The sequence below is a fragment of the Staurois parvus genome, unplaced genomic scaffold (genome assembly GCF_062004578.1).
Source record: "Staurois parvus isolate SC_StPar_1 unplaced genomic scaffold, SC_StPar_1.0 ptg001642l, whole genome shotgun sequence".
NCBI classification, from domain to species: domain Eukaryota; kingdom Metazoa; phylum Chordata; class Amphibia; order Anura; family Ranidae; genus Staurois; species Staurois parvus.
Genome location: NW_028319438.1, coordinates 1,525,763 through 1,634,369, shown reverse-complemented (window position 1 = coordinate 1,634,369; position 108,607 = coordinate 1,525,763). Strand labels below are relative to the sequence as shown.

The following is a 108,607-nucleotide window of genomic DNA, read 5'->3' as shown; positions in this document are numbered from 1 at the left end:
AAGCCGTTGTATTTACTGTATTTAATGGGATAATTTAAAAAAGGTGGTTCCACTATTGGGTGAAGTTGCTGTTGTTATTATCAACATTTAGTTCTACTTTAATGATTTCTAAAAAAAAAACATCCCCTTGCAGGCAATGCATATGACTTGAATTCAAGCTCTGAGCAAAAATATATATTGGATCCCTCAATGTATAGATCAGTACTCTCAAGGTATAGATCAGTACTCTCAAGGTATAGATCAGTACTCTTGGGGTAGAAATGAGCACTTTCGGGGTATAGATCAGTACTCTCAAGGTATAGATCAGTACTTTTGAGATAAAGATCAGTACTTTTGTTGTACAGATGAGCACTCTCAATGTATATGTAGCACTACCCCTTGGGGGTTGCTAAGAGAATTGGGTCCTCCTATAGTCTTGCACAGCCAGGCATGAAATTCTCCTCTTCACCCAGCAATCTGGAGACTTTTCCTGAGCAGGGGATCTGATTCCTGTCCCTTTAAATGGGTGAACAGTCACTAGTAGGGGACTAATCTGGTTTCCCACCAGAGTGCTGCTTCCCCTATCCACCCAGGGGGTGCAGGTGTACTCATTCAGATCCTCTTCTGTACCACTTGTGAGGTGGCTGCTGCTTCAAGGCCTTTCAGCTGTGCTGCTCCATCCCTGCCATACAGATGGTCCTCTCTCAGGAGGCCAGTGAGTCCCACCTTTTCCTCCTTTCCAGCTCTAGGCTTGTAGGCAGGCCCCATCCCACTGGCCTCCTAGCAGCCTTCTTCCTCCAGCCTCACATCTTCCTCTTAACTCTCCGCACTCCTGGGAGTCCCAGCCCCTTGCCAAGACTTCTGTTGGAGACTGGCCGAGGTCCCTCAAGAGTGCAGCCAACCACTCCCCAGATCCACCCTCTGCCTCTAAGGCCCTCCTCTGAAAGCCTCAGAGAAGGGGGAAATACTAGAAGAGTTGACCTGCGGGGTCTCTCAGCCCTGACCACAATTTGACCCCTCTGGCTTTTTCACATGAGCTGCTATTCAGCTCCTGTCTAACCATTAGGGTCTAGCTCCCCCTAGGAGGGTCCTACATATAGCTACATAAACACTCTTGAGATATAGATCAGTACTCTTGGGGTACAGATAAGTACTCTCAGGGTATAGATCAGTATTCTCAATGTATAGATGAGTACACTCTGGGTATAGATCAGTACTCTCAGGGTATAGATCAGTATTCTCAGGGTATAGATCAGTATTCTCAGTGTATAGATCAGTACTCTTGGGGTATAGATCAGTACTCTCGGGTAATGATCAGTACTTTCAGGGTATAGATCAGTATTCTCAGGGTATAGATCAGTATTCTCAGCGTATAGATCAATACTCTCAGGGTATAGATCAGTACTCTCAGGGTATAGTTAAGTATTCTCAGTGTATAGATCAGTACTCTCGAGGTATAGATCAGTACTCTCGGGGTATAGATCAGTATTCTCAGTGTATAGATCAGTACTCTCAGGGTAAAGATCAGTATTCTCAGCGTATAGATCAGTACTCTCAGGGTATAGATCAGTACTCTCAGGGTATAGATCAGTACTCTCAGTGTATAGATCAGTACTCTCGGGGTATAGATCAGTAATCTCAGTGTATAGATCAGTATTCTCAGTGTATAGATCAGTACTCTCGGGGTATAGATCAGGACTCTCAGGGAATAGATCAGTACTCTCAGGGTATAGATCAGTACTCTCGGGGTATAGATCAGTACTCTCAAGGTATAGATCAGTACTCTCAAGGTATAGATCAGTACTCTCAGTGTATAGATCAGTACTCTCAGTGTATAGATCAGTATTCTCGGGGTATAGATCAGTAGTCTCGGGGTATAGATCAGTACTCTCGGGGTATAGATCAGTACTCTCGGGGTATAGATCAGTACTCTCGGGGTATAGATCAGTACTTTCAAGGTATAGATCAGTTATCTCAGCATATAGATCCGTACTCTCAGGGTATAGATAACTACTTTCAGTGTATAGATCAGTACTCTCGGGGTATAGATCAGTACTCTCGGGGTATAGATCAGTACTCTGTGTATAGATCAGTGCTCTAAGGGTACAAATTAGTACTCATTGTGTACAGATGCATACTTTCGGAGTTATATATTCATTCCCTTTACACATGAATACTCTTTGACAACCATTCTTTGACAACCCACCACCCGGACAGGAAAGGCGGTAGAGATATGTAATTTTGTCATCAGTTGTCACACTGCTTGTTTACCAGCTGAATGCAGAGGTGTTGCGCCGCTGCGGTATCTGGGTCAGTGGAAATGGAGAAATAGATGTCAGATTAGGCTGGGGGGGGGCTTCCGTATGAAGTACCTATGTGGTCAGCTTTTTCTGTGAATTGTTTTTAGTTTGTAACATTGATGTAGGACATCCGCTGTGCTACAAAACAACCAAAAAAGCAATACATGTAAGCCGCTGTTCACACAATGACCATGAGGTGGCAGTAGAGAGACTCCATGGGACTACATAGTTTCCAGTAAGGTTCAACCAATGATTGAATTTTTTTTTTTTTTTGCTTTTTTTTTTTCTCTTTTTATAACATATTCTTTGGCTCTGTACAGACAACACTGAATGATCTGCATTAGATCCTGCCTCTGAAGGAGCTTTAAGATGATCTCCATGTCCAATGACTCTTTAAATAGTTTGATTGGGCCAGGCTGATCCAAACACACTAATGAACACGGAGACCAGCTTTAAATAAAAAACTAATATAGCTTCTTTGAGCTTGAAAAACAAAGTACAATTTGTACAATTTCCTGGCCGCATACTTTGCAGTATGTACAATCTCTGTTGGCCATACACTATACCATAAATCTCTCTACAATCTCCTTTAAATTTACAAAAACTATGTAATATAAAGACAAACCTAAGCAATCCATCCAATAAGTATCAAAGACGGAAGACCCATGCACTTCCTAGCTGATGATAAATCTAAAGATTGGGAGCCCAGGGAGAACATGCAAACTCCAGGCAGGTGGTGCCATTGTTGGGATTTGAACCAACGCCCCTAGTACTGCTAGGTGGAAGTGTTAACCATTTAGCCACTGTGTAACAGCTTTAGATTTGCTGGGCACTATATTGTACAATGGACCAGGTGATTGGATTCAAACTGAATGGCCTGTTTAGGCAAACTTTGATATTAAGGATTTGCTGATAAATCCAAAAAGTTGTACAGAGATTCAAATGTTAAAGTGTGTGGCCAGTGTTGGTCATACAGACGCTATAGGCCCAACATCTATGGAAACCAGTTGAAGAGGAATACATAAGGGTTGGTATAAACCCCTGTTGTTGTTTTTTTTTGTTGTTGTTCTTTGTTTTGCTGTTGGTGACTCGAGGCACCACAGGAAGCGAGAGGAGATTTCTCGGAAGAAATAAAATCTTATAGACAGTGAAACGGCGACAGTCTCGGATCCCACCGCTGCCACCAGAATGTGATGATTATACTCTCAGCCTAAGCCTGCTCTGAGATTTTCCAGTTCGTGAGACACCAAAAGATTGAGCGCAAACATTACTGGGGTCATTTAACCCTGTACACGCACAAACAATAGTATTTTAATGGGAACATGCACCGTTCACCACATCTGTTGTAGCAACTCTGAACTTTAAGAAATGTTTGTGACACTTGCTGCCACGTCCAAACAGGAATGTACAGAGTTTAAAATAGTGTAGCAGGACTCTTTAAAGTGCACGTTACCCCAGATTTTCATATTCCTGATATGTGCCTGCTGTACCATGTACTCGGATTAAAAAGTCTCCTGTTCCCTTTGTATTTCTTCCATTGTGTGAAATCCCTGGTGATACTGCCAGTCCCCCTACTTTCCTCTTTCCAACTGACCACTCAAGGCATCAGAGAAAATCTATCTCAGCGTGGTCAGTTTTTTTCTTTGCATTCTACTTGTGAGCACAGCCTGCCTGTCCTCCAATGGTCAGACTGGTGATGACACGCCCCCCCTGCACAGCTATTCACTCGGAGGATCAGTGTGCTGCTCTTTCTCTGCCTCCTGCTGACATACACCCCCTGTGGTCTCCACCCCCACCTCAAAGCCCCTTATGCTGAAAACAGAGGTCATGTGTTTACTTATTTAAAAAAAATGTATTATATATATAGCTCTGTATTAAACAAACACACTTACATCTAGAAAACATTCAACCTGCTCCATTGGCTTATGCAGAGGGTTTATCATGATGCGTTTCCGTTTCGCGTTCGCGTTTCCCACCTCCTTTTTCATGCTGCAGCTTGAAAAAGAAGATGGGGCCTCAGAAACACTTTGTGGGCCGCCCCCTCCTGTCACTGTCCATCTCTTCTCCTGTCAGTTGGCACATTCCGACAGCCACTGGCTCAACCATCCTTTCAGTGGGTCCAAGCTTGTGTCTTGCAGCTGCTCATCCGACCCTTCTAACTGCCGTCATGATACACTGCTCAAAAAAATGAAAGGAACACTTTTTAATCAGAGTCTAGCATCAAGCAAATTAAACTTCTGGGATATTGATTTGATCAGTTAAGTGGCACGTGGGGGTTGTTAATCAGTTTCAGCTGCTTTGGTGTTAATTAAATTAACAACAGGTGCACTAGATGGGCAACAATGAGATGACCGCCAGAACAGGAATGGTTTTACAGGTGGAGGCTACTGACATTTTTTTCCCTACTCATATTTTCTGACTGTTTTTTAGTAGTTTTGCATTTGGCTAGGGTCAGTGTCACTACTGGTAGCATGAGGCCATACCTGGACCCTAAAGAGGTTTCAGAGGCAGTCCAAATCCTCCAGGATGGTACATCAATACATACCATTGCCAGAAGGTTTGCTGTGTCTTCCAGCACAGTCTCAAGAGCACGGAGGAGATTCCAGGAGACAGGCAGTTACTCTAGGAGAGCTGGACAGGGCCGTAGAAGGTCCTTAACCCCTCAGCAGGACCGGTATCTGCTCCTTTGTGCAAGGAGGAACAGGATGAGCACTGCCAGAGCCCTACAAAATGACCTCCAGCAGGCCACTGGTGTGAATGTCTCTGACCAAACAATCGGAAACAGACTTCATAAGGGTGGCCTGAGGGCCCGACATCCTCTAGTGGGCCCTGAGCTCACTGCCCGGCACCATAGAGCTCGATTGACATTTGCCATTGAACCTCAGAATTGGCAGGTCTGCCACTGGCACCCTGTGCTTCGCACAGATACGGACCGATACCTAATGGCAGTCAGGGTGCCATTGTCTAGCCTGTAGAGGTCTGTGCGTCCATCCATGGATATGCCTCCCCAGACCCACCACCAAAACAGTCATGCTGAATGATGTTACAGGCAGCAGAACGTTCTCCACGGCACATGTGACAGAAGTGAAAGGGTCTGGAGAAGCCATGGAGAACATTCTGCTGCCTATAACATCGTTCAGCATGACTGTTTTGGTGGTGGGTCTAGGGAGGCATCTCCATGAAGGGACGCACAGACCTCTACAGGCTAGACAATGGCACCCTGACTGGCATTAGGTATCGGGATGAAATCCTTGGACCCACTGTCAGACCCTACACTGGTGCAGTGGGTCCTGGGTTCCTCCTGGTGCACGACAATGCCCGGCCTCATGTGGCCAGAGTATGCAGGCAGTTCCTGGAGGATGAAGGAATTGATACTATTGAATGGCCCCCACACTCGCCTGACCTAAATCCAATAGAACACCTCTGGGATGTCATGTTTCGGTCCATCCGACGCCGCCAGGTTGCACCTCAGACTGTCCAGGAGCTCAGTGATGCCCTGGTCCAGATCTGGGAGGAAATGCCCCAGGACACCATCCATCGTCTCATTAGGAGTATGCCCCAACATTGTCAGGCATGCATGCAAACACGTGGGGGCCATACAAACTACTGAGGACCATTCTGAGTTGCTGCAATGAAATTTCAGCAAAATGGACTAGCCTGCTGCATCATTTTTTCACTTTGATTTTCGGGGTGTCTTTGAATTCAGTCCTTTGTAGGTTGGTAATTTTCCTTTCCATCAAATAATGGGGCATCCTTACGTTTCCAACACATTACCCCGTCCATGTCAGTATAGAGATCCAGCAGATTTTTCCCCATTGAGATCTGATGTGTTTTCAAAGTGTTCCTTTCATTTTTTTGAGCAGTGTATATGCATCGGCCACTGGAGTGGGTTGAAGGTTTTCTAGATGTAAGTGTGTTAGAGATTACGCCTAATGGTAGCATTTACACTTTCATAAAAAAATGAAGAGGCGAACTTTGAAAACCCTCTCATTAGTCAAACACTCTGATGACATAGTCCCATCGCCCCCGCCAGCCTGTGTAATGGCTGTACACTTTAAAACTTCTCTACACAGTCCTGGAGGCTATACCATACATATACCAAATGAAGTGACCGGCCCAGGGGCGGACTGACCATTTGGAAACTCGGGCACTGCCCGAGGGCCCGGGGTAAGTAGGGGACCCTATGAGATGCCCCTGCTACCTTTTTCATAGGCTTTTTTGAGTTTGGGTAAGGACACAGGGGCCCCATGATCCCCTATTGCCCGGGGGCCCCATGAGTTGTCAGTCCGCCCCTGGACTGGCCTTAAGTGATACATAGCCATGAAACAAATCCTCCTACATACAGTCAGGTCCATAAAGATTAGGACATCGACACAATTCTAACATTTTTGGCTCTATACACCACCACAATGGATTTGAAATGAAACAAACAAGATGTGCTTTAACTGCAGACTGTCAGCTTTAATTTGAGGGTATTTACATCCAAATCAGGTGAACGGTGTAGGACTTACAACAGTTTGCATATGTGCCTCCCATTTGTTAAGGGACCAAAAGTAATGGGACAGAATAATAATCATAAATCAAACTTTCACTTTTTAATACTTGGTTGCAAATCCTTTGCAGTCAATTACAGCCTGAAGTCTGGAACGCATAGACATCACCAGATGCTGGGTTTCATCCCTGGTGATGCTCTGCCAGGCCTCTACTGCAACTGTCTTCAGTTCCTGCTTGTTCTTGGGGCATTTTCCCTTCAGTTTTGTCTTCAGCAAGTGAAATGCATGCTCAATCGGATTCAGGTCAGGTGATTGACTTGGCCATTGCAGAACATTCCACTTCTTTCCCTTAAAAAACTCTTTGGTTGCTTTTGCAGTATGCTTTGGGTCATTGTCCATCTGCACTGTGAAGCGGCATCCAATGAGTTCTGAAGCATTTGGCTGAATATGAGCAGATAATATTCCCGAAACACTTCAGAATTCATCCGGCTGCTTTTGTCAGCAGTCACATCATCAATAAATACAAGAGAACCAGTTCCATTGGCAGCCATACATGCCCACGCCATGACACTACCACCACCATGCTTCACTGATGAGGTGGTATGCTTAGGATCATGAGCAGTTCCTTTCCTTCTCCATACTCTTCTCTTCCCATCACTCTGGTACAAGTTGATCTTGGTCTCATCTGTCCATAGGATGTTGTTCCAGAACTGTGAAGGCTTTTTTAGATGTCGTTTGGCAAACTCTAATCTGGCCTTCCTGTTTTTGAGGCTCACCAATGGTTTCCATCTTGTGGTGAACCCTCTGTATTCACTCTGGTGAAGTCTTCTTTTGATTGTTGAATTTGACACACATACACCTACCTCCTGGAGAGTGTTCTTGATCTGGCCAACTGTTGTGAAGGGTGTTTTCTTCACCAGCAAAAGAATTCTTCGGTCATCCAGCACAGTTGTTTTCCGTGGTCTTCCGGGTCTTTTGGTGTTGCTGAGCTCACCGGTGCGTTCCTTCTTCTTAAGAATGTTCCAAACAGTTGTTTTGGCCACGCCTAATGTTTTTGCTATCTCTCTGATGGGTTTGTTTTGTTTTTTCAGCCTAATGATGGCTTGCTTCACTGATAGTGACAGCTCTTTGGATCTCATTTTGAGAGTTGACAGCAACAGATTCCAAATGCAAATAGCACACTTGAAATGAACTCTGGAACTTTTATCTGCTCATTGTAATTGGCATAATGAGGGAATAACACACACCTGGCCATGGAACAGCTGAGAAGCCAACTGTCCCATTACTTCTGGTCCCTTAACAAGTGGGAGGCACATATGCAAACTGTTGTAATTCCTACACTGTTCACCTGATTTGTAAATACACTCAAATTAAAGCTGACCGTCTGCAGTTAAAGCACATTTTGTTCGATTCATTTCAAATCCATTGTGGTGGTGTATAGAGCCAAAAATGTTAGAATTGTGTCGATGTCCCAATATTTATGGACCTGACTGTACGTTGTACATGTTTATCTGCAACACTCCCTTCCCTATTGCCTCCTAAAGCACACAAATCAAAAGTTATTTCTCAACTCCAGAAGGTAGGGAGCAGGAATCTAATGTCACACACTGCACAGCATAGCGCAGGGAGTTGAGTGTAATCTTAGACCTGAGTGGAGGGAATGGACACACCTCCCTCTACACAGTCTCATAGGGTAATATGCACAGCTGAGGCTGTAAATCACCTGCTGTATGCTGGAGGGGCTGTCTCCTAGAATTGCCTGATATCAACATAAACTATCAGAATGCATGCAGATAGTGGACAGAAATCACACTCAGTGCTTTTGGTTGAAGCAAGTACGCACTATAGAGGGAAATGCTTTGTTCATTTTTCATTTCAGGAGGTCCACAACCACTTTAAGTATTTTTTTTTCCTTTTTTAATTAATTCATTTTTTTGTGCAGCGCTTCCTCATTTCTCACCTAGGTGTGAATGATATCGTGCACAAATGTGCAGATGTGCTGAAGGGCTCTCATGCGCACACGTGGTATGGAGGTCTGCAGTCATGGAGGTCCGGTCCTCTTTTTCTGCACATGCGTGCACACAAGGCGGCACATACACAGATGCCAGGTCCAGAACACTGGGCAATGCCCTTTGGCACATCTGCACATGTGCCAGACAATCAAAAATAACGGCACCAGTGAGGGAGGGCGAAGCTACGTTCCAGAGGATGGAAGTCCTTCTTTAAGTGCCCACTCATAGAAAGCTGCAGCCACGACACACAAAGCACGATGACGAAGTCTGATTTTTTTTTTTTTACTAATCTTGTGTCTTTATTATAATTATTTTACAGGATTTAAATAGCGCCAACAGTTTGTGTAGCGATTTACAATATAAAGGGAGACAATACATTTAAAATCTGAATCAATACAACAAGGTTAGGAGAGTTACCTGCAATCACCTGTAAAACATAACTGTTAATTGGTTTTGTAACTACAGTATGCATTGTTCTGTTTCAGCCCGTGTTCACATATATGCGGTGCGGTATATCGCATGTGATTCGCAAAGGAACCGCACTGAATTCCTGTGAAAATCACATGCAATTTATGTGCGGTGTGATCGGAGCCATACATTTTGTATGGCTCTATTCACACCGCACCAGAAGCATGCAGGACTCTTTTTTTGGGTCCACACTAGAATCGGATCGCATGGGTGTTCACACCTATGCAGGGACGGACTGACCATTTGGAAACTAGGGCACTGCCCAAGGGCCCGGGGTCAGTTGGGGGCCCCATGAGATGCCCCATGATCCCCTATTGCCCGGGCGCCCCATGTGTTCTCAGTCCGCCCCTGCACATATGTGATCTGATTCTGCACATCGCACCGTGTTTTGTGGACTGCTTTCGGGGTGCTGTTAACTTAACATACACACCCGCATCGGTTCGCATGAACGGGGTGCGATTCTGGTGCGGTGTGGAATTCACACTGAAATCGCTGTGAATTCCGCACCGCATCAGTGTGAACCAGGGCTCAAGCACCGCTTTGTGCATAGACATAGCTTGTTTATCCAGTCGACCTGCTGAATAAGTGCCCTTCACTGACAGCTCTTCAATAGGACACCGCAGTTTAATCCAACATAGTTTTACTTGATAAAATGCAACACATGGATGTTCACCCATCAAATCAAAGTGCAAAGAGACAACTATCCTGTGTCCACTATGAAGGCTGGAAACTAACACCAGGAAGATGGATGGAGGTCTTTCTATGGACCAAACCAACTAACCTAAACATATAGGTAGACTAGACTGTACCACTTCAGAAATACAATAATAAATTGTAGTTGCACTGGATGCTCCTAGATGTAAGTACAGTTATAAATTGCATAACGAGTTCAAAGCAAGACTGACATGGTAAGTGTTTCAGAACATACATAGCACATTGTTATCAGTAAAACAATATATGTTGTACACAAGAATATATACAGTGGTTACAGACATATCAAAGAATCAACGATAGAGAGGTCACTGACCCAAAGAGCTGACATTTCATAAGCTGCAAGCATGGGTGCCATAACCCAACACTGAAGCCTAAAATCCCCCAAATAAATTACCGCAGCAGGACCCACCCTAATACTTTAAAATACTTTCTGTTAGATAAATACTACATTTTCTATAGAGGTCTATACATCATACAAAAATAAGGCACAAAAGAGAAGGAAAGGGGGACTCTGTTCAGAAAGAGGGACAGTCCCTCCAAATCAGGGACAATTTGGAGCCATGCTTGCATACAATGCTGGATCAGCAGTTCTGCATTATACGTGAGCAGGGGAGGACTGACCATTTGGAAACTCGGGCATTGCCCGAGGGCCCGGGGTCAGTAGGGGGCCCCATGAGATGCCCCTGGTACCTTTTTCATAGGCTTTTTTGAATTTGGGCAAGGACACAGGGGCCCCATGATCCCCTATTGCCCGGGAGCCCCATGAGTTGTCAGTCCGCTCCTGTACGTGAGGACCCACCCACAACCCAGACTGTTGGTAAGCCTACAGTTAGGTCCATAAATATTGGGACATCAACACAATTCTAACATTTTTGGCTCTATACACCACCACAATGGATTTGAAATGAAACGAACAAGATGTGCTTTAACTGCAGACTGTCAGCTTTAATTTGAGGGTATTTACATCCATATCAGGTGAACTGTGTAGGAATTACAACAGTTATCATATGTGCCTCCCACTTGTTAAGGGACCAAAAGTAATGGAACAATTGGCTTCTCAGCTGTTCCATGGCCAGGTGTGTGTTTATTCCCTCATTATCCCAATTACAATGAGCAGATAAAAGGTCCAGAGTTCATTTCAAGTGTGCTATTTGCATTTGGAATCTGTTGCTGTCAACTCTCAAGATGAGATCCAAAGAGCTGTCACTATCAGTGAAGCAAGCCATCATTAGGCTGATAAAACAAAACAAACCCATCAGAGAGATAGCAAAAACATTAGGCGTGGTCAAAACAACTGTTTGGAACATTCTTAAAAAGAAGGAACGCACCGGTGAGCTCAGCAACACCAAAAGACCCGGAAGACCACGGAAAACAACTGTGGTGGATGAGCGAAGAATTCTTTCCCTGGTGAAGAAAACGCCCTTCACAACAGTTGGCCAGATCAAGAACACTCTCCAGGAGGTAGGTGTATGTGTGTCAAAGTCACCAATCAAGAGAAGACTTCACCAGAGTGAATACAGAGGGTTCACCACAAGATGTAAACCATTGGTGAGCCTCAAAAACAGGAAGGCCAGATTAGAGTTTGCCAAACGACATCTAAAAAAGGATAAGTTTGGGTTTCGGTCCAAACTCAGACATTGGCTATACTGGGGGGCCAATGAGTTGCAGGCTACAGGTATAAAAAAGTGTATACGATATCATGGACCTGATATGGCCACATTCCCCTTCACTCTACCCCTGGCAGCTACATAAAAGGTTATATAGAGAGAGGCGGATGAGCTGGGCCAGCACAGACAGTTATTAGACACTCCCAAAAGAGAAGAGAGCTATGATGTGCAAGGAGAGATAGGGCTGTGGTATGGAATCAGCTAGTCAAAGGTTCTAGCAAGGTGAAAGGCACTTGTAAGTGAATAAAAAATTCTTAAAAAAAAAAGCTGCAAGTATGTCAAATATTTGTTTGGATCTGCAAGTTTATGAAAGGGTCTCTTTAATGCCAAATTACATGAAACAGAATCCCAACTAGCAATGAGTTACTTTTCCAGAGGATGAAGATAAACCATTTTGGTAAAATTCTGTATATGTTCAGTTATTCTTCAACATGTGCTGACAGGTAGAACTTCAATTCCCAAGCAGGGTTCTACCATTTCTGACACACCTAGTCAGAAACTATGTGCATGCTACGGGAGATGGAGACGATGTGCATGCTACGGGAGATAGACACGATGTGCATGCTACGGGAGATAGAGACGATGTGCATGCTACGGGAGATAGAGACGATGTGCATGCTACGGGAGATAGAGACGATGTGCATGCTACGGGAGATAGAGACGATGTGCATGCTACGGGAGATAGACACGATGTGCATGCTACGGGAGATAGAGACGATGTGCATGCTACGGGAGATAGACACGATGTGCATGCTACGGGAGATAGAGACGATGTGCATGTAATCATGAACTCTCTACAGCCCTGGTGCCCAACGTGGGGGCCGTTGGAATTTATCGTGTGGCGCTCTGGGCCCCTGCACTCATTCATTTGGGTTTTCCTTACCAAGGCGCTTACTCAAGACAGTGATTGAAAATATAATAATAGCAAAATGTAATATCAGATAACTGGTTTGTTTTATTTCCTTCACACTAACGTTTTCCATCCATTTTCTCATTTTATTTTTTTTATCCACTCGGAATTTTTATAATGAATCTTACTAAGAGAAATGTCAAGTGTGGCACAAGTCACTTTTAAGGAGGCCAGTTCTTTCTAGCAGTCTCATGTAGTATTTCCATAGCTTATGACGGTCTCCTGAAGCTTTTTTCCAGTCTCCAATAACTCGTATAGTATGTTCACGGTCTCTGACCATCCATGGAGCATGCACATAGCCTCTGACAATCTCATGCATGTTGTCTCTGACTACCTCACGTAACATGAACATAATCTCTTACCTTCTCCCATAGTATGCATCAGGGGCGGACTGACCATTTGGAAACTCGGGCACTGCCCAAGAGCCCGGGGTCAGTAGGGGGCCCCATGAGATGCCCCTAGTACCTTTTTCATAGGCTTTTTTGAGTTTGGGCAAGGACACAGGGGCCCCATGATCCCCTACAGTCCGCCCCTGGTATGCATATAGTCTCTGACTATCTCCTGTAGAATGCCAGCAGTCTCTATCCTGTAGCATACTCACAGTGTGTGACCATCTTCTTTAGCATTCCCACAGTCTCTGACCATCTTCTGTAGCATGCATGTAGTCTCTGACTATCTCCCACAGCATGCACATTGTCTCAATCTCCCATAGCATACATGTAGTCTATATCTCCCACAGCATGAACATTGTCTTTGACTATCTCCCACAGCATGCATATTGTCTCTAACTATCTCCCATAGCATGCATATTGTCTCTGACTATCTCCCACAGCATGCACATTGTCTCTGACTATCTCCCACAGCATGCACGTAGTCTCTGACTATCTCCCATAGCATGCATGTAGTTTCTGACTGTCTTCTGTAACATGCACATAGTCCTAGACCATCTCCCATAATCTACACATATTATCTGACTATTTCCTGTAATATGCACATAGTCTCTGACCATTTCCTGCAGCATGGTCACAGTGTCTGGCCAATTCCTGTAGCATGCACTGTAGTCTCTGACCATCTCCTGCAGCATGGTCACAGTGTCTGGCCAATTCCTGCAGCATGCACTGTGGTCTCTGACCATCTCCTGCAGCATGGTCACAGAGTCTGGCCGTTTCCTGTACATGCACTGTAGTCTCTGACCATCTCCTGCAGCATGGTCACAGTTTCTGGCCAATTCCTGTAGCATGCACTGTAGTCTCTGACCATCTCCTGCAGCATGGTCACAGTGTCTGGCTGTTTCCTGTAACATGCACTGTAGTCTCTGACCATCTCCTGCAGCATGGTCACAGTGTCTGGCCAATTCCTGTAGCATGCACTGTAGTCTCTGACCATCTCCTGCAGCATGGTCACAGTGTCTGGCTGTTTCCTGTAACATGCACTGTAGTCTCTGACCATCTCCTGCAGCATGGTCACAGTGTCTGGCCAATTCCTGTAGCATGCACTGTAGTCTCTGACCATCTCCTGCTGTATGTCTACAATCTTTGACTGTTCTCTATAGCATGCTTGCAACCTTTGACCATCTCCTGTTGTATATCTGCAGAGACAGGAAGGGGCTAATAAATGTGACATATTTACCAGACCCTTCTCCCACTCTTCATCCTAAAGGATCCTATTCTGTGCTTGCAGCTTCAGGTGGGAAGGAGATGAGAGAAGCCGGCAGCACTGAGGGGGTGGGGGAACACAGGGGGGCCTGCGCAGCAGGGGGACATGTATGGTGCAGAGGGAGGTTGATGGTTGCAGCGCAGGAGCAATTACTGGAACCGATCCCCTGTATGGCTCTCTCTGCAGCAGCTGAAAGCCAGTGGGAGGGAGAGAAGCCAGCTTTCAGCTGCTGCAGAGAAAGACATACAGGGGATTGGTTCCAGTAATTGCCCTCCCCCAGTGCCGATCACCCTCCCTGCCCACATCCAATTGAACCACCTGCCTGGGCCCGGTGCAGGCCACAGACTTATGCCTAGGTTGCTTTGTGTATGGTCTGGCTCTGAAAGAGCAAATAGGACTTAAAACGCAAGTCCTCCAAAAATTATGAGTGGATGAAGTAAGTTTAGAGCGTGTATCTTACTTATATTCCAGCCCAGGGGCGGACTGACCATTTGGAAACTCGGGCACTGCCCGAGGGCCCGGGGTCAGTAGGAGGCCCCATGAGATGCCCCTGGTACCTTTTTCATAGGCTTTTTTGAGTTTGGGCAAGGACACAGGGGCCGCATGATCCCCTATTGTCCGGGGGCCCCATGAGTTGTCAGTCCCCCCCTGATCCAGCCATGACAACCTCTAAACATTGTATGCTTAGCAATGGGACATCCCATACATCCAGAGATAGGTCATGTAGGGGTGGGTAATTCTACTGATCAGTAACAAACCAAACAAGGTGCGGGGGTAAGGGAACATTGCCAAGACTACAAGGCACAGATCTTGCCAAAATGTTCCTGGAATGTTTTAATAGGTCAGCAAACAATCAAACTTCCCAAAGAATATTTATTAAAGGCATCTGAAGATAATTAAGCCCTAGCACTGCATGCTTGTTTGTCCTTTAAATGTAGCTCAGACATCCCAGAGATCATACAATCACTGGCACAGCATGGCTACACTAGTATTGATTTAGGAAAGTGCGGTTTGCGGGGTCTTACAGTGGGCACTGCTTGGCTGGGGTGCCCAGGCAGGTTGACTGTGATACATAGGGTTAATGGTAGTGAAAGGAGAGTCTGGTGTCCTTGGAACACGAAATCTTGGCGGCTGTGAAGGAGCTGGGTCTTCAGAGAAGTAGGGTGTGTCGCCACGCAGACAAGGAGCAGATGTAGTACAGTAAGAGTTACTAGATGGCGACTGAGTTGAACTTGCATAAGGGAACATCTCAGATTGATGTTGGTCTCCAACTGGCTCGTTCTGGGTGTTTTGCAAATGGGGCATCTTCAGGCGTTGCCTGTTGTGTCGGCGAACGTTACTGTAAATATGGTTCTCAGCAGAAGTATGTTCTGGTATAGCATGGAACCTGGAGGGAGGAACTGAAGATGTGTTTGTGTAAGAAGAAGGATCAACCGTCAGAGAATTTTCAGAAAGCCGTTGGTTCCTTGGGGGTGAGACTTGATATTGTTGTGAAGGTAATGGATTTGCTGGTTCTGCCTGGTGAAGATGTTCCCTTTGGGTTGCCTCGTTATTTAAAAGATTTCTTTCAATAGGAGGTTCGTATGCAAGGTTGACTGAGGGTGAAGTTCTTGTATATGGAACCCGTGAACTCTGACCTCTGTTCCACACTTCTCGACTGACCCCTCTCAGATTAAAGATCCTCCTGATTAAAAACAAAAAAAATATATAATGGATTATACTGGGAATAGTTCATGCTGAGCACATACCCATACAACAACCTTTCCTTTGGTCTGCTCCCCAGCAATCCCTCTTGCTAGTAAAGTCCCTGTATCAGTGCAGTATGTGTAGTTGGGGGAGACTTGTAATTCTTACAGTAAATTCATCATAACTTTTAGTAATAAGTGATTTATAAAATACACTGGATTGTTTGGAACTCCTGTATACATAAAAGCGGGTAAAATAAAATAAATATGGACTTATGTAAAGGTGGACTAAACACAGAGTATACTCAGTAAACAATTGCACCAATAGTGCACCAACGGCCATCCAAAGAGCCTCAACGCTAGCTGGCAGAAGATGTAACCTAGAGACTGCCCCTTTTACTAAAACTACAGTTGCAAGAAAAAGTATGTGAACCCCTTGGGAAAATGAATTCCAGAGTTTATCAAGACATTTTGCAGGAAAACGTACGACCATCTGTCCGCCAACTGAAGCTCCGCAGAGGATGGGTGATGCAACAGGACAATGACCCAAAGCATACAAGTAATTCAACAAAACAATGGCTGCAACAGCACAGAATACGCCTTCTGGAGTGGCCCAGTCAGAGTCCTGACCTCAACCCGATTGAAATGCTGTGGCATGACCTTAAGAGAGCGATTCACACCAGACATCCCAAGAATATTGCTACACTGAAACAGTTTTGTGAAGAGGAGTGGTCCAAAATGACTCCAGATCGTTGTGCAGGTCTGATCTGCAACTACAGGAAACGTTTGGTTGAGGTTATTGCTGCCAAAGGAGGGTTAACCAGTTATTAAGTCCAAAGGTTCACATACTTTTTCCTCCCTGCACTGTGAATGTTTACATGTTATGTACAATTAAACCATGGCAACATCTAATGTTTGTGTAGTATTATGTTCAGCAGACTGTGTTCTTCTATTGTTGTGACTTAGATGGCGTTCAAAGCACATTTTATGCCCAATTCATGCAAAACTCCACGTAATCCCAAGGGGTTCACATACTTTTTCTTGCAACTGTAACTGTTCCCTTCCCTCTTTAGCTGTTTTATATTGTTTATGCTGTTTATTGCTGGATTGGTCATCCAAAACAGTCTAGACCTAGCATTGCCATCATTAGGACTAACTGGCAGAATACTTCTGGAGTACTCCTACCAGAGGCGGACTGACAATTCATGGGGCCCCTGGACAATAGGGGACCATGGGGCCCCTTTGTCCTCACCCGCACTCAAACCACTCCCAAAAAAGCCTATTAAAAGGTACCAGGGGCATCTCATGGGGCCCCTTACTGACCCCCAGCCCTTGGGCAGTGCCCGAGTGTTCGAATGGTCAGTCCGCACCTGATTCCTACCCATTTTTACTAAGTGATAATATAGAAGTTTACCCTTTCCGCAAATCTTGGTGCTTCATTCAAGATAGCCTTACCATTGCATGGTAACAAGGTTTTGTATGTTGTTTGCTCACCCTCTGTATTGACCTGGTGTGTCAGAAGGGCTGAAGCTTTAGGGGCTGTAACAGAGAGCAGAGGACCCATCTTAACCAGCAGCTCCTTTGGGGGTGGGGGGAGCTATTGCGATTTCTACATGTACTGTATTTCAATTATATTTAGCCTACTGGCTCATTGCTTAGTTACTAAAGGTTACAAAACATGATATTTTCTTGCTGATTGGTTGCTACAGGTTACTGCAGGTCATTACTGCTCACTGATTGGTTGCTAGAGGTTACTACACATTATTACCGCTCACTGATTGGTTGCTAGACGTTACTGCACATCATTACTGCTCAATGATTGGTTGCTAGAGGTTACTGCACATCCTTACTGCTCACTGATTGGTTGCTAGAGGTTACTGCACATCATTACTGCTCACTGATTGATTGCTAGAGGTTACTGCACATCATTACTGCTCACTGATTGATTGCTAGAGGTTATTACACCTTATTACCACTCACTGATTGGTTGCTAGAGGTTACTACACAATATTACCGCTCACTGATTGGTTGCTAGAGGTTACTACACTTTTTTACTGCTCACTGATTGGTTGCTGAGGGTAACTGCACATCATTACCATTCACCCACTGGTAATGGTAAATTTTAACTTACTTTGTGAATACCCCACACATTTATTTCCTTAAATAAATAAAATAGTAGTCACTATGCCCTGTGAGTGGGCACTGCTGTGTCACACATTTCACAGAGCCAACTTTCTGAACTACAGAGGAGGAGTTTCAGGAGGCGGAGTCAGTACAGGAATCACTGCCTGCAGGCAGCAAGATACCCTGGGATATGTAGTCCTTAGAAATGTAATTTTCACAGATTTTTCAAGTATGATTATATTTTATTGCCAAATAAAACTATTGTTTGCATTGCTTTTACATTACTGCTGTTATAAAATTAAAGTGTATGCTTTGACTAAAGATCCCCTTGCTTCAAGGTCTAGAAACGACGGTATCTACATACAATATTACATTTTTCAACAGACAGACAGCAGCAAACTGCAAAGAGAATAATCTAAAATATGGTACTTCAGGGTGCCCAGGTCTCTTAAGCAATACCTCTCTCTACACTGGTTGTGTATAACACTAGATATTCCCTGATAATCATCTTACTGTGCCACGGGAGTAGATAACGGAGAGGTGGAATTAGGGTCCAAACTCCCCTCCCCCCCCCCCTCCTTCCTCATCTTAGATCATCTGTTTGCACTAGAAAACTGAGCCAACAGATTCAAAATGGACTGTTTATGCCAGCAGTTCTTCCCTCCTCTAGCTTTGCACTGGGAGTCTGCCTACCCTGGCTAAAGGAAGCGGATCACAGACTGCAGGCTGTCCAGATCTCTGTCCAGGCTCTCATTGCAGGCTTCTACTGCCTCTTTCCCCAGCGCTTTGGGTCTTCTGAATTACTGCCTGAGTGGGAAAGGGGGATGGGCACCAAGGGGTGTATTTGGGGACAGGATCATACACATGGGAACACTTTTACAAGTACTAGTGTGATCTAGACTGATTTGAATTCTTCCAGCCATATTGGAGGACAATGCTCCTGTTGTCACAGCAATGCTTACTTTAGCATATAGGTGTTGGCTGTATGACATAACCTGGTTTTGAAACTTCATGGCATAGGTCATTTAGAATAGAAAAGCATACAATAGAATGTACATTATCCACTCCTGATCCCTGTGCTATGTACATTACCCACTCCTGACCCCTGCGCTATGTACATTACCCACTCCTGACCCCTGCGCTATGTACATTACCCACTCCTGACCCCTGCGCTATGTACATTACCCACTCCTGACCCCTGCGCTATGTACATTACCCACTCCTGACCCCTGCGCTATGTACATTACCCACTCCTGACCCCTGCACTATGTACATTAGCCACTCCTTACCCCCGAACTATGTATATCACCCACTCCTGAGCCTGCATTCTGTTGCTTACATGCTCTTGACCTCTGCATTTTGTACGCAGCACACTCCAGACCCCTGCACATTAGTGTGCAAATAGAATAGTGCTACCCAAAACTGAAACTCAAAAAAACAAAAAAAAATCCTTACTCTATCAAAATATATATAGACATTAAAATATTAAAGTGCTATGTGCAAATAGTGCCAAAAAGTAATATACAACAAAAATACAATATTAAAGTGCCATATGCAATGTGCAAACATTTAAGTCTCATCTAGTATTCCACCAATAATGAGTAATATCTTATAAACATAGAAACGCTAGGGGAGCTCCCCTCTTTTTCCTTCCTCATTTATGCAACTAATTAATTTAAGTGAGTGATCTTTTATGAGAAGTCCTGTGGGAAAAGGATCGCAAGGCTGCAGATCGTTACTCCCAGAGCATCACACGCTATTAGCTGGTTTATGAGTATACCATCATGAGGCTCTGGTGAGTTTAGTTTGGTGGTGGAAGAACACAATGTTGGTGAACATTAAGAAGATTTTTCCTGCACATGGACTAATTCATTCATTATATGGTGGACATTTTACGTTTTTATGTTTAGGATGCATATTATAGACACATGGGATATATAGAGCAATATTGTTTATAAGATATTACACATTATTGGTTGATCACTATATGAGACTTATATGTTTGCACATTGCACATGATACTTTAATATTGTATTTTTGTTGTATGATACTTTTTGATTACGTTTTTGCACTATTTGCACATAGCACTTACTATTTATATGTTTATATACACTCACTAGCCACTTTATTAGGTACACCTTGCAAGTGCCAAGAGCGGTAATGATGTGTAGTAATCTCTAGCAACCAGTGAGTGGTAATATTGTGCAATAACCTCTAGCAACCAATGGGTGAATGGTAATGATGTGCAGTTACCCTGAATAACCAATCAGTTACATATTCTGGCTGAAAAAAGACAAGTCCATCCAATTCAACCATTAAAAAAAAAAATTTATAATCCTACACCCACAGTTGATCCAGAGGAAGGCAAAAAAAACCATCAAAGCATGATCCAATATGCTCCTGCAGGGGAAAAAATTCCTTCCTGATCCCCCGAGAGGCAATCGGATATTCCCTGGATCAACTTTACCTATAAATGTTAGTAACCAGTTATATTCTGTGTATCTAGGAAAGAATCCAGGACTTTTTTTAAAGCAATCCACTGAGCTGGCCAGAACCAACTCTTGAGGGAGACTATTCCACGTTTTCACAGCTCTCACTGTGAAGAAATCTTTCTTGTTTGGCGATTACATTTATTTTCCTCCAGACGTAAAGAATGCCCCCTTGTCCTCTGTGATGACCTCAGGGTGAGTAGCTCTACACCTAGTTTACTATATGAATCAGTGAGCGGTCATAATGTGTAGTAGCTTCTAGCAACCAATCGGTGAGCAGTAATGATGTTCAGTAACCTCTAGCAACCAATCAGTGAGTAGTAATAATGTGTAGTAACCTCTAGTAACCAATCAGTGAGCAGTAATAATGTGTAGTAACCTCTAGCAACCAATCAGTGAGCAGTAATGATGTGCAGTAACTTCTAGCAACCAATCAGTGAGCAGTAAGGATGTGCAGAAACCTCTAGCAACCAATCAGTGAGCAGTAAGGATGCGCAGTAACCTCCAGCAACCAATCAGTGAGCAGTAATGATGCGCAGTAACCTCTAGCAACCAATCAGTGAGCAGTAAGGATGTGCAGAAACCTCCAGCAACCAATCAGTGAGCAGTAATGATGCGCAGTAACCTCTAGCAACCAATCAGTGAGCAGTAAGGATGTGCAGTAACCTCTAGCAACCAATCAGTGAGCAGTAAGGATGTGCAGTAACCTCTAGCAACCAATCATTGAGCAGTAATGATTTGCAGTAACCTGTAGCAACCAATCGGCAAGCATAAATCATGTGTTATAACCTTTAGTAACTAATCAATGAGCTGTAATGTGTTCTGTAACCTCTAGTAAACAGTCAGTGAGTGGTAATGATATGCTGTACCCTCCGGCAACCAATCGCAATTGCTGCCTGATCTGCTGCAGTAAAATGTTTTTGAGTCTAGCTGCTATTTTTTGAATTTCTCAGCAGGTGGAGAGCGAAGTTGCATGGGGGGGGCGCAGCAAGAAAATGCTTGCCCAGGGTCCAATCAATATTAAAGATGGCCCTGCTTATACTAATGATATACTGATAACGATGACACTGTACTGTATAATAATACAGCGTATACACTGATAATAATCACACCATACTGTATAATAATTACACAGAGTATACACCGATAACGATCACATGACACTATATAATAATACCGTGTATATACCGATAACGATCACATGACACTATATAATAACACCGTGTATATACTGATAACGGTCACATGACACTATATAATAACACCGTGTATATACTGATAACGGTCACATGACACTATATAATAACACCGTGTATATACCGATAACGGTCACATGACACTATATAATAACACCGTGTATATACCGATAACGGTCACATGACACTATATAATAATACCGTGTATACACCGATAACGATCACATGACACTATATAATAACACCGTGTATATACCGATAACGGTCACATGACACTATATAATAACACCGTGTATATACCGATAACGGTCACATGACACTATATAATACCGTGTATATACCGATAACGGTCACATGACACTATATAATAACACCGTGTATATACTGATAACAATCACATGATACTATATAATAACACCGTGTATATACTGATAACGATCACATGACACTATATAATAACACCGTGTATATACTGATAACGATCACATGACACTATATAATAACACCGTGTATATACCGATAACGGTCACATGACACTATATAATAACACCGTGTATACACCGATAACGGTCACATGACACTATATAATAACACCGTGTATACACCGATAACGGTCACATGACACTATATAATAACACCGTGTATACACCGATAACGGTCACATGACACTATATAATAACACCGTGTATATACTGATAACGATCACATGATACTATATAGTAACACCGTGTATATACGAGAACGATCACGCCATACTGTATGATGTCAGTATTGTAATTTGTGAAGTTCAGCACAGACACAGGAAGTGGAAAATTGTTCACAGCAAAAATATACTTTGTGGTTAAACTGTGTCTGTGCCGTGTAGGTGTGAATCTCATCTATCAGTCCTTTTCTTCTCTCGCATTCATTTTTAGAGATGGTGATGGGAACAAGACATAAGGAGGGGGACAGAGAAAGAGAGATGGTGATGGGGAACAAGACATAAGGAGGGGGACAGAGAAAGAGAGATGGTGATGGGGAGCAAGACATAAGGAGGGTGAGAGAGAAAGAGAGATGGTGATGGGGAACAAGACATAAGGAGGGTGAGAGAGAAAGAGAGATGGTGATGGGGAGCAAGAGATTATGAGGGGGGAAAAAGAGAGAGAGGGGTGGTAATAGGGCACAGGAGACAGAGGCAGTGAGAGAGATGGAATAGGGAAACAAGACAAAGAGACTGAGAGATAGAAAAAAATGGTGATGGGGTACAAGGGATGCGAGAGAGAGAGAGAGAGAGAGAGAGAGAGAGAGAGAGAGATAGGAGTGATGAGAAACTAGAGACAGAACAAAAGACAGAGATGATGATGGGGTACAAACAGGACTGCTGATAAGGAAGCACAGCCAGCCCTCCTGTACTGGGCCTGGACCCCATCAATTCAAAAGGGGGACCCGGGGACCTGCCGAGCAGGAGGGCTGGATATACTGCCTTACTGCCAACTCTTGTGGCTCCCCCTCCGGAACTACCAGCTTCTCCCGTTTCTCCCTCTGATTACACTGCAGGGGATCAGTATCTGCACCCCACCCCCCTGCTATCAAGGTCCCCCCTTTTTTCCCCACCTTCGTAGGGCTGTCTGCTACATTCCCCTTACTTTCTTGTCGGCAGCTCCTGTGGGAACACGGGGATTGTATCAGGATGGAGAGAGGGGGCCGGTAAATATGTCCTATTTACAGGCACCTTTCTTTCCTGAATGAACACAGTGAGCGATTGGTAACAATCACTCTTGTATCAATTCATTCATGAAGCATACTATTATATACTATAATATATTATATTATACTATAATATTTCCTCTCTCTGTCTCAAATGTGAGACATCAAGAGGCTGTTTAGACCCAATAAAAATATAATTCTAAAAAAAAAAAGAAACAAGTAAAAAAAAAATAGAATTAAAAAAAAATATTTGAAAAAAAATTAAAAACTTGTTCAAATTTGCTTTTCTCTCTGAAGAGCAGTCAGCATTTGGATTGCTCTTCAGAGAGCATATGACAGCATATTGCCTCCTTATTGCTTGATGAAACCCCACACCATCGCACCTGACAGGGTCTTATTCGATGGGGGTATAATTTCTGCTATGGCTGCAAAACATGTAGTAAATTAGTGAAAACATAATTTTATATTTTTGTAGAGGGGGCTGTAAGGTAGGCTGTATGGGGCTCCTTGATTTAAAAAAGCAGCCCTGGGTACAAAAGATAGAATAAGCCAGAGAGAGAGAGACAATGGTGATGGGGTACATGCAGGGGCGGACTGACCATTTGGAAACTTGGGCACTGCCCAAGGGCCCGGGGTCAGTAGGGGGCCCCATGAGATGCCCCTGGTACCTTTTTCATAGGCTTTTTTGAGTATGGGCAAGGACACAGGGGCCCCATGATCCCTTATTGCCCGGGGGCCCCATAAGTTGTCAGTCCACCCCTGGGTACATGAGAATAACATAGAGAAGGTGATGGGGTACAATATGTAGCACTCTCCTAGCTTAGAGTAGGCTACCAGGAAAATTTAGTTTGGCTCCACAGCAGTGGAGTAGAGGTTGATTGCTTTGGGCTTTGGGCTGTTCAGTGTTCCATGGGCTGCTGTTCAGTTACTTCTCCTTGTCTTCTAGAAGCTTCTAGAGTGATAGTGGGAAGGAAAGCAGAACAGGCAGTCTAAACATTTATAGAACTCCAACCAATCCCTGGGGAGGTGTGCCCAGAATGTGGATGGAGATCCCATAAGTAGTCGGAGGCCTGAGCAGCAGGAGAGTGTTCCTGGGTCCAGTTCTGCAAAAGGAGACCCTGTGCAGGGGCTCTGTCCCCGGGAGAGAAATCTGCGAGGAAGCCAGCCAAGAGACACAGAGGTCCAAGCTAGGTGTAGCTGGGGGCTTATTTACAAGTCTTATTCCAAGGATCCAACTAGGTCAGGAAAAAGACCCCAGTGCTGCAATGTCCTTACAGGGTGTAGCTTTAAAATCTGTAAGGAGTACAGGTCACAGTCAGCCTTGAGACCCAGAGGGACATTTATCTTGCTCAAATCCAGCAGTTTGTATAGTGAAACCAGATGTTGAAGAGTTCTCAAGTTCTACAGTATCAGGGTATCCCATGTCACCTACACCTATCAAAGTTCATTATTCCCAATAAAGCCATAAAAAGAACCTGTAGTCTGTTTTCTGAACCAGTGGAAGAATGAAGAAAATGCTGTGTGTCTGGCTGTGTGCGCTTCAAGGGGGGAAATAGGACCAAATTCTCCAGGGAGAGGGTGATGGAGAAGTAGAGATAGAAAAAGGGAGAGAGAAATGATGGTGATGGAGTACAATAAATAGAGATATTGTGTGAAAGTGAAAGATGGTGAGAGAAGGAGACAGGAAACGAGAGGTAAGGAGAGTAAGTGAGAGAGTGAGAAGTGGTGATGGGGAACTAAAGATAGAGTAAGACAGAGAGATGGTGATGGGGTACAAGAGAGTGATGGAGATTGGGTACAAGAGAGAGCTGGAGATGAGGTACACGAGAGAGATGGAGATGGGGTACAAGAAAGAGATGAAGATGGGGTACAAGAGAGAGATGGAGATGGGGTACAAGAGAGAGATGGTGATGGGGTACAAGAGAGTGATGGAGATGGGGTACAAGAGAGAGATGGAGTACAAGAGAGAGATGGGGTACAAGAGAGAGATGGTGATGGGGTACAAGAGAGTGATGGAGATGGGGTACAAGAGAGAGATGGTGATGGGGTACAAGAGAGAGATGGAGATGGGGTACAAGAGAGAGATGGTGATGGGGTGCAAGAGAGCGATGTTGATGGGGTACAAGAGAGAGATGGAGATGGGGTACAAGAGAGAGATGGAGATGGGGTACAAGGCAAAGATGGCGATGGGGTACAAGACAGAGATGGAGATGGGGTACAATAGAGAGATGGAGATGGGGTACAAGAGAGAGATGCAGATGGGGTACAAGGCAAAGATGGTGATGGGGTACAAGACAGAGATGGTGATGGGGTACAAGAGAGAGATGGAGATGGGGTACAAGAAAGAGATGGAGATGGGGTACAAGAAAGAGATGCAGATGGGGTACAAGAGAGAGACGGAGATGGGGTACAAGAGAGAGATGCAGATGGGGTACAAGAAAGAGATGGAGATGGGGTACAAGAGAGAGATGGAGATGGGGTACAAGAGAGAGATGGGACTGGGGTACAAGACAGAGAAGGTGATAGGGTACAAGAGATAGATGGAGATGGGGTACAAGAGAGAGATGGTGATGGGGTACAAGAGAGAGATGGAGATGGGGTACAAGACAGAGAAGGTGATGGGGTACAAGAGATAGATGGAGATGGGGTACAAGGCAAAGATGGTGATGGGGTACAAGACAGAGAAGGTGATAGGGTACAAGAGAGAGATGGAGATGGGGTACAAGAGAGAGATATTGATTACAAATCCATATACTGTATGACCATCCTACTATAATAACAATAATGCATTTCTCTTTATTTTGGTTCATCTTAAAGAACAAATACAAGATAGGATTCAATCACAAAACCTCACCGAGAATTCTTCTTCGTCCTGCAGATGTGACAGATAAGGACAAGCGATCCGAAAATGAAGAATCCGCTAACCACCAGAGTGCCCAGGAGAGCCGACTCAACGTTACCTTCACCTGAGACTGACAAGAGAACAAGCTGACTCCACAGAACAAGGGAACCCACACATAATGCTTCATAATTAACAGGTCACAACTGCTTTGCAGTAACTGTGCAGAGAATATACTGACTGGCCAATAAAATTAGTATGAGTGTCAGACATTCTCATTATTTTCAGAAATTTGGATCAGAAACGTTCATTATCTTCATATAAGCATTAACAATATTTGCTATAATTTACACGAATATTGGAAGTGCTTGTTATAGTCACATGGGCATTGGAACTGCTCGCTACAGTGACATGAGCATTGGAAGCACTCACTACAGAGAGAAATAGAGGTGGTAATAGGGTACAAAAGAGAATAGGTGTTGGGAAACAAGGGAGAATAAGAAAGAGAGAGGGAGAAATGAACAGTGATGGGGCACAACTGTGCAAATGTGCGCAAACAAAACCTGTTTTTAACGCAAACTGTTAGACAGGGCCAAACTGGTTGTTTTGCAGGCTGGCTGGTAAGTGTTGCTGGGAAATCCTTTGTTTGCGATGTGCATTGCCCTTCCATGTACACCTTACTGCTAAGGCTGGTTATAGGTTGGGATGGTTGTCATTTTTTTCTACAGTTGGCTGAATTGGATGCAGGGACGCACTGGATGCCTTTGCTGTCATTTTGCTGTAGCTGGGCAGCGTCATGTGCATCCCTGTACCTTTAAGGAGGGATGGGCACCTCCAGGCACACCTGCCCCTAACATACCCATTTATACATGTGCTCCTGCTATGGAGGCTCTGGAAATTTTAGAGTTAGGTCCACAGTATACAGAGGACCCTTGACATGGGACCAGGGGCGGATTGACCATTTGGAAACTCGGGCACTGCCCGAGGGCCCGGGGTCAGTAGGGGGCCCCATGAGATGCCCCTGGTACCTTTTTCATAGGCTTTTTTGAGTTTGGGCAAGGACACAGGGGCCTCATGATCCCCTATTGCCCGGGGGCCCCATGAGTTGTCAGTCCGCCCCTGCATGGGACTGTGGCTTACACAAGTATTTGCAAATGTGTGCAAACAAAACCCTCTGTTTTTAACATAAACTGTTAGACAGGGCCAAACTAATTGTTTCTCAGGCTGACTGGTAAGTGTAGCTGGGAAATCCTTTGTTTGTTTGTGATGGAGTACAATGCAGGACCAACGACCACATCCCATCCTGGTGAAACGCTTGTGAGCAAGGTGCACTGCGGTGTGCTGGTGGAATGGAGCACATGGGGGTGAATTGTAGAGAACAGAATATATTGAAATATTCTAACCAGGGCTCAGCAGGTAAGCACAACCTTCAGGAATCACATGCAAAACTCACAGCAGTAGCCCAGAGAGCAATGCTGAAAGAGTGCAAGGCGAAGTGGAAGTAAGGCCTAGCTGGTTCAACCCAATTCGGAAGCTACTCCAGTAGAGAGACATAGTCCCTGCACTTTCCCTACTCTTCTGGAACCTTTCCCTACCGCTCAGTGCTGTCCCTAACAGGTGGGAAACCTGTCCATATTCTAGCCACTCACAAAATGTGCACCAATTAAGAGGGGGCCAGGACTTAAATAAGCTCTTCCCTCACCCAAGATGTCCACATGGGTAATTAGCAGGGCAGCCTCCAATCAGACAGCTACTCCCTGGTACCCACAGGAAATCATAAAGGAATTAAGTTCCCCAAGACTTCATGCTGGATTGCTGCCTTGGGCCAAGCACAATCTACAGTGGGGAGTATGTACAGACTGCACTTGCCTACATAATCGTTGCTAGTCCTGCATTGTATATGGTAACTTAAGAGTGTTGCACATTCCCTAGAAAAATGAGAAATCAGAAGTGGAGGGGCGGGGCTTTTTATGATACTTCTGCCCAGGAACAGTCTTTTAAAACAAATTTTAAAAAACTGTTTTCAAGTTTACCCTAGTGGGGTGGTGGTGGTGGCAAGGCTCAGTTTTTGTCATGTTTTGGTCATAGGCAACAAGAGCTCTTTTCCATCAGACCCATTGAAAGTCCTCGTCATCTTACCTGAGTCACCTTCAACCATCAGACAGTTCTCTTGGACCATTCCAGAAGGGTAGGTTATGACCTCACAACACACCACTTTGTTGGCTTCTGCTATCTCCAGTGTGTAGGTGGTGTCATCCATTTTGCTTAGTTTCACTATCAGTTGGTACGAATGTTGCGTGGTGTTCCCCCAGATTGTGTTCAGAACAGCGATCATGTTGTATTTTCCATCGGAAAGTCGTTCCTTCCAGTGCACCTGGGTCACTCTCTCCTCTGGGATGGCAGCAGTACAAGAGATGAGGTAGGAATCGTATAATGTTTGGGTGGCCATCAGGATGAGATGAGAAGACGGCAGTTGAACTGAAGAGAAAAAACACATCTGGTTAATGTAATTTCACCCATGAATTTTAAGTGACATGATTTGGAATATGTTAACATCTGTCTCTCTATAATGACCCAAACATGGCCTGCTGGTTGTTGTATGTCTTTGGGACTTCAGTGGTAAAACCTACCTGTATAGTTTTTGCTCACCTTGAAGTTTTGGTATTTTCTGTTCTTACTGATGGGCTCTCCATAGTATAAACTAAACTAAAATGTAGATGACTTAAAATTTGTGAAGTTGAAGAAAAGCATGAGGTGTTGGATCTCTTAAACTAGTAGATGTTCTCAGTCAGTTCTTAAGCATTGTAGAGGAAATTATTCTCTTTCGGCATTTCTCCCATTAGTGGTGGCTGAAGGTTGGTTCTTTGCTTGGGTAGGAACTGGGTGTGCAAGAACCAAAGCTCCTATCTCTCTAATCTATAGAGTCAAGATTCAATTTATTTAGACTCTACTGTCAAAAACTTCCAACACATTTCAGGGGTTCAGAGGATCCCCTTCATCGTGGTTTGGTATTGTTATACAGCAGTGTGTACTGGACTAATATAATTGAAGGGATTCTGAAGAGTAAGTAGTCTGCTTGGTAGTGATGAACAAAGTATGTACTGGACTAGACCCTCCTGAGGGGTACTTAAGATGATCGCTTCAGATGCTGGTTAAACCCCCTCCAGCTGTGGTTCCAGCTGAGGGACAGCTAAATGACTTCCAGGACTCCAGCCGGAGAACAGTTGCAGAGCAGTCTCAGATCCAGAGGAGGGAGTCTCTTCCTATGCTGTCTGTCTGGTCCATCTAAAGGGGGCTTCCTGCAGATTTTGTGGTCATTACATGATTCAACACATTGCGCTTTTACTGTGCGCATCTGGTGAGTACGCATTTTTATCAAATTCCCTGCACAGATTAAAGTCACAAGGAATTCTTTGATACCACCTGTGCAACAGGATCTGTATGTGGCACAATTTTCTGACCGGTGTTTGTCAGACCCTCACCATCATATGAACACTTTCTTTGTCTATTTTTGACTTTCACAGCCGCACTTATATATTTATTTGCGCTCATTGTAGCGATTCACTCCCATATTATCATTTGTGTTTAATAATTTCATATTTTTTATTAGTGCACTTTTATATATTTATTCCTTCAGCGCTGCACCAATTTTTGTGTATGAGTACACACTTTGTTCACCACTACTAGGCCCTCATGATTAAAGTGAATTTTTTTTTTCTCTGTTCCTGGCTTGTGACTTTATTGACTTCCACAGGGTTGGGAGCGCTCCTTTATTTGTTGTTTTGTGCTCATGTCTCATTGTTGGTCGGATGAGTTGGAGCTGCCCATACTGTGGTTATCTACCTATCCCCTGTAATCTCATTGCGCTTGGTATGTACCTTGGGTTGCACCATTTTTTAAGCCCTGATGAAGGCAGACCCTTATAACCTTAAAAGAACAGTTTGGCTTTTTTGACATAAGAGTCTGAACAAAATTGATTCTGGACTTTGTGAGTTCTGATTTAAAAGTTCTGATTCAAAAGTTGAATACAGCAGGGATTGTTTTTACCATATGTGCCCCTTTTGGGGGAATTTTCATAATTTTCCTTGCAAGAGACACATAGTTACTTAGTTATTCAAGTTGAAAAAAAAAAGACAACAGTCCAACTAGTTCAGCCAACAGAAAAAATTAAAAGAAAACCTCCACATACACAATCCTATACCCACAGGTGATCCAGAGGAAGGCAAAACAATCCCCTGTGAAGCGTAGTCCAATTTGTTCCAGCCAGGGAAAAATAATCTTCACAATCCCCCAAAGACATTTGGACATTTCCTGTATCCACTACCCACCCCCCCCCCCAGTATAATTACATTTAAACGTAAATATCCAGCTATATTTTGTGTATTTAGGAACACATCCAGCAATATTTTAAAACAATCCACTGAGTTTGCCAGAACTAGTTCTTGACAGAGTCTGTTTCTCATTTTTTTAGCCCTTACTGTTAAGAAGCCTTTCCATATGTGGAGGTTATACCTCTTTTCCACCAAAGATTCCCCCCTTCTCCTCTGCAATGGCTGAAATGTGAGCAACTCTACCCCAAGTTCCCTATATTGACCATCTATATAATTATACACAACAGGAAGAGACAGGACCAGGGGTGGAATGACCATTTGGAAACTCAGGCACTGCCCGAGGGCCCGGGGTCAGTAGGGGGCCCCATGAGATGCCCCTGGTACCTTTTTCATAGGCCTTTTTGAGTTTGGGCAAGGACACAGGGGGCCCATGATTCCCTATTTCCCGGGGGCCCCATGAGTTTTCAGTCCGCCCCTGGACAGGACATTGTTCAAAAGTAAGGAAAATCATATCTCAGACAAGTGTCACCAGAACAAATGTACCCATTGTACAGATTCCATTTCTGCTCTTTCCTCATTTTGAACCTGGCAGAGTTTCTAGTCCTTTCCTAATCTATCCAAATAAAAAGAAATCTCAGGTAGAGATGTACTTTACTAATCCAGAATCTAGCTAATGATCCAATACCATTCATATATGAAGTTATACACTCACTGGCCACTTTATTAGGAACACCTTGTTAGCACCGAGTTGCCTTCAGAACTAATACATGTAAATCGGTGTCCAGAAAATACTTAAACCCTGTGAAAAATCACTATTATTATTATACAGTATTTATAAAGCGCCAATAGTTCGCTCAGCGCTGTACATTACAATGGGGGACAGAACATGTGACAGAACAATAACAATACAATGCAAAACATGAGGGGATCGAGGGCCCTGCTCCTTGGAGCTTACAATCTAGGAGGGAGGGGATGGTGGCACAGGAGGAGATAGCTGAGGGGGATGGAAGAGTGGAGGAGGTCGGCAAGTTAGCAGGGGGTGGGGTAGGCTTCCCTGAAGAGATGGGTTTTCAGGGTGCACCTAAAGGAGAGGAGAGTAGGTGATAATCTGATGGGTTGGGGCAGGGAGTTCCAGAGGATGGGAGACACCCTGGAGAAGTCCTGGAGGCGGGCATGGGAGGAGGAGACCAGGGAACTAGAGAGAAGGAGGTCTTGTGAGGAGCGGAGTGTGCGTGTTGGGTGGTACTTGGATATTAGGTCAGTGATGTAGTTCGGGGCAGTGTGGTGGACAGCTTTGTACGTCAGTGTTAGGATTTTGAATTTGATCCGTTGCGCAATTGGAAGCCAGTGGAGGGATTGGCAGAGGGGGGTGGCGGAAATGGAGCGGTTGGAAAGGTGAATGAGTCTGGCAGCCGTATTCAGGATCGACTGAAGCGGGAATACCCAGCGGCGAGGCAGGCCAGTGAGGAGGGAGTTGCAGTAATCGAGCCGTGATATGATGAGGGAGTGGATGAGCTGTTTAGTGGTTTCTGGGGTTACTATAGAAAAGTGTCACTTTCACCCTTGAAAGTATAAATAAATTAATTGTCAAATTATGCCAAAAAAATATTATAAATTTCATGAAAAAACGCATTAATCGTGAAAACACGTGGTGACCCGTGAAACACATGATAGTGAACCACTCTGTGTATTCTTACTATATAGTACTTTAGTGAACGCTCAGTGTACACATCTAATGTGGCTGAATTGCATACCCTTACCCAAATGAGTAATAAGCCAGCCTTTATACATAAATCCAAAGGAGGGTACGGATACAGATCTGTTGGGACATCATGGGTACCTTCTGATCCCCCAATGCTCCTTTCAATACTATTGCCTCCTTAGTGCTCCAATATATCCATTCATAGAGAAAAAGCAGATTTATATATTGTAGTATGTTAAAGATATAATAATTCCACGCTTTATTTAACCACATGCCGCCCAGGCACTGTATAAATACGGCGGCAGGGCGGCACGGCTGGGCAAAAGCATGTTTTAAAACGTGTGTTTTGTAAACAGGTAGGGGGCGCGAGCGAGGTACGCTGCTGCCCTACCTGTCCCGCTGATCACAGCCGCAGATGTCAGTCGCCGGGTCACAGCCGGTCGTTACCGGCTATCTCCCGGCGATTGGCAGCAATCGCTGACAGAGAGCACAGCTGCAGTAGCTGTGCTTTCTGTCAGTTCCCTGACAGCTCCAGGACACGCTGATCGGGACAGAAAAGTTTCTCTCTCCCGATCAGCGGTGTTCCCTGCAGTACACACCCCCGCCCCCTAGTAAAACACTCCCCCTCACACAGTTAACCCTTTCACTGAATAATAAACTAAACCCCTTCCTCCCCAGTGCCATTAGTACAGTGTCAGTGTTTTTTTTTTTGCACTGATCACTGTATTGGTGTCACTGGGGATGTCAGTGACCTCAAGTCAGTACCCCCCAATGTCAGAATGTCCGCCGCAGTCCCGCAGTCCCGCCATAAGTCACTAATCGCCGCCATAAGTCACTGATCGCCGCCATAAGTCGCTGATCGCCGCCATTATTAGTATAAAAAAAACTAAAAATCCCAGTATCTTTCCCGCCATTTGTAACTTTCACATAAACCAATTAATTTACATGTATTGGGTTTTTTTTAGCAAAGACATGTCGCAGAATGCATTTTGGCAGAAATTTATGACTAAATTTGATTTTTAAATTTTTTTTACTGGACATGTTTTATAGCAAAAAGTCCAAAATATAGTTTTTTTTCCTCAAAATTGTCAGGCTTTTTTTTTATAGCGCAAAAAATAAAAACCGCACAGGCGATCAAATACCACCAAAAGAAAGCTCAATTTGTGGGGAAAAAAAGGATGTAAATTTCATTTATGCACCGTATTGCATGACCGCGCAATTGTCCAATAAACTAGCACAGCACTGTATAGCAAAAAAATGGCGTAAATTGCAGTATCTATACCATAGTTTGTAGACGCTATAACTTCCACACAAAGCAATCAATATACACTTATTGGGATTTTTTTTACCAAAAACATGGAGCAGAATACATTTTGGCCTAAATTTATAACTAACTTTGAGTTTACTATATATTTTTTATAGCTGAAAGTGAAAAATATTGTTTTTCTTCAAAATTTTTGGCCTTTTTTTGTTTATAGCATGAAAAATAAAAAGCGCACAGGTGATCAAATACCACCGAAAGGATGTAAAAAAAGGATGTAAATTTCGTTTGGGTGCAGCATTGCATGACCGCGCAATTATCAGTTGAATTAGTGCAGCGCCGAGTAGCAAAAAGAGGCCTGGTCATTAAGGGGGTAAATCCTCTGGAGCTCAAGTGGTTAATATTCTTACTTACAATGCCACAAATCTAGTATAAAAGATCCCATGATCCACCATGCAGCAGCTTCCAGGAACGCCCAACACTATTACCACAGTTAAAATGGTCGCTCCGCTACTTCCGGTTTCTCGGGCAACGTCCAACGTCACATCCCTTGACACGTTTCGTCACTTCCTTGACTTCCTCATAAGAGTTTTCTTTTATTTTGAGGTACACGGCACATACTGGATTTATACAGCGAGTTTTTTCGGAAGAAATGATTTATGGACTTTGATTTGCCTTCAGAACTGCCTTAGGTCTTTGTGGCATAGATTCAACAAGGTGTCGGAAACATTCCTCAGAGATTTTGGCGTATATTGACATGAGTTACTGTTGCCTTTCTCTCATTTCGAACCAGTCTGCCCATTCTCCTCTGACCTCAAAAAGGCATTTTCGTCCGCTCCGTGAGGACGTCGATGACGAAACGCGTAGGGCGGGGCTTGATTGATGTGACGTCATTACGTTTCCCAGCGATCTACTGTGCATGTGCCGAGTGGCTGGGTTCATTTCATTGTGATTCCTATATGCTGTTAACGCTGGTGTCGGCTGGGACACCCTTTGAGATAAGTGCAATGAGTGCATAATAAATGAAGCTGTTTTTTACCCCCTTCCAGTCCGGACACTTTTACCCCCTTCCTGACCAGGGCAATTTTCAGCGCTATCACACTTTGAATGACAATTGCGCGGTCATGCAACACTGTACCCAAAATTAATTTTTTACAATTGTTTTGAGACAGATAAAGCTTTATTTTGATGGTATTTATTCACCACTGGGATTTTTATTTTTTTTTGCTATGTAAATGAAAAAGTCCAAAAATTTTGAAAAAAAAGTGTTTTTTTTATAAAATTTTGCAAATAAATAATATTTCATCATAAATCTTGGTGAAAATTTATTCCGTTATCTTTTTAGTAAAAAAAAAAAAATCCAAATTAGTTTATAACCAAAAATTATAATTTTTAAAAAATTTTTTTTACATTTTCATTTTATTTTTTTATATTATTATTTTTTTTTTTTTTACATACTGTCACCCTAGCAGTACAGTGTCACCATGGTGACACTGTACTACTTGTGGGGGGTGATGAAGATTTTTTTTTTTCACACTGATTGCTTTTACACCCATATAGGATGAAAAGCAATCATTTCTCTTTCTCTCTGGCTGCATTCTTGCACTCATTGAGAAGTACTGAGTGAGCTGTGATTGGTCACAGCTTGTCACATGGTACAAGGCTGTTGTGAATAGCCTTGTACCATGTGACCTCTGTGATCATTCACAGATTTCACAGGTAGTAAGCAATGATGTCACAAGTGACATCTTGCTTACTACTTTGCATGTGATCACTGATTGGCCAATCAGTGATCACATGATTGGGACCTCGTACAGAGGTCCCGTCCAACGATCGGTGTTTCACTGTGTCCGGAGGACACAGCGGGCACCGGATCGCGGTGCTGCGCACTCCCAGGGAGCGCGCACAAGCAGGGTGCGGGGAGGCCGTTTATAAACAGCCACCCGACCCTGCACTGCCACCGTCCGGCCGTTTATATGCAACGGCCAGTCGGGAAGTGGTTAATAATACTGCAGCATGAAGTTTTTGTTATTTCTTCCGAGTGTCTGGTATTACCCCTTTTGGATACGATTAAAGTGATCTCCTGGAGAAGTGGATTTCCTCAGTGGTATTTAATTACAGAGCATTGCTTCATTGAAATTGGTCTGCTTGGATCTGGGTTCTGCAGAATATTACTCCCTGAAGACACATCCATGAGTGGCTCATTACTCTGCTAATACCATCGCCCCCAGAGCAATGTATGCTTCAGTTTTTTATAGCTCTGGCGAGTTTAATTAGTGCTTTTGGTGGTGGATTGTCACATTTTTTGTGCACTTTTCTTCGGATTTGTACTACACATCTTAATTTGGACTGTTTTTGGACACTTTTTTATATTTAATTTTTTTTTTTTTTAATTATGTATTTATAATTATTACTCACATGGATAATATTTTTATATTTTCTTTGTTCACAGGTATAATTGTAATATTTATTTACTAGCGCAAATTATTTTTTGTTATTTTCGTCCGCTCACTGGATATTTTCTCTTTTTCAGACCATTCTCTGTAAACCCTAGAGAAGGTTGTGCGTGAAAATCCCAGTAGATCAGCAGTTTTTTAAATACTCAAACCAGCCCGACCAACAACCATGCCACGTTCAAATTTAAATTCTCTATTCTGATGTTTGGTTTAAACTTCAGCAAGTCGTCTTCACCACATCTAGATGCCTAAATGCATTGAGTTGCTGCCGTGTGATTGGCTGATTAGCAATTTGTGCTACCAAGCAATTGAACAGGTGTACCTAATAAAGTGTCCGGTGAGTGTAATTATGACACTTCTAGGAGGTTAGGTTATGGGCAGGGGCGGACTGACCATTTGGAAACTCGGGCACTGCCCGAGGGCCCGGGGTCAGTAGGGGGCCCCATTCCATGCCTGCTTAGCTTTGTTTCTTTTGTCTGGTCCTAAATCTGCAGTGTCACTGACAGTTGCTGTCTGACCCAGGGGCGGACTGACCATTTGGAAACTCGGGCACTGCCCGAGGGCCCGGGGTCAGTAGGGGGCCCCATTCCATGCCTGCTTAGCTTTGTTTCTTTTGTCTGGTCCTAAATCTGCAGTGTCACTGACAGTTGCTGTCTGACCCAGGGGCGGACTGACCATTTGGAAACTCGGGCACTGCCCGAGGGCCCGGGGTCAGTAGGGGGCCCCATGAGATGCCCCTGGTAACTTTTTCATAGGCTTTTTTGAGTTTGGGCAAGGACACAGGGGCCCCATGATCCCCTATTGCCCGGGGGCCCCATGAGTTGTCAGTCCGCCCCTGGTTATGAGAAAGCTGCAGTAATAATATGGAAATGCTGAGCATGGGGAACAGGCTACAGAGAGTTCAGAGTATGGAACAATCAAGCCTCACACAACTGAAAAAAAACTTCATTTCTTATTTTTCTTCTCTCTTTAACTCTTTAGAATTTTTTTTACTGCTTTGTGTGTGGAAATTTCTTAAAATTCCCTTTGTACTTCCTGTCCGCCCACACCAATATTTCACTTGTCAGCGTCTTCATACCACTACTAATGATGTACCCTAGAAAAAGATGAACCACAGTGCCTCCTTTGGTCCATGCTGGCTGCTAGTTACATAGTTAGTCTGGCTGAAAAAAGACAAAAGTCCATCCAGTTCAACCATAGAAAAAAAAAAAAAAAGTTAAAATCCTATACCCACAGTTGATCCAGAGGTGCAAAAAAAACACAGCAAAGCACGATCCAATTTGCTCCTGCTGGGAAAAAAAATTCCTTCCTGATCCACCAAGTGGCGTAGCTTTAGTGAGGGAGCTGCAAAAAGCTGAAGAGTCCGCCCCTGCGGAACTTCAATAATTATTGATTGATTGAAATGTAATTGATTACATTTCCTATACGTATTTACACTCTGAATGAAGCTTTTACTGCAACGGTTGCTTTTGTTTCTTATTGGAGGATTGCCACTGAACTACATAGCAACCTCCCCTGATTGGTCTGTAAACCACCACCCCTGATATGTCAATCACAGCAGAGTGGGTGGTGATAGGATAGAAATTCTGGCATAGATGAGTAAAGGCTCTAATGCAGGCCATACATGGTTAGAATCAGGGGCGGACTGACAACTCATGGGGCCCCCGGGCAATAGGGGATCATGGGGCCCCTGTGTCCTTGCCCAAACTCAAAAAAGCCTATGAAAAAGGTACCAGGGGCATCTCATGGGGCCCCCTACTGACCCTGAGCCCTCGGGCAGTGCCCGAGTTTCCAAATGGTCAGTCCGCCCCTGCTTAGAATTCCAAACGATTTTTCGTCTGAAAATCGAAACGTCATTCGTTCTGTAATCCAATGGTGTCACCAATGATTTCAAAAATCGGTCGGTTTTCACTAATTTTCCGGCATGCCCAATAAACTAAATAGGGAGGAACCATGAAAATCGGCCGATGCCATTTCCCCACTAACAGAGCGAAAATTGGGCCGATTATTCTTAGGTCCGATTTTCGTACGAAAATCGTTCGGAATTCGAACCATGTATGGCCTGCATAAGGGTGAGTACTGAGTGATCACTCACCAATGATTGCTCTGTTTCCCCTGGTGCTCTGGCAGAGAGCGGTGACTGTCGGACACTCACTAGATGATGTTAAATTTGGACCAAATTTTTAAAAAACTTGGAAGTCCCGATCCAAATGTCAGTGTTATTTTTTTTCTTTGGGCAGTTCGGATTCACAAAAGAAACTAGTTAAATGGTATGAAAACCAAATCACTGAAATCTATTTTTTTATATTTCTATATCTGCAGATTTCATTAAAAGAACAAGTGATCTTGTCATTAAGATCTGTTGGAAAGTTGCTGCAGATGTGTCTACTGTTGTCACCATCAGGAAAGGCCCCGAGAAATGCCACACAGCCTTCTATACAATGCATGTAGAAGGGAAGTGGCTGCAAAAAGCTACAAAAGATCAACAGCACTGAGATGCAGCAAAGGATGAACAAAGATGAACGCAGTATTTTATTTCTTGTTTATGATACGCGGTACTTTAGCAAGCTCAGTGGTATTCAGTTAGGGTTTACAGCAGAGCAGGGTAGTTCCCAGACATGGCCATATGCTCTGGTGACCCTCTCCTGTATTCCTCATGTATAGGTGACCCTCTCCTGTATTCCTCGTGTATAGGGGACCCTCTCCTGTATTCCCGTGTATAGGTGACCCTCTCCTGTATTCCCCGTCTATAGGTGACCCTCTCCTGTATTCCTCATGTATAGGTGACCCTCTCCTGTATTCCTCGTGTATAGGGACCCTCTCCTGTATTCCCCGTGTATAGGGACCCTCTCCTGTATTCCTCATGTATAGGTGACCCTCTCCTGTATTCCCAGTGTATAGGTGACCATCTCCTGTATTCCCCGTGTATAGGTGACCCTCTCCTGTATTCCCCGTGTATAGGTGACCCTCTCCTGTATTCCTCGTGTATAGGTGACCCTCTCCTGTATTCCCCGTGTATAGGGGACCCTCTCCTGTATTCCTGATGTATAGGTGACCCTCTCCTGTATTCCCGGTGTATAGGTGACCCTCTCCTGTATTCCCCGTGTATAGGTGACCCTCTCCTGTATTCCACGTGTATAAGGGACCCTCTCCTGTATTCCCCGTGTATAGGTGACCCTCTCCTGTATTCCACGTGTATAAGGGACCCTCTCCTGTATTCCCAGTGTATAGGTGACCCTCTCCTGTATTCCCCGTGTATAGGGGACCCTCTCCTGTATTCCCGGTGTATAGGGGACCCTCTCCTGTATTCCCGGTGTATAGGTGACCCTCTCCTGTATTCCCAGTGTATAAGGGACCCTCTCCTGTATTCCCCGTGTATAGGGGACCCTCTCCTGTATTCCCAGTGTATAGGTGACCCTCTTCTGTATTCCCCATGTATAGGTGACCCTCTCCTGTATTCCCCATGTATAGGGGACCCTCTCCTGTATTCCCCATGTATAGGGGACTCTCCTGTATTCCCAGTGTATAGGGGACCCTCTCCTGTATTCCCAGTGTATAGGTGACCCTCTCCTGTATTCCCCATGTATAGGGGACCCTCTCCTGTATTCCCGGTGTATAGGTGACCCTCTCCTGTATTCCCCATGTATAGAGGACCCTCTCCTGTATTCCCCAGAAATAGGTGACCCTCTCCTGTATTCCTGGTGTATAGGTGACCCTCTCCTGTATTCCCGCTGTATAGGTGACCCTCTCCTGTATTCCCCATGTATAGGGGACCCTCTCCTGTATTCCCCATGTATAGGGGACTCTCCTGTATTCCCAGTGTATAGGGGACCCTCTCCTGTATTCCCAGTGTATAGGTGACCCTCTCCTGTATTCCCCATGTATAGGGGACCCTCTCCTGTATTCCCAGTGTATAGATGACCCTCTTCTGTATTCCCCATGTATAAGGGACCCTCTCCTGTATTCCCAGTGTATAGGTGACCCTCTCCTGTATTCCCCATGTATAGGGGACCGTCTCCTGTATTCCCGGTGTATAGGTGACCCTCTCCTGTATTCCCCATGTATAGGTGACCCTCTCCTGTATTCTCAGTGTATAGGTGACCCTCTTCTGTATTCCCAGTGTATAGGTGACCCTCTTCTGTATTCCCCGTGTATAGGTTACCCTCTTCTGTATTCCCGGTGTATAGGTGACCCTCTCCTGTATTCCCAGTGTATAGGGGACCCTCTCCTGTATTCCCGCTGTATAGGTGACCCTCTCCTGTATTCCCAGTGTATAGGTGACCCTCTCCTGTATTCCCAGTGTATAGGGGACCCTCTCCTGTATTCCCGCTGTATAGGTGACCCTCTCCTGTATTCCCCATGTATAGGTGACCCTCTTCTGTATTCCCGGTGTATAGGTGACTCTCTCCTGTATTCCCGGTGTATAGGTGACCCTCTCCTGTATTCCACGTGTATAATGGACCCTCTCCTGTATTCCCCATGTATAGGGGACCCTCTCCTGTATTCCCCGTGTATAGGGGACCCTCTCCTGTATTCCGGTGTATAGGGGACCTTCTCCTGTATTCCCCGTGTATAGGTGACCCTCTCCTGTATTCCCAGTGTATAGGTGACCCTCTCCTGTATTCCCAGTGTATAGGTGACCCTCTCCTGTATTCCCAGTGTATAGGGGACCCTCTCCTGTATTCCCGCTGTATAGGTGACCCTCTCCTGTATTCCCGCTGTATAGGTGACCCTCTCCTGTATTCCCCATGTATAGGTGACCCTCTTCTGTATTCCCGGTGTATAGGTGACTCTCTCCTGTATTCCCGGTGTATAGGTGACCCTCTCCTGTATTCCACGTGTATAATGGACCCTCTCCTGTATTCCCCATGTATAGGGGACCCTCTCCTGTATTCCCGGTGTATAGGTGACCCTCTCCTGTATTCCCCATGTATAGGTGACCCTCTCCTGTATTCCCCAGAAATAGGTGACCCTCTCCTGTATTCCCGCTGTATAGGTGACCCTCTCCTGTATTCCCCATGTATAGGGGACCCTCTCCTGTATTCCCCATGTATAGGGGACTCTCCTGTATTCCCAGTGTATAGGGGACCCTCTCCTCTATTCCCAGTGTATAGGTGACCCTCTCCTGTATTCCCCATGTATAGGGGACCCTCTCCTGTATTCCCAGTGTATAGATGACCCTCTTCTGTATTCCCCATGTATAAGGGACCCTCTTCTGTATTCCCAGTGTATAGGTGACCCTCTCCTGTATTCCCCATGTATAGGGGACCCTCTCCTGTATTCCCGGTGTATAGGTGACCCTCTCCTGTATTCCCCATGTATAGGTGACCCTCTCCTGTATTCCTGGTGTATAGGTGACCCTCTCCTGTATTCCCGCTGTATAGGTGACCCTCTCCTGTATTCCCCATGTATAGGTGACCCTCTCCTGTATTCTCAGTGTATAGGTGACTCTCTTCTGTATTCCCCGTGTATAGGTGACCCTCTTCTGTATTCCCCGTGTATAGGTTACCCTCTTCTGTATTCCCCGTGTATAGGTTACCCTCTTCTGTATTCCCGGTGTATAGGTGACTCTCTCCTGTATTCCCAGTGTATAGGTGACCCTCTCCTGTATTCCCAGTGTATAGGGGACCCTCTCCTGTATTCCCAGTGTATAGGGGACCCTCTCCTGTATTCCCGCTGTATAGGTGACCCTCTCCTGTATTCCCGCTGTATAGGTGACCCTCTCCTGTATTCCCCATGTATAGGTGACCCTCTTCTGTATTCCCGGTGTATAGGTGACCCTCTCCTGTATTCCACGTGTATAATGGACCCTCTCCTGTATTCCCCGTGTATAGGGGACCCTCTCCTGTATTCCCCGTGTATAGGGGACCCTCTCCTGTATTCCCCGTGTATAGGGGACCCTCTCCTGTATTCCCCGTGTATAGGGGACCTTCTCCTGTATTCCCCGTGTATAGGTGACCCTCTCCTGTATTCCCCGTGTATAGGTGACCCTCTCCTGTATTCCCCATGTATAGGGGACCCTCTTTTGTATTCCCGGGGTATAGGGGACCCTCTCCTGTATTCCTGGTCTATAGGGGACCCTCTCCTGTATTCCGCATGTATAGGGGACCCTCTCCTGTATTCCTGGTCTATAGGTGACCCTCTCCTGTATTCCCGGTGTATAGGGGACCTTCTCCTGTATTCCCCGTGTATAGGGGACCCTCTCCTGTATTCCCGGTGTACCAAGCTGATATTTTTTGGGTGTCTTCTTTTTTTCTCTATAAAAAGGATACAGAAAGTCAGCTCTAGGCCCTACGAATGGAATCACAGAAATGAATCCGGCAAGTTCCTGCTTTTTAATTGTTTCCTCTTTTCTACTTCAACTCATCTACTGTTAAACACTTTTTGTTTTTATTGTTCATGAAAAGGACGTGTGAAAACCACACACACGTTCTTTCACTCTCGATTTCTTGGAAACATCACCAAGAAAATAAAATGATCTCTTCTTTGTTGCCCGACATTCTACCACTGGCAGTAACATTACGATCGCGCTGCACGTATAACAGAATTATTTTACAGTGGACTTCGCATCAGATATATTGTTTCATGCCAAGTAATATATCAGAGTAACACTTCCAGGTAATTATTACCCCCCCCCCACACACACACACACACACTACTCCCCTTAACAATGCCTTCATCTGCTTTTCCCTCCAGAAGGGTGGCACCATAGTTGCTCAGGCATCATCCATCTACTTCCTGGAGTGAGATGCTGGCTCAGAGATGACACAAACATGTAAATCCTGGTCAAAAAATATTAGTATCACCCCTAATCCAGTGAATACAAGCGGCTCATACATTTCACAATGATATCATTAAACATCCATTATCTTTCATATATTGTGTCATTCTTTGTCTTCACCATTATTGCAGCATTTGCCTTTTTTAAAGCATAATTGTAACGGAACCGGTACCCGACCGCACTTGGGTATATTCCGTTATCCCGCAGCTTCCACTGTCCGAACACCATCCACGGACCCCACCCTGAAATCCCTCAGGAAAAAGACAGCACCCAGCTCTTCTTAAAACAGGAAGCCAACTCTCTTTATTGTACACAAAACACAGGATATATACAGGGGGCGGGGAAAGACAACCAGGAACAGGAAATACATCATCAGCCCGCCCCATCCCACCAAGACACAGAACAATGGGATGAAACACATGGCAAAGGACATTGACCAACCCCCACACCAATACACAAACAGTACATCCCATAATAGTTGGCTGGACAGGAAGACACAGCACAATGGGGGGTAGCACATGGCAAACAGACAATGGACAGCCATGTGGATGAGAACAGAGGAACACACACTATACACAAGACTCAGACATTCACATACACACCCTGTACCCCTTAACAGGCACAGGGTGCCTTAAACATAATGGGAATTTGGGAAGATAATACAGAGGTCCCCCCACCCCCAAAAGTCACTCCCGTCACAATAATCAAGAGGATATCCATAAATTAGACCAGGAGGTTCCTCCAAGAATCACCCTTCTAAGATTGGTTGCCAGGATAATTGGAAGACTCCGCTCCACCATATCATGGAATGAGAAGAAAAATATCCTCTCCAATAGTATATTACTCAAGATAAATGACTTTATTTGCTCCAAGTAATGCACTTACAACATTAAAAATATCAACAAGCCCAAATGATCAATCCTGGTGTCACGCAGATACTGCATGGTGCTCTCACCACATCCAGAACTGTCAGACAGAACGCAGTCACGTCACTTCCGGTGACCCCTATGAGTAAGTCAGGGTATGACGAAACACGTCAGGGCATGACGGTGCGGCAGACCGGAAGTGACTTAGATCTGTAACCGGAAGTGACGTGACGGCGTTTAACATATCAATGACAATTGATGTTTAATTATAGCATTATGAAATCTACGCGCCCGTTGTATTCACTGGATTAGGGGTGATACTAATATTTTTTGATTTTTGACGTATAGTGGCAGCAATTTATATAATATTGTATTTAGAAGATAATAGTTATCTGCATCAGGCGCGATATAGTGACATTTGGATAATAGTTTCAAGGTGGTCACTTATAGAATATATGTTATTCCTGGTGTCTGTGCAGTTCTTGACTATGTTCACAAATGTGTGACACAGATCAGTCCCTGCTGCATCTTTTTACCTTGTAGCTTGGAAAGGCTTCCTCCTGCCAGCAGACGGGTGAACTGTCTCAGCCTAGGCAAAGTCACTGACTGGAGCTTAAGGGCTGCATTTTAATATTAAAATGTTATGTGCAATTCAGGAGGAGGCCAGAAGCACCTCCAAAGACATTCAGGAGATGACATGTCGCAGAATACATTTTGGCCTAAATTTGAGGCAAAATTTGATTTTTATAATTTTTTTTACTGGGCATGCTTAATAGCAAAAAGCCAAAAATATTGTTTTTTTTTCTCAAAATTTACTTTTTCTTTTGTTTATAGCACAAAAAAAAAAAAAGCTAAGGCAATCAAATACCACCAAAAGTAAGGTCTATTTGTGGGACAAAAAGGACGTCAATTTCATTTGGGTGCAGCGTTGCATGACCACGAAATTATCAGTTAAAGTAACGCAGCGCCATATCGCAAAAAAATGGCCTGGTCAGGAAGGGGGGGAAATCCTCAGGAGGGCGAGTGGTTATAGCACATTTCAAGCCCCATAGTCCAGAGTCCCTAGTCCATCCCGGGAGCAAGGAAAAGCAAGGAAGAGAGAGTGGCTATGTTCCTACATACAGTGGGACCATGGAGAATGAAGGTAGCCACCCTCTAACTCAGTGGTTCTCAACCTGTGGGTCGCGACCCCTTTGGGGGTCAAACGACCCTTTCACAGGGGTCCCCTAAGGCCATCAGAAAACATATATTTCCGATGGGTAAAGAGCAGCTACTGTGTAGAAAGCAGCTACTGTGTTGAAAGCAGCTACTCTGTTGAAAGCAGCTACTGTGTTGAAAGCAGCTACTGTGTTAAAAGCAGCAGTATTGGAGGTAAAACGACACTCATGAATTATAATTACTGGGTAAATAATTTTATGGTCGGGGGTCACCACAACATGAGGAACTGTATTAAAGGGTCACGGCATTAGGAAGTTTGAGAACCACTGCTCTAACTGGAGGTCAGATCATAGCAGGAATTTGGAAGAGCCCGAGAGAAATAGAAGGTACAAACGAATATATATATATTTATTTTTTTAATAAACCAGAGTTCGGTGTCAATTTAAGCTGCCGAGATATCTTACCTGCCACGCTGGTCAAGCTCAAGGCTTTGACCCCTACCAAAAGACATTGAATATTCTTCCCGTGTAGGTTTGCTGGAGGGCCTCTGGTTTCCAGCAACACTCCAAGAAAAAAAAAAAAGTTAAATAGGTCAGCTTCCACCCAAACGTGTGTGTAGAACAGAGGTTGGACATTAGATTGTAAGCTCCTTGGGGCAGAGACAAATATGAAGCATTCACTATTCTCAGTAATGCAGAATGGATTATATCAGCACTCTAAAGATCACTAAAATAATTGTCAGGGCTCTATAGATCAGTGCTGGATAGAAAACATAGCCCTTTAATGCTGGCCACACAGATTGTCCAATTGCCAGCTGTTCTGTGCAAAATCACGTATATATACGTGATTTTGCATTTCCGGGTAGGGGCACATGTGTGCACATATCATCCTACCTACGCCGTCATTGGCTCCTGTAGGTGTCAATCGCTGAGTTCTGGCCAGCAATTCATGGCCGGGACTCGATGAGCAACAAGTTTAAACCAGGGGCGGACTGACAACTCATGGGGCCCCCGGGCAATAGGGGATCATGGGGCCCCTGTGTCCTTGCCCAAACTCAAAAAAGCCTATGAAAAAGGTACCAGGGGCATCTCATGAGGCCCCCTACTGACCCCGGGCCCTCGGGCAGTGCCCGAGTTTCCAAATGGTCAGTCCGCCCCTGGTTTAAACAACACAGATCTCTCTCCTGTCAGCGGGGATGTGCTGGGTTTTATCTCCCTGCAAAGCAGGGAGATATAAACCAGCATGTCCCCTAGGAAAACAACATACAGTACACAGTGTAACCACTCCCTAACACACAGTTAACCCTTTGATTGCCCCAGATGTTAACCCTATCCTGCCCAGTGTCATTAGTAGTGATAGTGCTTTTTGTTAGCACTGATCAGTGTATTCGTGTCAGTGGAGATGTCAGTGGCAGTCAGTCAGTTCCCACCCAGTATCAGTTAGTGTCACACAGTCCGGCTATAAGTCGCTGATATCCGCCATTACTAGTATAAAAAAAAATTCAAATTTTATATATATATATATATATATATATATATATATATATTTTTTTTTTTTTTTTTTTTTTTAAAGCACTGTTTGTAGATGCCATAATTTTCATGCAAATCAATTAATATACATTTATTGGGATTTTTTTACCAAAGACATTGGATATGTTTTATAGCAAAAAGTAAAAAATTTTTTTTTTTGTTTTTAACTTTCCATCTTTTTTCATTTATAGAGAAAAAATAAAAAACCCAGTGATGATCAAACACCACCAAAAGAAAGCTCTATTTGTGAAAACATTTGTATATAAAATTTAATTTGTGTACAGTATTGCATGACCGCACAATTGAAAAAAAAAAAGCGAAGCGCAGTATAGCAAAAAGTGGCCTGGTCATGAAGGCAGGTAAATCTTCCGGAGGGCAAGTGGTTACAATCCGATTGTACAATTTCCTGTGGATGTACCAAATCTATGCAGTGTGATGATTGGATATAAATTGAATTGGTTGTCAAGATAGTGCCATACACTGAATAGCTATTAGTAAATCTAAAGCAGATTGGACAGAAATTGCCCTTAATGGACTAAGTGAAAGTCTCTTTAAAGCAGGCCTAGCATCACCAAGCAAGATCTTATTTTTTTTTTTCATGGCTGAATTCCTAGTAGCCGATCAACTCAATGACCAGAAGCTATGGAACAGGAGCAGTGGGCACATGTTCTAGAAGGAAATAAGACGGAACTTGTTGGGTTGGGTCTGCAATGAGGAAAGGCAATTGACAAAAGCTCTAAAATACATGTTTACTAACTCACTTGGTGGATCAATTTGAGTAAACAAGCATTCTGGAAAGCAGAAGTGGACACCAAAGGGCAATGCAGAAATGGACACCAAGGAGGAGGAGGCAGAATTGAGTACTGAGAAGCAGCCAGAAATGGACACCAAGGAGGAGGAGGCAGAATTGAGTACTGAGAAGCAGCCAGAAATGGACACCAAGAGGGAGGCAGAATTGGGCACCGAGGGGGAGGCAGGAATGGGCACCAAGGGGGAAACAGAATTGGGTACTGAGAAGCAGCCAGAAGTGGACACCAAGAGGGAGGCAGAACTGGGAACCAAGGGGGAGGCAGGAGTGGACACCAAGGGGGAGGCAGGATTGGGTAATGAGAAGCAGCTAGAAGTGGACACCAAGGGGGAGGCAGGATTGGGTAATGAGAAGCAGCTAGAAGTGGACACCAAGAGGAAGGCAGAACTAGGCACCGAGGGGGAGGGAGGAGTGGACACCGAGGGGGAAGCAGAATTGAGTACTGAGAAGCAGCCAGAAGTGGACACCAAGAGGGAGGCAGAATTGGGCACAGAGGGGGAGGCAGGAGTGGACACCAAGGGGGAGGCAGAATTGGGTACTGAGAAGCAGCTAGAAGTGGACACTGAGGAGGAAGGCAGAAGTGGGCACCAAGAGGGGGCCAGAAGTGGGCACCAAGAGGGGGGGCAGAAGTGGGCATCAAGAGGGAAGCAGAATTGGGCACCGAGGAGGAGGCAGAAGTGGACACCAAGGGGAAAGCAGAAGTGGAGACCAAGGCAGGAGTGGACATCGAGGGGGATGCAGAAATACATGCCTTAGGTGCTTCAGAATAAAAGGGGGGGTGCAAAAAGGGCAGGACCTTTAACCTATACTGCTGAAGTAGTTCACAGCTCATGGGGGAAATGTACAATTTGGCCTTTTCACCTTGTGTGCTAAAGAAACATGCCCTGACACTGCAAGAGAATCATTAAATGTAGATATACAGGTAGCTGTCTATGTAAATCTCTACTTTTCCTTCAAAATTAAAGCTTCGCAGCTTGGCATAGAACACCATAATTTTACACACCATACTGTAACACACAAAATGAAAATGAAACATTAAAAGAAAAATGACTAGTGTTGATAAAATATATTATCTTTATTTAGTTATTACGTTCAGGACTACAAAAATAAAATATTTATAAATATTTTTTCCTTTTTTTGCATGGACGTATTGATTATGATATTTGATATTAAAGATTTATATCCAGCAAGTGGAGCTCTAAGCTCCTTTTCACATGTTTACCAGGCTAGTCTGAGCTGCTCTGCTGAGAAACCTGTTTATCAATGCTTAGAGGCTGAGGCTCAAACTGCACACACAGCTGCATGTTTCCCCCATCCCCTATTTCCATGCTTTAAACTTCCCCCTGGACAGACCGTTTATTTGAACAGGACATTCTGAAAGGGCCAGTCAATTATATACTCTCTTTTAAAAAACAGAAAAAACAAAGAAAGACATAATGCATTGTGACATCAATAGGAAGCATTTGTATTAAAATGTTTGCTTGTAAAAGTAAAAACAATATAAAAAGATAAAAAGGACAGTTTAAAAAGTAAAAAATGTATGTTAGCACAATGCGTTATTGTGCGTTGAGGCACAGAACAAGATTCCCTTTTATCTAACACAGCACATGTTAGGTATGCTGCAATGTGGGATCATTGCTACTGTAATGCTGTCTTGGTGTACCATGTAGAACGAATGGCACCGCCATGCAGGGTAACACGCAAAATACTTTTTATAGATCTGTAGACTTGAAGACCTACAAGAGGTAATAGAAGGACATCCGACCGAACAAAGTTCGGCTGGTCAGTTCTCGACCACTGGGTCTTCTCCATGGAAGGTGGACACCAGTGGGTACTTTTGCTTCCACTACTAATATCATCATACCTGTTCAGAATGTAGCAGACGATAAATACTTCACCCACAGAACAGATATCCAGAAGTATTATCAGCTACTTAGAACCACTTACATACCATTAGTGGACAGTACTCATCAATGTTGCAATGTGAAGGGTGTACCTTAGAAGGGGCGGACTGACCATTTGGAAACTCAGGCAGCCCGAGGGCCCAGGGTCATTAGGGGGCCCCATGAGATGCCCCTGGTACCTTTTTCATAGGCTTTGTTGATTTTGGGCAAGGACACAGGGGCCCCATGATCTTCTATTGCCCCGGGGCCCCATGAGTTGTCAGTCCGCCCCGTACCTTAGGTAACCTATTCTAGGTGATCCTGGTCAAGTTCAGCTTTTATAAAAGGAATAAGATTTGTAATAAGTAAAGCCAACACTTTTTGTTTTAGGTAGAGTGGGGAAGGTTTTTTTTTTGAGGGGGGGGGGTTGCTGTTTGTGTCCCCACTGGGAAGATTTCCCTTCCTGAAGGAGTGAGAGGAAATTTCACAAAATGAGGGAAAGCCCCATAGGCCAGTGGTGGTCAATATACTAGATACAGGAGGCCTCAAGGATGGCCCTTGACATCACCAAAGGTCTGCACATAATATTTAGTGCTGGTGTATTGTTACAGAAAACTGTTGGAGACTGTAGACATGCTATAGAAGATGATCATAGACTCCAAACATGCTACAGTAGATGATCAGTGACTATGAGCATGCCACAAGAAATGGTCAGAGACTGCAGACACGCTACATGAGATGATCAGAGACTGTGAACATGATAGATGAGATGGTCAGAGACTGAACATGCAACAGAAGATGGTCAGAGACTACAGGCATGCTACCAGAGATGGTCAGAGAATGTAAACATGCTACAAGATGACTATGAGCATGCCACAAGAGATGGTCAGAGACTGCATACACGCTGCATGAGATGATCAGAGACTGTGAACATGATAGATGAGATGGTCAGAGACTGTGAACATGCAACAGAAGATGGTCAGAGACTACAGGCATGCTACCAAAGATGGTCAGAGACTACAGGCATGCTACCAAAGATGGTCAGAGACTGTAAACATGCTACAAGGTGTGGTCAGAGACTGTAAACATGCTACAAGGTGTGGTCAGAGACTGTAAACATGCTACAAAGTGTGGTCAGAGACTGTAGACATGGTACAGTAGATGGCTAAAGACTGCAGACGTGCTACATGAGATGGCCAGAGGCTGCAAACATGCTACAGGAGATAATTAAAGACTGCAGATATACTATAGGAAATGGTCAGAGACTGCAAACATGAGAGATGAGAAACCGTCATTGACTGGAAATATGTTTTAGGAGACTGCTAGAGATCACTGCTATCACAGACCCTTTACAAGTCAATGCTTCCACATTGTACTCACAACAGCTCCCTTAAAATGACTTGTATTGACATTTGTCTCAGCAAGAACCAATATTACAGATCAGATGCAAAAAAAGAAGAAAATGAAACAAGAAGAGACGCAACAGAAAAAATGTAAAATGCTACAATAGAAATAAAGCAGACCATTTATCCACTAGAAGGCGATCTAAAGAATACTTTTCCTTCAGACTGTGATTTGGTGCTGCCACATGCAGCCTTTTGGCATTTACTGAGCACCCCCCCCCCCCCCCACACACACACACACACACAGTAAGTGCTAAAGGGCTGCATGTGGACCTTGGGTGGCTGGTTGGGTTCCAAAGTCTTAGCTATCAGCCAAACAAGTCTTGGATTTCCCATCCTGGTGACCAATAGAGAAGGTTAATCTTCCCAGAAGGGGCAAAGACAGCAGAAAATAAACTGGTCAGAGCTCCAACCCACTCTACATAAACAAAAAGTTTTAACTCTTTTAGATACACGTCAAGAAACATCACTGTTGGCAGAGGACCTTGGGTGGCTGGTTGGGTTCCAAAGTCTTAGCTATCAGCCAAACAAGTCTTGGATTTCCCATCCTGGTGACCAATAGAGAAAGTTGATCCTCCCGGCAGGGGCACAGACAGCAAAAAATAAACTGGTCAGAGCTCCAACCCACTCTACCTAAACAAAAAGTTTTCGCTTTTTTAGATACTCATCAAGAAACATCACTGTTGGCAGAGGTCAGCCATTGTCCCCCCACTGCCCATGCCACCCATCACAGGGTCCATACCTGGACAAGCTCCTCCGAGAAGAAGAGTGATTATAACCAGCATCCTCCCCATGGTGAAGCTTCTGTGAAGTGTGCAGGACGTGCAGAGTGGAGGTGACATGGAACAGGAAAGAGGGGGAGATGTATAGAGAGAGGAGGTGGTGACAACCACAAATGAGACCGAGAGACAGCAGGCAGGAAAAAGTCACAGTGCAGTCAGGTCTGAGCTGCTCGATTTCTCGACCATGATGTATCCAACTGACGCCATGTCTTTCCTCTGCAGTCGCAGCACTGAGCTCTGGTTCGTCTCTCCCGCGGGGCATGGAACAGACACCTTGCCCAATAAGGTGTCCCTCATCCATCGAGACTGCCATACCTGGAACACAAGACACAACTCATCACCCAGCTTCAAAGTCTATCATGAAAGATCGATGAAGGCTGCCACTGCTGAAAGTCTGAAAATGTTGATTGCCTGGCTGTCATGCTGACCACTGGCTTCATTACTTTCTTTCACTGACCCAGAGCAGGAATGAAGACCAGAAAAGTCAAAATGAATTATCTGCATGTGTCTCAGGTCAGAAAGTTGATGTCAGAAGGTCAGCAGACTTCTACTACAATATCTACGTAAAGCAGGTGGAGATTCAGATATATTCTCCATGCTAAGTGCTTGTGTGATGTTTCACATGACTGTCATATGCCTTTAAGTGTTCTCTGTATTTTGTCTCTGCTCCTCCCTTTCCTCTGGTTTAGTTCATGCTGTATAGATAGCCCCACCCCTTTCCCCAGTAAGGCATTGCAGCTTCAAGCCTCATGTCATGAAGTAGATCACATTATGATCTTTTGACCTATCCGATGTTCAATGTTGTAAGATTCTCGCAGTTTATGGAATAAACTTCACAAGATCTACAAGGTGTCATCTGATCGAGTCACTGCCTGTGATATTCAACTAAGATTGGAGTTATCGCTATCTCATCACAACTGTAAGTTACAGAGATCACACTATCAATGCTTAGATTGGAGAGACAGAACAGCATGCATGCTAAGTAATGTGTAAATATAACACTTCCAGGTATTCATTACCTCTCATAGAGATCACAGTACTCCCCTTTGACATTACCTTTATCTGCTTTTCTCTCCAGAAGGATGGAGCCATCTTTGTCCAGGCATCACCCAGGGTCACCATCCTGGACTGAGAAGCCAGCTGAGATAATGGCACAATCATGGAAATCCTGGTGACAGTGAAGTTCTAGGTTGTGTGCACAAATGTCAGACACAGATCAGCCCCTGCTCTAGACTCTCACCTTGTGACTTAGGGGTAAATTCACTAAGAGTTAAATAACGACTGAAAAAATGCGGCAAATGAACGCATGTGGTAAATCTTTTGCGCATGTGCAATTGACTAAGAATTTTGCGGTAAATAACTCTTGTGGTAAAATATCAGTATTGCGGTAATTACTGCATATTTTCAAGAGATAATTTATCGCACAATAGCTGGTCGTTAAGGGAGCTGGCGGCTGCATCCTTAACAATGTAGGATTCATCAGCTATGACATCAGCTGACTGTAAACAAAACAGGCTGCCAATTAACCGCTTCCCCGCCGCCCTATAGCAGATATACTGATTTTGCATTTTCGGGTAGGGGGCACATGAGCCGCGCTCTACCCAAACCGTCATTCGTGGCTGTCAATCACCGGGTCGCGGCCGGCGATTACCCGCCGGTGCCCAGTGATTACCGAAGATCTACGACGGGGAGGAGGACTGCTTTGTTTACCAACAGCCCTCCTTCCTGTTGGCTCAGGCACACTGCTCTGGTTGGCTGTGCACAGTACAGCCATCCAGAGCAGTGTGCTTACACTGAAGCACCAACACACCGCCCCCTAGTAATAAACTCCCTGCACACAGTTAACCCTTTGATCGCCCCACATGTTAACCCCTTCCTGCCCAGTGCCATTAATACAGCATCAGTGCTTTTTCTTAGCACAGATCACTGTATTGGTGTTACTGGGGATGTCAGTGACAATAAGTCAGTTCCCCCCAGTAACAAAATGCCCGCCGCAGTCCCGCTATAAGTCGCTGATTGCCATTATTATTAGTAAAAAAAAAAAATCCAGTATCTATACCGCCATTTGTAAATGCTATAACTTTCACGTAAACCAATTAATTTACACGTAAGGGAGAGGAGACTGAGAAATCCCTTCCCCCTGCCTGCAGCAGAATGATTTCATCACGTCAGCCTAGGCAAAGTCACTAGCAAACACAAATGCTCCTGCGCTTGGGGATGGACTCGATGCTACAACCACATTAAGAATGTCCTTGAACATGCACACCTTGCTGCCCTCAAATGGACCGGGGGAATCCAAATATACTGAATGGGGAAAGAACAAAGAGAGGGCGCACAGGCCTAGTGCATTACCATAAAAAATGTTTAATAAAAAATAAAGTAGGTGTTGTACTCACAAACGACAATATAGTCAAGGCACATCATAAAAGTCACTGACTGGACTGACTGACCGCTTTATGGGTCTTATGCTGTGCTGCCACATACACACACTTATTTCAGGTACTTATATAGCGCCGTCAATTTACGCAGCACTTTACATATATATTGTACATTCACATCAGTCCCTAACCCTCAAGGGGTGTACAATCTAAGGTCCCTAACTCACATTCATACATACACATACTAGGGACAATTTATACAGGATCCAATTAACCCAACAGCTTGTCTTTGGAGTGTAGGAGGAAACTGGAGTACCCGGAGGAAACCCACGCAGGCACAGGGAGAACATGCAAACTCCAGGCAGGTGGTACCATGGTTGGGATTTGAACCAATGACCCGGTACTGCCAGGCGGAAGTGCTAAGCATTCAGCCACTGTGCTGACACACACACATATGCACGCACACGTTGTGATGCTGCTGAAGTGACACCTCTGGCACTGTGGTCGACCTATCAACGACCACTCCTGGTCACCTAATAATAAATCAGGAGTCAGTAGGACATCACAGTGACTGGGAAGCTCATGTAACGCCTTTTGTGTTATGAACACTTAAAGGGCCACCTCTAACCAATGGGGAGGGTTTATCGATAAAATGTGGAGCTTAACTGAAAAATGATCCCGTATATGGTGACATGTCGGGAATATACCCGTGCAGACTTCTAAAATTACTGACAGGATTAAGATCAGGATATGCTGTTAGAGGAAGTATACTATTGGTGTTACTACAGTACAGCTACCATTGGACTCTTCTTGAAGACAACTCGATGCTGCCTGCACGTGGATCAAAGCTGGCTATAGATGGTGCAATTTTATTTCCAGCAACCACAGTTTGCAGGAAAGAAAATTGCTCGATTCCCCCATCAACACAGTCATTGTTGATGGAGCAAGGCTTGAAATTTCCACTCACCTGCTCGCCAATAGCGAGTGGAAATTATGGTGGGGGCGAGTGTGTCCCTCAGGGCCGTCTTGCTGAGCAGGCTCGGAGCTCAGGCCAGATCTGTCATTGGCACTGGGAGCCGTCAGACTGCTCAATAGCTGAGCGCAGTGAAAGCAAAGGAGTGTGTGCTGTGCTCTCTGCCTCCCCCTAGAGTGCAGTACCCGGCTCTGTGAGTGAACAACGAAGTACTGCAACTTTTTATAGGGGGTGTGTGTGTACATGTGTGTCTGTATATGCATGTACATGTGTCTGTGTGTATGTACATGTGTGTATCTGTACGTGTCTGCGTGTATGTATGTGTGTACATGTGTTTGTGTGTATGTATGTACATGTGTCTGTGTGTGTGTACATGTACGTGTGTGTGTTTGTGTGTATGCATGTACATGTGTATGTACATGTGTGTATCTGTATGTGTCTGCGTGTATGTATGTACATGTGTATTTGTGTATGTACATGTGTCTGTGCGTGTGTATTTCTGTGTATGTACATGTATCTGTGTGTATGCGTGTTTGTACGTGCCTGTGTGTGTATACATGTGTCTGTATGTGTGTGTGTACACATGTGTCTCTGTGCGTGTGTGTACATGTTTCTGTGTGTGTGTGTATGTACATGTCTGTGTGTGTGTACAGGTGTCTCTGTGTGTGTTTGTTGGTGGCAAGTAACTCTTAAGGCCTGGCTAGTAGCTCAGGACTTGAAATTTTAAGCCCTGTGATGGAGGAATCCCTGCCACTAAGCTCTTCTGTTCTCCCAAAAGGGGAGGGGTGAAAAGGGTGCGGGGAGCGATCCCTGCCAGGAGGGCACATAGGGATCACTGCTAGCGCCTAAAGCCGCTGGCAATAATTGCATAAAAATCTGAAATGTTGTTTGTACTCAAGTTGATTGGGCAATCAACTTTTGGTACAATCAGCCTGCCCATACATCGTTTGAATCTCGGACAGTCCCTGCTGAACCAGCCAAGATTCAAGCTCTCTATTGCCGGCTAAAGCAACACAAAGGGGTGTATTTATAAAACAAATTGCATGGCACTTTGCCCAGTGAACGTACATGTAAATTTGTTCTGTTAGAATTGGCCAAAAAAAAACCCAAAAACGAATGTTTTAGGCTATTTACTGTGCTGGTCAAACATTCATTTATTTACAGGAGAAAATACAGCATTTGGCCACTGGATGGTGCAAAGTATCATAGCAAATTACTTAGATACTTCATGCCATCCAGTGGCCATAAGTGGTGTTTACAGTTTTAAGGCTGAATTCCAGGAGTTCAGCGACTGTGTAAAAAGTGAAGGCACACTATGAGTTAAGTCCAAGGAGCTGCATAACATCTCCTGGGCTTATCTCTATTATTTGTATCCGACAGGTTAAATGCTCTTTTGGGAATTAGAGACACTCTGGGATGTGAGAGAGGAGAAAAGGCACACAAAGCAGCTATGCCCACCATCTGCTGCCCATTCAGAGAAGCCTTTGTATTTTGTGAATGTGTTTACATAATACAAAGGCTTCTGTGAATGGGCAGGAGGAGATGAGGAGCGGGCATAGCAGCTCTAATTCTCCTGTTCAAGGTCAGAAGGATCAGCATCGCTCTCCCAGAACTACTGTCTTCCAGGAGTACCGTAAAGCTGTTAGATATAAATAATGGAGCTAAGTCCAGGAGGTGTCATGCACCTTGCTGGACTTGACTCATAGCTGTGGTTTAATGTTTCATTCCTAGAATTCAGCTTTAAACCAATTAAAAAAAAAACAAAAACAAACATTCAACCACCACAGGAAATAGCCTTATAACATCTCCTAGATTGTAAGCTCAAAAGAGCAGGGCCCTTGAACCCCTCGTGTATTGTTTTGTTACTGTATTGTCTCATGTACTGTCCCCCACTATAATGTACAGCGCTGAGCAAACCTTTTGGCGCTATATAAATACTGTATAATAATAAATAATAACAACATTTGTTTTTTGTCCTGTTTGCATAGAACAAATGTAGATGCACATTTACTATGAGAATTGCTACAATGCTGACCCCATGCCTTCTAGCAATACACCCTAATGCCCCGTACACAAGATAAGAAAATCGTATGAAAAAATTTGCGGAACCCCTGATTGAACGATTTTCTCTTCGTTGATGAGCAGGATGTTTTAGCCGATAACGATATTGTGAACGAAAAAATCCAGTTGAACAACAGGGAAAAATGTTGTCGTTTTGCATACGAACGACCGATTTTCTATGCAGTGGTATGACGGTCCTACGAAAAAAAATCTATCAAGCGCTATCACGCATGAGCGGAAACAGAAGATGACCCGGATGTTTATGTCCAAGGATCAGGATGTTTTAACCGATAACGATATTGTGAACGAAAAAATCCAGTTGAACAACAGTGAAAAATGTTGTCGTTTTGCATACGAACAACAGATTTTCTATGTGGTGGTATGATGGTCCTACGAAAAAAATCTATCAAGCGCTATCATGCATGAGCGGAAACAGAAGATGACCCGGATGTTTATGTCCAAGGAGCAGGATGTTTTAACCGATAACGATATTGTGAACATAAAAATCCGGTTGAACAACAGTGAAAAATGTTGTTGTTTTGCATACGAACAACAGATTTTCTATGCGGTGGTATGACGGTCGTACGAAAAAAATCTATCAAGCGCTATCAGGCATGAGAGGACACAGAAGATGACCCGGATGTTTATGTCCAAGGAATCTTCGTAAACACGAACGAAAAATCCAAATGTTACAAGTAGATTGGCCCAATGAGATGATGAAACCAGAATTCTGCAGATTATATTTTATGTATCACTATTTATGTATATAGGTCATGTAATAAACGATATTATACTCATTGCTGGGAATTGTTGTGTATATCGCTCGTTCTGGCCGGAAGGGCGTGGCTACAAGGTCACACGCACACCGCATCACTTCCACTTGTACGGAAGACGTCAACGCTACGTATTGCCCGACGAATTAATTTTTTAGATTGGTTAATGTCGGCCATGATTTCGACCAACGAACGAACGCCTCTCGGTCGTCGGATGACCGATCGGTCGATTTTCTAATCGTGTATTCCCACCTTAAGTACCTGGACCGCATTTTATTTCAACTTGGCATCTCAGTAGCTTCAAAAAGACCTTTGAAATGTGAGCGAGTCAATGTTCAGATTCTGCCGCAGAGTCTTCTTGCCTTTAGAACAGGGGCGGACTGACAACTCATGGGGCCCCCGGGCAATAGGGGATCATGGGGCCCCTGTGTCCTTGCCCAAACTCAAAAAAGCCTATGAAAAAGGTACCAGGGGCCTCTCATGGGGCCCCCTACTGACCCCGGGCCCTCGGGCAGTGCCCGAGTGCTCGAGTGGTCAGTCCGCCCCTGCTTTAGAATGACCATCCTTACCTGTACAACAATCGGCTTTTTCTCTCGTTTGCGGTAAAATATGGCCTTCAAGTCAAACTCCGGGTTACGTCCTTTCACTGTCCGCGATGACACCTTCTGACCCTCGCAGTGAATCGTCACATAGACAGAAGGATCTAGCATAAAAAGAATTCTGCATGAATAAATAAAATCCTAAGTCCAACCAGATATTATTTTCAATTTTGGATATTGTGGGGAGGAAAAAAAATATTGTGGTCAGGTACATATTTCTGTATGTGACCACATCGTGGAGATTTTCCCTCACTTCCTCTCCCTGTGACACCAGGTCATGTCAGAGATTTCACACCAGGCACAGACAGCAATAAAAAGTCCAATATTTTTAAAAGTTCTAAACCTATCTACTCTGCTTTTTCTTTTGTCTGTGTACACACTGGGGGGGGGGGGTCCCTTATCACTTCCTGTAATGTGGAGAGACAGAGAGCACCACAAGCAGGGGCGGACTGACAACTCATGGGGCCCCCGGGCAAGAGGGGATCATGGGGCCCCTGTGTCCTTGGCCAAACTCAAAAAAGCCTATGAAAAAGGTACCAGGGGCATCTCATAGGGCCCCCTACTGACCCCGGGCCTTTGGGCAGTGCCTGAGTTTCCAAATGGTCAGTCCACCCCTGCTGGCACCCCTCTGTGTCCTTTTCTCATACAGCTTACAGAGCCTTGCCTTCACTCTGGAGGTAACAGCTACTGGTGCCCATACATTATTTATACTATGGACAATTGATGGGCTTATATTATATTTTATGTCTCGATTGTATGATTGTTGGAAATATTTGCTCCTCTAGTGCACACCTCCCCTCCTTTTTCATTGATTCTTTCTGCTGTCAGGTAAATGTCTGGGGCAGACAGCTATGCTGAGAGTCTGCAGGAGCTGGACATTGCACCCGTGAGACGCTGTTCATAGTTGCAATGCTCTGCAGGCTCCTTGGGAAAATGCAATAAATTCACATTTTTTACCTGCAAAAAAAATGTGCATTTATTTATTTATTTTAAAGGTGAACTTATCCTTTACCAAGTTTCTCATATCATCCACCAGTCTCTTGTAATGATTTGCAGCTTTCTCTTACAAGAGCCATGGCGGCCTCCAAAACATGGTGGTCTCTCCATTACATGCTAGTGACGGGTTCAAAAGAGTGCGTGGTATGGTGGTGGGTTGTGAATTGCTGGTGCGGCATTGCTGGCATGGGTCAGATGAGGTTCCTTTCTCTACAGTGGAATACCAAAATGTCTTGGCATTGTTTCCAGTTTTAAAGCCCATCTCTGGGTAAAAATGGGCATACGCAGTGGGGCTATGCCTACACTGCCTGGTTTAACTACTTGTTTTTTTTTCTAGGGGAAAGGAACAAGGAGTTAAAAACATACCTAATCTTCCAATCCTCCCAGCACAAGACTGGTCCAACACCCCCATATTCCAGCAGTCTTGAGTTGTGGACTGTTCCTGACATCAAGCCCAGAGCAGGCTCCATAGACCACGAACAGTCCACCGGTAGACCACGGGGGAGTGCCATTTTCCAGTGGAACGAAGGATCGGGCGAGTATAAGCTTTCTCCTCACCCCTAGACAAAACGAGCAGTTGACCCACAACAGCCCGACTTCATGGGAAAACTTTTTTTTGTCCGGAGTTGGGCTTTAATGATCATTCCTTTTTAAGATTGTGTTTAACGATCATTCATTTGTAAAGTGTTTTTAATACAACACAACAATTGTAAATTAGTGTACGCTTGTCATGTGCAATCTGATATTAGTAGGTAATGTGTGCATAACATTTTTGGGTCCCTATTTTGTTTGGTTGGTTGTCCATAACAAAGAACTAACACCTACCCATGAATAAAAGGTATAATGCCCAGACACTTACCACTACTTCCAGGTACTGACAGCCCAGACGCTGCATGCACCGTGATAGAGGTGACCACCTTCGCAGAGCCAATGAAGCACAGGCAGGAGGGATCCGGAGCATCTTTATTCAGTTCTCTGTCAATGATAAACCCAACAGGACATCAAATGGCGTTGTTAGTATGGGAAAACGTTTTAAACAGAAACTATAATGGGTTTCGGCCAATTTTAATATATTTTTATGTGGCTTTGGTGGAATTAAAATGGCATCTGGCCCCTGGGCCACAGTTTGGAGACCCCTGCTATACCCTATTCAGATACATGAAACATTGGAAATGTTGCCCATCGACATGGGCCAACATTTCCAATGTTTTACTTATCTGAATAGGGTATAGAAGGGGTCTCCAAACTGTGGCCTGGGGGCCAGATGTGGCCCTTTGCTTGCCTTTATCCAGCCCTTGGGGTCTCCCACTGATATGAGGCACTGTTCCTCCCACTGGCACCAGCAATGGGGCCGAATTCCTACCACTGACACCAAAACTGGGACACTACTTTTCCCCCTAATATCAAAGATATTGTTTACCCCCTCTGGTGCCAGTGCAATTTCTACCCCCCCCCCACTGACCACAGTCTGACCCCCCTAAGGTCTGAGAGACAGTAAACAGGCCCTTTATTTATTAAGTTTGGAGACCCCTGGGGTTTAGTATTTATCTTTATTTAAAAAAAAATTTTTTATATGCCAATGTCTGCCCAGGAGACAAAGCTTTACATCCCTCCTACATATATGCAAATGAGGCCGAGTTCATGGGATCTGACCACATGCTGAGTCCAGGGCTGTGAAAGCCAAACTGGGAGCTAATGGAGCTATGTGGTTGGCAGCCTTAAAGCCTTTCAAAAGCAAGCTCCTATAATTCTGTTTAGACAGGTTCCCTTCAAAGGTCTTCTGAAGCTGAAAACTCCTTTTAACTACTTCAACTCTTGGATAACCCTAAATGTTGGTACACACAGGCTGAATATTGGCCGGTTCAACAGAATCTGGCCAACGTTCACCTGGCTTCTGTTGAACAGGCATGCTGGAAAACCAGCATCTGTCCAGCGCTGGCAGCCATCAATGTATTCTTTTTGGGGGAGGGGTACAAATGAAGTAAAAAAAAAATATATAAAATAAGCGTAAAAAGGAGAAGTACAGCCAAAGCTCTTTTAGCTGTACTTCTCCTGAGGATCACAGGAGTGCAGTTCGTTCTGCACTCCTGTGACCCATTTTCAGCCGACAATGGGCTAAGGTCCACCAGTGCTAGACAATTTTGCACCCTAGGCAAGACCAGCTACTTGAGCCCCCCCCAAAAAAAACAAAAAAATAAATGAATAAAATTTAACAGTAGAAAGTATTAAATCAACAAAACATGAAACTGCTCAATTTCTTTTAATTTGCAAAAATAAGTGCCATAAGATGCCACCAGCACCAAAATTAAAGACAAAATCAGTGTCCCGGATGGACTGTATCTGTGGCTGGCAGTGGCAGGGTGACAGTTGCAGTGAGTGGAGGGTGATGGATCCACACTCTGATAGATCCCAGGCTGGAATTCCCTAAGCAGTGGGGGGGGAGGTAAAATGCTGTGACAGCAGGCAGCCCAGGGCAGCGCAGCCCATACACGACACCTGAATTGAGCGATCCCACACAGTGACAGATCTGACACAACCAGGGGCGAACTGACAACTCATGGGGCCCCTGTGTCCTTGCCCAAACTCAAAAAAGCCTATGAAAAAAGTACCAGAGGCATCTCATGGGGCCCCCTACTGACCCCGGGCCCTCGGGCAGTGCCAGAGTTTCCAAATGGTCAGTCCGCCCCTGGACACAACACACCACCACCAACACTGACACAGATCAGCAGGCACTAGAAGAGCAGGCTGTGGGATCGTGATGATGTCATCACTCACTGACACACTGCAGATGTGATGGATGTCCGGGTCACACTCACACAGACACGAGTCACACATTACCTTCCTCCGCAGGCGCAGCTCCACCTCCGCTGATGAATGGGAAGAGAAGGGCTGGAACTCCACAGTGATTAGAAGCCACCAGCCGGCTTGCAGTAAGGGACTGAGTCTGAGAGGAACACTGGAAGGAGGGGCAGCTCAGCTGCTACACTGGCCCCAGGCACCAGGCCTCTTCCTCTGTCCTTTCGTCCTCCCTTCTGCCACCTCTTCTCTCAGCTGAAGGATCAGTCATGACGTGGCAGCGTCCCTCACAGAGAGAGTGCCAGCCTGTGCTGCGCCCAGGTGCCCCTAGGTGACAGCGCACCCTAAGCAGCTGCCTAGTTTGCTTAGTGGAAGCATCAGCCCTGGTTGTCGGCTGACATCACTCAGCCGGTCCAGGCTGGGTAAAGATCCCAACTTTAAAGTCGGGATCCACCTAGATACCTGGACCAACACCTGGCTCAGCCGCTCCCTCCCCCTACATCGCCCACAGCTCCAGCAAGAGCGAGGAAAGGCAGAGCAGAGGTTGGTGAATGAAAGTCACCACCAGCTCTCTGCTCACGGAGCACTGAAAACTGAGCAATCAGCGGTGTTTGATCGCTCAGTTCTCAGTCTCAGAGCTGGTAAGGCTAGGTTCACACCTATGCAGTCTGCCTTTGATTCCTTTCTGCAGTGCATTATGCACTTGCGTTTTTGACACGCAGATTAAAAACGCATCAAAGAAAGCACTACATGCTTTTCTGCAGCATTTCCATTGAAGTCTATGGAACCAAAAATGCAACGTTTTGTATTTAAAAAAAGTACCTGACCCTTTCCAAAAAACGCACCAGGTGAAAATGCGGAGATGTGAACCTGTCCCATAGGAAATCATTAGAGATGAGCGAATCGAAGTAGCCGAAGTGGAATTCGAGTCGAATATCGGAAAAATTTCGATTCGCGCCGAATCCGAAAAATAGCCTAATTCGGACGCGCGAATCGAAATTTTTCCGAAAATGGCGGCTGACATGTGCGGCGACGGAGCGGGGATGTCTGGGAAGGCGCGCAGACAAGGCGCGCTGACCCATAATGCATTCCTCAACGACATGTGATCGCATCAGCCAATCAGCAGCCAGCCAGCTAGCACTGTGTAATGGTCGAGCTATAAATAGCGGCCATTTTGGAATTCTTCATTTGCCTGCAGTCATTGAACAGAGGCAGACCGCTCTGTATTAGGGACAGGGACAGAGTTAGGGCCACAGAAACGATACTTGGGGACAGAGAAACGATACTTAGGGACAGAGAACTATTACTCAGGGACACAGAATTGTTAATTAGGGCCACAGAATCGTTACTTAGGGACAAAGAAACGCTAGTTAGGGCCACAGAATTCATACTCAGGGACAGACAGAATTGTTACTGAGTGCCAGAGAATTGTTACTTAGGGCCACAGAAACGTTATTAGGGCCACAGAATTGTTACTCAGGGACAGACAGAATTGTTACTGAGTGCCAGAGAATTGTTACTTAGGGCCACAGAAACTTTAGTTAGGGCCACAGAATTGTTACTCAGGGACAGACACAGAATTGTTACTGAGGGCCACAGAATTGTTACTCGCACAGACACAGAATTGTTACTCGCACAGACACAGAATTGTTACTGAGGGCCACAGAACTGTTACTTAGGGCCACAGAATTGTTACTCGCACAGACACAGAATTGTTACACAGGGAGACAGAACTGTTACTGAGGGCCACAGAACCGTTACTTAGGGCCAGAGAATTGTTACTCGCACAGACACAGAATTGTTACTCGCACAGACACAGAATTGTTACTCGCACAGACACAGAATTGTTACTGAGGGCCACAGAACTGTTAGTTAGGGCCACAGAATTGTTACTCGCACAGACACAGAATTGTTACTGAAGGCCACAGAACTGTTACTTGGGGCCACAGAAACGTTAATCAGGGACACAGAATTGTTACTGAGGGCCACAGAACTGTTACTTAGGGCCACAGAATTGTTACTCGCACAGACACAGAATTGTTACTCGCACAGACACAGAATTGTTACTCGCACAGACACAGAATTGTTACTCAGGGACACAGAACTGTTACTTATGGGCCACAGAACTGTTAGTTAGGGCCACAGAATTGTTACTGGCACAGACACAGAATTGTTACTGAGGGCCACAGAACTGTTACTTGGGGCCACAGAAACGTTAATCAGGGACACAGAATTGTTACTGAGGGCCACAGAACTGTTACTTAGGGCCACAGAATTGTTACTCGCACAGACACAGAATTGTTACTGAGGGCCACAGAACTGTTACTTGGGGCCACAGAAACGTTAATCAGGGACACAGAATTGTTACTGAGGGCCACAGAACTGTTACTTAGGGCCACAGAATTGTTACTCGCACAGACACAGAATTGTTACTCGCACAGACACAGAATTGTTACTGAGGGCCACAGAACTGTTACTTGGGGCCACAGAAACGTTAATCAGGGACACAGAATTGTTACTGAGGGCCACAGAACTGTTAGGGCCACAGAATTGTTACTCGCACAGACACAGAATTGTTACTCGCACAGACACAGAATTGTTACTGAGGGCCACAGAACTGTTACTTGGGGCCACAGAAACGTTAATCAGGGACACAGAATTGTTACTGAGGGCCACAGAACTGTTACTTAGGGCCACAGAATTGTTACTCGCACAGACACAGAATTGTTACACAGGGACACAGAACTGTTACTGAGGGCCACAGAACCGTTACTTAGGGCCACAGAATTGTTACTCGCACAGACACAGAATTGTTACTCGCACAGACACAGAATTGTTACTCAGGGCCACAGAACTGTTACTGAGGGCCACAGAACTGTTACTTAGGGCCACAGAATTGTTACTCGCACAGACACAGAATTGTTACACAGGGACACAGAATTGTTACTGAGGGCCACAGAACCGTTACTTAGGGCCACAGAATTGTTACTCGCACAGACACAATTGTTACTCAGGGACACAGAACTGTTACTGAGGGCCACAGAATTGTTACTCGCACAGACACAGAATTCTTACTCGCACAGACACAGAATTGTTACTGAGGGCCACAGAACTGTTACTTGGGGCCACAGAAACGTTAATCAGGGACACAGAATTGTTACTGAGGGCCACAGAACTGTTACTTAGGGCCACAGAATTGTTACTCGCACAGACACAGAATTGTTACACAGGGACACAGAACTGTTACTGAGGGCCACAGAACCGTTACTTAGGGCCACAGAATTGTTACTCGCACAGACACAGAATTGTTACTCGCACAGACACAGAATTGTTACTCAGGGACACAGAACTGTTACTGAGGGCCACAGAACTGTTACTTAGGGCCACAGAATTGTTACTCGCACAGACACAGAATTCTTACTCGCACAGACACAGAATTGTTACTGAGGGCCACAGAACTGTTACTTGGGGCCACAGAAACGTTAATCAGGGACACAGAATTGTTACTGAGGGCCACAGAACTGTTACTTAGGGCCACAGAATTGTTACTCGCACAGACACAGAATTGTTACTCGCACAGACACAGAATTGTTACTGAGGGCCACAGAACTGTTACTTGGGGCCACAGAAACGTTAATCAGGGACACAGAATTGTTACTGAGGGCCACAGAACTGTTACTTAGGGCCACAGAATTGTTACTCGCACAGACACAGAATTGTTACTCGCACAGACACAGAATTGTTACTCAGGGACACAGAATTGTTACTGAGGGCCACAGAACTGTTACTTAGGGCCACAGAATTGTTACTCGCACAGACACAGAATTGTTACTCAGGGACACAGAACTGTTACTGAGGGCCACAGAACTGTTACTGAGGGCCACAGAACTGTTACTTAGGGCCACAGAATTGTTACTCGCACAGACACAGAATTGTTACTCAGGGACACAGAACTGTTACTGAGGGCCACAGAACTGTTACTTAGGGCCACAGAATTGTTACTCGCACAGACACAGAATTGTTACACAGGGACACAGAATTGTTACTGAGGGCCACAGAACCGTTACTTAGGGACACATAATTGTTACTGAGGGCCACAGAACTGTTACTCGCACAGACACAGAATTGTTACTCAGGGACACAGAACTGTTACTGAGGGCCACAGAACCGTTACTTAGGGCCACAGAATTGTTACTCAGGGACACAGAATCGTTTAATTAAAGAGTATGTCAGACAACATGCAGAGGAGTGGCAGAGGAGGCAATGTTTTAGGAGCGAGCAGACGTGGCAGCAGAGGAAGGGGTCGAGGCAGCACTATTCGCAGCCAGAGGCTAGTGCTCCCGGTGTCATCCAGTACAGTGAGGAAGAGCTAACAGAGGGTGGTCAGGAACGGGGGGAGACATCCGCCTCTTCAGCAGCCAGGCGAAGAAGTAGTGGCGAGGAGAGTGGCTCGGTAGCCGGTGTAGAGACAGGTCTGTCTCCTGACCCACACGCAGCCGAGGGGGCTAGTAGTGAGGCGGAGACCCTAATTGATGATGATGAGGCTGATCGCACTTGGCAGCCTCGTCGTCATCAGGCTATTGCTTCCGCATCATCAGGAGAAGAGGGTGGCAGCTTGGCAGCGAGCAAAACAGTCGGTGGGTTGTCTCCATCGCCACACTCTGCCATGTGCCACTTTCAGGTCTCCTCACACACTGCTGGTGTGTTGAATTTTTTGACATAGGGTGCTGGCAGATTACGGGCCTCCCATAGCTGCTGCCAGGCCCCTAATCTGCCATGGGCCCCTATACCGCCTCCTCATGCTGCTGCCAGGTCCACAGTCTCTCATGCCATGTGCCACTTTCAGGTCTCCTCACACTGCTGGTGTGTTGAATATTTTGACATAGGGTGCTGGCAGATTACGGGCCTCCCATAGCTGCTGCCAGGCCCCTAATCTGCCATGGGCCCCTATATACCGCCTCCTCATGCTGCTGCCAAGTCCAAAGTCTCTCATGGGTCCCTGTACGGCCTCCCATTGCTGCTGTCTCCATCGCCACACTCTGCCATGTGCCACTTTCAGGTCTCCTCACACACTGCTGGTGTGTTGAATTTTTTGACATAGGGTGCTGGCAGATTACGGGCCTCCCATAGCTGCTGCCAGGCCCCTAATCTGCCATAGGCCCCTATATACCGCCTCCTCATGCTGCTGCCATGTCCAGAGTCTCTCATGGGTCCCTGTACGGCCTCCCATTGCTGCTGTCTCCATCGCCACACTCTGCCATGTGCCACTTTCAGGTCTCCTCACACACTGCTGGTGTGTAGAATTTTTTGACATAGGGTGCTGGCAGATTACGGGCCTCCCATTGCTGCTGCCAGGCCCCTAATCTGCCATGGGCCCCTATACCGCCTCCTCATGCTGCTGCCAAGTCCAGAGTCTCTCATGGGTCCCTGTACGGCCTCCCATTGCTGCTGTCTCCATCGCCACACTCTGCCATGTGCCACTTTCAGGTCTCCTCACACACTGCTGGTGTGTAGAATTTTTTGACATAGGGTGCTGGCAGATTACGGGCCTCCCATTGCTGCTGCCAGGCCCCTAATCTGCCATGGGCCCCTATACCGCCTCCTCATGCTGCTGCCAAGTCCAGAGTCTCTCATGGGTCCCTGTACGGCCTCCCATTGCTGCTGTCTCCATCGCCACACTCTGCCATGTGCCACTTTCAGGTCTCCTCACACACTGCTGGTGTGTAGAATTTTTTGACATAGGGTGCTGGCAGATTACGGGCCTCCCATAGCTGCTGCCAGGCCCCTAATCTGCCATGGGCCCCTATATACCGCCTCCTCATGCTGCTGCCAGGTCCACAGTGTCTCATGCCATGTGCCACTTTCAGGTCTCCTCACACTGCTGGTGTGTTGAATTTTTTGACATAGGGTGCTGGCAGATTATGGGCCTCCTATAGCTGCTGCCAGGCCCCTAATCTGCCATAGGCCCCTATATACCGCCTCCTCATGCTGCTGCCAGGTCCAGAGTCTCTCATGGTTCCCTGTACGGCCTCCCATTGCTGCTGTCTCCATCGCCACACTCTGCCATGTGCCACTTTCAGGTCTCCTCACACTGCTGGTGTGTAGAATTTTTTGACATAGGGTGCTGGCAGATTACGGGCCTCCTATAGCTGCTGCCAGGCCCCTAATCTGCCATAGGCCCCTATATACTGCCTCCTCATGCTGCTGCCAGGTCCAGAGTCTCTCATGGGTCCCTGTACGGCCTCCCATTGCTGCTGTCTCCATCGCCACACTCTGCCATGTGCCACTTTCAGGTCTCCTCACACACTGCTGGTGTGTAGAATTTTTTGACATAGGGTGCTGGCAGATTACGGGCCTCCCATTGCTGCTGCCAGGCCCCTAATCTGCCATGGGCCCCTATACCGCCTCCTCATGCTGCTGCCAGGTCCAGAGTCTCTCATGGGTCCCTGTACGGCCTCCCATTGCTGCTGTCTCCATCGCCACACTCTGCCATGTGCCACTTTCAGGTCTCCTCACACACTGCTGGTGTGTAGAATTTTTTGACATAGGGTACTGGCAGATTACGGGCCTCCCATAGCTGCTGCCAGGCCCCTAATCTGCCATGGGCCCCCGTACCGACTCCTCATGCTGCTGCCAGGCCCGTAATCTGTCATGGGCCCCTGTTGTCGCTTGTTGGCATATTCCGCTCGTTCAGATGCTCCTTCTCCTGCTACTCCTCTTCACGGATTCCATCAGCAGTCTTTCTTGGAATCCGTTTCCAAGAGACAACAGTTTGCGAGCACGCACCAGACGGTGCAGAAGCTGAACGTCCTCCTGTCCAAGTTGCTGCTGCCAGGCTCGTAATCTGTCATGCGCCCCTGTACCGCCTCCTCATGCTGCTGCCAGGTCCAGAGTGTGTCATGGGCCCCCGTACCGACTCCTCATGCTGCTGCCAGGCCCGTAATCTGTCATGGGCCCCTGTACCGCCTTCCCATGCTGCTGCCAGGTCCAGAGTGTGTCATGGGTCCCTGTACCGCCTCCCATTGCTGCTGCCAGGCCCGTAATCTGCCATGGGCCCCCGTACCGACTCCTCATGCTGCTGCCAGGCCCGTAATCTGCCATGGGCCCCTGTACCGCCTCCTCATGCTGCTGCCAGGTCCAGAGTGTGTCATGGGTCCCTGTACGGCCTCCCATTGCTGCTGTCTCTATCGCCACACTCTGCCATGTGCCACTTTCAGGTCTCCTCACACTGCTGGTGGTTTCCATTTTTGTCATAGGGTGCTGTATGGCCTCCCATTGCTGCTGCCTCCACCGCCACACTGTGGCTCCACACTCTGGTTTTGGCCCCGTGACTGCCCAAATGAGTGAAGTGTGCGGTGATTCTAAGATCGACGGCACTCATCTGCATGTCATACTGACTGACAGTATTATTTCTCTTCCCCAGCAGACTCCAAGGGCATTTAAATTAAAGGTACAGTGTTCAGCACTAATATTAAGTCTCTCTGAAGCCTAGAAACACCCTTTTTTAAGTTAAATTCACAGCGAATATATTCGACTCGAATCAAAATTTTTCCACGAATTCGCCGAATCAGTCGAATCGAATTTTTGAATACTTGGCTCATCTCTAGAAATCATGATAAATAGACTGCTGTGCGTTTCTGCAAAACGCATAGGTGTGAACTTAGACCAAGTATGATTTCTGTAAAAGAAAAATTCTAAAACTTCTCTTTTAAATACACAAGCCCCACTGCAAGGTTTGATTTTTACTCTCTCTGGAGTTGAGCTTAAACAAAGAAAAAAAAAAATTACAAATTAAATGGGCCCAAAAAATAAAAGCTATGGGGAAGAAAGAGTTAATTAGGTCTCATTAGTATAGACCAGGGGTGGACTGACCATTTGGGAACTCGGGCACTGCCTGAGGGCCTGGGGTCAGTAGGGGGCCCCATGAGATGCCCCTGGTACCTTTCATAGGCTTTTTTGGGTGTGGTTTGAGTGTGGGTGAGGACACAGGGGCCCCATGATCCCCTATTGCCCGGGGGCCCCATGAGTTGTCAGTCCGCCCCTGGTATAAATTAACTGTTAATGAGGAGTTAAATAGGAACACATTTTATTAAAAAATATATATATTTTACAACATGTAAGGCTAATTTAACTGACATCAGGGGCGGACTGACAACTTATGGGGCCCCCGGGCAATAGGGGATCATGGGGCCCCTGTGTCCTTGGCCAAACTCAAAAAAGCCAATAAAAAAAAAAAAAAAAAAAAAAAAAAAAAAAAAAAAAAAAAAAGGTACCAGGGGCATCTCATGGGGCCCCATACTGACCCCGGGCCCTCGGGCAGTGCCCGAGTTTCCAAATGGTCAGTCCGCTCCTGACTGAGATCATATGCAAATTAGAGGTCACCCTTTTGATTTGCACATAAAGTCAAATCCCCCCCCCCCCCCCAAGTCTTTACCTGTTTAAACCCTCCCCTCCTTTAATACCTGAGATGGCTGGCCTGGTCTGTATACACTCGGAGGAGGAAGGCACCGGTCTGTCCCGGGTGGAAAGTGGTGGGTAAGATGACGTAACGCCCTTTCTGTAGGTCGGTATGCAGTAGCACACTTCGGGAGTTGATGTAAGTAGAAGAGGAGGCTTTGCTAGCGGCACAGTGGAGGCGATATTTGCGGTTCACTTCAACCTAAAAATATTAAGTAGAAGGGAGGAATACAATAGATAAAACAGGTCAATGTGAGAGGGAAGGAACAATTTTGGAACAGTTGAGAGATACAGATGTCACATACTACAGCACAGTGGCTAAATGGTTAGTACTTCCACCTGGCAGTACTCGGGTCGTTGGTTCGAATCCCAGCCATGGCACCACCTGCCTTCAGTTTGCATGTTCTCCCTGTGACTGCGTGGGTTTCCTCCGGGTACTCCGGTTTCCTTCCAAAGTTAAGTTAATTGGATCTTGTCTAAATTGTCCCTAGTATGTGTATATATGAATGTGAGTTAGGGACCTTAGATTGTACACCCCTTGAGGGTTAGGGACTGATGTGAATGTACAATATATATGTAAAGTGCTGTGTAAATTGATGGCGCTATATAAGGACCATAAATAAATACTACAAAAAAGATGATATTATGACCCTAAATGCTTCAAATCAATTATACTTTAGATACATCAATCAAAGGCATTATTAAAAATTGTGGTAAGGGTACGGGATTGCCAATACTGACCCAAAACTTAATTCTTTCCACTCATTTACCCAAAAATTATAGATTGGGTGTTTCATAAAAATTATGATCTACTCGTAGCTGCATTGTATTCCCACATCGCAGGCATTTTGTTTCTTCTCCTGTCTTGGAGTACATAGGAAAGTTAGGCTGGCCATACACTATACAATTTTCTGTCCAATTTCCTTTAGATTTACCTTCAGCTATGTAGTGCAAGGGCCTGCCAAATTGGATACAATTGAAAGTGTTGTTTAGGTTTGACCTCGTATTATATGGTTTTTGGTAAATCTAAAGCAAAATTCTCAAGAAAATTGTATAACGTATGGCCAGCCTTATGCAGGCCATAGACGGGCCGTTTAATCGGCCGAATTGTCGGCTGATAAATAAAAAAATCGCTCGGTGCTGTTGCCGATGCTGCCACCAATGCTCACGAAAGAATGGGACAAGAAACCAGTTTGACAGAGACAGGGGAGCACACCATGCAATGTGACAGCAATACAAATACATTATATTTTTATTTGGATACAAATGGATACATTGTTGCAACCGCAAGACTTTCATATAAAATATAATAGCGGACTTCTTCTTCTTCTTATTATTATTCCTTGCAGGTCACGGCTCATGCGCAGATTTTTTATCGGTAAAATGATCGGCCGATTTGCCCATCATTGCCGGGAAAATCGTCCGATTGTCCAAATCGGCCGCAAATTTTCCAACGTGACCGGTAAAAAAACTGTGCAAAAACCCGAAAAACAGCCGACCAATTCACCCACTAACGGTGTGAAATTCGGCCGATTTTCGACCCGTCTATGGCCGGCATTAGTCTTGCAGGTCCACACCTGAGCTCATTACACCACTATCATTCCCGCCCCGCAAGCCAAAGTCCTTGGCGTCATTCTTGACTCGAACCTCTCCTTCCAACCGCATGTCAAATCTCTGACAAACACATGCAGGCTCCACCTCCGCAACATTGCCAAGATACGTACCTTCCTCACCCCAGACACCACCAAACTTCTAGTACACTCCCTCATCATCTCACGCCTTGACTACTGCAACTCTCTTCTCACCGGCCTACCCAAGTGCAGGCTCTCCCCGCTCAAGACCATCCTGAACTCAGCAGCTAGACTCATCCACCTCACCAACCGCTCCACCTCTGCCACCCCCCCTGCCTATCCCTCCACTGGCTCCCGATTGCCCAACGCATCAAATTTAAACTTCTAACCCTGACTTACAAAGCCGTTCACAACACTGCCCCTAACTACCTCACCAACCTGATCCCCAAGTACCACCCTACCCGTACCCTTCGCTCCTCACAGGACCTCCTTCTATCCTGCTCCCTGGTCTCCTCCTCCCATGCACGACTGCAGGACTTCTCCAGGTCCTCCCCATCCTCTGGAACTCACTGCCCCAATCCATCAGACTGTCGCCTTCCCTCCTCACATTCAGGCGCTCCCTCAAAACCCATCTCTTCAGGGAAGCCTACCCCACCCTCACCTAACGGCCATACTCCCTCATTCCTCCCACCACTTCATTCCCCTCAGCCACTTCCTACTGTACCATTACCCCCTCCCTCCTAGATTGTAAGCTCGAAAGAGTAGGGCCCTCTTACCCCTCGTACGTTGTTTGTTATCATTGTACTGTGCCATGTATTGTCCCCCCCCCCCCTATTGTACAGCGCTGAGCAAACCCTTTGGCGCTATATAAACTCGATGTAATAATAATAATAATTACTGGCCTTTAAATTGAGAACAAACCATTCAACCAAAAGCAGTCCTGTAAAGCCAGCCATGCATGACTTTTTTTTTTTCATTCAACCATAGGGTTGCCACCTCATCCCTTTAAAGCCAAACACTTATCAATTACACGGGTTCTGTGGGTGATTAAGGTGGTCATTAAACTCACCTAGCGCCTTATCTGCATTAAATCAGCCCCAGAACCAGTGTCATTGATAAGTGTTGGGTTTTAAAGGGAACCCTATTCAACTAGTGGGTTGAATGAAAAAAAATTCATCTCCATCCAAATTGACCTGCGTACAACCAGGCTGTTGGGTTTTTGCTGAACGATCAGTGCCGCCAGCTACAGCTGGACAGGCCAAGTTTCAATCCACATGTGGCCAACTTTAGTCTGTAACCTGCCAGACTGCTCGGTGTTTGATCTGCTTTTTGGAATTCAGCTGTGTTGGGCTGTAGGTTGGACTTCTGCCTGAAGTAGGGGCGGACTGACCATTTGGAAACTCGGGCACTGCCCAAGGGCCCGGGGTCAGTAGGGGGCCCCATGAGATGCCCCTGGTACCTTTTTCTTAGGCTTTTTTGAGTTTGGGCAAGGACACAGGGACCCGATAATCCCCTATTGCCCAGGGGCCCCATGAGTTGTCAGTCCACCCCTGGCCTGAAGCATGCCTTACCAAACTCCAGTATTCAATTCATGTGGGCAGCAGTGTAGCAGCATAAATTCCATACCATCAGAAGGAACACAAGGGAATACCATGAAGTTGTTCTCGGCAAGTGAACAAGCTGGGTAGGATCAGGATACCTTGTAGACGAAGAACCCAATGGGCAGGTTGTCACCTCCCCCAGTGCTGCGCTGAGTCCTGTGATCTTCTTGCTCCAATGAGATGAGAACAGAGTCATGGTCTAAGGTGACATCAAAGGAGAACTGCAGAAAAACAAGAGACATGTGAAATGGGCTCAAACCTAACTTCAGCCAAAGATTTTTAGTTTTGGTTGGAGTGGAGAACAGTTAGGCTTTAGAGCGCTCCCCATACATTTACAATGGGATTTTTAAAAGTTTCAGGAGGTGCTCAGAAACTAAATGCATTATTGTCTGGTAGTTGCAAAGAAGAATTCAGTGGAGGACAAATATGGAGCCTACCCTACATATATGGGCAGCACAGTGGATAAATGGTTAGCACTTCCGCCTCGCAGTACTAGGGTCCTTGGTTCAAATCCCAACCACGACACCACCTGCCTAGAGTTTGCATGTTCTCCCTGTGCTTGCGTGGGTTTCCTACGGGTACTCCAGTTTCCTCCCACACTCCAAAGACATGCTGGTAGGTTAATTGGCTCCTGTCTAAATTGTTCTAGTTTCATCCCTGGCCATGTGGGATCTCCTGCATGGTAGGGGTTGGGGAAAGACCTGGCAACCTACCCTGTAAAATAATTGCTAAGAGAATTCATGGAAAAAGTCACTTTTGAGTGACGGTCCAGGCCAAGGGTCGGATACAATGAAATGGATAGATAGATAGAGATAGATATTGGAGCTACGATGCCAGCTGGGGGATAAATGCTTTATTCCAAAATCCTATATGGGGATGGAACCTTATTTATGTGCATAATGGCCTCTAAACTGAGGTCCTACTATCTGGAAATTTGATTGTGGTGCAGGCATTTGTGTGACCTCAGAAGCTTCACTGATATTGATGAATATCTATTGTTGGTGGAGTGAGTTCACTTGTAATACAGTGGTGAAAAATTTGCTTTTGACTGTAATGGACTGCATTGGAGAAGTCTCCCCAACAGTATCTTGTACATATAGACCAGTGGTCTCCAAACTGTGGCCCTTTGCTTGCCTTAATCCTGCCCTTGAGGCACTACTCCTCCCATGGATATTGGTCACTATTCCTCCCGCTTATATGGGTCGCTATTCCTCCCGCTTATATGGGTCGCTATTCCTCCCCACTGATATGGGTCACTATTCCTCCCGCTGATATGAGTCACTATTCCTCCCCACTGATATGGGTCGCTATTCCTCCCCACTGATATGGGTCGCTATTCCTCCCCACTGATATGGGTCGCTATTCCTCCTGCTGATATGGGTCGCTATTCCTCCCCACTGATATGGATCACTATTTCTCCCCACTGATATGGATCACTATTTCTCCCGCTGATATGGGTCACCATTCCTCCCACTGATATGGGTCGCTATTCCTCCCGCTTATATGGGTCGCTATTCCTCCCGCTTATATGGGTCGCTATTCCTCCCGCTGATATGAGTCACTATATTCCTCCCGCTGATATGAGTCACTATATTCCTCCCGCTGATATGGATCACTATTCCTCTCCCTGATATGGGTCGCTATTCCTCCCACTGATATGGGTCGCTATATTCCTCCCGCTGATATGGGTCACTATTCCTCCCCACTGATATGGGTCACTATTCCTCTCGCTGATATGGATCACTATTCCTCCCGCTGATATGGATCACTATTCCTCCCGCTGATATGGATCACTATTCCTCCCCACTGATATGGGTCACTATATTCCTCCCCACTGATATGGGTCACTATTCCTCTCGCTCATATGGGTCGCTATTCCTCCCACTGATATGGGTCACTATTCCTCCCGCTGATATGGATCACTATTCCTCCCCATTGATATGGGTCGCTATTCCTCCCGCTGATATGGGTAACTATTCCTCCCCACTGATATGGGTAACTATTCCTCCCCACTGATATGGGTAACTATTCCTCCCAACGGATATGGGTCACTATTCCTCTCCCCGATATGGATCACTATTCCTCCCCACTGATATGGATCACTATTCCTCCCCACTGATATGGATCACTATTCCTCCCCACTGATATGGGTCACTATTCCTCCCACTGATATGGGTCACTATTCCTCCCGACTGATATGGGTCACTATTCCTCCGACTGATATGGGTCACTATTCCTCCCACTGATATGGGTCACTATTCCTCCCACTGATATGGGTCACCATTCCTCCCACTGATATGGGTCACCATTCCTCCCACTGATATGGGTCACTATTCCTCCCACTGATATGGGTCACCATTCCTCTCACTGATATGGGTCATCATTCCTCCCAATGACACCAACAATGGGGCATAATTCCTACCACTGGCACCAAAAATGGGACACTATTCCTCCCTCTAGTATGGGGCAACGTTTACTCCCACTGACACAAAGACAATTTCTAGCCCCTAAAGTCTGAAGGACAGTAAACTAGCTCTTTGTTTAGAAAGTTTGGAGACCCCAAATCATTGTTACATGGGAGGAGGTCACATGCCCACCCATACCGTACGGAACAGGTATTTTGCACTGGCTGAGACAAAGGAAAGCGTGATGGGGAGGTGATATTTAGTCAGTTGAGGGAAGGGGAGATATCTTTTCACAGACCTGTTCACTTTTCCCTGAATGAGCAAAATGAGTTTAGAAACATGGGCCCCCCTTGTGATGACAGTTCTGTACCTGAGGGTTACGTAGGTAAGTGGCCTTGTTGTTGGGACAGCCACCACTTCGGTCCTTCAAAGGATCATGATTTTGCTTCCACGCAGAGAAGACAGACTCCTCGTTCCACATCTTGTGAGTGCTTAGAAAGTGTGTGTTCACCCTCCGACATAGCGTGAGATCAGTGAAGTGTGTGCAGAAATCCTCCCAGCTCATCCTAGGAGAAATCCTTGGTCATTACAATGTAACATACAACCAACTTTACTGGAACATAAAAACAAAAACATCCAACCAACTTGGATGACCCAGTCTATACAATATTTTAGTTGATATAATTGTATATAGTTTTTATATTATTAATAATAATAATAATATTTCCAATATTCATTTATGGTCGGTACTCATTTGTTTACATTTCTTTTTAAATCGTGAAATATGATTATCTTACATTTGTAAGCAGGTGCCCATCTCAGTGAGTACTAATGACCCCGGGTGGAAAGAGACTGTTTAAGGGAAGACAGCTTACCAAAATTGCTACATAATGCTTTCACATATGACTACTGTAGACTGTCCACTAAATGTCCCCCAGATGTGACTGTTTGTTCTATCTTCCAAGTTCCACCTGTAAATTGCAGCAACCCTATCTTTATGGGGACATTCCTTCCTTTGGGGATATACTGTATAGGTTAACAGCCGAGAATGGAGGAGGCCTCTGGCATGGAGTGGACACAAGATGGTGGAGGGTCACCGTTTAAGCAGAAGAGGAATTGGGGCTGGGACTTGTGCTCTTGGCACTCAATTTTGGCCATTCGCAAGCCTCTCTTATATGTTTACTACTTGCAGTCAGCGAGAGACAATTTCTAAGCAGATGAATTATACAGAGGAGTAACATGGCCCCCACTCTCGCATCATAACAAAGATGGGGGTCAGTCAGTTTTATACAGGCTGCCAATCGGCATGCTGATATTTTATATAGTTAACATGCAGGGGCAGACTGACAACTCATGGGGCCCCCGGGCAATAGGAAATCATGGGGCCCCTGTGTCCTTTCCCATACTCAAACCACACCCAAAAAAGCCTATGAAAAAGGTACTAGGGGCATCTCATGGGGCCCCCTATTGACCCCGGGCCCTCGGGCAATGCCAGAGTGACTAGATGCTCAGTCTGCCCCTGTTAACATGCAGTTATATAGTTAAAAAAAAAAATTAGAAAGTAGAAGAATATTTCAATTTTCCCCCAAAATATTATGAAATTAACCCCAACACATTATGTGGTTACCTTGTGACAGACACTAGTGTTCATATTAGGGGTCCCCTCCAGGGGCGGACTGACAACTCATGGAGCCCCCCGGGCAATAAGGGATCATAGGACCCGTGTCCTCGCCCACACCCAAAAAAGCCTATGAAAAAGCCAATGAAAGGTACCAGGGGCATCTCATGGGGCCCCTTATTGACCCCGGGCCTCTCGGGCAGTGCCCGAGTGCTCGAATGGTCAGTCAGTCCCTGGTCCCCTCTGTTCCATTGACTTTTATTGGGATTGAACAATTAGAATGCAAAATTTATGGCAAACTATTGGTGAGGTAAGAATATTTTGTTAATATTTACCAAAATTCTCCGTCATCATCCACCGTGACCCCCATTTTCCTCCTCTCCCTCTGGCTCACTTTCTTCCACTCTTCTGATCTATAAAAACACATATTGGTCACAAGAGGTTCTCAATGTACATCTTTTTAATTTACTTCCATACCTGAATTTCTAACCTAAAGAAATTATTTTAGATTTGGGATGGAAGTGATCGCAAAGTGGACCTAAGGTCAAAACATTTTTCTTGGGTTAGTTGCATTGAAGGACTGGACCTGTGTAGGGCAAAGGCTCTGAGTGACTAACTCTAAATGATCAGCAAATCAGGGCCTCAAAAAAAAAAACCTGTCAGCTGCGGCTAAAAGACATACGTGGAAGTGACACCAGTAAATCTAGAGGTGACCCCGTCCAGGAAAGACATACAGATGTGTTCATAATAATAGCAGTGTGTTGAAAAAAAGTGAATAAAGCTCAAAATCCTTCTAATAGCTTTTATTTCCATCCACACAAATGCATTGGGAACACGACACATTCTATTCCAAATCAAAACATGAAAAAAAATAGATCAAATTTGTGTTGTTCCTCTAAAAAAATTGAAGAAAAGTGAATATTAGACTGTAATAATAGCAGTGTTTGTATTCTTCTTTACAAACTCAAACATTCACTATATAAACTGAAAAATGTTTGAAGATTTTGCTTTCCTTTGAATGACTTCATGAATATTTGGTTGTAGTCGCACTGTTTCTGAGAACTGCTGTACATCTGTGTTGCATGGAGTCACCCAACTTCTGGCCCCTGTGATCAGGTATTCCAGCCCAGGATGATTGGACCACATTCCACAGTTCTTCTGTATTTCTTGGTTTTGCCTCAGAAACTGCATTTTTTTTGTCACCCCACAAGTTTTCTATTGGATGAAGATCCGGGGATTGGGCTGGCCACTTCATAACGTCAATCTTGTTGGTCTGGAACCAAGATGTTGCACGTTTACTGGTGTGTTTGGGGTCGTTGTCTTGTTGGAACACCCATTTCAAGGGCATTTCCTCTTCAGCATAAGGCAGCATGACCTCTTCAAGTATTCTGATGTATTCAAACTGATCCATGATCCCTGGTATGCGATAAATAGGCCCAACACCGTAGTATGAGAAACATCCCCATATCATGATGCTTGCACCGCCATGCTTCACTGTCTTCACAGTGTACTGTGGCTTGAATTCAGTGTTTGGGGGTCATCTGACAAACTGTCTCCGCCCACTAGACCCAAAAAGAACAATCTTACTTTCATCAGTCCACAAAATGTTGCGCCATTTCTCTTTAGGCCGGTCAATGTGCTCTTTGGCAAATTGTAACCTCTTCAGCACATGTCTTTTTCCCAACAGTGGGACTTTGCGGGGGCTTCTTGCAGATAGTTTGGCTTCACATAGGCGTCTTCTAATTGTAACAGTCCTCACAGGGAACGTCACACCTTCATCTTCCTGGAGCTGATTGTTGGCTGAGTCCGCGCCATTTTGGCTAGTCTTCTATCCATTCCAATGGTAGTTTTTCGCTTTCTTCTACGTCTTTCAGGCTTTGGTTGCCATTTTAAAGCATTTGTGATCATTTTAGCTGAGCAGCCGATCATTTTCTGCACTTCTTTATATGTTTTCCCCTCTCCAATCAACTTTTTAATCAAGGTACGCTGTTCTTCTGAACAATGTCTGGAACGACCCATTTTCCTCAGAATTTCAGAGAGAAATGCACTGTAACCAGCATGTACAACATGTGCTGCCTTCCTTCCTTAAATAAGGGCAATAATTGCCACCTGTTTCTCAAAGAATGAATGACCTCACTAATAGAACTCCACACTGCTATTATTTTGAACATGCCCCTTTCAATGAGTGATTCAATGACACAGAATCAGCAGCATGCATGTCATGACTGTTGGGTCTGTTGGATTTCTATTACTCTACTACACCTGCTAGGAAATTATTTGCCATGTAGAAATATCATTTCTACCAAAAACAGTGATTGATCCGGTTAGTAATGTCTGACTGCTATTATTTTGAACACAACTGTAAGCATTTTAGAAGTTAGGTGGCCAAAAATATAATGGCAGTTGCAAGGGGACTAAAAAACTTTAATGTAAAATTTGACTTTGGATCCACTTGAATGGCTTCTGTTTTAGAAAGGCAATGTTTTATCTCACAATATTCATCTTCTCCTTACCCGTCACTCCAGGCCCCCTTCCACTCTCCGCTCCCCCAAGGATTGCGCAGACGGACGAGGCGCAGTTTGTGAGTCCGAAAAAGAGACAAGAGCCCCGAATGAAGGGTGATGCTTCTGACTGCGGTAACACTGTAGGCATGGCCTGTGACCAGGCCGCTAGAGAGGACCTCCTCTATGAACTGATTTGATGATGGCTGTGGAAGAGAAACATGGGTTAGCATTTATTATGTACCATTCAGTGGTGGGGTTACAGGGAAGGTCAGTGTTAGGGTTATAGGAAGGGTCCGGGTGAGGGTTACAAGGAGGGTTAGGGTTAATGTTAGAGTTATAGGAAGCATTGGTGTTAAGGTTACAGGGAGAGTTAGTGTTGAGGTTATGTAGCAGCCCCCTAGAGTAGGATGCTAGGTAAATTTAGTTTTTGGCTCCTTCTGTAATTGAGGGAGCAGTGATTGTTTGTCCTGGTCTGTTCAGGGTCTCAAAGGCTAGAAGTTTGATTGCCTACCCCTGCCTCTGGAAGAAGCTTCCAGAGCTTCAGGCAGGATATTCAAACAACCAGCCTGAATATTTATCATGCCCCAGCCAATCCCTGTAATGGAGTGTCCAGAAGGGGTCTGGAAGGGTGATAAATAGTCGAAGGCACTGGGGAGCCGAGTTCCTTCTGCCCAGGAGGGTTCCAGAGCCATAGGGACTGCTGACCTTAGGCAGCCCATGGACTGTTTAGCTGTTCTGGAAGCTCAGCAGTGTCAGGGCTGAGGGCCTGGATGAATCCTCTTAAAAGCTGGGTTTATATGAAAGGTTAGTGTTAGGAATATGAGGGTTATTGTTGGGAAATACAGGGGGGTTGTGTTTGGGATCCAGGGGGTTCATTTTCAGTATATGGGAGGTTAATGTTAGGCTTACAGGGAGGGTTAGTGTTAGGGATATGGGGGTTAGTGTTAGGGATATGGGGGTTAGTGTTAGGGATATGGGGGTTAGTGTTAGGATTACAGGGAGGGTTAGTGTTAGGATTACATAGGTTAGTGTTAGGATTACAGGGAGGGTTAGTGTTAGGATTATATAGGAGGTTAGTGTTAGGATTACAGAGAGGCTAAGTGTTAGGATTACAGGGAGAGTTAGTGTTAGGATTACAGGGATGTGAGCGGTAAATGATGGGTTTACAGGGAGGGTTAGTGTTAGGGATATGGGGGTTAATGTTAGGATTACAGGGAGGGTTAGTGTTAGGGATATGGGGGTTAATGTTAGGATTACAGGGAGGGTTAGTGTTAGGGATATGAGAGGGTAATAATAGGTTTACAGGGAGGGTTAGCATTAGGGATATGGTGGATTAGGGTTAGGATTACAGGGAGGGTTAGTGTTAAAATTACAGGGATGTGAGCGGTAAATGGTGGGTTTACAGGGAGGGTTAGTGTTATAGGGTTTAGTGTTAGGGATACAGGGAGGGTGTCAGGGATCGCGGCCCCATGGTCCCGGATCGCGGCGCCGTCCCCCGCGCATGCGCATTTGCGGCAGATCGCGCCGGGACACAGGCACTAGGTCCCGGCGAGCCGCGGCTGACAGGACGCCGCACATGCGCAGTAGGAGCCGCGGGCGCGCCTCAGGCGTCCAATGACAGCCGGGGGCGCGTCCTAGCCGGCCAATGACAGTGCAGGGCGCACTATTTAAAGATGCCCTGCACTATCACAGATTGCCGCAAGGTCTTTCTGTGATCCTGAGTTCCTGCACCCGTCTAGTGACCCTGATTGACCCTGACTATGCTGCCTGCCCCTGTGATTGACCCGGATTGCCCTGACTATTCTGCCTGCTCCTGTGATTGACCCGGATTGTCCTGACTACTCTGCCTGCTCCTGCGTTTGACCCGGATTGCCCTGACCATTCTACGGACTGACTTCCCTGCTGAACCTGCGTGTGACCCGACTACTCTTCGCCTACTGATTCTGTACCCCGCTTACCCTCACGGGCCCACGATCCGTTACTACCCTGCTGGGGCCGCCATCCTCTTCACATCTGGCTCTCCCGGTACCTGTCCCCAAAGGTCTCCTCAGCCACTGGTGGGCCTGCTCGGAGGTCGTGACCTGGCCCGGGACTGTTTCAAGTCCATCCCCACCATCAGGGGCCCTGGTGAAAGCACAGCCCGGGCTTAGACCCCACGCTCTGAGTAGGTTTGTCAGTTGGCAGCCTGAGGCACCACCTGGCGGATCATAACAGAGGGTTAGTGTTAGGGTTATAGGGTTTAGTGTTAGGATACAGGGAGGGTTAGTGTTAGGGATATGGGGGTTAGTGTTAGGATTACAAGGAGGGTTATGGTGGATTAGTGTTAGGAATACAGGATTACAGGGTGGGTTAGTGTTAGAGTTATGGTGGATTAGTGTTAGGATTACAGGGAGGGTTAGTGTAAAGGATATTGGGGAAGGGGGGTTATTGTGAGGATTACAAGGAGGGTTAGTGTTACAATGGCCATACACTATACAATCTGATTATACAACCCCTTTAGATTTACCAAAATTAACCAAGTAAAGCTAGCCTTAGGCTGATTGATAATTGGCCGGTTCAGCAGGGGCTGGCGGAATTTCGATCAGCAGTCCCTGCTTGACAAAAGTCGGTCATTTGATCGGATTTGATCTAAGGGACACACTGGTAAACTTTTGGAGTTCAGTGGCTGCAGTCGCTGATCAGTGTATTCTGACAGTGGTAGGTCCTGCTGCCAGAAAACAATGTCCCAGTGGGGGAACGGGACCCCGTCCACCTCAATTGTGTAGCATTCCATGACCATGTGGATCTTCTTACCCTGATAGAGGTGCATATGAGTGATGCTCTTGAGTGGGCTTTGATCATAGCCTTGAATAGATCCTTCTTTGCCTCATCTGATCGGAATTTTTCTTCCAAGAGGTCCATGGGCTCAGAAACCCCTCCAGTGAAATCAATCAGAGCTTCGGCTGTGCTCCCTCCATCCAGAGCTTCATAGCTTCCAATCAGTCTGGAAGAGAACATTGAAGACTAGGCAACCATTGGTCATGTGTCAGCTTCACCCAGGACCAAGGGTGGACTGACCATTTGGAAACTTGGGCACTGCCCGAGGGCCCGGGGTGAGTAGAGAGCCCCATGAGATGCCCCTGGTACCTTTTTCATAGGCTTTTTTGAGTTTAGCCAAGGACACAGGGGCCCCATGATCCCCTATTGCCCAGGGGCCCCATGAGTTGTCAGTCTGCCCAGGACTGGCCTTACATTTCTAATCATTTTTACATTTCTAATCATTTCATTTCATAAAATACATCCACCCCATCAAAATCAGTTCAGTGATCAGTAGTTCTGCCATTGGTGGTGGGGTTTATTCCTTGTATCATTTAAGACAGTTTAAAACCCACAAACAAAATGTAATATATATTGCAGCTTACAAATCCTTAAAATGTGGTGGCTGCATTTGCTTTCTTTTTTTCCCCCTTTAGTTTCACACACTGATCTGGCATGTAGCAAATTTAGATGGGCCTGACTAACACATTGAAGCCGAACTCCAACTAACACTGGAAGTTGAAAAATAACAGACTTACTGGCAGGATCACCAGGCGAAAATAGGCCTACAAATAGAAAACCATTGCAGCCTCTAAAAACTGGTAAACTGTAATATGTTACATTTTTTTTATGGGATTATTTTAATGTTCTTCCTAGTGGAACTAAATGGTTATGATGTAATTTCCTGTCCTTTTCCGATAAAACCAAGAAGGGCTCCGACCACTTTATTTGATTTATTTCAGGTACTTGTATAGCGCCATCAATTCACGCAGCGCTTTACATATATACATTGTACAGTCACATCAGTCCCTAACCCTCAAGGGGTGTACAATCTAAGGTCCCTAACTCACATCCAAATACTAGGGCCAATTTAGACAGGATCCAAATAACCTACCAGCATGTCTTTGGAGTGTGGGAGGAAACCGGAGTACCCAGAGGAAACACACACAGGCACAGGGAGAACATGCAAACTCCAGGCAGGTGGTTGGGATTTGAACCAACGACCCTAGTACTGCCAGGTGGAAGTGCTAACCATTTAGCCATTGTGCTGCCCAACTTGTCCTGCAAGTTTTAACTGGTAAGTCATATCTGCATCAACTTTTGTCAATTCTGATGCACAGCAAAGCAATGTTAAACAGGAGCAATAAAGCAGATTATGGGACATAGTTATTTCAAGATTACAGCTTGAGTCACAGGATCCTCCCTCTCCTGTTATAATGCAGCACTGTACCTGAATGAAACCTGACCCTGACCAAGTTTGTCTCATCTTCAGTGAGAAATCATCTCAGAACTTTGCACATCTGTTTCAGTTGGTTGCCCTGGATTATAAATCCTCGTGCACACGGGACATTTTTACAGCGGCTGTTTTTGGCTTTTGTCATTTTTTTCTACAGCCAATAAACTCCCCAGCATGTTATCCTATGTGTCCATACACATAAACTTTAATCAGCATTTTTTTGCTAGAAAAAAAAAAAAACAGAACTAGTGGGTTTCTAGAGGAGTTTTCTAGCTGCAAAAATGCTCTAATGCTGAAAAATGTGGTAAAACGTGGCAATCTGGCGTTTTTGGATTTTTTTTAGCAAAAAATAATTAGGGGGGGGGCGCGAAACACAGCTAAACGCTAATGCAAAAACGCTAAAGAAATGTGGTTTTAATGCGACTTTACACAGCTGACTACACAGAAAATAAAATGTTGCATTTACTTTGCCAAATGACATGCAGCCTGATTTGCATCTAATTACCGTGTCACCGATTGCTTGATTAATATCCCCACTGTGATTGATCCTGACCCATTCATGCAGGTTGATTGCAGCGCCGGAGCCTAGCGCCAGTGAAAGGCGGATGAGGCAACGGTCTGCATTGGGGTGGCTGGCTCGCAGTGAATGACATCAAGCCTTACGGCCCTTTCCTGCTCTATCAATAACCAACTTCAGGATTACTGCGCATTTTATGGAGGTGTATGTTTACAAAATTTCCACTGTAATACCGCATGTATATTTGTTCTGTGTGAATAGGAGGCAAAAATAAATGTTATTAGGTTATTTTCTCTCCAGGTCGAATGTTATTCTTTATATTGAATACAGTGAACTCCATTATAAGACCAACATAGGCAATAAATACTTATATTGAATGTAAGCGCCATCTACTGGCCATCATGCAGTATTTTCCTGATTCATTCTATTGACTCTGAAGCATAACATTCGCCCTGCAGAGACAATAGCCTAATAGCATTCGAGGCTCCATGTACACGGGACGTTTGGAAAACACTTCTGAATGCTAGAAACTGACTGCTGGAAAACGTAGGTTAAAAAATGTCTGTTTAGCCGGGTTTATGTTTAGAAGCGCTTTTTAAAGATAACCTCAGGAGATCTTCCAAAATGCCCAGAATGCACTGAAAAATAGTAAATAATTAACGATTTCAGACTTTTTGAGAGCAATAGAGAGAGCAGAAGCAGAGAGAGCAGTATGTGTTGAGATTAGCTGTCTTTTTATTTTTTTGGGTTTGGATGTGTTCCGGCTCATTTCTGTGCAGAAATTATTGCAGCCGTGTCTAATATATTTTCTTTCATGCAAAACCTCAAGGTATGGTGTTCTGGGTCCATTTGAGTACCTGGGAAAACGCTTTGCATGCATTTTTCATGATGAAAAAAAGGCTCTGGACAGCATCTGGAAATGGAAGAGTTAAAAAAAAATTCCAAATGCAAACGCTTATAAATGCGGTTTAAAGCGACTCTGTTGTCACCCAAAATGTTGGCAAACCAGTCACCTTCAAAAAATCTCTCTGGCGGCCTGTGTCCTCGGTCATATCCATTTAAGTATCGCAGCCTCCTTCAGACTCTTCAGCAATTTGGGAGTGTTGTGTGGCTCGTTGCCCTTCCAAGTGCTGTGCCCCATACATGGCTCTGGTCAGCGGCTTCCACAGTACGGAAGCCAGGGCACGACGCTTGCATTTTCAGTAGGAGGTCAGCAATGATAGTCTGCATACTAGATCAGGAAAGATTTCTGTTAACAGAATGATCAATTGTGACGCCGTACAGTTCAAATGATGGAATCATCGCACATGGGCGGGGGACAGAGGTAGGGGTCGGAGTATGGGAGCACTGCATGCCGCAGGATACAGATGTAGGGTTCAAAGTATGGGAGTGCTGCAGGGTACAGATGTAGGGATCAGAGTATGGGAGTGCTGCAGGGTACAGATGTAGGGTTCAAAGTATGGGAGCACAGTGTGTCGCAGGGTACAGATGTAGGATTCAAAGTATGGGAGCACAGTGTGTTGTAGGGTACAGATGTAGGATTCAAAGTATGGGAGCACAGTGTGTCGCAGGGGACAGATGTAGGATTCAAAGTATGGGAGCACAGTGTGTCGCAGGGGACAGATGTAGGATTCAAAGTATGGGAGCACAGTGTGTCGCAGGGGACAGATGTAGGATTCAAAGTATGGGAGCACAGTGTGTCGCAGGGGACAGATGTAGGATTCAAAGTATGGGAGCACAGTGTGTCGCAGGGGACAGCTGTAGGATTCAAAGTATGGGAGCACAGTGTGTCGCAGGGGACAGATGTAGGATTCAAAGTATGGGAGCACAGTGTGTCGCAGGGGACAGATGTAGGATTCAAAGTATGGGAGCACAGTGTGTCGCAGGGGACAGCTGTAGGATTCAAAGTATGGGAGCACAGTGTGTCGTAGGGTACAGAGGCAGGGTTCAAAGTATGGAAGCACAGCGTGTCGCAGGGGACAGATGTAGGGTTCAGAGTATGGGAGCACAGTGTGTCGCAGGGGACAGATGTAGGGTTCAGGGTATGGGAGCACAGTGTGTCGCAGGGGACAGATGTAGGGTTCAGGGTATGGGAGCACAGTGTGTCGCAGGGGACAGATGTAGGATTCAAAGTATGGGAGCACAGTGTGTCGCAGGGGACAGATGTAGGGTTCAGGGTATGGGAGCACAGTGTGTCGCAGGGGACAGCTGTAGGATTCAAAGTATGGGAGCACAGTGTGTCGTAGGGTACAGCTGTAGGATTCAAAGTATGGAAGCACAGCGTGTCGCAGGGGACAGATGTAGGGTTCAGAGTATGGGAGCACAGTGTGTCGCAGGGGACAGATGTAGGATTCAAAGTATGGGAGCACAGTGTGTCGCAGGGGACAGATGTAGGATTCAAAGTATGGGAGCACAGTGTGTCGCAGGGGACAGATGTAGGATTCAAAGTATGGGAGCACAGTGTGTCGCAGGGGACAGATGTAGGATTCAAAGTATGGGAGCACAGTGTGTCGCAGGGGACAGCTGTAGGATTCAAAGTATGGGAGCACAGTGTGTCGTAGGGTACAGCTGTAGGATTCAAAGTATGGAAGCACAGCGTGTCGCAGGGGACAGATGTAGGGTTCAGAGTATGGGAGCACAGTGTGTCGCAGGGGACAGATGTAGGGTTCAGGGTATGGGAGCACAGTGTGTCGCAGGGGACAGATGTAGGGTTCAGGGTATGGGAGCACAGTGTGTCGCAGGGGACAGATGTAGGATTCAAAGTATGGGAGCACAGTGTGTCGCAGGGGACAGATGTAGGGTTCAGGGTATGGGAGCACAGTGTGTCGCAGGGGACAGATGTAGGGTTCAGGGTATGGGAGCACAGTGTGTCGCAGGGGACAGATGTAGGGTTCAGGGTATGGGAGCACAGTGTGTCGCAGGGGACAGATGTAGGGTTCAGGGTATGGGAGCACAGTGTGTCGCAGGGGACAGATGTAGGATTCAAAGTATGGGAGCACAGTGTGTCGCAGGGGACAGATGTAGGGTTCAGCGTATGGGAGCACAGTGTGTCGTAGGGTACAGAGGCAGGGTTCAAAGTATGGAAGCACAGCGTGTCGCAGGGGACAGATGTAGGGTTCAGAGTATGGGAGCACAGTGTGTTGCAGGGGACAGATGTAGGGTTCAGAGTATGGGAGCACAGTGTGTCGCAGGGGACAGATGTAGGATTCAAAGTATGGGAGCACAGTGTGTCGCAGGGGACAGATGTAGGATTCAAAGTATGGGAGCACAGTGTGTCGTAGGGTACAGAGGCAGGGTTCAAAGTATGGAAGCACAGCGTGTCGCAGGGGACAGATGTAGGGTTCAGAGTATGGGAGCACAGTGTGTCGCAGGGGACAGATGTAGGGTTCAGGGTATGGGAGCACAGTGTGTCGCAGGGGACAGATGTAGGATTCAAAGTATGGGAGCACAGTGTGTCGCAGGGGACAGATGTAGGGTTCAGCGTATGGGAGCACAGTGTGTCGTAGGGTACAGATGTAAGGTTCAGCGTATGGGAGCACTGTGTGTCGCAGGGTACGGATATAGGTTTCAGAGTATGGGAGCACAGTGTGTCGCAGAGTACAGATGAAGGGGGTTCAGAGTATGGGAGCACAGTGTGTCGCAGAGTACAGATGAAGGGGGTTCAGAGTATGGGAGCACAGTGTGTCGCAGAGTACAGATGAAGGGGGTTCAGAGTATGGGAGCACTGTGTGTCGCAGAGTACAGATGAAGGGGGTTCAGAGTATGGGAGCACTGTGTGTCGCAGGGGACAGATGTAGGGTTCAGAGTATGGGAGCACTGTGTGTCGCAGAGTACAGATGAAGGGGGTTCAGAGTATGGGAGCACTGTGTGTCGCAGGGGACAGATGTAGGGTTCAGAGTATGGGAGCACTGCATGCTACAGGGTACAGATGTAGGGTTCAGAGTATGGGAGCACTGTGTGTCGCAGGGGACAGATGTAGGGTTCAGCGTATGGGAGCACAGCGTGCCTCAGGGGAGAGAGGTAAGGTAGGCTGCAGCGCATAGATATTAACTGTCTGCATTTTTAGGTAACACACACAAGTATAAATGAACCATCGCAAACACCTCACATCCCATCTTAGCTCTTGCTGTGAAACGTTCCCCCTACTGACTGCATGACTGAGTTTGGAGTTGATTCTTCTCACTTCCTGTTGGGTCTCCCAGTCAGGAAGTGAAGTGAAATCTCCTATATATCGCTGCAAAAAAAACAAAAACCAAAAAAAAAAAAAAAGCCACTGGCGTTTTAACTTCTCCTATGCTAAACAAAACAAAAATGGTTTTCAATATGTTTTTACTTTGTTCCATTTCTTGTAAAATAGAAATACGGTAACTGGACAGCAATGCATATACAGTGAGGTCCATATATATCTGGACACAGGCACAATCATCATACGTTTGGCTCTGTATGCCACCAGAATAAATTAATTAAAACAATCCAAATGAATGTGAAGTGCAGACTTTCAGCTTTAATACAAGGGGTTGAACATAAAAATCAAGTACAAATTTTAGGAACTCCATCCATTTGTATACACAGTCCCTCCATTTTCAGGGGCTCAAATGTATTTGGACAAATGAATATAATCAGAAATAAAATGTTCATTTGTAATATTTTGTTGAGAATCCTTTACTGGCAATGACTGCCTGTAGTCTGGAACCCATGGACATGACCAAAGACTGGGATTCCTCCTTTCTGATGCTTCGCCTGAAGTCTGGAACCCATGGGCATTACCAAAGACTGGGTTTCCTCCTTTCTGATGCTTCGCCTGAAGTCTGGAACCCATGGACATTACCAAAGACTGGGATTCCTCCTTTCTGATGCATCACCTGAAGTCTGGAACCCATGGACATTACCAAAGACTGGGTTTCCTCCTTTCTGATGCTTCGCCTGAAGTCTGGAACCCATGGACATTACCAAAGACTGGGTTTCCTCCTTTCTGATGCTTCGCCTGAAGTCTGGAACCCATGGACATTACCAAAGACTGGTTTTCCTCCTTTCTGATGCTTCGCCTGAAGTCTGGAACCCATGGACATTACCAAAGACTGGGTTTCCTCCTTTCTGATGCTTTGCCTGAAGTCTGGAACCCAAGGACATTACCAAAGACTGGGTTTCCTCCTTTCTGATGCTTTGCCTGAAGTCTGGAACCCATGGACATTACCAAAGACTGGGTTTCCTCCTTTCTGATGCTTTGCCTGAAGTCTGGAACCCAAGGACATTACCAAAGACTGGGTTTCCTCCTTTCTGATGCTTTGCCAGGCTCTATCTGCAGCCGTCTTCAGTTGTTCTTTGTTTGTGGGTCTTTCTGCCTTTAGTTTTGCCTTCAGCAAGTGAAATGCATCCTCAATTGGGTTGAGATCAGGTGATTGACTCGGCCATTGCAGAATATTCCACTTCTTTTCCTTCAAAAGCTCCTGGGTTGTTTTTGCAGTGTGTTTTGGATAATTGTCCGTCTGTACTGTGAAGCGCCGTCCAATCAACTTTGCTGCATTCGGTTGAATCTGGGCTGACAGTATATCTGTAAACACTGCAGAATTCATCCAGCTGCTCCTGTCTTCTGTCACATCATCAATAAACACCAATGACTCAGTGCCACTGGAAGCCATGCATGCCCATGTCATCACACTGCCTCCACCATGTTTTACAGAGGACGTTGTTTGCTTTGGATCATGAGCTGTTCCAAGCCTTCTCCACACTTTTTTCTTCCCGTCATTCTGCTACAGATTCATCTTAGTTTCATCCATCCAAAGAATGCTTTTCTAGAACTTGTCTGGCTTTTTTAGATGTTTTATGGCAACTTCTAATCTGGCTTAGAATCAACTCCACACCTTTTACCTGCTTAATTGATGAAGGAATAGCCCACACCTGGCCATGAAACAGCTTTTGATTCAAATGTCCAATTACTTTTGGTCCCTTGAAATAGGGGGGTTGGCTCCTCTTAACAGCTGTAATTCCTAAACCCTTCCTCCAATTTGGATGTACATACCCTCAAATTAAACCTGAGTGTGCACTTTCAGCCCATATCTATTATAGAACTATAGCTTGAATAGGTTTTGGCAAATACCTGAAAAAATCCAAAATTGTGCCTGTGTCCAAATATATATGGGCCTAGCTGTATATAAGTATGAGGTTTAAAATGACACCAACTCTTAGACCCTTGTTTGTTTTGTCACATGGGTGAGTCCTTGCATAGTCCAGACTGGTTACTGAGTAGCCCGGTAGTAGTAGAAGGACTGCGGTGAACATGTGCAATGTATACGGTCCATAGACTAGGACTATATATAAAGTGGAAGTAAACCTGACAGGTAGTTTTTTATGGCAGAGCAGACTTTGCACTGTATGTCTCTTCCATCGTAAATGCTTCTCCCTGTACATGTGCAGGAATTACGTCATCATGGCCCAATCAGTCAACACTACATACCTGGAAGATTGAAGCACCAGCATATCTGGGGGGGATCACTTTGCTAGGTAAGTGTGCCATAGTATGAAAAAAAAAACAAAAAAAAAAAAATATACCCCCAACCATAGCCAATTCTGCTGAACTGCCCCGGGATTTCAATAAAATCCCAACATCCTGGGAATTCAGATTGTGTCCCAGAGCCAGTGCTGGAATACTTTTTCCGGCATTAGGCTCCTAACAGGCTTTTTCCTGTGTCCCCTGTACTATGCGCCTCTGTATTCTGATCCCCCCGCTTCCTCCCTGCTGCATGACGTCACACAGAGTCCAGGCCAGTGGAAAGCCAGATGATGTTGGCGATGCCTGCTGCATGACGTCACACAGAAGCCAGGCCAGTAGAAAGCCAGATGACGTTGGCGATGCCTGCTGCATGACGTCACACAGAGGCCAGGCCAGTGGAAAGCCAGATGACGTTGGCGATGCCTGCTGCATGACGTCACACAGAGGCCAGGCCAGTGGAAAGCCGGATGACGTTTGCGATGCCTGATGTCACACAGAGGACAGGCCAGTGGAAAGCCGGGTGACGTTGGCGATGGCACTAACACCATTTTCTAATTGGATAAGCTGGACTAGCACCTCACTATTGTCTCAGGCTCCATTCACACTGAGCTGAACGTTTTTTTCAGGCATTTTTTCCCAGGCGTCTAAGAGTTTTTTTGAGCAGATTTGCAAATATTACAGGCGTTTTTGCTGTGGCCAGTAGAAATAGCTGCTGTTTGAGTTGCAAACGCCTGGAAAAATGCTCATTTCCCCCGTTCGGGCGTTTTCCATTCAAGTCTATGGAGACAAAATGTCCAGATCTGTCTGACAAGTAAGCTGCTGTTTGAGCTGAAAATGCCTGAAAAATGCTCATTTCCCATGTTCTGGCATTTTCCATTCAAGTCTATGTGGACAACATTCCCAGATCTGCCTAAAAATTAAGCTGCTGTTTGAGCTGAAAAAACGCCTGAAAAAACGCTAATTTCTCCTGTTTAGGCATTTTCATTCAAGTGTATGGGGACAAAAATTCCAGATCTGTCTGCCAAGTAAGCTGCTGTTTGAGCTGAAAATGCCTGAAAAATGCTAATTTCCCATGTTCGGGCATTTTCCATTCAAGTCTATGGGGACAAAACACCCAGATCTTCCTGAAAAGTAGCGCAAGTACTTTTATGAGCTATAGGCGAAGAAACACTCATATGTGAACAGGGGCCATAGAAATGAATTGGAGTTTGGTTGTTGAGCGTTTGAGCACGGAGCTGAAAAACGCCCTAGTGTGAATGGAGCCTCAGGCTGTGTGGTATGTGTAAGCCAGACACACCCGGCAGCGCACAGTATACTTTTTTTTTTCTTTTTTTACAATGTATTGACAATGAACTGAAAGTTGAAAATGAATGACTGTGTCTAATGTAAACCATCGGATCTCTGAAAAGCTGTCCACATACGGATCACTTTAACCCCATAATTGACACACCAACATGCCACAACTGCTTGTGCTCTCCTGTGACCCAGAATCAGCCAACAGGCTAAAACCCTCTGTTGGCTGATATCATAGAGCCGCTTCAGTGCCCGATCACATATATGTGGATTGGATGTGGTTTGAACCGCATCCAATCCGCATGACATGTGAAAAAACATTGCTTCCTATGGTGCCTGTTCACATATGTCCAGTGCCTGTTCACATGTTCAGTGCAGATTGAAAAAGAGTCCTGTACAATTTCTGAGCAGTGCAGTCCAGTTCAGGTGCAGATTACAAACTATTGACTTCTATGGGAACCGTTTCTAAACCGCATGTGTGTGAACAAGATCCTGAGTTAATCCTGTCCTGAACCTGAAATGAACCGCTGAACAACTACTGTATCAATTAGCTGTGAAATCTGAGCTTCAATCTGCAGCGCACATGTGTGAATCAGCTTTAAGTCCCTGGAAGGATCCTGACCATATTGTTGGGATCCACTTAGCTGCCCGATTGACAGCTGGCTCAGCCTCTAAGAGCCGAAGTCATCTGTGTCTGCCCCCTTTCCAGCCCGGTGGAGAGGCAGAGCAGAGAGCACTGACTGACAGTCACCGCTCTCTGCTCGAAGCTGACTGAGAAATGAGTGATCAACAGTCATGTGATCGCTTAGTTCTTGGGCTTAGGGCTGGCGGAGGACAGCTGCAGCATCACAGTGATGCTGCAGCATGGAGGCGAGTATGGATTTTTTTTTCTTTTTTTTTTTTTTAAGAACCTCAAACTTCTCCTTTAACAGCAACAACCATTAAGAAGAAAAAATAATCGTAAAGACAGATATAAACAGGACACCAAGGCTGAGATAGGAAGGACCTTACTTGGCATAGGCTTTTTCGAGCAGCGAACACCAGAATGCATCACACTTGCGGTCAGGTCTGCAAAAAATTAACTCTCCACCAGATGTCGGCAATCGATCATCGATAACGACTTCTACCCAGCGGCCGAAACGCCAGAATCTGAACCTGAAGATCCCACAGTGAGGGGCACCTCCAGGGCTGGGCCATTCCTGCTTCTTGGGGGAAGGTATGACCTGGAAAAGAAGGTAAATGTAGACTTAAAAGAACTCTTCAGTGGCCTTGTGCTTTGAACCATTGGCCAAAAAGGAATTATATTACCATCAGGACATTTTTAAAGGGCAAATACTCACCTTCTTCCATATCAAGGGGTCTTTAGCTAGACAAGATGCAGCTGCCACAAACCAGCAATTACCCAGACTGCCTTGCTGCAGGTCACGTGGACTGATGCCTCTGGCGGAAAACAGGCGGGGTGCTCTTACCAGATCCTGAAACAAAGGCAGCAAATTATTGTGACAGTTGCCTGCTAATTTTATTCAGGACACCTAAAGGGTTACTAAACCCCGGACCCCGCATTCACTATATCTGGTCTCCCCGGACCCTGCATTCACTATATCTGGTCTCCCAGGACCCTGCATTCACTATATCTGGTCTCCCCGGACCCGCATTCACTATATCTGGTCTCCCCGGACCCTGTATTCACTATATCCGGTCTCCCCGGACCCCGCATTCACTATATCCGGTCTCCCCGGACCCCGCATTCACTATATCCGGTCTCCCCGGACCCCGCATTCACTATATCCGGTCTCCCCGGACCCCGCATTCACTATATCCGGTCTCCCCGGACCCTGCATTCACTATATCCGGTCTCCCCGGACCCCGCATTCACTATACCCGGTCTCCCCGGACCCTGCATTCACTATATCAGCTCTCCCCGGACCCCACATTCACTATATCCGGTCTCCCCGGACCCTGCATTCACTATACCCGGTCTCCCCGGATCCTGCATTCACTATACCCGGTCTCCCCGGACCCCGCATTCACTATACCTGGTCTCCCCGGACCCCGCATTCACTATATCCGGTCTCCCCGGACCCCGCATTCACTATATCTGGTTTCCCCGGACCCTGCATTCCCTATATCTGGTCTCCCCAAACCCTGCATTCACTATATCTGGTCTCCCCGGATCCTGCTTTCCGGAGGACACAGCAGAACACCGATCATTGTACGGGACCTCTGTGTGAGGTCCCAATCATGTGATCACTGATTGGCCAATCAGTGATCACATCTTGCTTACTACGTGTGAAATCTGTGAATGATCACAGAGATCACATGGTACAGGGCTATTCACAACAGCCTTGTACCAAGTGACAAGCTGTGACCAATCACAGCTCACACAGTATTTCTCAATGGCTGCAAGAATGCAGCCAGAGAGAAGGAGAAATGATTGCTTTTACAGCCTTTTTGGTAAAAAAGTGTAAAAAAAAAATAAATCTTCATCACCCCCCACAAGTAGTACAGTGTCACCATGGTGACAATGTACTGCTAGGGTGACAGTATGTAACCCCCCCCCAAAAAAAAAAAATAATATAAAAAATAAAATAAAAATGTAAGAAAGAATTTTGAAAAATTATAATTTTTGGTTATAAACTAATTTGGTTTATTGTTTGACTAAAAATTTAACTGAATACATTTTGGCCAGGATTTATGAAGAAATGTTATTTATTTGCAAAATTTTATAAGAAAAACACTTTTTTTAAATTTTTGGACTTTTTCATTTATATAGCAAAAAAAAAACAAAAATTCCAGTGGTGAATAAATACCACCAAAATAAAGTTTTATCTGTCTCAACAAAATGCTAAACAATTCACATGGGTACATGGGTTGCACGACTGCGCAATTGTCATTCAAAGTGTGATAGCGCTGAAAATTGGCCAGGGCAGGAAGGGGGTGAAAGTCTGGACTTGAAGTGATTAAGGCAAAAAAAAAATCTTTTTTAGAAAAGGAAAATATATTTGTTATTTCTGAGTTTCTACAAGTGTCTTCTGCCCAAAGTTAGAGTTTCATTTTAAAGGAGAAGTCTGCCAAACCTCATATTGAAATTTTGGGTGGAGGATGCATCTCTCTTCCCAATAGCTCCCCACCCAAAGCTAGGTATACTAGTAGACTTGGTTTTCATTGTAAGAACGTTCATTCATTTTCCTCATCGTTGGGCCTCTGGACGTTTCAAAAGAGTAAGATGGAATTTTTTCTTGCATGTACGAATTTCTAGTTCACTTTGGGCCCCATGCATGTCCATGTTTTCCCAGCACGAGCATGCACAGGGTCACGCACATGCCCAAGCCAGCGTCCTATTCCTCAGGACCCCATGAGTTGTCAGTCCGCCCCTGCACCTGCATATCATATTAGGACATTAGGTGGCGCGAAAACACGCTCCTACATGGGGCCACAGTTAAGCAGCCCGTGCGAAAGGACCCTCACCCCTATGCGGTTGTGTGGGCCGCGTTTTGCACGGGCACAAAAGCCCATTCATTTGAATAGACTCCCGTGCCCATGACACGCAGGGAAGAAGTCCCTGCACTTCTTTGGAAAACGCAGCCCACAAGAGAACCTCGGTTCCCAGTACGGTTGCGTTTCCCAGTGCGGGTTGCGTGCCATTATAACTAATGGCACCCACCCGCGGGTCCGCAATTCTCTGTGCGGGTGGTGCGGCTGCACGGATTTTCGTGCGGATCCGCAGTGGCACCACCAGCACAGATGTGAACCTAGGGTAACAATGCATGTGGCTTTAGTTTGGTAAAAATCCTTTCATTCCTAAATCGAATGGTAAAAGCGAACTGCTTTCGAAGGACATTTGAATGTTCTGAGAATTTTCGTACAAATTTTCAATCGGGATTCTACTAGTGTATACCCAGTTTACGTGTTTTAGCACATAGATCCACTAACCTATGCAATATGGTAACTAAATTGTAGACAAAGTACATAACATTACCTGAGGTCGCTTCCACTCCACCACCCTGGGGGGACTCTGGCTGTAGTACAGGGACCGGTCATTTGATGGGAAGTAGGGATCCTCAAAAACACGGCTTTGGCGAAGACACAGGTTTTTAAGCCGGTCATAATGCTGGTCCTGGTAGTGAATGACCATGGTGATGAATGCTCACCACCTCCGGGTTATAGGAAATGTCAGATAGGTCTCTGTGGCAGCACGTTGGGTTGCAATCAGTCTGTAGCTCCTTTTATTATCCTCAGGGGCTCCGCTGTCCCTCCACATCCAACCATTAAGGCCATGAATTAATTCCAGAGTTTGTATGGCCAAGCTGGTCCTAGGAATCAGAGTATAGCCTCAGCAGATCCATTTAGGAAGATTAAAGCTTCTGCTTAACATCAGTCACAGAGGTGTTGTCGGGTGTGGTGCACAAGAGAACCTGCCAAGCCTGTTTTCATGAAAAGACAGCAACACCCAACAAAGAATAAAATTGAGGCAGCAACTCATTGAGGGTATTGAGAAAATGTTTTTTAAAGACACACAGAGACAGAGAATGAGAGGAGACAGGTGACACCAGAACACAGCAAGCAGAACGTAGAAGTACCAAGTTGGTGAGCACTGGGCAGCAGAGGAGAGATGATGCCAGGATCCAAGAGTAGGAAAGTGGAGAAGCCAGAGAGAGGAAGAGGTAACTATTAAGGCCAACACAAAAATGGAGGAGAGTGAGGAAGATGCCAGGACTGAAGAGGAGGAAAGTGAAGGTGCCAGGTAGAGGAAGGTGAAGGTTCCAGGTAGAGGAAGAGATGACTATTCATGCCAGGTAATACTGATAAGAGTGGTGATACCAGGACAGAGCAGGCAAAGCATAGACGCACCAAGAGAGAAAAGGAGCAAAGGAGAGGTGATGAAAGGACACAAGAGAAGGAAAGTAAAGATACCAGAGAGAAGAAGAGATGACAATCAATGCCAGGGCACAGTGAAAAGAGTGGTGATACCAAGGCAGAGCAAGAGAATGAATCAGTACCAAGAGAGAGGGGGAGCAGGGGAGAGGTGATGCCAGGACCCAAAAGTGAAGATGCTAGATAGAGGAAGTGATGAGTATTTGTGTAAGGACAAAAAGGGGGCAGAGAAGATGCCAGGACCCAAGAGGAAAAGAATAAATATGCCTGACAGTGGTAGAGGTAACTATTAATGCCAAGACACGTAGAGAAAAGTGGTGATACCAGGGTAAAGCAGGAGAAGCGTAGAGGTATCAAGTCACAATGGGAGCAGAGGACAGGTGATGTCAGGATCCAAAAGAAGGAAAGTAAAGATGTCAGAGGGAGGAAGAGGTAACTATTAATGCCATGAAAAAGAGGGAGGAGAGCAAGGAAGATGCCAGGACCCAAGAGGAAGAGAGTAAAGGTGCCAGATTAGGGTGGACATGTTAAGTCAGAGGTCAAGACCAGGGCAGAGGATAAGAAGAGTGGTGATTCCAGGTCAAAGAATGAGGAGAGTGGTGATTCCAAGGAAGAGGATGAGGAGAGTGATGATTTAAAGGAAGAGGATGAGGAGATCTGTGATTCCAAAATAGAGGATGAGGAGAGTGGTGATGCCGGGGCAGAGGATGAGGAGAGTGATGAATCTAAGGAAGAGGAGGAGATTGGTGATTCCAAGGTAGAGGATGAGGAGAGTGGTGATGCCAGGGCAGAGGATGAGGAGAGTGATGAATCTAAGAAAAAGGATGAGGAGAGTGGTGAATCTAAGGAAGAGGATGAGGAGAGTGGTGAATCTAAGGAAGAGGATGTGGAGTGTGATGATGCCAGGGCAGAGGATGAGGAGAGTGAGGATGGCAGTGCAGAGGAAGTATATATGGAAGATAAAGCTAGGCTAGAAGGAGAATAGTGTGGTGGCAGGAGGGTAAGAGGGCAGTTATGCAGAAAAGATGGAGGAGGATGGTCATGCCAAGACAGAGGAGGAGAGGAAAGGATTGAACAGAGGGGGAATGAGTGGTGATATATCAACCTTTTCTGTTCCCAGGCCTACCAGTGCTAAGATCGTGGTGCTAAAAGCCACCAGTTGAGAAGAGAAGAGCCCTCTGAACAGTAAAGTACGAAGGGTTAGGCAGGGTGAGAAAATGAAACATGCTATTAAATTCTGGGAGAGAAGGAAGGAAAGGTAAATGGTATCGCACACAGGTGGACAAAGGTCAAAAGACAGACAGGGTGCAGTGGAGATAAAGCAGAAGATTAGACACAATAGTAAACAGAATATAACATCATTAAGTAAAAGTATACGACTCCACACACCATAAGTGAACAACATAACCATGCCAAATCCCATTTGCAAATGTTCTTCAATGTTGTTTTTTTGTGCTTCCCCCATTTTCCTAACCCAGTCCTTCTATTCTACCTCGTTATTTTGAATCTTCTCCTTACAGTGTCTTTTTGGCCCCACCAACATGTAGACATGTGCAGTTAGTTAGTCTGTCACTACGTGGCTCTGTCCCAAAATAATGTGGTAATAGGGAATTATGCAATTGGGTGTTAGGTCCAAGGGCGGACTGACCATTTGGAAACTCGGGCACTGCCTGAGGGCCCGGGGTCAGAAGGGGGCCCCATGAGATGCCCCTGGTACCTTTTTCATAGGCTTTTTTGAGTTTGGGCAAGGACACATGGGCCCCATGATCCCTATTGCCCGGGGGCCCCATGAGTTGTCAGTCTGCCCCTGGTTAGGTCCCCTTTTAGACAAAGCCTTCTTGTAGTGATGTAGTGGGTGGAGTTAGTGCCCATATATGTGCCAGGATGGGAGGAGTCCAGAGAGACGGAGCATGGGAGGTAAACACTGTAGAAACATGTGGATGTAGTCTGCTACTGCAAGAATCCTTCATGGGGCTGAAACTCTGGGTGGAACTCTTCTTCTCTTGGGCACTCCTGGCCCCTCCCTCCTGTTGGGCGCCCCTACAGCAAGCAGCTTGCAATAGGTGCACCCAAGAATGCAAACTCCCCAGCCATGGCTACGTGTGTCCATTCACACATGGAGCCACGGCTCGGCCCTTCCCTTTCTCTCTTCTCATTGGCTCACTGGCTGTGATTGACAGCAGCAGGATCCAATTTCTCCCGCTTCTGGCTCAGCTAAAGAGGTGAGGGAGTCCCGGGATAGCCAAGACTCCAGTGCACATTGCTGGATCAAGAGGGGGCTTAGGTGAGTATTATGGGGGCCTGGGGGATGCTGCACACAGAAGGTTTTCAACCTACAACTATAGCAGTGGTCTCCAAACTGCAGCCCAGGGGCCAGATGTGGCCCTTTGTTTCCTTTATTCGGCCCTTGGGATACTATTCCTCTCACTGATGCAAGTCACTATTCTGTCCACTGACACCAACAACGGGGCATAATTTCTGTCACTGATACCAACAACAGGGCACTATTCCTACCACTGACCCCCAACAATGAGGCACTCTTCTTCCCACTGACACCAATGATGGGGCACCATTCTTCCCCCTGATACCAACAATGAGGCAATATTCCTCTCACAAACGATAGGGCATTGTTTACTCCCAGGGCATTTTCTACTCTCACTGGCCACAGTCCGGCCCCCTCAGAGTCTGAAGGACAGTAAACTTGCCCTTTGTTTAGAAAGTTTGGAGACTTCTGATCTATAGAATGCATGAAGGTAAACAACCTTGAGCCTTACTACCACTTTAAGCAGTTTGGCGCCAACACACAGCCAATCATAGTCCCCCTTACAAATGTTTTCAGATCCATGTCAACAAACCCCCTAGGTGTACAGAACAAGAGGCTCGGTTTACTAAACCGTAATGGCTGGATGTGGCGCTTTTTTTCCTTTATCCGGCCCTTGGGATACTATTCCTCTCACTGATGCAAGTCACTATTCTGTCCACTGACACCAAAAAACGGGGCATAATTCCTGTCACTGATACCAACAATTGGGCACTATTCCTACCACTGACCCCCAACAATGAGGCAGTCTTCTTCCCACTGATACCAATGATGGGGCACCATTCTTCCCCCTGATACCAACAATGAGGCACTCTTCTTCCCACTGATACCAATGATGGGGCACTATTCCTCCCACTGACACCAATGATGGTGCACTATTCCTCCCACTGACACCAATGATGGGGCCCTATTCCTCCCTCTGATACCAATGATGGGGCACTATTCCTCCCACTGACACCAATGATGGGACACGTTTCTTCCTACTGACACCAATGATGGGACACTATTCCTCCCCCTGATGTCAATGATGGGGCATTATTCCTCCCACTGACACCAATGATGGGACACGTTTCTTCCCACTGACACCAATGAAGGGGCACTATTCCTCCCACTGATACCAATGATGGGGCACTATTCCTCCCACTGACACCAATGATGGGGCACTATTCCTCCCACTGACACCAATGATGGGGCACTATTCCTCCCACTGATACCAATGATGGGGCACTATTCCTCCCACTGATACCAATGATGGGGCACCATTCTTCCCCCTAATACCAACGAGGCAATATTCCCCTCACAAACGATAGGGCATTGTTTACTCCCAGGGCATTTTCTACTCTCACTGGCCACAGTCTGGCCCCCTCAGAGTCTGAAGGACAGTAAACTGGCCCTTTGTTTAGAAAGTTTGGAGACCCCTGATCTATAGAATGCATGAAGGTAAACAACTTTGAGCCTTTAGTACCACTTTAAGCAAATGGCGCCAACACACAGCCAATCATAGTCCCCCTTACAAATGTTTTCAGATCCGTGTCAGCAAACCCCCTAGGTGTACAGAACAAGAGGCTCGGTTTGCTAAGCCGTAACGGCCATGATGTGAAATAAATGGAGATGGGACTAATAATCTCGGCGCCAATGAAACCTGAGGACAGCTTAGCCATGGCAAACTGAGCCCCTTAAATGTTACACATTCGTATCTGGGGCAGTCTCTGACTGTTGTTTCACTTACACTCAACTGCCATTTAGTACATCTTGTATTTGTATGAAGATGAATTTGAATGAATCTCATGTAGTTAACACGTATGAGCGCACACCCTGGTTTTACAACATTATTATTTACTTAAAGTGGACCTCGCACTTCAGGTAAGGTCTGCTTATTCAACGTGGTGCCCTCCCCTTTCAGTAAACAGTGCAAAACAAAGAGAGGGGAAAACAGAGACTATCATTCCCATTCCCCAACTGTTGTTCAGGGGGCGACATCATCCTCCTGCTGAAAAGATCCCTGGGAATGCTGTATCAGCCATTGTTAACCAGGGTTCTTCCCGAGATTGCTAGGGGTTCCTAGAGCTGTGGCTGATTGACCTATTTGAAGGTCGCTCCCAGGGGCGGACTGACAACTCATGGGGCCCCCGGGCAATAGGGGATCATGGGGCCCCTGTGTCCTTGCCCAAACTCAAAAAAGCCTATGAAAAAGGTACCAGGGGCATCTCATGGGGCCCCCTACTGACCCCGGGCCCTCGGGCAGTGCCCGAGTTTCCAAATGGTCAGTCCGCCCCTGGTCGCTGCATAGTCCCTGGGACAACAGCACTGGGCAGAACCAGCAGCATAACATCAATTTATTTCATTTATTTCTTTTTTATTTCAGGTACTTATATAGCGCCATCAATTTACGCAGCGCTTTACATATATATTGTACATCCACATCAGTCCCTAACCCTCAAGGGGTGTACAACAGGGGCTTCCCAAGGCAGGTGCGGGGGGTGCGGCACGCACGGGGTGACATCAGATTCGCTCCACAAAAAGGTAAATTGTAAAGCAAGCTGACGATCCTGATGGGATCTGCAGATTGGGAAGCATAATGGATCGGACTCTGATCCATTATGCTCAATCCGCAGATCCGATCCATCCTGCGGGTATCATCGGCATGCAACCTATATGGGGTGACACCGGACCCGCTCCACAAAAAGGTAAGTTGTATAGAAAGTTGAGGATCCCCACAGGATGGATCAGATCTGCGGATTGAGCATAATGGACCGGAGTCCGATCCATTATGCTCAACCCGCAGATCCAATCCATTCTGCAGGGATTGTCGGAGGGGGTGTCACCAAGTGTTATCGCACCGGGTGACACCAACCCTAGGGATGCCTCTGGTGTACAATAGTTACATAGTTAGTTAGTCTGGCTGAATAAAGACAAAAGTCCATCCAGTTCAACGATCAAAAAAAAAAAAAAAGTTATAATCCTATATCCAGGGGCGGACTGACCATTTGGAAACACGGCCACTGCCCGAGGGCCCGGGGTCATTAGGGGGCCCCATGAGATGCCCCTGGTACCTTTTTCATAGGCTTTTTTGTGTTTGAGCAAGGACACAGGGGCCCCATGAGTCGTCAGTCCGCCCCTGCCTACACCCAGAGTTGATCCAGAGGAAGGCAAAAAAAAACAAAAAACAGCAAAGCATGATCCAATTTGCTCCTGCTGGCAAAACAATTCCTTCCTGATCTAAGGTCCCTAATAACTCACATTCATACATACACATACTAGGGCCAATTTAGACAGGATCCAATTAACCTACCAGCATGTCTTTTGAGTGTGGGAGGAAACCGGAGTACTAGGAGGAAACCCACACAGGCACAGGGAGAACATTCATCACCGGTATTTGTATAGTGCCAACAAGATACGCAGCACTGTAGAGATATATTGTGCATGTACATCAGAAATACCTTTTTCCATATAATATTCAGCAACAATCTTAGGTGTCTTTCACACTCACGGTGGAGTCCGGTGCCCTGGGAAGAGCGATCCATGTTCAGATTGCTTTTGACAGGCATTATATCGCCTCATCATGCCTGATTTAACCCTATAATGCCACTCAACCACGCTGCAATCACATGCATTGCACTGGTTTTCAGCACAGCCCCAGTGAAGTCAACGGATGTATGACAGGTGGTGGTGCCCGTCAAACTGCACCCCGAGTTACAAATGTTGTGGCCATGTGCACAGACCCATCCAGCTGGTATTTTACAGGATAGGTGGGCGGCTTGGGGGCAGTAAAACCACAGGTCAGTCACCCATTTTTATCAGTTGTCTGAAAGAGATCTTAGGAAGAGCAAACATCCTTTCAGGATCAGGCCAATCCTAAAGTAGTGCCAGCCTCTTAGTGCCCATTGGGGCTTGTTTTGGCTGTGGAGAATCAGGTCCTACTAGGACAGGGGTAGCAACCTGAGAGCCGCAGGACTGACTACAAGTTCCATCATGCCTCTGTACGTCATAGCTGTAACTGTCAGTTTTGTAATCTTTGCAATGCCTCATGGGAAATGTAGTTCCACAACAGCTAGAGAGCCGCAGGTTTCCTACCCCTGTGACGTAGGCAAAGACTAGTTTGCACCATGCTAATGTCTCAACAGTGGAGAGCATTTGTGGAGCTTGTGGTTCATAAAATGCAGGGGCTGAAAACTGCAATGTACACATGTCCTAGAGATTCATGTACAGTATAGTGTGAATTTTAATTAGAGGCTAGCTTTATTTTTCCACTTCATGAAGTCCCCTGAAATACATGTTATGTACAGTGCTGTGAAAAAAGTTTTTGCCCCCTTCCTGATCCAAAACACTGCAGAACCCTTTTGTGAATAATGGCTCTCACCGTGGTTTGCTGGAGTGAAGTGAAGGATGCTAAAAGATCTAAAAAAGCAACACAGCATACTGCGATCTAAAGAACTTAAAAAACAGATGAGAAAAAAAGTAATTGACGTGTATCAGTCTGTAAAGGGTCACCAAACCATTTCTAAGGCTTTGGCCTTAGAAATGGTTTGGTGACCCTTTACAGACTGATACACGTCAATTACTTTTTTTCTCATCTGTTTTTTAAGTTCTTTAGATCGCAGTATGCTGTGTTGCTTTTTTAGATCGTTTAGCATGCTTCACTTTGTCAGACAGATTCTATTTAACCACTTCAGCTCCAAGCCATTCTGGCATTTTTGTTTACATTTTAAAATCAGTATTTTTTGCTGATTTCAATATTCTTAGAACCCTCAAACATTTTTTCTTTTTGGGTTGTGTATTAAGTTTTTTTTTTTTTTCAAAGTGGAGGCCCTAGAGAATAAATTTGGTGGTTTTTGCATGGTATTTGCATAGTGGTATTTAAATTTTATTCTCTACGGCCTCCACTTTAAAAAAAAATAAAAAAATACACACCCAAAAAAAAAAATATTGGAGGGTTCTAAGAATATTGAAATCAGCAAATAATACTGTTTTTAAAATGTAAACAAAAAGTGCCAGAAATGGCTTGGGGCTGAAGTGGTTAAAGGATAAGTTCACCTTTTGACAAAAAATAATAAATGCACGTTTTTTTGCAGGTAAAAAAAATGTGCGTCTATTATTTTTTGTTGCAGGAGCCTGGAAAGCATTGCACCAGAGATCAGCAGATCGCTGATGCCATGCAGGTCTCCTGCAGATCTGTCAGTATATTTGCTTGCCAACGTGGGTTGTACGGGCAATCAGGTATACTGACAGGAGGAATCAATGAACTACCACAGCACTGTGGAAGTTGAGAACTACAAGCCGACAGCCGCTAAGGCTGTTGGGACTTGTAGTTTTCTCATTCATAGAAGACTGTGATTGACTGACGGCGGGCAGAGCCTGCTTTTTTTTTTTTTTTCTTCTCCTCTCGCTAGCTGTCAAAGTGGAGGAGCGGGGGCTGGTCCATTCATAACATGTTACACCCTGAATAAGGTTATAACATGTTATAAAAAGGGGAACTTTTCCTTTAAGTGATTTCTTGATTCAACAGGTCTGGCGGTAATCAGGCCTGGGTGAGGCAAGTGAAATTTAACTCAGTTTTACAAAACAAATGTGGTTAACACAGTTCATTTGTGATTTAGCAATCAGGTATACTGACAGAACTAAAAGCTGACAGCCACTAAGGCTGTCAGGACTTGTAGTTTTCTCATTCATAGAAGACTGTGATTGACTGACGGCGGGCGGAGCCTGCTTTTTTTTTTTCTTCTCCTCTTGCTAGCTGTCAAAGTGGAGGAGCGGGGGCTGGTCCATTCATAACATGTTACACCCTGAATAAGGTTATAACATGTTATAAAAAGGGGAACTTATCCTTTAAGTGATCTCTTGATTCAACAGGTCTGGCAGTAATCAGGCCTGGGTGAGGCAAGTGAAATTTAACTTAAAAAAAAATGTGGTAATCATAGTTCATTCGTGATTTAGCAATGAGGTGGGGCAATTACTTTTTCACATAGGGCCAGGTAGGTTTAGACAGCTTTTTTCCTTTAACAAATGAAATCATCATTTAAAAACTGCATTTTGTATTTACTCAGGTTATCTTTGTGTAATATTAAAATGCGTTTGATGATCTGAACAATTTAACCTCTTCAAGCCGGCGCCTCCAAGCCCTTTAAGAGTTTCAGAAGGCGGGAGGCGGGTGGGGTTTTAGGGTCATGTGACCACAGTGATGCGCCGTCACATGATCGGAAAAGGTCCTGATCGAACGGGGAGATCGGGACCTTTCTGTGAGTCACGGACATATGTGCTGCTCTCAGCACATACAGTTGTGTTCAAAATAATAGCAGTCAGACATTACTAACCGGATCAATCGCTGTTTTTGGTAGAAATGATATTTCTACATGGCAAATAATTTCCTAGCAGGTGTAGTAGAGTAATAGAAATCCAACAGACCCAACAGTCATGACATGCATGCTGCTGATTCTGTGTAATTGAATCACTCATTAAAAGGGGCATGTTCAAAATAATAGCAGTGTGGAGTTCTATTAGTGAGCTCATTCATTTTTTGAAAAACAGGTGGCAATTATTGCCCTTTTTTAAGGAAGGAAGGCAGCAAATGTTGTACATGCTGGTTACAGTGCATTTCTCTCTGAAATTCTGAGGAAAATGGGTCGTTCCAGACATTGTTCAGAAGAACAGCGTACCTTGATTAAAAAGTTGATTGGAGAGGGGAAAACATATAAAGAAGTGCAGAAAATGATCGGCTGCTCAGCTAAAATGATGGTAAATGCTTTAAAATGGCAACCAAAACCTGAAAGACGTGGAAGAAAGCGAAAAACTACCATTGGAATGGATAGAATAGCCAAAATGGCGCGGACTCAGCCAACAATCAGCTCCAGGAAGATGAAAGAAGGTGTGACGTTCCCTGTGAGTACTGTTACAAATAGAAGACGCCTATGTGAAGCCAAGCTATCTGCAAGAAGTCCCCGCAAAGTCCCATTGTTGGAAAAAAGACGTGTGCTGAAGAGGTTACAATCTGCCAAAGAGCACATTGACTGGCCTAAAGAGAAATGGCGCAACATTTTGTGGACTGATGAAAGTAAGATTGTTCTTTTTGGGTCTAGTGGCCGGAGACAGTTTGTCAGACGACCCCCAAACACTGAATTCAAGCCACAGTATACTGTGAAGACTGTGAAGCATGGTGGTGCAAGCATCATGATATGGGGATGTTTCTCATACTACGGTGTTGGGCCTATTTATCGCATACCAGGGATCATGGATCAGTTTGAATACATCAGAATACTTGAAGAGGTCATGCTGCCTTATGCTGAAGAGGAAATGCCCTTGAAATGGGTGTTCCAACAAGACAACGACCCCAAACACACCAGTAAACGTGCAACATCTTGGTTCCAGACCAACAAGATTGACGTTATGGAGTGGCCAGCCCAATCCCCGGATCTTAATCCAATAGAAAACTTGTGGGGTGACATCAAAAATGCCGTTTCTGAGGCAAAACCAAGAAATAGAGAAGAACTGTGGAATGTCGTCCAATCATCCTGGGCTGGAATACCTGATCACAGGGGCCAGAAGTTGGGTGACTCCATACAACACAGATGTACAGCAGTTCTCAGAAACAGTGCGACTACAACCAAATATTCATGAAGTGATTCAAAGGAAAGCAAAATCTTCAAACATTTCTCAGTTTATATAGTGAATGTTTGAGTTTGTAAAGAAGAATACAAACACTGCGATTTTTTTGAACTGTCTAATATTCACTTTTCTTCAATTTTTTTAGAGGAACAACACACATTTGATCTATTTTTTCTTCATGTTTTGATTTGGAATAGAATGTGTCGTGTTCCCAATGCATTTGTGTGGATGGAAATAAAAGCCTTTTAGAAGGATTTTCAGCTTTCTTCACTTTCTTCAACACACTGCTATTATTTTGAACACAACTGTATATGCGTATTGTCGACATGAAGGGTTAAGAACACATATCTATTAAAAATGTTATGCAGAAAAGCTTTGTGCTTTTTTTTTTTTCCATACAGAACATTAAAGTTCTTGGAAAGAATGGGTATTTCCGTAGGGGGGGATGGAAAACACAGGTGAAATCATACACCATATATAATGTACTTGCAGTGGTTGTAAATACAAATGCATTAAGGAACCTTCCGGTGATGTCCGCCCCCCTTCCCTAAATACTTACCTGTGTCCTGAATCAATCCAGTGCTGTGCACAGCTTCAGTTCTTCTCTCCTCTCCTTGCATTCAAGAGCTTGGTTGAGATCAGCAGGAGCTAATCTTGGTGTTTCTATGGACACACATAGCCCGGCTATTCGGGCTATAACTAACCAAGCTTAAACTTGATCCCATCCCCATTCTAATTCCTATATTTAGGGGTGTCCCTAGGCAGGTGCGGGGGGTGCGTGCTGCAGCGGGTGACACCTACCGCACGGGGTGACACCTGACCCGCTCCATGAAAAGGTAAGTTGTAAAGCAAGCCTACGATCCCCGTTGGATGGATCGAATCTGCGGATTGGGGAGCATAATGGATCGGACTCCATTATGCTCAATCCACAGATCCGATCCATCAAACAGGGATTGGCATGCAATCTATACGGGGTGACACCGGATCCACTCCACGAAAAGGTAAGTTGTAAAGCAAGCTGACGATCCCCGCAGGATGGATCGGAGTCCGATCCATTATGCTCCCCAATCTACAGATCCCATCCATCCCGCAGGGATCGTCAGCTTGCTTTACAACTTACCTTTTCATGGAGCTGGTCCGGAGTCACCCCGTATAGGTTGTATGTCGACGATCCCCACAGGATCTGCAGATTGGGGAGCATAATGGATCGGACTTCGATCCATTATGCTCAATCCGTAGATCAGATCCATCCTATGGGGATCATCGGCATGCAATCTATACGGGGTGACCCTGGACCCGCTCCACAGAAAGGTAAGTTGTAAAGCAAGCTGACGATCCCCGCAGGATGGAT

General features: G+C 45.4%; 2 protein-coding genes across 2 annotated transcripts; both read right to left on the bottom strand.

The window, feature by feature from the left end:
* Nucleotides 1-15,058: 15,058 nt before the first annotated feature.
* On the bottom strand, nt 15,059-51,238 carry LOC149434906 (uncharacterized). The gene is made up of 4 exons (XM_089663247.1): nt 51,139-51,238; nt 28,358-28,696; nt 26,234-26,351; nt 15,059-15,883 (listed from the first exon to the last, which is right to left on the bottom strand). The coding sequence occupies exons 1-4, from the start codon at nt 51,236-51,238 to the stop codon at nt 15,196-15,198; spliced, it is 1,245 nt and encodes a 414-aa protein (XP_089519373.1). The 3' UTR covers nt 15,059-15,195.
* LOC149434905 (calpain-5-like) lies at nt 48,167-97,752 on the bottom strand. Its single transcript, XM_089663246.1, has 12 exons — nt 96,442-97,752; nt 93,803-93,937; nt 93,474-93,685; nt 82,704-82,893; nt 79,920-80,113; nt 77,742-77,819; nt 76,159-76,354; nt 73,482-73,604; nt 70,217-70,413; nt 59,818-59,933; nt 57,933-58,066; nt 48,167-51,493 (listed from the first exon to the last, which is right to left on the bottom strand). The coding sequence occupies exons 1-12, from the start codon at nt 96,595-96,597 to the stop codon at nt 51,323-51,325; spliced, it is 1,902 nt and encodes a 633-aa protein (XP_089519372.1). The 5' UTR covers nt 96,598-97,752; the 3' UTR covers nt 48,167-51,322.
* Between the last annotated feature and the right edge of the window lie 10,855 nt (nt 97,753-108,607).

What these genes read in the sequence shown, in the direction of transcription:
- LOC149434906 (XM_089663247.1), bottom strand. Translation starts at nt 51,238, where the DNA reads ATGTCACCTCCACTCTGCACGTCCTGCACACTTCACAGAAGCTTCACC. An exon ending in GATGGTTGAAGGTGACTCAG is followed by an intron (nt 26,352 to 28,357) that starts GTAAGATGACGA and finishes TTCTCTTGTCAG; the next exon opens with TCTCAGGTGAAGGTAACGTT. An exon ending in AGGACGAAGAAGAATTCTCG is followed by an intron (nt 15,884 to 26,233) that starts GTGAGGTTTTGT and finishes GTTTTTAATCAG; the next exon opens with GAGGATCTTTAATCTGAGAG.
- LOC149434905 (XM_089663246.1), bottom strand. Translation starts at nt 96,597, where the DNA reads ATGGTCATTCACTACCAGGACCAGCATTATGACCGGCTTAAAAACCTG. An exon ending in TGGAGTGGAAGCGACCTCAG is followed by an intron (nt 93,938 to 96,441) that starts GTAATGTTATGT and finishes CCTTTGTTTCAG; the next exon opens with GATCTGGTAAGAGCACCCCG. An exon ending in GACCAGGCCAGCCATCTCAG is followed by an intron (nt 59,934 to 70,216) that starts GTATTAAAGGAG and finishes TATCATTGACAG; the next exon opens with AGAACTGAATAAAGATGCTC.